Source organism: Hyla sarda, chromosome 1 (assembly GCF_029499605.1).
Source record: "Hyla sarda isolate aHylSar1 chromosome 1, aHylSar1.hap1, whole genome shotgun sequence".
NCBI lineage: Eukaryota > Metazoa > Chordata > Amphibia > Anura > Hylidae > Hyla > Hyla sarda.
In genome coordinates this window covers 242,036,770-242,180,948 of record NC_079189.1, presented here as the reverse complement: position 1 = coordinate 242,180,948, position 144,179 = coordinate 242,036,770, and the positions used below count along the sequence as shown (strand labels likewise).

Sequence of the window (144,179 nt, the reverse complement as noted above, 5' to 3'; positions counted from 1 at the left end):
TTACATGTATCTAAAATAGTGATGCTTTCTTAAAACATACTGTGCTGATAAATTCTCAAAGGAGACAAGACTCCCACCCACTGTTATTTGTGAAATATATCGAATTCTATGATTTATCCAGAAATTCACATCCAGAACAGTCATGAATTCTACCAATACCCGATTATTCCAGAGAGGAGTGACTAAAGTGCTTCCCTTACGCATCATTTCTTTCCTAAAGAATGTCCAGTCCTTTTTAACCATAGGAGAGTCCAATATCTATCAAATTTGCTTACAAACTTTCCAGCAAGGAATACGTACTATTCCCCGTTACAATAATATGGCAATTACTCTGAGATAATTGCCCATATCATCCTGAGGAGAGCACCAGGCCTCATACTTTAATCTACTTCTTTTTCTCCCCCATATAAATTTACTTAGCCATCTGTGAAAACTATCAAACCAAGCACACTTAATCCATATGGGTGAAGTATTCAAAAAGAATAGAACCTGAGGCAGGGCCATCATCTTAATCAGCAACATCCTATCTGACATCGACAGTGGAAGCCTTAACCACAAATCCATTCCCTTCCCCAACTTAGCAAACCAATGGGTCCAGGTTGACCATCTTGTACTTCCCTACCTCCGCTGTAATTTTAATTCCTAGATATTCCAAAAATTGATCTCCCCTACTATTCTTAAAGTAACGTCCCCTTCCGCCAATGATTGGGATAAGGGAAGTATGGATGACTTCTGCCAATTAATCTGAAGACCCGAAACTGCCCCAAATTCTGAAAAAACTTTTATGACTTCTGGAAGTGCCTATACCGGGTCTTGTAAAAAAAGTAATAAATCATCCGCATATAATGCCAAGCTCTCTTCCTTACCTCTAACTAAAAAATACTTTTATATTTTTCACGTTTATATTTTTCCCTAATATTGCTAACACTTCTACATATAATGCAAATAGCATGGGGGAGGTGGGTGGGTCCCACACTCTAAGGAAAATGGCCTAGAAAGGTGACCATTAATCAGCACACTGGCTGTTGGAGAGTGGAACATTAACCTAATACAGGCTATGAAGTCCTTATCCAAACCAAACACTTCCAATGTCTTCCACAAGAACCTCCACTCCACCCTATCGAAGGCCTTAGTAGCATACAACGATAGGATGGAGCGGAGATCCCCTCCCCTCTCTGTATATTTAAAAAAGTTCTTTAAATATTGGAGTACAGGGACCTGCCAGGAATAAATCCTGTCTGGTCCATATGCACCAGTTTACCTATCACCTTTGACAATCTACCAGCAAGAATTTTTGAGAAGATTTTTACATCACAGTTTAAGAGAGAGATGAAAACAGAAAAGAAGAAAGGCGCTCCCTGTGGAGTAAAGCCAGCACGAGGGCGGGGAAAAAGAAAAGGAAAAATTTCCGTGCTCACCCTGCTAAGTTGTGTAGTGGCATATACAACAATGCTGATCGCATGTGATTTTAGGATCACAATCCTGTAGTCTGCAGCCTTCCTGAGAGATGTGGAATAAATACAGGACTTCAAAAGACCAGGATTTTCGGCGCTGACAACGGAGAAATGAACAAAGCCCAGTTAAAGGAATGGAGGTTTAATAGCAACGTGTTTCACCGCATGCGCAGCTTCATCAGGTTGATGAAGCCGCGCATGCGGTGAAACACGTTGCTATTAAACCTCCATTCCTTTACCTGGGCTTTGTTCATTTCTCCGTTGTCAGCGCCGAAAATCCTGGTCTTTTGAAGTCCTGTATTTAAGAGAGAGATGGGACAATATGAATCCGCCAATTTATCACACTTCTTTAGAATCAAAATAATAAAGGCATGTAGCATAGATGGATGAAGCCTTCCAGCCCTGCAGGATTCATCAATTATTTCATACAATTAATTGATATACTCCAAACGGGATACCGTCCAGTCCGGGGGCCAAGCTTTCCAGAGCCTCTTTAATTACTGCATTAATTTCTTCCAAGGAAATGGAACATATTAATTTCTACTTCTGATAGTTTGGACAAAGAAATGTCTTAAAAAAAATTCTCCAGCACCCCTCCTTCAATCTTTACCTCTGCTGTATATAAATTTGAAAAATATGAGCAGAAAAGTTCCTTCAATCCAATCCACCCCTCAACAATCAGTTTCTTCCCTTCCTGTACTCTGATTTTTTTTGGATAGTAATTTATTGGGTTTGCCTGATTCAACAAAGAATCTACTCACAGCAAAAAAAAAAAAAAAACTTATTCTGCGCTTTCTCCTGATAGAATTTCTTCAATTTTTCCTGGGCTTGTTTCAACCTATCAAATTCACCCACTCCCGATTTCCCAAAATAAATTGTTTTTACCTTTTCTACTTCCTCATTTAGGGTGCGCTTCCTCCCCATGAACTGTCTCTTTTTCCACACAATTTCTTTGAATAAAATACCTCCCAAATATGCCTTCAATGCGTCCCAGACTATAGTTATTCCCATAGACCCTTTATTGGTGCCACAAATGTTAATATTTATTTTTGTTTACATTATTTTATTTGTAAAATGGGAAAATTAGGTGATTTCAACTTTTATTAGGGTAGGGGCTTCTTCACATTTATCACCACTTTTTATTAAAATGTTTTTTTTCAGTTTCTTTGGGACAATTACATATGCTCTTTCTATTGCATACACTGAGCAATACTGTGCCATAGCATAGCATTGATCAGTGTTATCTGTGCTCCATTACTACAGGCTGCTGAGCATATTTGCAGACTGTAAATTTAGCATTTAGCTTAAATCTGGGATTTAACAGTCACAGCCACATGCACAACTAATAATTCTCTGCTACTCAACTGTAGCAACTCACCATGAAGTTTGATCAATATCAGGCATCTTGGAATGTAAGGAATGTCTGTGTTTTCTGTATTTCCTTTGTTCAGGCTCTTTTTACAGACAGTCTATAGAGGTATTGAGAAAAAGGTGGTTGCAGGTACGGCATAAAATAATTTATGCAAGAAAGAGAACTACAGTCTAATGGTCATTTCTTGATAATGTTAAAGATTAGATACATCCTTGTTGATGGCTTAATGGAGCTGACTATACCAGACTGATCTTATTTGATACATAACATTAGTATTAATCATATCAATTATTGATACCCATCTAATTATAACTGCAATGACAATATGAATAAACTAAACCTTCAGCTCTTTATTTAGAAATAAACAGTAAGAGATTTAGTCCCTTAATACAGTAAAGGCTGTCATTAGTGTTAGACTAGGATGCCTGAGGTTCAACCTACAGTTCATCAGTTCACCATAACATTCTGGCTAGCTTTTTGTGAACTGTTATTTCCTGTTTGAGTTTTTCTTTTTTGCCTACAAATCCCATACTTCCATTCTCCTCCTTCCACATCAGCCACCCCACCCATTGAAATATAAATGAGCTGCATCCATTCAAAAGACCTGGGGTTTTCAGTCAGGGTGCCTACAGCTGTTGCATTAGTTTCAGATTGATATCTCTCCCACCAAGCGATCCCTCCACCCATTGAAGCAGACAAGCTCCCTGTCATCAGCTGACAAGTGAGTCAGGTCTCAGCCGCATTGCAACCTGGGAAAAATCTGAGACAACAGTCATTTTGTATGCTGTTAAAAATAAATATGGGGGGGAATCACAGAATTTTGAGAAAACTGTCACACACAGGTACAGACACTATATTATGAACTACACTAACTTTACAGCCCCCCAAGCTTTAGCTTGGACAAAGCCATGATTTTATGAGCCACAATTTCTATAAACAGAAAATAACATTTTCTAATGAATTATATTTGGTTAATGTTTTGCCAAGATGTTCAACATATAAAACGTTTTTGTATCTGACAGTGCCAAATTAACGTGCATTGTGGAAAATTTGTTTGAAGGACTCATAAAGGACTACATACAGGAATACATAGGGGATAATAGTATCATAAGTGTCACGATGCCGGCTGGCAGGTAGTGGACCCTCTGTGCCAGAGAGGGATTGGCGTGGACCGTGCTAGTGGACCGGTTCTAAGCCACTACTGGTTTTCACCAGAGCCCGCCGCAAAGCGGGATGGTCTTGCTGCGGCGGTAGTGACCAGGTCGTATCCACTAGCAACGGCTCACCTCTCTGGCTGCTGAAGATAGGCGCGGTACAAGGGAGTAGGCAGAAGCAAGGTCGGACGTAGCAGAAGGTCGGGGCAGGCAGCAAGGATCGTAGTCAGGGGCAACGGCAGAAGGTCTGGAAACACAGGCAAGGAACACACAAGGAACGCTTTCACTGGCACTAAGGCAACAAGATCCGGCAAGGGAGTGCAAGGGAAGTGAGGTAATATAGGGAAGTGCACAGGTGAAAACCCTAATTGGAACCACTGCGCCAATCAGCGGCGCAGTGGCCCTTTAAATCGCAGAGACCCGGCGCGCGCGCGCCCTAGGGAGCGGGGCCGCGCGCGCCGGGACAGAACAGACGGGGAGCGAGTCAGGTAGGGGAGCCGGGGTGCGCATCGCGAGCGGGCGCTACCCGCATCGCGAATCGCATCCCGGCTGGCAGCAGGATCGCAGCGCCCCGGGTCAGAGGACGTGACCGGAGCGCTGCAGCGGAGGGAGTGAAGCGAGCGCTCCGGGGAGGAGCGGGGACCCGGAGCGCTCGGCGTAACAGTACCCCCCCCCTTGGGTCTCCCCCTCTTCTTGGAGCCTGAGAACCTGAGGAGCAGACTTTTGTCAAGGATGTTGTCCTCAGGTTCCCAGGATCTCTCTTCAGGACCACAACCCTCCCAGTCTACTAAAAAAAAATTTTTCCCTCTGACCTTTTTGGCAGCCAAAATTTCCTTGACCGAGAAGACGTCCGAGGAGCCGGAAACAGGAGTGGGAGGAACAGATTTGGGAGAAAAACGGTTGAGGATGAGTGGTTTGAGAAGAGAGACGTGAAAGGCATTAGGGATACGAAGAGAAGGAGGAAGAAGAAGTTTATAAGAGACAGGATTAATTTGACACAAAATTTTGAAAGGACCAAGATAGCGTGGTCCCAACTTGTAGCTAGGGACACGGAAGCGGACATATTTAGCGGAGAGCCATACCTTGTCTCCAGGGGAAAAAACGGGGGGAGCTCTTCTTTTCTTATCCGCGAACCTCTTCATGCGTGAAGAAGCCTGTAAGAGAGAATTTTGGGTCTCTCTCCATATAATGGAAAGGTCACGAGAAATTTCATCCACAGCGGGCAGACCAGAGGGCAAGGGGGTAGGGAGGGGGGGAAGAGGGTGACGGCCGTACACCACGAAAAATGGGGATTTGGAGGAAGATTCAGAGACCCTGAAGTTATACGAAAATTCGGCCCATGGAAGGAGATCTGCCCAGTCATCCTGGCGGGAGGAAACAAAATGTCGCAAATAATCACCCAGGATCTGGTTAATTCTTTCTACTTGTCCATTGGACTGGGGATGATATGCAGAGGAAAAATTTAATTTAATCTTGAGTTGTTTACAGAGAGCCCTCCAGAATTTAGACACGAATTGGACCCCTCTATCCGAGACAATCTGCGTAGGCAACCCGTGAAGACGAAAAATGTGTACAAAAAATTGTTTAGCCAACTGAGGCGCAGAAGGAAGACCAGGAAGAGGGATGAAATGTGCCATTTTGGAGAATCGATCAACGACCACCCAAATAACGGTGTTGCCACGGGAAGGGGGTAAATCAGTAATAAAATCCATACCAATCAGAGACCAAGGCTGTTCGGGGACAGGCAGAGGATGAAGAAAACCAGCGGGCTTCTGGCGAGGAGTCTTATCCCGGGCACAGATAGTGCAGGCTCGCACAAAGTCCCCAACATCCGTCTCCAGAGTCGGCCACCAATAGAAGCGGGAGATGAGTTGCACAGATTTCTTGATGCCCGCATGACCTGCGAGATGGGAGGAGTGACCCCATTTGAGGATTCCGAGGCGTTGGCGTGGAGAAACAAAGGTCTTTCCTGGAGGAGTCTGCCTGATGGAGGCAGGAGAAGTGGAGATCAGGCAGTCAGGTGGAATGATGTGTTGCGGAGGGAGATCAACTTCTGAGGCATCCGAGGAACGAGAGAGAGCATCGGCCCTAATGTTCTTATCGGCAGGACGAAAGTGAATCTCAAAATTAAATCGGGCAAAGAACAGAGACCACCGGGCCTGGCGAGGATTCAGCCGTTGGGCCGACTGGAGGTAGGAGAGGTTCTTGTGGTCGGTGTAGATAATAACAGGAAATCTTGATCCCTCCAGCAGATGCCTCCATTCCTCAAGTGCTAATTTAATGGCTAGAAGCTCTCGATCCCCGATGGAGTAGTTCCTCTCCGCTGGAGAGAAGGTCCTAGAGAAAAAACCACAAGTGACAGCATGCCCGGAAGGATTTTTTTGTAGAAGAACAGCTCCAGCTCCTACTGAGGAGGCATCAACCTCCAATAGGAAGGGTTTGGAAGGGTCAGGTCTGGAGAGCACGGGAGCCGAAGAAAAGGCAGACTTGAGTCGTTTAAAGGAGTCTTCTGCTTGAGGAGGCCAGGACTTGGGATCAGCATTTTTCTTGGTTAAAGCCACGATAGGAGCCACAATGGTAGAAAAATGTGGAATAAATTGCCTGTAATAATTGGCGAACCCCAAAAAGCGTTGGATAGCACGGAGTCCGGAGGGGCGTGGCCAATTTAAGACGGCAGAGAGTTTGTCTGGATCCATCTGTAGTCCCTGGCCAGAGACCAAATATCCTAGAAAAGGAAGAGATTGGCATTCAAACAGACATTTCTCAATTTTGGCATAGAGTTGGTTATCACGAAGTCTCTGAAGAACCATACGGACATGCTGGCGGTGTTCTTCTAGATTGGCAGAAAAAATTAGGATATCGTCCAGATATACCACAACACAGGAGTATAACAGATCACGAAAAATTTCATTGACAAAGTCTTGGAAGACGGCAGGGGCATTGCACAGTCCAAAGGGCATGACCAGATACTCAAAGTGTCCATCTCTGGTGTTAAATGCCGTTTTCCACTCGTCCCCCTCTCTGATGCGGATGAGGTTATAGGCGCCTCTTAAGTCCAATTTAGTGAAGATGTGGGCACCTTGGAGGCGATCAAAGAGTTCAGAGATGAGGGGTAAGGGGTAGCGGTTCTTAACCGTGATTTTATTAAGACCGCGGTAGTCAATGCAAGGACGTAGGGAGCCATCTTTTTTGGACACAAAGAAAAATCCGGCTCCGGCAGGAGAGGAGGATTTACGGATAAAGCCCTTTTTTAGATTCTCCTGGACGTATTCGGACATGGCAAGAGTCTCTGGGGCAGAGAGAGGATAAATTCTGCCCCGGGGTGGAGTAGTACCCGGGAGGAGGTCGATAGGGCAATCATAAGGCCTGTGAGGAGGTAGAGTCTCAGCTTGTTTTTTGCAGAAAACATCCGCGAAGTCCATATAGGCCTTAGGGAGACCGGTTACTGGAGGAACCACAGAGTTACGGCAAGGGTTACTGGGAACCGGTTTTAGACAGTTCTTGGAACAAGAGGACCCCCAACTCTTGATCTCCCCAGTGGACCAATCCAGGGTTGGGGAATGAAGTTGAAGCCAGGGAAGTCCAAGGAGAATCTCCGAGGTGCAATTGGGGAGGACCAAAAGTTCAATCCTCTCATGATGAGATCCGATGCTCATAAGAAGGGGCTCCGTGCGGAAACGTATGGTACAGTCCAATCTTTCATTATTTACACAATTGATGTAGAGGGGTCTGGCGAGACTGGTCACTGGGATGTTGAACCTGTTGACGAGAGAGGCCAAAATAAAATTTCCTGCAGATCCAGAGTCCAAGAAGGCCACTGTAGAGAAGGAGAAGGCAGAGGCAGACATCCGCACAGGCACAGTAAGACGTGGAGAAGCAGAGTAGACATCAAGGACTGTCTCACCTTTGTGCGGAGTCAGCGTACGTCTTTCCAGGCGGGGAGGACGGATAGGACAATCCCTCAGGAAGTGTTCGGTACTAGCACAGTACAGGCAGAGGTTCTCCATACGGCGTCGTGTCCTCTCTTGAGGTGTCAGGCGAGACCGGTCGACCTGCATAGCCTCCACGGCGGGAGGCACAGGAACAGATTGCAGGGGACCAGAGGAGAGAGGAGCCGAGGAGACGAAACGCCTCGTGCGAACAGAGTCCATATCTTGGCGGAGTTCCTGACGCCTTTCAGAAAAACGCATGTCAATGCGAGTGGCTAGGTGAATAAGTTCATGTAGATTAGCAGGAATTTCTCGTGCGGCCAGAACATCTTTAATGTTGCTGGATAGGCCTTTTTTGAAGGTCGCGCAGAGGGCCTCATTATTCCAGGACAATTCTGAAGCAAGTGTACGGAATTGTACGGCATACTCGCCAACGGAAGAATTACCCTGGACCAGGTTCAACAGGGCAGTCTCAGCAGAAGAGGCTCGGGCAGGTTCCTCAAAGACACTTCGGATTTCCGAGAAGAAGGAGTGTACAGAGGCAGTGACGGGGTCATTGCGGTCCCAGAGCGGTGTGGCCCATGACAGGGCTTTTCCGGACAGAAGACTGACTACGAAAGCCACCTTAGACCTTTCAGTGGGAAACAGGTCCGACATCATCTCCAGATGCAGGGAACATTGGGAAAGAAAGCCACGGCAAAACTTAGAGTCCCCATCAAATTTATCCGGCAAGGATAAGCGTATCCCAGGAGCGGCCACTCGCTGCGGAGGAGGTGCAGGAGCTGGCGGAGGAGATGACTGCTGAAGCTGTGGTAGCAACTGTTGTAGCATAACGGTCAGTTGAGACAGCTGTTGGCCTTGTTGCGCTATCTGTTGTGACTGCTGGGCGACCACCGTGGTGAGGTCAGCGACAACTGGCAGAGGAACTTCAGCGGGATCCATGGCCGGATCTACTGTCACGATGCCGGCTGGCAGGTAGTGGACCCTCTGTGCCAGAGAGGGATTGGCGTGGACCGTGCTAGTGGACCGGTTCTAAGCCACTACTGGTTTTCACCAGAGCCCGCCGCAAAGCGGGATGGTCTTGCTGCGGCGGTAGTGACCAGGTCGTATCCACTAGCAACGGCTCACCTCTCTGGCTGCTGAAGATAGGCGCGGTACAAGGGAGTAGGCAGAAGCAAGGTCGGACGTAGCAGAAGGTCGGGGCAGGCAGCAAGGATCGTAGTCAGGGGCAACGGCAGAAGGTCTGGAAACACAGGCAAGGAACACACAAGGAACGCTTTCACTGGCACTAAGGCAACAAGATCCGGCAAGGGAGTGCAAGGGAAGTGAGGTAATATAGGGAAGTGCACAGGTGAAAACCCTAATTGGAACCACTGCGCCAATCAGCGGCGCAGTGGCCCTTTAAATCGCAGAGACCCGGCGCGCGCGCGCCCTAGGGAGCGGGGCCGCGCGCGCCGGGACAGAACAGACGGGGAGCGAGTCAGGTAGGGGAGCCGGGGTGCGCATCGCGAGCGGGCGCTACCCGCATCGCGAATCGCATCCCGGCTGGCAGCAGGATCGCAGCGCCCCGGGTCAGAGGACGTGACCGGAGCGCTGCAGCGGAGGGAGTGAAGCGAGCGCTCCGGGGAGGAGCGGGGACCCGGAGCGCTCGGCGTAACAATAAGTAATTGCGAGCATGGGTTTACTAAGCATAGAAGTTGTCAAACCAACCTAATTTGCTTTTATGAAGATGTGAGTAGAAGCCTTGACAGAGGGATGGCTGTGGATATAGTGTTTTTGGATTTTGCTTTTGATACTGTCCCTCATAGAGGTTTGATAGGTAAGTTAAAGGGGTATTCCGAGATTTTTTTTAATTTGATTATGCTACAGGGGCTGTAAAGTTAGTGTAGTTCATAATGCAGTGTCTGTACCTGTCTCTAATGGCTGGTCTCGTATTCTTATGGGATCTTTGCTCTGGATGTTCATTTTTAACAGCATACGAAATGACTCCTGTCTCGGGTATTTCCCAGGATGCAGTGCCGCCGAGACTTGACATCATTAGTCAAGTGATGACAAGGAGCCTGTTCTGCTTCTGTGGGTAGAGTGACCACAGGGAATTAGCAACAGCTGGATGCACCCTGATTAGAAAGCACTGACATTTTTCATTGAATCTAGCTTGTTTGTGGTTCAATGGCTGGGGTGGCTGATGTGTGGGAGGTAAGAAAGTGGAATTCTGGGATTTGTAGTAAAATAGAAAACTTCAACAGGAAATACTGAGGTTCACAAAAAGAAAGCCACCGCTTTATGGTAATCTAACAACACAGCCATTTAACCCAAAACAAGAGCAGATCCTTCCTAAGCATGTCCATTTCTGTCTGGCAGGTAGGTGCTAAAATCACCTTAAGGTGGATAACCCCTTTAAGGTCTTTGGGTTTAGAAGTTTTGATTTATAATTGGATTGAAAACTGGCTTAAAGACCGTACAGTGGTGGTCAATAATTTGTTCTCTGATTGGTCCGTGGTTATTAGTGGTATACCCCAAGGTTCAGTACTGGGCCTACTCTTGTTTAATTTATTTATTAATGATGATATGATATTTATTAATGATAATGATATAGCTTTGTAACACCAAGTAGCACCAAGCCTTGCAGCATGGTACAGTCTATAGAGGATGGGCATAAGTTGCAGGATGACTTGGCTAGACTAAGTGTTTGGGCATCCACTTGGCAAATAAAATTAAATGTGGATAAATGTAAAGTAATACATCTGGATACTTAAAACCTGTATGCATCGTATGTCTTTGGTGGAGATAAACTGGGAGAGTCACTGGTAGAGAAGGATCTGGGTGCAGGGGCGTACCTAGAGCATTTGGCACCCGGGGCGGAGCCTTTGTTTGCCACCCCCCCACCCCCCCTTTAATTACACCCCACCCCCCTTAATTACACCCGCTCCTCCCCCCCTTAATTACACCCCCACCCTCCCCTCCCCCCAGGGGCGGACTGACAACACTCGGGGCCCTCGGACCAAAAAAAAGCAAGGACCCTTGCTAGGCTCTGCAGCTCGTCAATCTTCTGCCACGCTCCTATTCCACCCAAATCCCACACACAATAAACTAAAATTTATATATGTAAGAAACACTTTAATGTAGGTAAATTTCCATGACCAATAATACTGGTATACAAGGAGTAAACATATACCACCACTCAATAACTGGATAATACTGCCATACTGTACTGAATAAAACCACTATATACAGACCAGTATACTATAAAGGATCTGTATAAGTGATTATATACAGGACCATATGGCGATAGATATAAGCTATACACAGGATGTGTATACCATATAAGCGATTACAGTCACATTTTGGGACTCATAAATACGTCTTTTCTGATCAGCGGCGTCCTCTTTCCTTTTCTTCTCCGTCCGGATAAGACCGCCATGTGGATCTCTTAACATCTGCAGGAAAAACATGTCAGACTCTGCATTTTTCCAGTGCTCTCCCCTCCTCTACAATCTTTCCATCTATAGACCCACAAACTGTAATAATGCCCTCCTTGGTGTCCTGCACAGTAAAAGGGCATGTAGGTAGGTAGCCAGGTAAATAGGTAACTAGGTAGGTAGATCAGGATGCCAAATATGTAGGTAGGTGACATGTTAGGTAGGTAGGGGGCTAGCTAGGTAGTTAGGCAGCCATGTATAAAGGCCAGGTATGAACATAGTTAGGTAGCTGGGTATGTAGGTAAGTAGTTAGGCATCCAGGTATAAAGTTAGGTAGCCCCCCCTTCCCTGTAGGTATAGGCAGCAGTTGACCCCTCCCCTTCCCTGTAGGTATAGGCAGCAGAGTTAACCGCCTCCCCCAAAGGTATAGGCAGCAGAGTTGGCCCCCCACCCTTCCCCATAGGTATAGTCAGCAGAGTTAAACTCCCTTCCCAATAGGTAAAGGAACAGAGTTAACCCCCCTTTCTCTTTAGGTATAGGCAGCAGAGTCCCCCCACCCCCTTTCCCCGTACGTATAGGCAAAATGACACCCCCCTCCTTCTTTCCACATAGGTATAGGCAGAGTCTCCCCCCCTCTTCCCCATTGGTATAGGCAGAGTTACCACCCCCCATCTTCCCTATTGCTATAGGCAGAGTTACCCCACCCCCTTTCCTCCCCTTTCCCCATAGGTATAGGCAGAGTTACCACCCCCTCCTCTTTCCCATAGTATAAGCAGGTACACCATCCCCTCTTTCCCATATGAATATGCAGTTTTACCCCCCTCTTTCCCATAGGTATATGTAGTCACACCCCCCCTCTTTCCCATAGGTATATGCAAATACCCCCCCTTTTTCCCATAGGTATATGCAGTTACACCCCCCCTCTTTCCCATAGGTATATGCAGTTACCCCACCCTCTTCCCCATTGGTATATGCAGTTACATCCCCCCACTTTCCTATAGGTATATGCAGAATTACACCCCCCCTCTTCCCCATAGGTATATGCAGTTACACCCCCCTCTTCTCCATAGGTATATGCAGAGTAACCCCCCTCTTTCCCATAGGTATATGTAGTCACACCCCCCTCTTTCTCATAGGTATATGCAGTTACCCCCTCTCTTTCCCATAGGTATATGCAGTTACATCCCCCCTCTTTCCCATAGGTATATGCAGAGTTACACCCCCCCTTCCCCATAGGTATATGCAGAGTTACAACCCCCCCTCTTCCCCATATGTATATCCAGAGTAACCCCCCTCTTCCCCATAGGTATATGCAGAGTAAACCCCCTCTTCCCCCCAGGTATATGCAGAGTAACCCCCCCCTCTTCCCATAGGTATATGCAGAGTATCCCCCCTCCCCCATAGGTGTATGCAGAGTAACCCCCCTCTTCCCCATAGGTATATGCAGAGTATCCCCCCCTCCCCATAGGTATATGCAGAGTTGAGAAAAAAAAAAAAGGATGCTCATCTGATATCCCACGCAGCGATCTCCTCAGCAGCAGGGGCCCGCGTCTTCTCCCCTCCAGAGTACAGGCGCCGGATGAGTGACGTCACCGGTGCCTGTACTGCATGCTGCATGGGGGCGGAGGTCACGTCTCCTCTGTGTAAGCTGCAGATGCGGCTCACCCAGAGGGGATGCCTTCTCCTGTATGTGCGTGTATCGCGCATACAGGAGAAGGCACCGCTGTCTGCTGTGGATCTGGGATGAGTGTCCCGGACCTCAGTAGCGGCGGCGGCGGGTCAGTCTGCCCCTGGCAACCCCCTTGTGAGTTGCCCCCGCCCCCCCCCCTTGTACGCTCCTGTCTGGGTGTACATCATAGATCATGTAGATCATAGACTGCAGAATAGCATGCAATGTCAGGCAGCTGCTTGTTCAGTTTTTAGGCACCAGTTTATAAAAGGGATGTTGTGGAGCTGGAAAGGTGCAGAGATGAGCAACTAAACTAATAAGGGTCATGGATCATCTTAGCTATGAAGAAAGATTAAAAGAATTACATTTGTTTAGTCTTAAGAAAAGACGTTTAAGGGGGGCTATGATCAACGTGTATAAGTATATAAATGGCTCATACAAAAAAATATGGGTAAAAACTGTTCCTGGTAAAACCCCCTCAAAGGACAAGGGGGTACTCCCTCAGTCTAAAGAAAAAAAGGTTTAGCCTCAAGGGGTGACATGCCTCCTTTACCGTAAGTACTGTGAATTTATGGAACAGTCTACCTCAGGAACTGGTCACAGCAGAAACAGTTGAAAGCTTCAAAACAGGGTTAGATACATTCCTAGAACAATATAACATTAATGCTTGGACATACTGGGAGTTGTAATCTTGCAACAGCTAGCAAGCGGGTGGTAGATGCGGGCGGGTGGCCAGAGAGCAGAGCTTTACAAAAAGTTGAATTTTTTTACACAAATGCTATCAAAAGGACATTTTGTAAGCCAAGTCTGACCTGGCTTTAACTTGCGACTTTTTGAAGGGTGTTTGCAACTTTTTTTGTCGACATTCGCACTTCATAAATTCCTGACTACTGCGAAATGAAAACTGAAAGTTGCTTAGGGGCACGTGCAACTTTTTGTGCACCCAGAGTAAGCATAAAAAAGGCACTAAACACCATGATAAATGTCCCCCAAATGTGATTTAGGACATATTGGCCCTCATTTACTATTGCAAACCAGATTCTGTCGCATTGCGGCAGAAATTCTGTCTGCGCCAGAATTGAAAAAACCTGACTAACTCTTCATTTTGGCAAGAGAACCCGGAAAAGGGGCGTGGCCGCAGGGAAAAGGGGGCGTGTGTAAAAAAAAGCAAAGTGTAGGGAAAGTGGAAAATGTAGGGAAACCTTAGTAAATACCGTGGAAAATAAATGGTATGGAATTCAAACCCACAAAGAAACCTACACTCCACTCTTAGTAAATAAGGGCCATTGTCTCTGGCTGCATAGAATTCTGGGAAAGGTCACAGACAACATGAAAACATATAGCAGACAACTGCATAGGAAGAGTTCAGAAGGAATTAAAGAGAATGTATCGCCTAGATTTTTGTTTACAGATTAGAGCCAGAAACTTAAATATGTTTTTAGTAATGTTTCTTTTTTCAGTTTTTACATTTTTTTGTATAATATTATCAGGCTGCATCTTGCCTAAGTTGTTTTTAACAGCATTTTGGGATATGCTTTACAGCAGGGGTTCTCAACCGGTGGTACGCCGATGCACTGACAAATATCGGCAATACATTGGCCAGTATTTGTCAGTGCACAGCGGAGAATGGCTACTGTACGGGAGCTGCGTGGTTGCTGGGGAGACGTGTGACCTCCCCTGACGTTGTGCGGAGGTCCGCACAGCGCAGGAGGACAACACATATCAGTGCAGCCCTGCCGAATGGGACTCTGGGACGCGCTGTATACCCGAACAGGCCGGGTAATGTAAAAAGAAAAAAGTTAAAAGTAAGTGTATGGGAGGGAGGAAGGGATGGAGGGTTTTTGCATATATATATATATATATATATATATATATATATATATATATTAGCCCAGGGGGATTGGAGGGAGGGGGGGACTAGGGGAAAGAGAGAAATAATGGCGCAAGGGCAGTAAGATGGAGGGGGGGGGGAGGGATCATGGCAAAAGGGGATTATATGGGGGGAAGGAGTAGATTATTATCCCCCCCTTTATCTTAATCCTCTTGTGCCATTATCCCTCCCCCCCCCTCTCCATCTTTATCCCATTGTTTCATTATTCTGCCCCCCTCTGATCCCCGTTTGCCATATCGGACAATAATGGCACAAGGGGATTAAGTTGGAGGGGGCAAGTAATGATTATCCTCCCCCCCCTCCATCTTAATCCCCTTTTGCCATTATTCCCCCCTCCCTCTGATCCCCTTTTTCCATATCGGATGATAATGGCACAAGGGGATTAAGATGGAGGGGGGGGGGGGAAATAATGGAAAAAGGGGAACAGAGGGAGGGAGGGAATAATGGCACAAGGGGATTAAGTATTGCATTAGTATAAAGGTAAGCACACGCCATTATGAAAGTAACCCCTCGCGCGAGGGGTACCCGCAAACATACTTTCACTCTTTGGGGGTACAGTTGCGAAAAAGGTTGAGAACCACTGCTTTACAGCAAGCCCAATGGACATAGGCAACAGTAGATACCTTGTTGAATGCATCATATGGAAGAGATTGGAATCCTGTGTCAATCTTACAAGAAAAAAGACAACTGCTATTATCATATGCAAGATGTTCTCTGCAAAGCAATGAAATGGTTACTTGGGGGTTAGAAAAAGAGGTTCAGGATTTTAAACTCATGTGCACACGGGAGATGTTAAAGTTCTACCGGGATAGAGTATCCAAACCTTTTAAACCATCCAATTTTCATTGTTTTCTCTCACAATTGCATCTAGAACCTTAAAGGGGTACTCTGGGAATTTTTTTTATTTGACTGTGCTACAGGGGCTGTAAAGTTAGTGTAGTTCATAATATAGTGTCTGTACCTATGTTCAATGGTGATCTCACAATTCAATGTCATATTTGCCCTGGATGTTCATTTTTAGAAACATACAAAATTAGTGTTGTCTCAGCTTTTCCCAGGTTGCAGTGTGGCCTTGGACATCACATCACTAGTCAGCTGTTGAATGGGAGCCTGTCTTTATTTCAATGGGTGGAGTGACTGCTGGGTGGGGGGGGGGGGATCATTCTCCACAGGGCTATAGCTGTACTGTAATGGGTGGGGTGGCAAGCAAAGGATCCTGGGACTTGTAGTTGAAGGGAGGGAACTCCAACAGGAAACAGCCATTTAACAAAAAGAAATAAGCAGCATTATGGTGGACTCGAAACTCATTTAGCACCAAGACAAGCAAGGATCCTTTATGCATTTCCATTACTATCTGGCAGATTAGTACAAATGGTGGATAACCCATTTAAGTCTAGTATCTTGATCTCTCGACAACCCTGTTTATTGTACAGACTCTCGTACAGATAGGATGAATGTTGGATTACATATGGCAGGAGAGCTCCTGACATATCTTCTCCTACTTTGCAATGTGGAGCCAGTTGCTGGGCAGCAGTGACTTTGTTTATGCCAGAATAATTGATCCATGCTTTGTTGTAGTTAAAGGGTTACTCCGTCCCTAGACATCTTATCTCCTATCCAAAGGATAGGGGATACGATGTCTGATTGCGGGAGTCCCACCACTCCTCCCCCTCTTGACATTACGCCCCACCCCTTAATGTAAGTCTATGTGAGGGGGCGTGATGGCCACCACGCCCCTCCCATAGACTTGCATTAAGGGGGCAGGGTGTGATGTCACGAGGGGACGGGGCAATGATGTCACGATCCTCCAGCCCCTGCATCGCCATTCATCAGGCATGGAGCTCGCTCGCTCTGTGCACCAGATGATAGGGGTGCTGCATGAGAAATCACAGGGGTTCCCAGCGGCGGGACCCCTCTGATCAGATATATTATCCCCATTCTTTGGATAGGGGATAAGATGTCTAGGGGCGGAGTACCCCTTTAATTTTGGCTTTGAGGTGTTGCTTCTGTTTTAAAGTTCCATTTATTTTTTTTTCAGGTGCAGTTTATAGTCTTACTGCATGTTCATGTGTTCTATGTCTGTTGGTCTCATTTTATGTCAGTTTCATGTTGTGTAGTTCAGTTTCTGGTATTGGCAGGTGATATACTTGTACATGGAAGGTTTTTCTCTTTAGACAGTGTTGTCTTGTTTGTCTTTCATCCTCAGTGTTTATTTTTAATTTGCAATCATTTTAAGCCACCCTGCAGACCGTTGCCATCAGTTCCTGTCATCTAATGGTGAGTTGCTATTTTGTATTATAGCTTCTGATATTAATAGTTGCTTGTATGATTTCCTTGGGTGAGTGCTGACTGGCCATCCTATTCTGCCTTACCACATGTCCTGGGAGCTTGTGTAACGGTGCTGGATGTGGATCCACTGACCCGTGTGGCCGATGACACGGGCCGTATCGTGGATCGCAGTCTAAGGTGCCGCTGGTCTTCATCAGAGCCCACCGCAAGGCAGGATGGGCTTGCTGCGGCAGGCGACACCCAGGTCGCTATCCCCGATACCACTCGACCACATTGGTAGCTGGTCGAGGCGAGGTAAAATAGGATGAGGCAAAGGTGTAGTCAAACTTAGCAGAAAGGTCTAGGTAGGCGGCAAAGGTGCGTAGTCAAAAAACATAGCAGAAGGGTCTAGAGCACAGGCAAGGCAAACAGACAAAAGTACACAATGGGCACTGAAGATCCGGCAGGGAAGAGGGGGAGGAACTGCCTTAAATAACATAAGGGAAGGACCAGGCACCAATCAGCGGTGTGCTGGCCCTTTAAATCTAGAGAAGACGGTGCGCACGCCCTAGGAGGCGGGGGGCGCGTGCACCGGGAACCAGAGAGCCAGGCAGAAGCAGGTAAAGAGCGGGCCGCACCTCGCATGTGGGCACGTCCCGCAATGTGAATTGCAGACCGGCTGGGGGAACGGGGCGGTGAGCACTCACGGTCGGAGCACCAGACCGGAGCGCTCGCTGTGCCACATGTAAGTAGTGGGAGCCATTGTTAGGATCCAGGAAAAGGTGAATCCTAAAGGTAAAGCCTGGTGCTGCAGTCTACTGACCTATCAGCGCTGTTACATGTTAATAAAATAAGACCAAGCTATTTCCACTGTTTACATCTTTACCTCTGTCTCTTTTTCATTAGTTGCTAAGGTGCCTTCCTAGATTAAACTTTGGACTTTGCTGATGGGATTCTAGAAATTGGCAGAGATTTCAATGTAGCATTAAATCCTTCTACTTAAATCATTCTCCCTCACATATTTACCACCTCTATCTTCTTTGTTTAAAATGCATCCTTTGTGAGCTTACAGTTGGTGTCACTTTCACCTAGACATGGATTAGTCCTTTAAAGGTTCCTATACACCTTCAATAGATGTCAGCCAAACAGTCACTTGCTACTTAAAGGGGTACTCCAGTAGATTTTTATTTTTATCAACTGGTGCCAGAAAGTTAAACAGATTTGTAAATTACTTCTATTTAAAAATCATAATCCTTCCAGTACTTATCAGCTGCTGTATGCTCACAGGATGTTCTTTTCTTTTTGGATTTCTTTTCTGTCTGACCACAGTGCTCTCTGGTAACACCTCTCTCCATGCCAGGAACTGTCCAGAGCAGGAGAGGTTTGCTATGAGGATTTGCTCCTGCTCTGGACAGTTCCTGACATGGACAGAGGTGTCAGCAGAGAGCAGTGTGGTCAGACAGAAATGACATTCCAAAAGAAAAGAACTTCCTATGGACCATACAGCAGCTGATAAATCTTGGAATGATTAAGATTTTTAAATAGAAGTTATTTAGAAATCTGTCTTTTTGGCACCAGTTGATAAAAAATAAAAATTGCCACCAGAGTACCCCTTTAAGTGTGTGCAGCAAAGAAAAAAGTATATATTTTGCCAAGAGGCTGAATTTTTTTTTTAAATAAAAAGTTAAATAATTTTACATAGTGTACAGTGAACTCTAAACATTCAAACTTTTTAAAACTTCTTTAATCCAGGGTAATAGGTGATCACAGTTAATAAGGACTCACAGACTGCTCCCTTTATCTGTGGGTTCTAGTGTAATCAGTTAACTATCTTGGGTGTGCAAAGAAAACATTCCCGTACACCATTATGCCATGTCCACCTATCTAAACTCGACAGCTCACAGAAAGGGTTCATCAATTCTTGCTGCTTGTGCCAAATTCTGACCCTCCCGTCACTATGGTACAACAGAAATGTGAATTTTATTCGACCATGCAGTGTTTTTCGACTACTCATTAGTCCCAATGTTTTCACTGATTTGCCTACTGTAGTCTTTCCCTAAGCAGCAAAGGCCTACACACAATCCTACTTGCCCCCGCTAGTGCTTGCCCTCCTGAATTCTGAGCAGGACCTGGACATGTCGCTTTAAACACATTCAGGTGCAACCTGCAATTATTGTTGAATCTCTAGTGTCTAGGGATGTAAAATGATTACTGTTAAATCGGAAAGTCAACGTCCCACCGGTAATTCAGGATTGCAAGCACTATGTGCCTCAGAGAGCGCTGTGTAAGAACAGCCTTAGCTTGGCAACGCTAATGACATTGCAAAGCCCACACAGTCAATTTAGGTTCCAATCAGCATAAATGCATAATGAAAATTCAGTTAGGCATTCTTCATAGGCAAACAATGGACTATGTTATGCTGCTTTTCTATGTAAACAAAGAACCACAGCCAAAAAATGCAATGTGTAAACAACATAAAGGGGGATTTTGCTTTTAGCTTACAGGGCTAATGTAAACAGTATTTTTTAGTAGTGTGTTGTTAGTTTATGCACCCTTGTATATGATGTTATAAGAATACTCTTTTAATTCTAAAGTAATCATAATAAGCAATCATACAATACAGCTCGAGGAGTAACTTGAAGTGCAAAATCTGTAACAAGAACGCCACCTACCACAGCAGAACCCCCCTTGTAGTTGCTTACCGATACCGCTGCCCTGTTCTGCCGTCTGCATAATGGAGTCTATGGAGGAGCATGTGACACACACGTCACTCTGCTTCCTCCGTTGCGTTACGCTTGGCGCAGGGGAGTGACGTGTGTGTCACATGCTCCTCCATAAGACTCCATTATGCGGACAGGAGAACGGGACTGCGGCATGGCAGAACGGGACTGGGGCATGGCAGAACGGGACTGGGGCATGGCAGAACGGGACAGTGGCATGGCAGAACGGGACTGCGGCATGGCAGAACGGGACTGGGGCATGGCAGAACGGGACAGCGGCATGGCAGAACGGGACAGCGGCATGGCAGAACGGGACAGCGGCATGGCAGAACGGGACAGCGGCATGGCAGAACGGGACAGCGGCATGGCAGGTAAGCTGACCTCTTCAGCAGCCTCCCCTCTGCAGCTTTCCCTGCACTTCGGCACACACACATTCGCTCCATAAGACGCACAGACATTTCCTTCCCACTTTTGGGGGAGAAAAAGTGCGTCTTATGGAGCGAAAAATACGGTATGTAGCAAAAATTCTGTTGGTAGTCATTGCTTTCTGTCATGTTTTTGACTGTGTTATTTAGCTTATCATTTAATGGGGCTTTCTGAAAGAAATATGCAGATATGTCACCTATTCCAATTTTAAAATGTGGCACCATTATAAACACTGGAACGTGCATTGCATGTGCTTTTAGTACAAGCTGTAGTGAGTAAATGCAGAAAAATGTGGCATTAACTAGCTTTATATACTGTGTCAAACAGAATATAGCATTCACATATTAGCATTATTTAAAGGGGTATTCCAGGCAAAAACTTTTTTTATATATCAACTGGCTCCGGAAAGTTAAACAGATTTGTAAATTACTTCTATTAAAAAATCTTAATCCTTCCAATAGTTATTAGCTTCTGAAGTTTTCTGTCTAACTGCTCAATGATGATGTCACGTCCCGGGAGCTGTGCATGATGGAAGAATATCCCCATAGGAGCTGGACAGCTCCCGGGACGTGAGTCATCAGAAAGCAGTTAGACAGAAAACAGCAACTCAACTTCAGAAGCTAATAACTATTGGAAGAATTAAGATTTTTTAATAGAAGTGATTTACAAATCTGTTTAACTTTCCGGAGCCAGTTGATATATATAAAAAAGTTTTTGCCTGGAATACCCCTTTAACCCCTTCCCGACCTATGACATACCTGTACGTCATGGGTGGCAAGGTGTTCCCGACCCATGACATACAGGTACGTCATGGACATTACTGCCGCTACTCGCGGCATCCCGCAGCGCCCGGAAAGATGGTGGCTATCACTGATAGCCAGCCATCTTACCGTGCGACCACGGGGGGTTTCGTCCCCCACCCCCCCCCAGCGATCGCTGCTATCAGCTGGGCAAATCTGACTAGCTGATAGCAGCGTTTCGCTATGAAAATACTTAGCAGCGCGGTGTGTGAGTCCCGATCACGGGGATCGGGACACACACCGCTCTGCTAAGTGTCCCTGACCCGTCCCCCGGCGTCACTTACCCGTCCGAGCGGTGTCCCGAGCGGTCCCGGCGTCCTCCGTGCGGTCCCGGCGTCCTCCGTGCGGTCCCGGCTGCGCTGCGTCCCGGAGGTGAGTTTCCGGCAGCAGTGCGGCATCTTCATTGGCAGCAGTGAGATCGCCGTAAAGCGATCTCACTGCTGCCTCTGAGAGTTTCAAAACTGCAACTCCCAGCATGCCCAGACAGCCTTTGGCTTTCTGGGCATGCTGGGAGTTGTAGTTTTGCAACATCTGGAGGTCCACAGTTTGGAGACCACTGTATAATGGTCTCCAATCTGTGCTCTTCCAGATGTTGCAAAACTACAAATCTCAGCATGCTCAGTCTGTCCAGGCATGCTGGGAGTTGTAGTTCTCTAACATCTGGAAGACCACAGATTGGAGACCATTATACAGTGGTCTCCAAACTGTGGACCTCCAGATGTTGCAAAACTACAACTCCCAGCATGCCCAGACTGCCCAAGCATGCTGGAAGTTGTAGTTCGGCAACATCTGATCCTTCAGATATTGCCGAACTACAACTTCCAGCATGCCTTGGCAGTCTGGGCATGCTGGGAGTTGTAGTTTTGCAACAACTGGAGGCACACTAGTTGGGAAATATTGTCCGTTTCCTACCTCAGTGCCTCCAGCTGTTGCAATTGTTGCAAAACTATAACTCCCAGCATGCACTGACAGACCATGCATGCTGGGAGTTGTAGTTTTGCAACAGCTGGAGGCACACTGGTTTGGAAACACTAAGTTTGGTTGCAAAACACTTGAAAGTTTATTACTTAACTTAGTGTTTCCAAACCAGTGTTCCTCCAGCTGTTGCAAAACTACAACTCCCAGCATGCACGGACAGCTCAAGGGCATGCTCGGAGTTTGCAACAGCTGGATGTTTGCCCCCTCCCCCCAATGTGAATGTACAGGGTACACTCACATGGGCGGAGGTTTACAGTGAGTGCTGCAAGTTTGAGATGGCGCAAATTTTGCGCTGCAGCTCAAACTTCCAGCGGCAAACTTGCTGTGAACCTCTGCCCATGCGACTGTACCCTAAAAACACTACACTACACTGACACTAACCTAAAATAAAAAGTAAAAAACACTACATATACACATTATCCCTACACAGCCCCCTCTCCCCTTCCCTCCCCCCAAAAAATGAAAAACGTCTGGTACGCTACTGTTTCCAAAATGGAGCCTCCAGCTGTTGCAAAATAATAACTCCCAGTATTGCCGGACAGCCATTGACTGTCCAGGCATGCTGGGAGTTTTGCAACAGCTGGAGGCACCCTGTTTGGGAATCACTGGCGTAGAATACCCCTATGTCCACCCCTATGCAAATCCCTAATTCAGGCCTCAAATGCGCATGGCGCTCTCTCACTTTGGAGCCCTGTCGTATTTCAGAGCAACAGTTTTGGGACACATATGGGGTATCGCCGTACTCGGGAGAAATTGCCTTACAAATTTTGGGGGGCTTTTTCTTCTTTAACCCCTTATGAAAAGGTGAAGTTGGGGTCTACACCAGCATGTTAGTGTAAAAAAATAAATTTTTTACACTGACATGCTGGTGTTGCCCTATACTTTTCATTTTCACAAGAGGTAAAAGGGAAAAAAGACCCTCTAAATTTGTAACGCAATTTCTCCTGAGTACGGAGATACCCCATATGTGGGCGCAAAGTGCTCTGGGGGCGCACAACAAGGCCCAGAAGGGAGAGTGCACCATGTACATTTGAGGCGATTTGCACAGGGGTGGCTGATTGTTACAGCAGTTCTGACAAACGCAAAACAATAAATATCCACATGTGACCCCATTTTGGAAACTACACCCCTCACGGAATGTAATAAGGGGTGCAGTGAGCATTTACACCCCACTGGTGTATGACAGATTTTTGGAACAGTGGTCTGTGAAAATGAAAAATTAAATTTTTGATTTGCACAGTCCACTGTTTCAAATATCTGTCAAACGCCAGTGGGGTGTAAATGCTCACTGCACCCCTTATTAAATTCCATGAGGGGTAAAGTTTCCAAAATGGGGTCACATGTGGGGGGGGTCCACTGTTCTGGCACCATAGGGGCTTCCTAAATGGGACATGCCCCCCAAAAACCCTTTCAGAAAAACTCACTCTCCAAAATCCCATTGTCGCTCCTTCCCTTCTGAGCCCTCTACTGCGCCCGCCGAACACTTTACATACACATATGAGGTGTTTCCTTACTCGAGAGAAATTGGGTTACAAATTTTAGGGTGATTTCTCTCCTTTTACCCCTTGTAAAAATTCAAAAATTGGGTCTACAAGAAAATGTGAGTGTAAAAAATGAAGATTTAGAATTTTCTCCTTCACTTTGCTGCTATTCCTGTGAAACCCATAAAGGGTTAAAACGCTTACTGAATGTCATTTTGAATACTTTCGGGGGTGCAGTTTTTATAATGGGGTAATTTATGGGGTATTTCTAATATGAAGACCCTTCAAATCCACTTAAAACCTGAACTGGTCCCTGAAAAAAAGCGAGTTTCAAAATTTTGTGAAAAATTGGAAAATTGCTGCGGAACTTTGAAGCCCTCTGGTGTCTTCCAAAAGTAAAAACTTGTCAATTTTTTAATGCAAACACAAAGTAGACATATTGTATATGTGAATCAATATGTAATTTATTTGGAATATCCATTTTCCTTTCAAGCAGAGAGTTTCAAAGTTAGAAAAATGCAAAATTTTCAAAATTTTCATGAAATTTTTAGATTTTTTACAGAGAAAGGATACAAATATCAGTGAAATTTTACCGATAACATAAAGTAGAACATGTCACGAAAAAACAATCTCGGAATCAGAATGATAAGTAAAAGCATCCCAGAGTTATTAATGTTTAAAGTGACAGTGGTCAGATTTTCAAAAAATGCCCAGGTCATGAAGGTGAAAATGGGCTGGGTCATGAAGGGGTTAAATGCAATATATTTTCCATCACCAAGGGTTGGAAAATCTCCAATTCACTGATTAAGAAGTGTATCCCAATACTTTATTCCATATAGTGTACAAAAAAGCAATATAGAAGTCTGTAAAGAATGGTGTGAGGGGTGACCTGCTAAAGCCACTAGATTAACCCCTTAACGACGCAGGACGTATATTTACGTCGTGCGCCGCCTCCCGCGATATGAAGCGGGATCGCACCGCGATCCCGCATCATATCGCGTCGGTCCCGGCGCTCATCAACGGCCGGGACCCACGGCTAATACCACACATCGCCGATCGCGGCGATGTGCGGTATTAACCCTTTAGAAGCGGCGGTCAAAGCTGACCGCCGCTTCTAAAGCGAAAGTGACCCGGCTGCTCAGTCGGGCTGTTCGGGACCACCGCGTGAAATCGCGGCGTCCCGAAAAGCTGACCGGACACCGGGAGGGCCCTTACCTGCCTCTTCGGTGTCCGATCGGCGAATGACTTCTCTGTGCCTGAGATCCAGGCAGGAGCAGTCAAGCGCCGATAACACTGATCACAGGCGTGTTAATACACGCCTGTGATCTGTGTAAAAGATCAGTGTGTGCAGTGTTATAGGTCCCTATGGGACCTATAACACTGCAAAAAAAATGTAAAAAAAAAGTGTTAATAAAGGTCATTTAACCCCTTCCCTAATAAAAGTTTGAATCACCCCCCTTTTCCCATAAAAAAAATAAAACGGTTGTAAAAAAAAAATAAATAAACATATGTGGTATCGCCGCGTGCGTAAATGTCCGAACTATAAAAATATATCATTAATTAAACCGCACGGTCAATGGCGTACGCGCAAAAAAATTCCAAAGTCCAAAAAAGCGTATTTTGGTCACTTTTTATACCATTAAAAAATGAATAAAAAGTGATCAAAAAGTCCGATCAAAACAAAAATCATACCGATAAAAACTTCAGATCACGGGGCAAAAAATTAGTCCTCATACCGCCCTGTACGTGGAAAAATAAAAAAGTTATAGGGGTCAGAAGATGACATTTTTAAACGTATAAATTTTCCTGCATGTAGTTATGATTTTTTCCAGAAGTGCGACAAAATCAAACCTATAGAAGTAGGGTATTATTTTAACCGTATGGACCTACAGAATAATGATAAGGCATCATTTTTACCGAAATATGCACTGCGTAGAAACGGAAGCCCCCAAAAGTTACAAAATGGCGTTTTTTCTTCGATTTTGTCGCACAATGATTTATTTTTTCCGTTTGGCAGTGCATTTTTGGGTAAAATGACTAATGTCACTGCAAAGTAGAATTGGCGACGCAAAAAATAAGCCATAATATGGAATTTTAGGTGGAAAATTGAAAGGGTTATGATTTTTAAAAGGTAAGGAGGAAAAAACGAAAGTGCAAAAACGGAAAAACCCTGAGTCCTTAAGGGGTTAAAGGGGTATTCCAGGCAAAAACTTTTTTTTATATATCAACTGGCTCAGGAAAGTTAAACAGATTTGTAAATTACTTCTATTAAAAAATCTTAATCCTTCCAATAGTTATTAGCTTCTGAAGTTGAGTTGCTGTTTTCTGTCTAACCGCTTTCTGATGACTCACGTCCCGGGAGCTGTCCAGCTCCTATGGGGATATTCTCCCGTCATGCACAGCTCCTGTGATGTGACATCATCATTGAGCAGTTAGACAGAAAACTTCAGAAGCTATTGGAAGGATTAGGATTTTTTAATAGAAGTAATTTACAAATCTGTTTAACTTTCTGGAGCCAGTTGATATATAAAAAAAAGTTTTTGCCTGGAATACCCCTTTAACTTTCTTTACTGGACTCAGCAGCAAAATAGTTAACATAGAAATACAGTGGTCCCTCAACATATGATATTAATTGGTTCCAGGAGAACCATCATATGTTGAAACCATCATATGTCGAGTACATATGTCTATGTAAAAATGGTAATTGGTTCTGGGGCCTTGGAACCATTGTATGTTGAATACATATCTCTATGGGAAACTGCTAATTGGTTCTGGGATGACCATTGTATGTGGAGTGTATGGGGAGTGTTTAACAAACCAGGGTGCCTCCAGCTGTTGCACAACTACAACTCCCAGCATGCATGTGCAGCCATTGACTGTCTGGGCATGCTGGGAGTTATAGTTTTGCAACAGCTGGAGGCACACTGATAGGGAAACATTGATGTATGGGGTGTATACTGTGTATATGTATTGTATGTGATGTGTGACATCGCATACAGTACTGTACAGTTCTTTAAATACCTTCAGGGGGACAGAATGTCCTCCATTATGATCCTGCCGACTACAGCTCTATAGGAAAGGAAGGGGAGGGCAGCCAGCAGCTCATTGGATGCCTGCAGCAAGATGGCTGCACTGTGGGGCGGGGCTTACACGGAGCTCACAGTGGAAGCCTGTATGAGTTAGCAGGACAGCATGTGAGTAACAGGAGGCAGAACGGGGCACACGGGGACATTAAACAACTATCTGTCAGTTGCTGAAGTTGTCAGCGCTGTCAGATAGCTGTTTGTACGATGGCCACGACACACAGCAGCATCATATGTCGATGCTGCCTTCAACATACGATGGGCTCTGAGAGGCCATCATATGTTGAAATGATCATATGTCGGGGCCATCATAAGTCGGGGGGTCACTGTAAAGACAAAAAACTTGAAATGCAACCAAGTGTGCTGTGTGTATAGACAGCCAATCAGGATATAGACAGGTAATATAACCAGGTGTAACGTTAGCTCCTCCTCTTTCTTTGTATCATCAGCAGGAAGAGAACAGTACATAAAATAGATCAATTAAGGTAAGTAGAGTCAAGTTATCTGGAGAATCCAACTTGAACTGGAACATAAGTGAAGACTTGGAGATGAAGCTTCATCAGTGGAAATCGAGGAAAATCAACCGGGACAAGCTCTGTAGACATATGGAAATCGGGTAGAAGAGACACACAGGATCCATCCAAAGCAGTCTAGTAGGCTATAGAAAGATACATAAATAATAATTAACGTATAGGGAGGGATGATGTTCGTCTCCTGTCTTTCAAAAAATCTATATTTTCCGTCACCAAGGGTAGGAAAAATTCCAATTTTATGTCAAGACAGGAGACTTCACATTATTGCAAGTTTAACCCCTTAACCCCTTAAGGACACAGCCCATTTTCACCTCTAGGATGCAGCCCTTTTTTGCACATCTGACCACTGTCACTTTAAACATTAATAACTCTGGAATGCTTTTACTTATCAATCTGATTCCGAGATTTTTTTTTTGTGACATATTCTACTTTAACATAGTGGTAAATTTCTGTGGTAACTTGCATCCTTTCTTGGTGAAAAATCCCAAAATTTGATGAAAAAATTGAAAATTTAGAATTTTTCTAACTTTGAAGCTCTCTGCTTGTAAGGAAAATGGATATTCCAAATATTTTTTTTTTTTGGATTCACATATACAATATGTCTACTTTATATTTTCATCATAAAATTGACAAGTGTTTACTTTTGGAAGACACCAGAGGGCTTCAAAGTTCAACAGCAATTTTACAATTTTTCACAAAATTTTCAAACTCGCTATTTTTCATGGACCAGTTCAGGTTTGAAGTGGATTTGAAGGGTCTTCATATTAGAAATACCCCATAAATGACCCCATTACAAAAACTTCACCCCCCCAAAGTATTCAAAATGACATTCAGTAAGTGTTTTAACCCTTTAGGTGTTTCACAGGAAAAGCAGCAAAGTGAAGGAGAAAATTCAAAATCTTCATTTTTTACACTTGCATGTTCTTGTAGACCCAATTTTTGAATTTTTACAAGGGGTAAAAGGATAAAATTTATACTTGAATTTGTAGCCCAATTTCTCTCGAGTAAGCACATACCTCATATGTCTATGTAAATTGTTTGGCGGGCGCAGTAGAGGGCTCAGAAGCGAAGGAGCGACAAGGGGATTTTGGAGAGTACGTTTTTCTGAAATGGTTTTTTGGGGGCATGTCACTTTTAGGAAGCCCCTAGGGTGCCAGGACAGCAAAAAAAAAACACATGGCATTATATTTTGGAAACTAGACCCCTTGGGGAACATAACAAGGGGTAAAGTGAACCTTAATACCCCACAGGGGTTTCACGACTTTTGCATATGTAAAAAAAAAATAAAGAAATGTTACCTAAAATGCTTGTTTTGGCAAAAATTTTACATTTTTACAAAAGGTTAAAGCAGAAAATACCCCCCAAAATTCGAAGCCCAATTTCTCCCGATTCAGAAAACACCCCATATGGGGGTTAAAAGTGCTCTGCTGGCGCACTACAGGTCTCAGAAAAGGAGTAGTCACATTTGGCTTTTTGGAAGCAAATTTTGCTCTGGGGGCATGCCACATTTAGGAAGCCCCTATGGTGCCAGAACAGCAAAAAAAAAAAAACACATGGCATTATATTTTGGAAACTAGACCCCTTGGGGAACGTCACAAGGGGTAAAGTGAACCTTAATACCACACAGGGATTTCACGACTTTTGCATATGTAAAAAAAATATAGATTTTTTTTCACTAAAATGTGGGTTTCCCACAAATTTAACATTTTTGCAAGGGTTAATAGTAGAAAAGAACCCCCAAAATTTGTAACCCCATCTCTTCTGAGTATGGAGGTACCCCATAAGTGGACGTCAAGTCCACTGCAGGAGCGCCACAATGCTCAGAAGAGAAGGAGTCACATTTGCAAACTTTGCTGAAATGGGGGGGACATGTCGCATTTAGGAAGCCCCTATGGTGCCAGGACAGCAAAATACCCCCCACATGTCGTACCATTTTGGAAACTAGACCCCTTGAGGAATGTAACAAGGGGCAAAGTGAGCCTTAATACTCCACAGGGGTTTCACAACTTTTGCATATGTAAAAATGTTTAAATTTTTTTTCACTAAAATGTGTTTCCCCCCAAATGTTATATTTTTACAAGGATTAATAGCAGAAAATACCCCCCAAGGGAGGGTGTGTGTGCGGGGGGGGGGGGGGGGGGCAGGGAAGTATGTACTGCGTGGTGTTTGGTGTAAAAAGTGTAGAACAGTGATAGAAAAAAAAAAAAAAGCTGCGGCCAAAAGAAAAAAAGGGGTGGCAAATGCAGCTCCCTGAGCCCCTAATAGGACCCTGGGTAAGGGACCAGACCCTAATAGGACCCTGGGGGACCTATTAGGGGGTCAGGGGGGATTTTTTTTTATTTAAAAAAATTTAAATAAAAAGTTGCGGCCCAACAAAAAAAAGGGGTGGCACACGCAGCTCCCTGAACCCCTAATAGGACCCGGGGTCAGGGATAAGACCCTAATAGGACCCTTAGGGACCTATTAGGGGGTCAGGGGGGGGGTACATTTTTTTTTCTTTTACTTTTTTTTACTTTTATTTCACTTTTTAACCATTTAAACTCCTACCTGTCCCTAAAATGATCTCACCCTATTCTAAGGCTCCTGAGGGGGCTCCGGAGCTCCGAGGGGGGATCCACGGCTTCTTCTCTCTTCTGCACCCGCTGACTGAACGAAAACAGCGGGTCCAGCAGCGGGAAGGAGCCGTTAACCCCTCCTCTGCTGCTCTGCTATTGGCTGGACGATCGCCAGCCAATAGCAGCGTTGCTGGGGCGGTGACAGTATTGTCACCGCTCCCCAGCAACGGTAGGTGATTGGCGGTGAATTGTACACCGCCGATCACCATTTATTTCCAGGTCATCGGGTCACAAGTGACCCGAATGACCCGAATCGCTGAAGATTGCTTGCGTGATTTCGCAAGCGATCTCCGGCGATCGCCGACATGCGGGGGTCCCAGGACCCCCCTCGGCATTTGCACGGCATGCCTGCTGAAAGATTTCATGCCGTTCCGATCTCTGCCCGGCACGCGGCAGAGACCGGAAATACAACAGGACGTTCACTAACATCCTTGGGCATTAAAGCCCAGGTAGCGGGGACGTTAGAGAACGTCCTATGTCCTAAAGAGGTTAAAGCTTAAACAATTGTATAATATTATCAATAAATAACAATATAATGTACAATAAAAGTTATATAAGAGACATGGAGACATGGGGTTCAGGTCTGAAATAGAAGGTTTTGAAAGTGGAAGCAGATGACCAATTAGCTGCTTTGAGGAGATCAGAGAGGGAACCTAGTAGAATGGGCACCGAAAGTGGAGATGTCTATACCAGCAAGAGACATGGATTGTCTAAGCCAACTTGCCAAAGTGGATAGAGGATACAGGAAGATGTGGTTTGTATAAGGAGATGAGAAGCTGAGGAAAGAAAGGGTGACGAAGAGATGAAGTTCTGGATTCATAAGCTTGAAGGCATTTGACAACACAGAGTTTTCCTTGAAGAGGAAAAACAGGGTAGAAGACTTGATGTATATTGGTTTTGGTGCATCTGTGTATAGAAAAAAGAACACCTTGAGGAGAATATTGTCTAGGAGAGATATCTAAGGCTCGAATGTCAGAAACTCGTTTAACCCCTACAGGACCCATGACGTACCGGTACGTCACCACACCCTGGGTCTTATGGACCCATGACGTACATGTACATCATGGGCAATTACGGCCCCCGCCGCGCGCCGGGCGGGGATCAGACCGGGATGCCTGCTGAAATCATTCAGCAGGCATCCCGTGTACATACCCAGGGGGGTCATCAAACCCCCCCATGTCGGCGATTGTGGCAAATCACACCTGCGATTTGCGCAATTCCGGGTCATTCGGGTCTATGGTGACCCGGTTACCCGGAAAATAAGGGGGATCAGGGTTGTCCAAGACACCCATGACCCCCCTGAAGGGATAGGAGTGAGGTGGCAGGGGTGCCACCCCTCCTATCCCTGCTATTGGTCGTATAGACGCGACAACCAATAGCAGATCGGGGTCTGGGGAGTTGACTTTCTGTTTCCTCGTTCTGCCCACCCACTGTAGGCGGGGGAAGAACGGGGAAACCGACAGAAGACCAGCGCCGAAGTCCACTTACCCATCCGTGGCAGCGGAGCGACAATCGGTGACGGAGATCAGCAGCAGAAGAGGACGGCGATGCAGCTCCCTGGATTCTACGGAAGCCGGTGAGTTGCCGAGCAACATCTAGAGGGCTACAGTTTGAGACCACTATACAGTGGTCTCTAAACTGTAGCCCTCCAGAGGTTGCAAAACTACAACTCCCAGCATGCCCAGACAGCTGTTTGGGCATTCTGGGATTTGTAGTTTTGCAACAGCTGGAGGGCTACAGTTTGAGCCCACGATACAGTGGTCTCTAAACTGTAGCCCTCCAGATCTTGCAAAACTACAACTCCTATCCCTCTACAAGTGCCCCATCCCAAGAGGCTTGTGTCAGATTCCAAGATGAGATCCGGTTTGGCATTGAAGATTGTTTTGCCATTCCAATCTTGAATGTGATGTAACCACCAGAGAAGTTCTTCTCTGGCTTCTGAGGATAGGTGAATTTCATCCGAATATCCTAATCCTCCTTTTAAATGATGAATTTTTAGACGTTGAAGGGCTCTGTAGTGTAGAGGTGCTGGAAATATTGCCTGTATCGAAGCCGAAAGAAGGCCCACTATCCGAGCTATGGAACTTAGGGATATGCGATCCTTGTTGAGAAGAGATCGGATTTCTTTCCGAATCGTCTTCAATTTCTTCGTAGGTAGACTCAATATGGCTGATTGAGTGTTGATGATAAATCCTAAAAATTTTATTTCTTTTGAAGGGGTCAGAATAGATTTGTCATATTTGATTTAGAACCCGAGATTGGGTAAAAGAGATAATGTCCATTCCATATGAAGATGTGCCAAAAGGATGGAATGGGCCATGATTAAGATGTCGTCTAGATATATTATTAGACGAACACAAAGAGCAGCCACTACTGGTTTTAATAGTTTGGTAAAACACCATGGGGCTGATAAAAGACCAAACGGAAGGCATGTGAATTGACATTTTTCATTGTTCCATATGAACTGTTAAGTAGGCATCTTTGAGGTCGATTGTTATCAACCAATCTCCTTGTAGAAGAAGATCTCTCAGAAGATTGATACCTTCTATTTTGAAGTTTCTGTAAAGAACATAGTTGTTCAACAATTTAAATTTATAACTGGTCGGTAACCTATGTCTTTCTTTTTTTTACAAGATAGAGATTGCTGATATAGCCCTGGGAATGAAGGGGAACTGGTAGAATAGCATTTTTTGCACATACATCTTTTATCTCTTCCTCTATTAGGAATGGATCCCCCAATGAAAATTTAATTTTAATGAGGAAGAGTGGATTGTATGGGGATGGATATAAATTCTATCAAATATCCCTGAGTGGTGTTGAGTATCCAGTGATCGGAAGAAATCATAGTCCAATAGTGGAAAAAATGTATGAGCCTTCTGCCCACAGGAAGATGGGAAAAATTCTGTAGAGATAGACTTACCTGGTGCAGGTCTGGAACGGATGGATGAAGATTGCCCACGTTGCCCTCTGGTCCTCCAGGGGCGTCCCCTATAGGGGAAGAATGGAGGAGGTTGGTATGTAGGGGCTGGGGCAGAGGGTCTATCCGGTTGGAAGGAAACCCTTTGTTGTGGTCTATAATTATAGGAACAGCTGGGGAAACGACCCCTTCTTTTTTTTAGCCCGTCCAAAAATCTTATTAGAAAATACTCGTTTAATGAGGCCTGGGCCTTGTCCAATGAAGAGAACAGCCCGACATATATGCTAATTTATTTGATAAATTGCTCACCAAAGAGCATAACCTCAGTAGTAGTGGAGGGTTCAGAATTGGCCAGATGTGTAAGTTGGGGGTTGAGTTTTAGAAGTATGGATCTGCGTCTCTCAACGCAGAGTGCTGTGTTAGCATTTCCGAAAAAGCATATGGCTCTTTGAGCCCATCCCCGGAGAACTGAAACATCTAGAGGATTACCAGATGTAATAGCTTCTTCGGTCAGGTCCATAATTTTTGTTAGGGGTCCTAATAAATCCAAAATTTGTCTTGGCACGCTTTGATGGATCTATCAATCCCTTTTTTCAGATTGGAGCCAGACTTTAACCCCTTAAGGATGCAGGACGTAAATGTACGTCCTGGTACGGTGGTACTTAACGCACCAGGACGTACATTTACGTCCTGTGCATAACCGCGGGCATCGGAGCGATGCCCGTGTCATGCGTGGCTGATCCCGGCTGCTGATCACAGCCAAGGACCCGCCGACAATGGCCGACACCCGCGATCTCGCGGGCGTCTGCCATTAACCCCTCAGGTGCCGGGATCAATACAGATCCCGGCATCTGCGGCAGTGCGCGGTTTCAATGAATGATCGGATCGCCCGCAGCGCTGCTGCGGGGATCCGATCATTCAGAACGCCGCACGGAGGTCCCCTCACCTTCCTCCTTCCGGCTCCCGGCGTCTTCTGCTCTGGTCTGAGATCGAGCAGACCAGAGCAGAAGATGACCGATAACACTGATCTGTTCTATGTCCTATACATAGAACAGATCAGTATTAGCAATCATGGTATTGCTATGAATAGTAACCTATGGGGACTATTCAAGTGTAAAACATTTTTTTTTTAAATGTAAAAGTAAAAAAAAAGTGAAAAATCCCCTCCCCCAATAAAAAGTCAAATATCCGGTTTTTCCTATTTTACCCCCAAAAAGCGTAAAAAATTAATTTAATACACATATTTGTCATCGCCGCATGTGTAAATGTCCGAACTATTAAAATAAAATGTTTATGATCCCGTACGGTGAACGGCGTGAACGTAAAAAAAAAAAAAGTCCAAAATTGCTACTTTTTTAATACATTTTATGAAAAAAAAATTATAAAAATTGTATTAAAAGTTTTTTATATGCAAATGTGGTAGGAAAAAAAAGTACAGATCATGGCGCAAAAAATGAGCCCTCATACCGCCGCTTATACGGAAAAATAAAAAAGTTAGAGGTCATCAAAATAAAGGGATTATAAACGTACAAATTTGGTTAAAAAGTTTGTGATTTTTTTTAAGCGCAACAATAATAGAAAAGTATGTAATAATGGGTATCACTGACTGGTCCACTAAATTCTGAACTTGATCTTCAGATAAATAACTGGTCTCTTTAGGTTGTTCAGAAGACATTTTGTATATATAAGCAATGTAGATAGTTATATAATATAGGTAATATAATGGTATACAGAATATAGATAATGTGTATATGATAAAATATATACACAGTGTAAATAAATAAATAAATTAATAAATAAATTATTCATAAATTAGGTAATAATAAATAGAATAAATTAATTAAAATTAGGAATAAATTGATTTGGGAAAATATATATAATAATTATGGAGAGAATAAATATTTATGAGGTAAAATATGAAGTAGTGAAAGCCAATAATGAATTAGGAACACCATGGGGCAGTATAGGCTGTAATACAATACTGTAGTAGGTTAGAGTGGAGACAGGAAAGCTGCCGATCGCGTCAGTGAGGTATGACGCGACTGACGCGAAGGGCGGGAATCACTTCAACTGAGTACCAATTGAAGTGAGATCTTGCGAGATGGAGTTGTAAAACAACTGCGTCACAGAGATGAAGGGAGAGAGCGCGCTCTGGACTGCAGGGCTCGTGCAGAAAGCGGGGCTCGTGCTGAACCGCCGTTGAATGTAAGTTGTATGTAAATATATATATATATATATATATATATATACTAGCTGAGTACCCGGCGTTGCCCGGTTTTTCCTTCCTCATCCTTGTTGGGGAGGAAAATCAACAAAAGACTTCAAATCCCATCCCCATGTATTGTTGTCATATCACAACCCCATATCCCGTCCTCATATCCTGTCCTCCTACCCCGACCTCCTATCCTGACCTCCTATTCAGTCCTCCTATCTCGACCTCCTATCTCGTCCTCCTATCTCATCCTCCTATCCCGTCCTCCTATCCCGACCTCCTATCCTGTCCTATCTCGACCCCCTATCCCGTCCTCCTATCTCCACCTCCTATCCCGACCACTATCTCAACCTCCTATCCCATCCTCCAATCTCGACCTCCTATCCCGACCTCCTATCCCGACCTCCTATCCCTTCCTCCTATCCCGTCCTCCTATCTCGACCTCCTATCCTGTCCTCCTTTCCCGACCTCCTATCCCGACCTCCTATCCCGACCTCCTATCCCATCCTCCTATCCCGTCCTCCTATCCCATCCTCCTATCTCAACCTATCCCGACCTCCTATCCCATCCTCCTATCTAGACCTCCTATCCCGACCTCCTATCTTGACCTCCTATCCCTTCCTCCTATCCCATCCTCCTATCTCGACCTCCTATCCCGTCCTCCTATGCCGTCCTCCTATCTCGACCCCCTATCTCGTCCTCCTATCTCCACCTCCTATCCCAATCTCCCATCCCGACCCCTATCTCAACCTCCTATCTCGACCGCCTATCCCGTCCTCCTATCCCTCCTCCTATCTCGACCTCCTATCCTGTCCTCCTATCTCGACCCCCTATCTCATCCTCCTATCTCCACCTCCTATCCCAATCTCCCATCCCGACCCCTATCTCAACCTCCTATCTCGACCTCCTATCCCGTCCTCCTATCCCTCCTCCTATCTCGACCTCCTATCCCGTCCTCCTATCTCGACCTCCTATCCTGTCCTCCTTTCCCGACCTCCTATCCCGGCCTCCTATCCCGACCTCCTATCCCATCCTCCTATCCCGTCCTCCTATCCCATCCTCCTATCTCAACCTATCCCGACCTCCTATCTCGACCTCCTATCCCATCCTCCTATCTAGACCTCCTATCCCGACCTCCTATCTTGACCTCCTATCCCTTCCTCCTATCCCATCCTCCTATCTCGACCTCCTATCCCGTCCTCCTATGCCGTCCTCCTATCTCGACCCCCTATCTCGTCCTCCTATCTCCACCTCCTATCCCAATCTCCCATCCCGACCCCTATCTCAACCTCCTATCTCGACCGCCTATCCCGTCCTCCTATCCCTCCTCCTATCTCGACCTCCTATCCTGTCCTCCTATCTCGACCCCCTATCTCATCCTCCTATCTCCACCTCCTATCCCAATCTCCCATCCCGACCCCTATCTCAACCTCCTATCTCGACCTCCTATCCCGTCCTCCTATCCCTCCTCCTATCTCGACCTCCTATCCCGTCCTCCTATCTCGACCTCCTATCCTGTCCTCATATCCCGACCTCCTATCCCAACCTCCTATCCCGTCTTCCTATCCCGTCCTTCTATCCCGTCCTCCTACCACCACCTCCTATATCCACCTCCTGTCCCGTCCTCATATCTCGACCTCCTGACTTGACCTCCTATCTCGATCTCCTATCCCGATCATCCCGTCCTCCTATCTTGACCTCCTATATCGACCTCCCATCCCGTCCTGATATCCCGACCTGTATTATGTGTACCAGGTATTGAAATATCTCCAGCCATACAGAAGTTATGTGAGAACATACATTTCCCATTGATTTGCATGGGACATTAAACAAAAACCCCGACCCTCACAAATGGGGGTAGTTAAGGGTTAAATTAACTATCCTATATTTTAAGTGGACATATAAGTAACATGTGACCAAGTATTATCGAAATATCTCCAGCCGTTTGGAAGTTATGCAGTAACATATATTTCCCATTGACTTGTATGGGACTTTAAACATAAACTGGCAAATAAGGGTAAGTAAGGGTTAAATCACCTATCCTATGTTTGTTGTTGACATATAAGTAACATGTGTGCCAAGTTTCATGGACGTTTGGACGTTTTTGTGGAACATACATACACACACACACATTGAGTTTTATATATATACTGTATACTAGCTGAGTACCCGGCGTTGCCTGGTTTTTCCTTCCTAATCCTTGTTGGGGGGGAAAATAAACAAAGGAGGAAGCTTTTGACTTCATATCCCGTCCTCATATATTGTTGTCATTTCCCAACCCTATATCCCGTCCTCATATCCTGACATCCTATCGCGTCATCATATCTCGACCTCATATCCCATCCTCACATCCCGTCCTCCTATCCCGACCTCGTATCTTGACCTCCTATCCCGGCCTCCTATCCCCACCTCCTATCTCGACCTCCTATCCCGTCCACCTATCCTGACCTTCTATCCTGACCTCCTGAACCTGCCAGTTTAATCCCCCCTAAGACATACTAAGCATTCATGTTCTTAGTACCCAGATGCATAACTTTACATTTATCCACATTGAACCTCATTTGCCAAGTGGATGCCCAGACACTTAGTCTATCCAAGTCATCTTGTAACTTATGCACATCCTCTATAGACTGTACCGTGCTACAAAGCTTGGTGTCATCTGCAAAGATAGAAACAGCTGTTAATACCATCCTCTATATCATTGATAAATAAATTAAACAACAGCGGTCCCAGTACAGAACCTTGGACCTCCTATCCCATCTTCCTATCTCGACCTCCTATCTTGACCTCCTATCCCGACCTCCTATCCCATTCTCCAATCTCGACCTCCTATCTTGACCTCCTATGTCGACCTCCTATCCTGTCCTCCTATCTCGACCTATCCCATCCTCCTATCCCGTCCTCCTGTCCTGTCCTCCTATCCCGTCCTCATATCCTGTCCTCCTATCTCGAGCTATCCAGTCATAACTGATCACAACCCTCTACATTGGTTGGACAGAGTGTCAGGTAACAATGGAAAATTGCTTCGCTGGAGTCTTATCCTCCAACAATATAATTTCACTGTCCAACACAGGAAAGGAAGCCTGCATCAAAATGCAGATGGATTATCGCGTCAGGGAGAAATAGATGGTTAATGGAGACAGATCTATCGGCCTGGAGAGGCAAGATCTCTCTGTCTCCATCTTAAGGGGAAGGTGTCAGGCCCAAGGCCTTATTATTAAAATCCTATATGTGTATTATAAATTATAATTGTATCTATGTCTTATCCAAGACATGGGTGAGAGGTCATTCAGACAGTGTATCCTTCTTGTGTATTGCATTTTATTGGGGGTCTGGCTGTTTGTTTACATCTCCTTTGAAGTCAGAGGCTCTTCTCAAGCAGCAGGATGTAAGGGGCACTCTGGTCCCATCATATAATCAACCAGATAAGAGGGCCAGGAACAGAGGTGCCCCCCTGGTGGGATCAGAGGGGAGGGGGGAATGGAGTCTGACTCCAAAAAGGCAGATATATAATATTTAACAATGCTAGACTCAGGGTGTTCAATGCTGTGCCACAAGCTGACAAGACCATCCTAAGAACAGCTGGAACTCACTCTCATGGACTGCTATATCATCATGCTGTAAAAACTTCATCTTTTGTTTTCTGAACTTGTCTTGCTAAACTCTTTCATATTTTTGTAACTGTATGTCATTTGTTTCTGTATTTTTATATAGTCAGCACTGTGATACCTTTTATCAGATTAAATGTTTAATTAATCAGCTCTGGTCTTTGATCTCTAAATATATGAGCTCACCTTTCTAGTGGAAACACGTTTATCTAAGGGTTAATTTGGTGACTTGCTGGGACTAGTAGTGGATACCCAGAGGTCTGGTGGCTTTAACCCTTGCACCATCACACTCTCTCTAATGTCTTGGCTGGACCGATAGGGTGTGATCGTGACAAGTAACATGTGTGCCAAGTTTCATGTTAATATCTTTAGCCGTTTGGAAGTTTTTGTGGAGCAAACATACACACACATACGTTGAGTTATATATATATATATATATATATATATATATATAGGATATAAGGGAGAAAAAACTAAGTTGGAGAGAAAAATATCGGAATATAGATATAAGTATATATGTGGAAGAAGGGGAAAATAAAGAAATATGATAATATATATACTGAGAAATATGTATCTGAAGAAGAAAGGGAAAAATATATGTAATAGTAAGAAAAGGAAATAATATTTAATAAGGAAATAAGAATATTGTATAAAAACAGTGGAGAGCTATGAGGTATACACTTATCTGAACTGCTGAGCAGCAAAGAAAGAGGAGGAGCTAATGTTAAACCTGGTTATATTACCTGTCTATATCCTGATTGGCTGTCTATATACACAGCTAACTTGGTTGCATTTCAAGTTTTTTGTCTTTATTTTTTTATTAACTATTTTGCTGATGAGTCCAGTAAAGACGGTTAAATGCAATAATGTGAAGTCTCCTGTCTTGACATAAAATTCTGATTTTTCATTCCTTCAATTGCCACAGGTGTATAAAAATCTGGCATATACTAATACAGTCTGCCTTTACCAACAACTAAAAGAATGGGTAGTTCTAATTCCACAGCAGTTTTTAAGCTAAAGCCAGGAGTGGATCCAGCAGGAAGAAGTATAAGTTATTCCTTAACCCCTTAAGGGCCAAGCCCATTTTCACCTTAAGGACCAGGCCAATTTTATTTTTGTGTTTTCGTTTTTCCTCCTTAGATATATTGTAAAACACCGTACAATTTACTGCAAAAATGACATGTGTTCTTTATTCTGTGGGTCAATACGATTAAAATGATACCCATGGCTAGATACTGTTATATTATTATACTGCTTTAAAAAAATCTAAAACTTTTTGTACAAAATCAGTAATCTAAAATCGCCCTATTTTGACCACCTATAACTTTTTCATTTTTCCCTATATAGGGCAGTATGAGGGCTAATTTTTTGCGCCATCATCTGTATTTTTTTATTGATACCACATTTGCATATATTAAACTTTTAGATCATTTTTTATAAAACTTTTTTGGAATAAAATGTGACAAAAAAAGCAGCATTATTGGATTTTTTTAAACGTTTACGCCGTTCACCGTACAGGATCATTATCATTATATTTTGATAGTTTGGACATTTACACATGCGGCGATACCAAATGTGTTTATAAAAAATTATTTTGACGCTTTTTGGGGGTAAAATGGGAAAAACTGACAATTTTAAATATTTTATTTTTCTAATTCAAGAAAAGTTTTATTAAGTAAATCAGGCTACAGAAACCAAAATGAATATGCAATAGAACAATGGCCTGGTAGGCCACAATACAGAACAAAACAAGAGATATAAAGAACAATAAGGTACATAGCAGTAATACCAGGATATTACAGTAATGATAAGTGTGAAGGGAAGGTGTAATGAGGGTACCCTTGTTGCCAGGACAAAATATGGAAATAGTGGAGGGGAGAGATCAGAGCAGATAAGGAGCAGGAGTAGTCCAGGTAAGAAGGTATACGGGAGAATGTGCTATGTAGACCCTGTATAATAGACAGAAGACAGTCTACAAGACAAGGCAAATCAAGAAAAAAGAAGTCAAGGCAAAACACCAAAGAAACACAGGGGAGACAAAACGAAGAGAAAGAAAAAAGGGGGGGGGGCGAGGGGGACACAGAAAAGAGGGACCAAACAGACAAACACATAACAAAGGGATCCAGCCAGGGCGGAAACTGTCCCAAATGCAGCCCCAGGCGGGAGTCTTGGAGAAGGCGGAGCAGAGCCCCTCCCAGAGGAATTAGCCCACTGACCGGTAGCCAGGGGAGGAACAAAAAATTGACCATGGGAGCCAAGTGGCAGCTAGTCTGGTAACATCCTCAGGGTGGACAGCCAGAAGTTCCTCCATATGTTTGATGTGTGTGACCTCAGCAAACAAGTCTTCAAGGGTGGGAGGGTCAGTGTTTTTCCAGCACCTAGTAATGACTGTCTTGGCAGCTTGGAGAAAATGTCGTGCTAGGGACTTCTTATATTTCGCTTGCGCTATTGGAAACATGTAAAGCAAGGTGGCTTCCAGACTAGAAGGGACCCGGACCCCGGTTACTTCCCAGATGACCCTGAGGATCGACCGCCAGAAAGGCAAGAATTTAGGGCAGCTCCACCAGATATGCGTCATTGTACCCTCGTCACCCCCGCAGCGCCAACAAGAGCTCGGGACAGAAGGATACCAATGGTGAAGCATCGTCGGAACCCGGTACCATCTAGACAAAATCTTATAGCTGGTCTCCTGGGCCTTTGTGGCAATGACAGCTTTGTGAGTGAGAAAGAGGCACCTGGACCATTGATAAGGAGGAAAAGTTATGCCCAACTCAGATTCCCACACACGACAAAATGCCGGAAGGGGGTCCGATCTGGGGGAAAGCAACAAGCCATAGATGGTGGAGATTGAGTGACGAGGGTACGAGGAGGCTAGGCAGAGGCGCTCGAAAAGTGTAAGGCTACAATTTAGAGTGGAGCGTCCAGGAAGGCTAGAGTAGAAATGTGGTAGCTGGAGATAGGCAAAAGGAGCTTGTTTAGATAATGGGCGATCACCCAGTTGAACCTCCAGGCTTAAACGTACCTCCAGCTACGACATAATGGAAATGGAGGGGTTGGACAAGGTGGCTTCAAAGAAGGCTCCACTGAGGGATGACCTAGGTGGGAACAGTGGGTGGTCAGTGATCGGAAGGAGAGGTCCCCCCTGCTCAATGAGGCAAGCCCCCGGCCCAGCTAGCTGTAAGGTAGCCATAGTATGAAGGACATGGGAAGCTATTGTGAGAGGCTTGGGACCAGGTCCAGGGCAAGGTGGAGAGTGCCTTGGGGCAGATGTCCTATGCCAATCAAACTCAAAGTTTAGCCATATTGTTATGGAACAGATCGAGGACACGCACGTGGGAGGAAGGCCAACCGCTCCCATCGACTTGGAATGAGTCAGAGTAAGTCTGTTAAGCCTAGTGCGAGCAGAGGCCCACACAAAGGACCCAAAGCACGATTGCAGCTGCCGCCAGTACAGAGAGGGGATGCAGATGGGGATCGTCTGCAATAGGTACAGTAGGCGAGACAGTAGGGTCATTTTGAGTATACTAACTCAGCCGAACCAGGAGAAGTCTTTGCGGTTCCAGGACTCCAATTCCGTCCAGAATCGGGCCAGAAGGGGGGAAAAGTTGTGGGAGACTAAGCGGGAGAGATCTGAAGGGATCACCGTTCCCAGGTATTTAACACCGCCACTGGGCCAGCTAAACGGGAAGGTGGATTTAAGAGAGGACACTGTACGACCAGGCAAGGAAACATTAAGAGCCTCTGACTTGGCTAAGTTGATTTTAAAGTTAGACTAAGCTCCAAATTCCGCCAGGCGGGACATCAAACATGGGAGGGACACCTGTGGTTCAGTGATATACACCAAAAGATCATCCCCAATGGTGGAGCATTTGTGCGTACAGTCCCACACCGTGGATGTCGGGGTCCGCTCTGATGCTAGCCAGAAGATGTTCCATCACCAGGACGTACAGGAGAGGGGACAGTCCTGTCTCGTACCATTGTGGATGGAAAAAGGAGAAGAAAGGGAGCTGTTTATTTTCAGGCGAGCCTGGGGGACGCTGTACAGTGCTAGAATTTTCGCCAAAAGGTTAGGACCTAAGCCTATGTGCTGTAAAGTCTGTGCCAGGGAGGACCAGGAGATCCGATCAAAGGCCTTTTCGGCATCAAGAGAAAGGATCATCATGGGCATCTGACAAGATTGCGCATAATGTATGAGATCTAGAGATTTGATTGTGTTATCCCTGGCCTCCCTCCCTGGCACAAACCCCACCTGTTCAGGATGTATAAGGATGGGAAGGATGCTATTTAACCGATTGGCCAGGAGTTTAGAATACATTTTTAGATCTACATTTAGCAAGGATATGGGCTTATAGCTACCACAGGAGCGAGGGTCTTTGCCAGGTTTCGGCAATACTACCACGTGGGCCAGCAAAGAGGCAAGTGGCAGGGGGGTGTCAGAAGAAATGGAGTTAAAGGCCCTCAAAAGGACAGAGGAGAGAGAATACAGCAGAGATTTATAAAACTTTGCGGTGAAACCATCCGGGCCAGGACTTTTCCCGCTAGGCATATTCCGAATAATTCCTCTGAGGTGAAGGGGGCATCCAACGCCTCCCTGTCATTGGTGGCAAGGTCGGGGAAGGGGGGCAGGAAGGAGGGGAGGACGGTGGCGGGAGATGGTACAGATCAGAGAAGAAAGTAGTCATATCTTCCCTGGTGTGACCCATAGCCCCAGACAGGGAACGAATGTAGGGAATGTGGATCTGCTTTGCAGAGCTCTAGCAAGCATCCGTCCGCTCTTATTGCCATATTCATAAAATTTGCTGCGCCCCATTTGGAGCCAACAGCCACAAGAGGCCTCCAGACGGGCCAATTGCAAGTCACGCAGAACAGGTTGCGAGAGCGAGCGCTTGTGTACTAGTTCAAGCGAGGAGACCTTGGACAAAGCCCGACTAAGGGTGTGGGCCTTTTCACGTTTCAGCCTAGAGCCATGCCTAATTAGGGGCCCTCGGAGGACACATTTGAGCGCCTCCCACTGGACAAAAGGAGCAGTGGGGTCCGATTCGGGATCAGACACAAAGTCAGAGACAGTTCTGGTGAGATCAGCCAGGCAAACTGAGTCCAGAAGTAAGGACTCGTTCAACCGCCACGAATATGCAGACTTAGTCATGAATGGTAGCTGGAGGGAGCAGAAGACCGGGGCATGATCCGACCAGAGAATGTTTCCTATCGCAGTGTGGGACAACCAGGAGAGGGCACTGTGTTGGACCAAAACAGTCCAGGCGAATGTAGGACTCATGCAGAGAGGGAAAAAAAACTATAGTCCCTGTCAGACGGGTGCTGGAGGCGCCAAGGGTCGCACAATTGGAGCTGAGCAAGGGAGCGTTTGACTTGTTTAATGGCCGAGTAGGATAAGCTGGAACGCCCCATAGAGTTATCCAGGGCGGAGTCCAGTGTCAAATTAAAATCTCTGCATAGTACCACAGTCCCCTGAACCATCGGGACCAATCGATCAACTAAATTAACAAGAAAGTCACACTGTCCCTGATTTGGGGCATGTGCATTAACAAGGGTGAAGGCCCTAGCACTTATTAGCAGGGAGAGGATAATGTACCTAGCCCGAGCATCAAGGGTAACTTGAGAAACCTGGTGGATGAGCGATTTATGGATGGTAATTGCAACTCCCGTGGACCTAGACTCGGGGTTGTTGGCACAAAACCAGGCAGGGTAGTACCTATTCTTAAGGGTCGGAGTATGCCCCTCCTTGAAATGGGTCTCCTGGAAACAAGCTACATGTACCTTGCGTTTTTGAAGGTGGTGAAGGATCTGCATCCGCTTCGCCGGGACGTTGAAGCCCTTCACATTGAAAGAGGCTATGGTGAGATCCGCCATGGGAAGGAGAGAAGGTGGAACGGTACACTCAGTCGGATCCGCCCCAGCTGGAACACAGAGAAACACTCAGACAAAACTGGACAAAAAGAAAGGATCCACAAACAGAAAGGGGGGGAAGGACACAACAAGAAGGAAAGAAAGAGGTACAAAGAATGTAGCATCAGAAAAGTAACTGCTGCAGCACTTACTAAGTACAGAAGCACAAGCTTAAGGAGTGCCAGAGGCCAGGGAAAACCACCGGCAGGAGCTCCAACCTAAAGGTGGAAACGGAAGCCACAAAACCAAGGGGGAGGCCAGAGCTACACCCAAGAAATGAGGAAGTGCAGGAAGACAAAGGGGACATTAGGCCTGGTTACAAAGGGACCTGAAGAAGGGGAGAAGAGTAGGGGGGGACGGAAAGGAGAAAGCGAGCAAGGCAGGATAAGGGGGGGAGGGGACAGGGGGATAGAGAGGAAAGAAGGGAGGGAATCCTAAGAAGAAATGAGGGGAAGAGAGTAGAGAGACTAGATGAGAGGAAAAAAATTTTTTGGGGGGGAATGAGGAAAGCGAAGGAAGGGGAGGAATAGGGACACAGAGCGTCGCCTCAGGAGCACAACCAGACGGCAGGGAGCAATCTTGACGGCAAACATGACCACCTGCAATGAAAAAAACAAAAAGAAAAACTCCATAAAAACATGTTAAACTGGGAACACAAGAGCGGCAAAGGACCCGTCAGGTCAGTCCCAGGAGCCAGAGGGGACGGATTCCCAGCGAATGATCAGTCGTTGTCTGCGGGGCCCCCTAGGGGGCAGAGTTGGGTGTGACTGTTTAGTGGAGGGCTGGGGGGACTGCAGAAGAGGCCTCTTGGGGGCTCTGGAAGACAATTGGGGCCAGTCCGGTAAAGGGACAGAGGGAAAGTCCAAGTCCCGCAAAAATCCAAGCAGGTCCTCTGGGGTCCGCACAGTGAAGGTCTACCCATTCCATCGAACAGAGAGGGCGAAAGGGAAGCCCCAGCGGTAGGGAAGGTCATGCTCCCATAGAATATCAAGGATGGGTTTGAGGGCAGCCAGCTGGGCTAAGGTGTGAGGGGATAAGTCCGGGAACAATTGAATATGCACATCTTTGTAAAAGATCCGCCGGTGGGCACGTGCAGAGCGGAAGATATCTTCCTTAATAGCGTAGAAGTGTACCCGGCAGATCACATCGCGGGGACGTTGATCGTCTGAGTTAACAGGCCCTGTGTGCCCTGTCCAGCTCGATGTGGGAATCCGGGGCCCGCTCCAAAAGGTTGTTGAAGATGGTCAATAAGGCCGAATACAGTTTATCTGGGCCCACCGCCTCCGGTAGGCCTCGGATACGGATGTTATTCCTTCTGTTTTGGTTCTCAACATCGTCCAGATGTTGCTGGAGAGTAAAGAGCTGGGCACTGTGTTGCTTCACTACCTCCTGGAGAGCTTGAACAGATGAGGAGGAAGAATCTTGCGCCACTTCAACTGCCGCCACCTGAGTAGATAAATCGGACACTTCTTGATGAAGTTTGACAAATTCCTCCTTGCATTCTGCCACCATTTGTTTAGCCAGAGAGGAAAGACCATCCTTAGTGGGAAGTGAGGTGACCAAGGAGCGTAAGTCCACCAGCGTGACAGAACGGTCAGCCTGTGAAGGTTGGTAGTGGTCCGGAGATAGAGGGTCATCCAGCGTGGCCCGGGTGTGGGACACAGGCGGAGGATGGAGCCCCAAAAATGGAGGGGGTACCCCGCAGGCTGGAGGGAGGGTCCAGAGATGGAGGAGGACGAGCACTCCTAGCTAAGGTGCCAGCATCAGGCGGCGCGGCCTGCAGGGGTGGCATCCACGGCAGCTGGACAGGGGGAGCAATAGTCCCAGGAGGATCCAGAGGACCAGGTTGGGGAAGCGGCAGGCCCATGGTAAGTATGCGGTAAGTAGCCTGGTACTGCATAAAAAGCCATCTCAGGAGAGCAGGGGGCCACTCTTCAGGGGCCAAATCTGATCTGAGCCCCTCTTCTGTCTGGCCAGCGCTATCCAGCCCTGCTTGGTTAGGGAGATGCAGTTTGGCAGCAGGGGAGGTAGACACCTGCACAGGGGGCATCACCAAGGCAGGATGGGCGACCATGACAGGAGGCTGGGAGTGTGAGGACAGGTCATTAGGGTCCAGCCCTGAGCCTACCTGAGTCCCGGAGCCGGTCATCAGCTGGAGTGGGGGAGGCAGAAGCAGTCCGGTCAGAGAGGCTGGGGAGGAGGCGACACCGCCATCTTACAGGGCGCCGACCTCTGGTGCGGCCACGTGACTTGGCAGCGGTGAGACCTGAGCAGGAGCCGGGAGCGGCATGGAGGCTGTGGCAGGTCCCGCGGGTGGCAAGGAGCCAGGGAGCGGTGAGCAGCAGAAGCCGGGGCCATATTGCCTGGAGGCAGAGCGGAGCACAGCGGAGCCGGTGGCCATATTGCCCGGAGGCAGAGAAGTACTCCGGCGGGGCTGGGATCTGGTAAAGTAAGTAGCGAGGTCCGGCTGAGGGGACAGGGGTCGGGAGAGGGTCCCTTTCTTGCTTTTTTTTTGGAAGATCTCCCCATGGAAGGCACTGTAGTCCCCTGTAATTACGGGTGGAGGACCGGAGTTCCAGCAGCACGCGCCCTCACTCGGTCATGGCTAGTCATGCCCCCGACAATTTTCATTTTTTATTGGGGAAGGGATTTTTCACATTTTTTTTTTTTTTTACTTTTTATTAAGGGGTTAATATTTTACATTCTTTTTAAATACACTTCTGGCTTTGGCTGAAAAGCTGTTGCAGCATTATTAAAAAAAAAATGCCAAGTGGAAACGCAGTCTAACAACTCACTTGTTAAATACCCCCCCCCCCCCCAGATCTTCAACCACTAACTGGGAGTGATATAATTGAAAAGTAAAAGCATTAAGGAACCACAGCTACTCAGCCACAAAATAGCAGACCATGTAAATTTACAGTGATGAGTCAACCTCATCTGACTCTAAAATCTTCACAAAAACTGTACATGGGCTCCATGGCATAGTCAAGCAGCTGCATGAAAGCAGTACATCCAGGGGTCAAGTCCGAGGGAAAAAGTGTGGGAACTCACCCAAGATTTCCACTCAAGGGCTGGTCCTGCTAATGCAAACAGTGTTCCTGCTGTGGAAAAAGTGCAGGAACTCAGTTCCCACATGTTCCTGCTAGACTGGAGCCCTGGGTACATAACCATGTACAATACCAAGCATCAGATAGAGTGTGGTGTAAAGCACACTGGCACTGGAGCATTGGAAACATGCTCTGTGCTCATATTACCTGCCTGACTACTGACTACATTGTGCCAACTGAAAAGTTTGGTAAAAGAGGGATAATGCAATGGGTGGTTTTTAAATGGTTAACCTAGGCCACTTATTCTAATAAAGGGACATCTTAAAGGGCTATTCTGAGAAACTCAACTTATCCCCTATCCACAGGATAGGGAAAAGTGAATGTTTGCTGGCACCCCTTGCGATCTCCTGTATGGGGCCCCACAATTTACCTGTCCTCAGAGTGCTCCAGTCCCCACATTCCAAGATGGGTAGGAGTAAAGGCCCGCTCAGCCAATCACCTCATCCTGGTGATTGACTGAGCAGGCCGTCACTCCTGCTAGTCTTTGAGGGTGTGATCCGGAGTGCTTTGATGGCAGGTGAGTTGACAGGTCCCATAGAGGAGATTGGAGGGGGTCCCAGTGGTTGGACCTCTTGCGATCAGACACTAATCCCCTATCCTGTGGATAGGGGATAAGTTGAGTTCCCCCCAAATACCCCTTTAATGCATCAGCATACCAGGACATTGTGGACAATGTGCAATGTGTGGGAACAGTTTGGGGTTGGCCCTTTTCTGCTCCAGCATGACTGTACCCAAAAGTACAAAGCCCTGTCCATAAAGGCATGGTGGGGCGGGTTTGGCAAAGAAGAACTTGACTGACCTGCACAGAGATCTGACTTTAACCCCATGGAACACCTTTGAGATTAACTAGAACAGAGACTGCAAACCAGGTCCTCTTATCCAACATCAGTGTTTGACCCCACAAATGGACATGCTTAGGAAGGATCTGCGCTTGCCTTGGGGGCTAAATGGCTATGTCATGAGATTACCATAACACTGTGGCTAGCTTTTTGTGAACTTGTATTTCCTGTTTGACTTTTCTTTTTTTGACTACAAATCCCTCAAATTCCATCTTCCTCCCTCCCACACATCAGCCACCCCACCCATTGAAACATAAATGAGCTGCATCCATTCAAATCAGTGTGGTTTTTAATCAGGGTGCCTACTGCTGTTGCAGATTGATCTCTCTCCCACCAATCGATCCCTCCACCCATTGAAGCAGACAGGCTCCCTGTTATCAGCTGATTAGTGAGTCAGGTCTCGGACGCATTTCAAGCTGGGAAAAATCTGAGACAACAGTCATTTTGTATGCTGTTAAAAATAAATATTGGAGTGAAAATCACAGAAGAATTGTGATAAAACCGTCACACACAGGTACAGACACTATATTATGAACTACTCTAACTTTACAGCCCCTGTAGCATAGTCAAATAAAAAAAAAATAATCCTGGAATACCCCTTTAAGGACACAGCCAATTTAATTTTTGCGTTTTTGTTTTTCCTCCTCACCTTCTAAAATTCATAACTCTTTATATTTCCATTCCCAGACCCATATGAGGGCTTGTTTTTTGCGTACCCAGTTGTACTTTATAACACCTCTAACTTTCAAATTTTTCCGTATTCAGGGATGTGTGAGGACTAATTTTTTGCGCCATGATCTGTAGTTTGTTTTGGTACCACGTTTGCATGTATGTGACTTTTTGATCGCTTTTTATAAAAAAGTTTTGCAGTTTGATGTGACAAAAAAGCAGAAATTTGTGACTTAAAAAACAATGTTTTACGTTTACGCTGTTCACTGTAGGGGATCATTAATATTATATTTTTATAGTTCGGACATTTACGCACGCAACAATACCAAATATGTTTATTAATTATAGCTTTTTTAATGTTTAATTTTTTGTATTAATATGGGGAAAAGGGGTGGTTAAAAACTTACAACAAAGGATTTCCTGCTGTCAGAGCTGGCTAGGTGAGTGAGTGCTAGTAAGGAGTCACAAGAACCCCCCCCCCCCCCCCCCCCCGTTGCACGCACGGAGTGCTGTCAGCACACACCACCAGCACCCCCTAACACCTGCAAACCCACCCTCCCCTTCCCAGGGATGGAGCGCTGTCAGCGCACGCCAACAGCAACCATCCACCCCCATCGAACGCATGGAGTGCTATCAGCGCATTTCCCCCCCTACCCCCGTCGCACCCATGGAACGCTGTTTGCGCATGCCACCAGCATGCCTTCAAGCAACCCCGCCCTGCGCATGGAGCGCTGTCAGAACTGAGTGAATGAGCGCTCTTGATGGGGGTGCCGCCCTGCACGCTGCAAGAAAGTTAGTGGCCAGCTAGCATTCAAAGCCCCTGTTCACCTGAAGCACCTGCCCAGTTAGCACCATCGTATCACACCAGTAGTAAGGAGATTACATAAGGAGGAGGTTTGTTACAGTGTGTCACCCCAGTAGGAAGGTGGAGTGTGTCAAAGGGCGGAACAAATAGGCGGAGTCAAGAGGGCAGTAAAATTAGCTTTCGCCTAGGGTGGCAAAAATCCTTGCACCAGCCCTGAGCATAAGGGCCATAGCCTCTTTATAACAGTGACCTATGGCAGCTGGTGCTGTAAGACCTAATGGTTCCGCCACAACCTGAGGACTGCCGCCAGCAAGCTAATGTGTTGCGACACCCAGTTTGGAAAGCAAAAAGAGAAAAGCTGGCAGCTATATAGTGATGCACTCCAAAAGCCAAAAATACATTTGAACAATCAATATTTATTAATCAATTAGCACATACAAAAACAGAGAACCAACAAACAATTTAAAATCATTTAAAACCAGTAAACCTGGCGGAGGAGTGTAGTCCTTCGACACCCATCCCGTACTGGGCAAAAATAAGACCCAACAAGAAAATGCAGGTATAACCGAACAATATGTACCATAAAGACCCCACAAATTGTACCTTATAAATCTAACCTGTGTAAACTCTGCTCTAGTCAAAATAAGAGAAAGGAAAAAATTAATTAAGTACTAGACAATAGACCTAAGAGAAATATCACAAATGTATAGTATATAGCGTGTTACACGGTCCACTAGTACTGGTCATAGGTGGATATACCAATAACACATAAAGTGCTAACAATCAAAAAGCTGTCATGAGGGTGAGTGGGTATAAAATGTCATACATAACAGGTCTGTGAAGTGCATATAGCAAGATATCACCAGTCAGAAGCTACATCTAGATAGGCGCCCGGGTTTCCTGCATCCTAGTACGGGCGGGAAAAAACGCTGACCCCACGCGTTCCGCCTCCAGCACAGAGGCTTCCTCCTTGTATATCCACCTATGACCAGTACTAGTGGACCGTGTAACACGCTATATACTATACATTTGTGTTATTTCTCTTAGGTCTAAGGTCTAGTACTTAATTTTTTCCTTTCTCTTATTTGGACTAGAGCGGAGTTTACACAGGTTAGATTTATAAGGTGCAATTTGTGGGGTCTTTATGGTATATATTGTTCTATGCCCGGTTATACCTGCATTTTCTTCTTGGGTCTTATTTTTGCCCAGTACGGGGTGGGCGTCGAAGGACCACACTCCTCCGCCAGGTTTACTGGTTTTAAATGATTTTAAATTGTTTGTTGGTGCTCTGTTTTTGTATGTGCTAATTGATTAATAAAGATTGATTGTTCAAATGTATTTTGGACTTTTGGAGTGCATCACTATATAGCTGCCAGCTTTTTGGTTTTGTGGTATATGTGGCAGCTGATTGCACCAGCATGCTATTATTATTACTAGTGGTGCCCACCGTGTCTTATTCCACCCAGTATGGAAAGCTCTCCTCCAAAAGCTGCTCATAGTAAGGTGTAGTTGTGCCAACACCTTTGTCTGTATAGTGCCTCTTGGTCACACGTTAGCCTGAGAGCTGCTATGCCAGCCATTAGCGCTAGGTGGCGTGTGATCTCCACTCCGTCTCTTGTGGGATCTTTCTCTTCCCCGTCAGTCCCCACCCTGTGATTTTAGAGGGAGGGGAGAGGAGCAGGTTAGGAGTCATCTCCTCAGAGAGGCAGCCCTGACGATATAGCTTGTGAGGCGCCTGGACCAAGGACATCACCTGATCGTCAGCCCCCGGCAGAGCAGACAATAGCCGCATCCCCTCCCCAGCACTGCATAGTGTCCTTGGAGCGGCGGGAGCCGGGCACCAGCCCCATCCCTTCTCGGCTCCTTCCTCCCATGCAGCATGTCCTGGTGGCCGGCAGCATGTAAGCGGCTGTGTGAGCGGAGGTGCCTGCTACCGGGCCCCCGTGCTGTGCCTCCTCCTCCCGCCAGTCCTGAGGCTGTCAGTATCCCGGGCAGGGTGTGTGGTGGTGAATGGTGCACCCACCATGATGCATGAGCAGCACTGACAGGCGCCCCCACCCGTCCTCACCATGATGGCAGCAGCAGTAGGACCCAAGGATGCCTGTGACCTGAAGACTGCCCGGCTATGGAGGGACGCGGCTCTGCGCTCCAGGAAGCTGCGGAGCAGTCTGCGCCAGCTGACCCTGAGCTGTGGCGAGCACAACAAGCTCATCCTCCCGGAGGACCTGGGCGACGTGGAAGTGCTGAACCTGGGCAACAACTCCCTGGAGGACGTGCCCGAGGGCCTGCGGAGCCTGTCTGCCGGCAACCTGCACGTCCTGATCCTGCGCAGGAACAAGCTGCTCAGCGTGCCCTCCGCCGTGTACGAGCTGGGCCGGCTCACCGAGCTCGACATGAGCCACAACCGGCTGAGCTGCCTGACCGAGGCGGTGGGGCTACTGAGCCAGCTGAAGAAGCTGTGCCTGAGCCACAACAAGCTGCAGACCCTGCCCCGGCAGATCGGCTCCCTGCTGCGCCTGGAGGAGCTGGACGTCAGCTTCAACCGGATCACTCAGCTACCTGACAGCATGCACGGGCTGGGCCGCCTCCGAGCCCTGGACCTGGACCACAACGAGCTGGGCAGCTTCCCTCAGCAGATCCTTCAGCTGCCTGCACTGGAGGAGCTGGACTTCTCTGGTAACAAGAGGCTCTGCAGCAGCTGCTCCCTTCCTGATGGCATACGAGCCATGACACCCCTGAAGATCCTGTGGCTGAGCAGCACTGGCCTCTGCACCCTGCCTGACCCCTTCTGTGAGCTGACCAATCTAGAGAGCCTGATGCTGGACAACAATCACCTCTCCAGCCTACCCGAGCGGTTCGGGGCACTGCAGAGGTTAAGGATGATCAACCTGTCCTCCAACTCCTTCCAGGAGTTCCCCAAGGCCCTGCTGCTGCTCCAGGACCTGGAGGAGCTCTACCTGAGCCGCAACAAGTTCACTGTGCTGCCAGAGGGCATCTCCAACTTGTTCAGGCTGGTCACCTTGTGGCTGGATAACAACAGGATAAGGTACCTGCCAGACACCATCGTGGAGCTCTGCTTGCTGGAGGAGCTGGTATTGCAAGGTAACCAAATAGCAATTCTCCCAGATCACTTTGGGAAGCTATCCAAAGTCAATATCTGGAAGATCAAAGACAACCCTTTAATTCAGCCTCCTTATGAGGTGTGCATGAAAGGGATCCCTTACATTGCTGCTTATCAAAAAGAACTTGCCCATTCACAGCCTGCAGTCAAGCCAAGGTTAAAGCTGGTTCTCACTGGCCTCAAGAATGCAGGCAAAACTGTGCTGAGACATTGCCTGACGGACAGTCAGCAACCCAGCTGTATACTGGGGAACACGGCCATAGAAGTCACCAACTGGACAGCTGATGCCGAGCGAGGACTTACTTTTATAGTGTATGACTTAGCTGGGGACCAGAGCTACGATACTATCAACCCCTTCTTCCTCTCCCCTGGTGCTTTATATGTTCTGGCAGTGAATCTAAAGACCTATGTCTCCAAGCAGTTTTATACGTCTGTAGGCTATTTTCTACATTTTATCAGTGCCAAGGTACCACATGCAGTTGTATGCATAGTAGGAACTCATGCAGATTTATGCGAGGAAAGGGACATTGAGGAGAAATGTCTTGCTATACACCACCAGATAGCTCTGCAGGAAAAAAAGGATTCAGAGACCTTACAAAATCTGGCACAGTCTGTGGATGAAGCTCTTAGCCAAGACTATGACATGCGTGCCTCAAACCCTCATGCAGCTTTTTATGGTGTCAGTGATAAGAATCTGAGACGGAAGAAAGCCCAGTTCCAATATCTCATGAATAACCGTCTTCAGATCCTCTCCCCAGTCCTCTGTGTTAGCTGCCACAATTTTTCGAACATTAGGCGCTTGAGGGAAAAGCTCCTGTCCGTGGCAGAACACAGAGAGATTTTCCCAAACTTGCATCGAGTTCTTCCCAAATCCTGGCAAATGCTGGAGGAATTGCACTTTAAACCTCAGGAGCTGTGGCTGACCTGGTGGGACTCAGCACGCCTAGGCCTACAGGCGGGCCTTACCGAGGACAGGCTGCAGAGCGCCCTGTCCTACTTACATGAGAGTGGCAAGCTGCTCTACTTTGAGGACAATGCCACTCTTAAAGAGTATGTTTTTCACAATCTGACAAAATTGATTGACATCCTGAATGTCTTTTTCCAGAGGGACGCCTCAGTCCTGCTACAGAAACTCATGAGTGACACTAATGTGGACGATCTAAAGGCTGCCCAGTTACATCACTATGTGGAAGGGTTCCTACTTCATGGACTGTTGCCCACTCATATCATTAGGTTACTCCTTAAGCCACATATCAAAACACAGCAAGACCTGCAGCTTATACTAGAACTTCTGGAGAAGATGGGGCTCTGTTACTGTATCAATAAACACAAGTCCAAACCACTGAATGGGGCCACTGCTTGGTACAAGTTCCCTTGCTATGTTAAGAATGAGGTGCCTCATGCGGAGGCTTGGATCAATGGTACAAACATATCAGGACAGTCTCTTGCGGTTGAACAGCTTCAGATAGAATACAGCTTTCCCTTCATATTTCCACCTGGCTTGTTTGCCCGTTTTAGCGTCCAAATTAATAGTCATATTGTGCACCGTTCAGATGGGAAATTTCAGATCTTTGCCTACAGGGGGAAAGTGCCAGTTGTTGTAAGCTTTCGACCGTCAAAAGGAGCCTTACAGTCAGACATTTTGTCAATTGCCAGCCATGCTTCACTGCCTAATATATGGACTGCATGGCAGGCAATAACCCCATTGGTGGAAGAACTGAATGCACTATTACAAGAATGGCCAGGCCTATACTACACAGTAAATGTCCTATGCTCCAAGTGCCTTAAGAGGGGATCGCCAAATCCGCACACCTTCCCAGGTAAGATGGTTTGTCATTTTAAAGGACCATGCTGTTTATTTCTCTAATTGTAAGAAAAATTATGTTTATATTTCTGTACCCTTTTTACTTGGATTGTATTCGATGACTATGGAGAGGAAGGATAGATAAAAATAAGAGCTTTGCTGTTAGAACTATGCGGGTGCAGTCATGAAGGAAGGCAGCAATGTAAACAATGGAGGTTTTCTTTGGTTGCCATGGTTATGATCAACACTATCTAGTGTAGACCACTTATGAGATACTTATGAGTTAACGTTTCTCTTTCCATGGATAAAACCATGGCAACCAGAATGAAAATATTCATTGTTTACGTTACTGTTTGCACCAACATGAAACCAGTTCTCAATAGAAATAAGGTTCATATCCAAAAATGATACAATTTTTTTAGGTCAGGAATAGACAGCTTAGTTTGTAAGGGATCGTAGTATAAAAGGTACACACTCTTAGGGCTGGGCGGTATGGCCAAATATGTGTATCGTGGTATTTTTGTATCTTATGGCGGTTCCACGGCATATAACGGTATTCCCCCCCCAATAAAAAATAAACGAACGCATGTTCCGACGTCGGCCTTATGCTGGGGACGTGAACGTCGGCAGCCGTCAGCCTATCACCGGCCGCTAATTCTGAGGTTGAAGACCACTGGTATAGAGTGTCAGCGCCGGCGGCCGAAACAAACAGGAGGACCAGGAGGGCAGTGCTTGCGGGTGACATGTGAGTAGTACCCCGATGGGGACAGCGCAGTGCTGGGCTAATAATTAATTGGGGGGGGGGCAGAACAGCGCACGTGGGTCACATATGATTAGTTCCCCGATGTGGGGACAGCACAGCGCTGGGCTTGACAATTCATTCATTCCCGAGGGGGAGGGGCCAAACCGGTATTGCGGTATGGGTTAAAATTCATATCGTGCAGCACACTGTATTCGGTATGAACTAGTATACCGCCCAGCCCTACACACTCTGATTATTTTATTAAAGGGAACCAATCATCAGATTTTACCCTATAAAATGCTTGGCAAAGTGTTATATAGGGTAAAATTGTTGTCCTCACCATCCCCAGGGGACGCTCCTGCCCCCAGGGATGGTGAAGATATGAAGTTATAAACTAGTCACCACCGCCGCCGTAAGTAGTCCCCTGGGCGGGGAGCTCTTCTCACCTACTCCCGTTCTTCGGCCGGCAGCGACGCCCCCTCCGCTTGATTGATGGGCCGCGTCATTGTTCCGCTGACTGAACAGACAAAGCAGAGCGATGATGTGGCCCATCAATCAAGCGGAGGGGGCGTCGCTCCCGGCCGAAGAACGGGAGTAGATGAGAAGAGCTCCCTGCCCAGGTGACTACTTACGGCGGCGGCGGTGACTAGTTTATAACTTCATATCTTCACCATCCCTGGGGGCAGGAGCATCCCACGGGAATGGTGAAAATAAAGATTTTACCCTATATAACGCTTTGCCAAGCGTTATATAGGGTAAAATCTGATGATTGGTTCCCTTTAACCTTAGCAGCTCCCTATATATACACGCAGTTTACTTTCATGCTCTGTAGCAGCGCCAAACCTTTTGTGACAGTGTTATTAAGAAGTTGGAAAGATTCCTTGATAGTTTCACACAGTGGGGTATACTGGAGATTTTAATGCATTGAGTAAACTGTTACTTTTTTCCTAATACAAGTTAATAAACTGTTGTGAAATTGTGGACCAAAGGTTATACTCGAACGCGTTTCATTGTCTACGTATTTAGCATCATTCTTGGGAACAGATGCAGCGTGTCTCATAATAATAGAACTCGGACGTTTTCTTGTTTCTCTTGAGGTCAGTGACACTGAGATGTTTTCTGACAAAATAATTTTGCTTAAAACTTTGTTACTCCAGCCTATAATGAATTACAAGATGACTATGTCCTGACGTCTTGGCTCATGTGACCTATGTGCAAGCTCTATCAGAGACTATAGAATCGCTTTATATAATAAGGGATGTAGAGCAGAAATCTAACATTAAAAAGAGACCAGCCTTTGTTTATTATTAAAGGGATTGATCAAAACCTGTCCAGAGGAAAAGTTGCAACCAATCAGATCGCTTCTTTTATTTTTGAAAAGGTCTTTGAAAAATGAAAGAAGCAATCTGATTGGTTGCTATGGGCAACTCAGCAACTTTTCTTCTGGACAGGTTTTGATCAATCATTCCCACTGTCCATAAACTTGTACTTACCTCCAGTGCTCCCATGGTACCTTCATTGTCCTGCTCCTCTTAGGGTATGTTCACACTACGGAATCCGCCAAATTCCGCGGTGTGAATTTAACAATAGTGTAAGTTGGTCTCCGCGAGACCCGTTCACACTGCGGAATTTCAGCGGCAGACAATTCTGCCGCTGAAATTGTTCAGCGCAAAGAAAGAAAATGTTCATTCTTTGCACGGAAGTCCGCGAGTACTACATAGCCGTCAATGGTGACGGCGCAGTGCCGCGCGGTCCTACCGCTGCCGTCGGCTGCCAGGCTGAATCTCCTCTCGCGGAATTCTGCGAGTGGAGAGTCCATTCACACTCTGTAGTGTGAACATACCCTAACTGTCTGAGAGGAAATATGACATTGGTCACAGCGATGTTCCACCTGGGATCACTCCAAATTTCTTTTTCCATATCCTGCTGACTAACCATCACTAGTTGCACATCGCTTTTTGTTTCATTCAAGCACAGCTGCAACTATGGCCATGTGATCACCAGTCTGGCCTACGGAAAGTTACATGGCTTAGTGTGTCAGAGGAAGTAGTCAGTTAGACTTCCTCTGAGCTACAGGATGACATCATCACCTGTTTGTTCCTACTAACTTACAGACCCCTTCCCTCCCAGCTCTGTATGATGCTGCTGTCTCTATGGGATCAGATCATATAGTAAATATTAGGGATGTCCCGATACCTTTTTTTTAAGACCGAGTACGAGTACCAATACTTTAATGCTGGTACTCGCCGATACCAAGTACGAGTACTTATATTTGAAAGGGAATCTGACAGCAGGGTGACGCGGTTTCTGTCGCTGTTTACCGTATGATATGTGGGTTCCTTGTTGGGTACAATGGAGGCAGCTGCTGTAGTATGAGACAATATTTCTCTCTTCATTGGACAGATCAGGGAATTTGCTTTGGCGGTGAGACCGATGACCACATGGTGAGCAGCGGTAGAAACCGGGTCACATGCACTATCTACCTATAAATTCAAGTAGGTAGTATCCCCTTGCAGACATTAGCAGCAGCCCCCCGGCAGTCATTAGTAGCAGCCCCCCCCTGTAGACTGCAGGCCCACCCCCTTGTAGACATAAGTAGCAGCCCCCCTGTAGACCACAGCCCCCCTTTAGACAGTGGGCCCAATTTAAACAGCAGCAGGGCCCCCGTTTAAGACAGCAGCAGGGCCCCCCCTTTAGACAGTAGCAGGCCCCCCCCCTTTAGACAGTAGCAGGGCCCCCCGTTTAGATAGCAGCAGGGCCCCCCCGTTTAGATAGCAGCAGGGCCCCCCCGGTAGACACCAGCAGTCCCCCCCCCCCCCATTAGACATTAGTAGCAGCCCCCTCCTTGCAGGCAGCTCACCTCCTCTGTCGGGTTCTGGTGCTGCCGCTCTGCTGCCCCGTCCTCTGGTCCGCATCGTGTCGTCCTATGGAGGAGCATGTGACATATACGTCACTCCGCTTCCTCCGTAGCGTTACGCAGTACGCAGGGGAGGAGGCGGAGTGACGTGTGTGTCACATGCTCCTCCATAGGACGACATGATACGGACCGGAGAACGGGGCAGCAGAGCGGCACCAGGTATCGGCATGGTATCGGGGACATTAAACGAGTCCCCGATACCATGCAAATGGCTAGTATCGGCCCCGATACCGATACCAGTATCGGTATCGGGACATCCCTAGTAAATATACACCTCTTCTTAAGGCTGTGTTCACACGGTGTGTTTCTTGCGTTTTGCATTTCTGTGTTTTTTCTGTTATTGCAGTGATTTTTTTTTCAACATCACAGCAAAAAAGTTTTATTTTAACGCAATTGTGCGAATCATGGTTAAAATGGGATTAACAGTAATTTCCGAAAATCGCTGAAGGAACAGCAAAAATGCAGTTAAAATTTAAAATGCAAACACAGTCTAAGACTTTAAATCTTTATACACCTCAATTGTGATTAGAGCTGAAATCGCTTTTACCTCTTGACATTAATTCTCTAAATAATGCACTTTGAATAAGAAAACGCATCCAAACTGCACTTAATGTCTATTTATTTAAACTCACTTATGAGTCTAATCCGTTCATCTGGGTAAACACCAGCAGCACAATTAGATGAATAGGTGCAGTGATCAAACACCACACCCAATCTCTTTGCAAAGCCAGAGGATTCATGGGAATTAAAGGGGTACAAACTGTTTTGAACGCTGGAAACGATGCTGGGAGCTTGTGACGTCATAGCCCCGCCCTCATGATGTCACGCCCCACCCCCTCAATGCAAGTCTATGGGAGGGGGCGTGGCAGCCATCACACCCCCTCCCATATACTTGCATCGAGGGGGCGGGATGTGATGTCATGAGGGGCGGTGCTATGACGTAACAAGCTCCAGTGTTCGGAACAGTTTGTTCCAAATGCTGAGCTGCGGAGTACTCCTTTAAGTAATTTCAGTGATGGATTTGCATTCCATATTGAGCCTATCCCATGCCTGCCGCATCAGCTAAAACAGGTAAGCACAAGTAACTCTACATTATTCTCTAATAATAGCCTATGCCATACTATATTGGCAAAAAAAATAATAATAATAATCCTGGAGTACTTGTTTACATTTTAAGTGCAGACAGTTTTATAGCTATATGGAAATGATCACACTGGAAACTTGCATTCACTTCTGTTCTGACATCTACCTCTCTTCTGCATCAGTAACTGGTTAAAGGAGTAGTCCAGTGGTGACCCAGTGGTGAACAACTTATCCCCTATCCTAAGGATAGGGGATAAGTTTGAGATCGCGGGGGGTCCGACTGCTGGGGCCCCCTGCGATCTCCTGTACGGAGCCCCGACAGCCCGCGGGAAGGGGCTTCGCACGAAGCGGCGGCCGACATGCCCCCTCAATACAACTCTATGGCAGAGCCGAATAGCTTCCTTCGGCAATCTCCGGCTCTGCCATAGAGATGTATTGAGGGGGCGTGTCGGCCGCCGCTTCGTGCGGAGGTCGACAACCGCTATCTGGCCGGAGAGCCTGGCCCCCGTACAGAGAGATCGCAGGGGGCCCCAGCGGTCGGACCCCCCGCGATCTCAAACTTATCCCCTATCCTTAGGATAGGGGATAAGTTGTTCACCACTGGACTACCCCTTTAAGAGAGCTGCCTGAAGTGTGTGGGGTGGGCAAGGCATGTGACCGGTAGTGATAAGTAATACCAATAGTGATCTGTATAATCACCTCTCTTGAGGAGTTGTCTGTGAGGTGAAAATACTCCAAATGACTCCCTAATTAGGGCCCATTCACACTATGGAATTTCTGAGCAGAGAAATTCCGCTTGGAAATTCCAGTGCAGTAGCCAATAATAAAAGACCTTTTGCTGTTAGAAATATATGGGCGAAGTCATGAATGAAGGCAGCAATGTAAACAATATGATGTTTACACGAATAGTTATTATTTTTATTATTATTTTTTTTTACATCCACTACTTTTTTTTTTATATCTTGCTGTTTTCACTCTCTCTAAGCCTTATAATAAGCTAGCTGACTTATTCTGTAGAGAAAACTTTGGAGCATTGTTCTCTTTATCATCACAGGCAGGATTATAGTGAAATGTGACACCTATGTATAGATAACACAGGAACACACCTATCACAATAGGTGATAGTCACAGCTCCCCTTCCCTGCACAATGACCTCTGCACATGCCCAAAGCATGCAAAACTTTCTTTAAAAGTCAGTGCGTCAACAGTGTATTATTTCTTTTGATGGTCCATGTTGCTGCTGTATAGTAGATCTATAAGGCTAGGTTTCCTCACAGGTTTTTCTGGTGTTTTTTTTTTTTTTTTTAAACTGCCACTGCAGTTTTTGAACCAAATTAAGTGTATTAAAGGGGTACTCCACCCCTAGACATCTTATCCCCTATCCAAACGATAGGGGATAAGATGTCTGATTGCGGGGGTCTGGGTCCCGACCATCGGAAGTCCGTCACTTCACACCCCGTCCCACCCCGTCCCCTCAATGCAAGTGTATGGGAGGGGGCGTGACGCCCCCTCCCATAGACTTTCATTGAGGGGACGGGGCGTGACATCACACGGGCGGAGTCCTGACGTCACAGACTTCCGTGGTCGGGACCCAGATCCTCCAGCCCTCCTTTGGATAGGGGATAAGATGTCTAGGGGTGGAGTACCCCTTTAAAAAAGGAATAGGAAATATAAAGGAAGGACTTATACTTATTCTCCTTCCTACTGGATCCACTTCTGACTTTGGCTCAGAAACTGCAGTGGCAGTTTTCCCCAAAAACGTTATAAAAAAACCTTTGTGGAAACCTAGCCTAATGCTTTTAAACTGGCCTTGTCATCATCACAAAGATATGTCGAGAGATTTGATTGGTCGGGGTATGAATATTTAGGCACCTGTCGATCTCTAGATATATCATGGTGAAGCGTGCTTCATTCCTTGGCTGCAAATGGTAACTGTCCAGTTGAAGGAGATGGCTCCATCCTCAACTGGACAGAGATGGATGAACGACAGACAAGCGGGCATGTTGCCAGACTAGCGTATAACGCTACGCTACAGATATATATAAAATTATGTTTACATCAATTTAATTAAAAAAGTCCTGGAAAAGCTCCGAAAAAAATAGAAATCTGTATGTTAAGAAAGTAGAAAGCATGTCTGCTTCATAAACATAGACTAATGTATATAAATATTTAGCACTTCTTGCTTTCACTTACATACTACTGTGGTTTATAATGACATTTTTAGCCTGTTTGAAGCTATTGTTTGTGGATTTCTCAGATATTTTTACAACTTTTGTCTGGATAGGCTGTTTTACTAAATATGTATGTTACAATTATATAACGTTATGGGCTGTAAAGTCCAACTTCACATGTTTTCGGCAAGTCTGTAACCATAGTGGGAATCATCCATCACCTTCCATCTCACTTTGTTGGCATTTCTTTGGCACTTCTCTTTGTAGCTTGGGAGAACATTTCCCGAAACTACTTCTGAGGAAACACATGGTCATTGTCAGATATATTATGAGATGGGAGAGATCAGGGATCCACGGACACGGAAGATGGATCAGTATAGCAGTATGTAGGATAAAAAAAATGTAGGGACAGAAAAGACTTGAGTAGACTAACTTGTGACAAATTTTTGCCCTAAAGGTGAGGGCACATATTTCTGTTCGTCTGCTGTATCTATACTGGGTGCAGGGGTGTGGAAATTTAATGAAAAAACTACTTGTCCACGGGACTAAAACGGAGCAAAATCTACTTGTCCCTCATGACGATCCACTTGTCCGGACCAATTTTCGTTTTTCCACTCATTTTTTCCTCCTCCCCCTATAATAGCCATAACTACCTACTATAATGAAACCTTATCATTTATAAAGAACATATTCTCCAAACGAAAAAATAAATAAAAATAAAATAAATAAATATATATATAATTGGTGAGGTGAAATTGAAATAGTAAAAGATAATTTTGCAGATTTGGTGGTTTTCTTTTCTACACCATTTACCTTGTGGTTGAGATACCATGTTTTGATACTTTAGGCCGCCTGATTACAGCAATACCAGATTTGTATAGTTTCAGTCATGATTTACTAATTTTAAAAAAATTCTGAACTTTTTCAAATGTTTTTAATTGCCATATGTTTGACCCCTGTAGTTTTTTCTTTTTGCATACCAGGCTATATGAGGGCTCTTTATTTTGCGCCATAACCTTTTTTTTTTTTATCGGTACCATTTTGGTATTGATCTGACTTTTTAATCGCTTTTTAACTTTTTTTTTTCTGGGATATTATAAAAATTGCAATTCTGTGGTTTAGTAATTTTTTTTACATTTAAGTCACTTACCGTATGGGATACATAATGTTATATTTTAAAAGTTCGTACAATTATGGACGCCGCGATACTAAATATGTTTATTTTTATTATGTTTACATGTTTTTATATAGGAAAAGGGGATGATTTGAACTTTTAACATGAAAGGGGTTAATGTGTGTCTTTTAAACTTTTATTAAAACTTTCTTTTTTTTTATACACTTTATTAAACTTTTAAGAGGAATCATTAGATTTCTCATACGGATCAATAGAGTTCAATTGAACTCCATTGATCTGTGTGCTCTGCACTCCATTGATAGTCTAGTCCAGCCAGGCTCTATCAACGACAGAGCCACGGACACCAGGGAAGCAGAGGTAATCCTTTCTTAGCTATGGCCTTTGCCCAAGTTCTGTTTTTAAAGTCTGTCCAATAAAAAACAGGGAGACTGTCCTGAAACAAGGCACTTTCTTTGTTATTCCTGTGGTGTGGACAACTCACAACCAGGATTACAATGGAAATTCCATGTATACTTATAAAAATATAATACATGCTATAAAAAAATTGCCTATTAAATTTTTTAGCATTTCTCTTAGGGGATAAGGCAAAGGGATAAAGCTTTATCACCCTCTGCTTACAGCACACTATGACTAATGCCTATTCATGCAGATTGAACAGAGATTGTGGAGAAAAGAAAAAACAAAAAGGCGCTCACTAGTTCAGTACCCTCTATTGATGTTCGGTGATAAATGGTGACGTAGAGGTTCTCACCTTTTCTGGCATGTAGAAATCATAACATGTATCCAGCTTCTGCCTTAAAGGAACGGTGAACAATGGGCTTGCTATAGGGTGCATGCTGGCGAACGCCCTATAGCAAGCCCGTTGTTTCCCCGGGGTCTGCACAGATCTGTTCCCATCTATTCATGCAGATTAACAGAGATTGATAATGGTTACTATTCCTTTCATTGTTATATGAAGATAACCCGGCCGATAGAGCTATTTCAGAATGCTTGCATGAAGTCTGGATTCGATAGCCACCACAGCTGCACTGTTAGAAGTGTCACTAAATAAAGATGCAGAGATACGTGAACAGAATTGTACTGAAGAGCTTAAAGGGGTTATCCCCCATAAGGGGATTTTAGTACGTACCTGACAGACAGTAATGGACATGTTTAGGAAGGAACTGCGCTTGTCTTGGGGCTAAATGGCTATGTCATGAGATTACCATAACACTGTGGCTAGCTTTTTGTGAACTGGTATTTCCTGTTTGACTTTTCTTTTTTCCCTACAAATCCCATAATTCCATTTTCCTCCCTCCCACACATCAGCCATCCCACCCATTTAAGCATAAATGAGCTGCATCCATTCAAAAGACCTAGGGTTTTCAATCAGGGTGCCTAAAGCTGTTGCAGATTGATCTCTCTCCCACCAAGCGATCCCTCCACCCACTGAAGCAGACAGGCTCCCTGTCATCAGCTGACTAGTGAGTCAGGTCTCGGCCGCATTGCAACCTGGGAAAAATCTGAGACAACAGTCATTTTGTATGCTGGTAAAAATAAATATTGGGGTGAAAATCACAGAAAAATTGTGAGAAAACCGTAACACACAGGTACAGACACTATTATTATTATGAACTACACTAATTTTACAGCTCCTGTAGCATAGTCAAATAAATACCCCTTTAAAGGGGTATTCCGGTGAAATTTTCTTTTTTTTTTTTTAAATCTACTGGTGCCAGAAAGTTACACATATTTGTAAATTTCTTCTATTTAAAAATCTTAATCCTTCCAGTACTTATCAGCTGCTCTATGCTCTACAGGAATTTGTATTTCTTTCTGGATTTCTTTTCTGTCTGACTAGTGTTCTCTGCTGACACCTCAGTCCATGACAGGAACTGTCCAGACAGGAGCAAATCCCCATAGCAAACCTCTCCTGCTCTGGACAGTTCCTGATACGGACAGTAGAGGTTTGTTATGGGGATTTGCTCCTACTCTGGACAGTTCCTAAAATGGATAGAGGTGTCAGCAGAGAGCACTGTGGTCAGACAGAAAAGAAATTCAAAAAGAAAAGCACTTCCTCTGTAGTATATCAGCAGTATACAGCAGCTGATAATTACTGGAAGGATTAAGATTTTTTAATAGAAGTAATTTACAAGTCTGTTTTAAATTTCTGGCACCAGGTGATAAAAAAAAAAATATATAGTTTCCCACCGGAGTACCCCTTTAAGAACCTCATACTTCCACGGATGATTTACTGCACAGCTCAAGACTAAACATTTTCTCGCTCTGGCAGTAGGCCTTAGAGATTCCTTGAATAACTTGGTGTTGGACTAAAGTCAGCTCCAGTATGCTCACCACAGCAAAGCTCACTGCGTGTCTGTCATATGCATGTGTGTATACATATATAGACAATTTGTGATCTCTATTTGTGGCCTCTCTTGCTTAGCTACATTGTAGGCCCTTCATTTGACCCATGTCAAAGTGACCTTCATTTGGTGCAGCTCAATAGATTTGTACCATAACACATGTATCTTGTTTTTAGCTTCATTCCAGTCATTCTTTTTAGTTTACTTTGATATTACTATGTACTATTCTTATTCTTGTTACTTTCACCATTATAGCTTTTGTGATAATTGGGGTGGAATATCAACCTGCATGAATATGTTGAGCTTAAAGGGGTACTCCGGTGCTTAGACATCTTATCCCCTATCCAAAGGATAGGGGATAAGATGCCTGATTGCGGGAGTCCCGCCGCTGGGGACCCCCGGGGATCTTGCACGCGGCACCCTGTTTGTAATCAGTCCCCGGAGCGTGTTCGCTCCGGGTCTGATTACCGGCAACCACACGGCCGGCGGCGTGTGACATCACGCCTCCGCCCCCGTGTGACAGCTATCATGCCCCCTCCCGTAGGCTTGCATTGAGGGGCGGAGCGTGACGTCACACGGGGGCGGAGGCGTGACATCACACGCCGCCGGCCGTGTGGTCGCCTGTAATCAGTCCCGGAGTGAACACTCTCCGGGACTGATTACAAACGGGGTGCCGCGTGCAAGATCCCGGGGGTCCCCAGCTGCGGGACTCCCGCGATCAGGCATCTTATCCCCTATCCTTTGGATAGGGGATAAGATGTGTAAGCACCGGAGAACCCCTTTAAGCCTCTTTGACTATATAAAGTGTAAGGAGGTATCCAGTTTGGCACTTGGCTTGTGACCTTGGCTAGTTTTGGCAACGAAGACTAATGCATAAAAGCTGCCGCTATGTAGGTATTTGTCATAGCTGTGACACGCAGCATTAACATTACAGAATTGTTTGTTATAGACATTGTCTTATGGCTACAGGGTACAAGTATGTATACACAGCGCTTTGTACTTCTGATGATACTGAAAGCTCTCAGCTGAATAGACTTTTTTGGCTTCACTAGTAGAGCACAAAGGAATTCCCGCTGTTTATTCTTTGGAAATGCTTTCAGGAGGAAGCTTAAAGTGAACCTGCCACTCTACATTACTACATCATTACTGATCTGTATCACACCTATCATGTAGTCGTATGCATAAGCTTTTCTGATCTACAGGGTAGCAATTAAGTGCCTGCATGACCCGTGGCCTTAGGCTAGGGCTACACATTAGATTTTCTGTAAAAAAGTTTTGTAGAAAACTTCAGTCCACAGGAGTGCATTAAAGGAGTTCTGTAGTGTAAAATAACTTATTGGATAGGAGATAAGTTATTTATCACAGCACTAATTAATCCTTTAAATTAGGGATGTCCTGATACTAGTATCGGTATCGGGGCCAATACTCTGCATTTGCATGGTATCGGGGACTCGTTTAAAGGGGTACTCCGGTAATTAGACATCTTATCCCCTGTCCAAAGGTTAGGGGATAAGATGCCTGATCACGGGGGTCCTGCCCCCTCCTATAGGCTTGCCGTGATCAACAGTAATCAGACCCGGAGCGAACACGCTCCGGGGATTGATTTTAAAAGGGGTGCAGCGTGCAAGATCACGGGGGTCCCCAGCGGCGGGACCCCCGCGATCAGGCATCTTATCCCCTATCCTTTGGACAGGGGATAAGATGTCTAAGCGCCAGAGTACCCCTTTAATGTCCCCGATACCATGTCCTATACCTGCTGATGTGCGGCCCGGCTCTGCTGTCCAGTTCTCCTGATCGCATCATGGCGTTCCATGGAGGAGCATGGGACACACACGTCACTCCACCTCCTCCCCTGCGCCCAGCGTAACACTACGGAGGAAGCAGAGTGATGTGTATGTCACATGCTCCTCCACAGGACGCCATGATGCGATTGGGAGAACGGGACAGCGGAGCGACAATACCAGAGGACAGCCACAGGTGAGCACTGTCTAAAAGAGGAGGGACTGCTGTCTTCAAGGGGGACAAGAGGAAGCACTGTCTACAAGGGGGGGGGGCTGCTATCTACAAGGGGAGGCGCTATCTACTGTTACGCCGAGCGCTCCGGGTCCCCGCTCCTCCCCGGAGCGCTCGCTACACTCTCGCTACTGCAGCGCTCCGGTCAGATCCACTGACCCGGTGCGCTGCGATACCGCCTCCAGCCGGGATGCGATTCGCGATGCGGGTGGCGCCCGCTCGCGATGCGCACCCCGGCTCCCGTACCTGACTCGCTCTCCGTCGGTCCTGTCCCGGCGCGCGCGGCCCCGCTCCCTAGGGCGCGCGTGCGCTGGGTCTCTGCGATTTAAAGGGCCACTGCGCCGCTGATTGGCGCAAGTGGTTCTAATTAGTGTGTTCACCTGTGCACTCCCTATGTATACCTCACTTCCCCTGCACTCCCTCGCCGGATCTTGTTGCCATTGTGCCAGTGAAAGCGTTTCCTTGTGTGTTCCTAGCCTGTGTTCCAGACCTCCTGCCGTTGCCCCTGACTACGATCCTTGCTGCCTGCCCCGACCTTCTGCTACGTCCGACCTTGCTTCTGTCTACTCCCTTGTACCGCGCCTATCTTCAGCAGTCAGAGAGGTTGAGCCGTTGCTAGTGGATACGACCTGGTCACTACCGCCGCAGCAAGACCATCCCGCTTTGCGGCGGGCTCTGGTGAAAACCAGTAGTGACTTAGAACCGGTCCACTAGCACGGTCCACGCCAATCCCTCTCTGGCACAGAGGATCCACCTCCTGCCAGCCGGCATCGTGACAGTAGATCCGGCCATGGATCCCGCTGAAGTCCCTCTGCCAGTTGTCGCCGACCTCACCACGGTGGTCGCCCAGCAGTCACAACAGATAGCGCAACAAGGCCACCAGCTGTCTCAACTGACCGTGATGCTACAGCAGCTACTACCACAGCTTCAGCAATCATCTCCTCCGCCAGCTCCTGCACCTCCTCCGCAGCGAGTGGCCGCTTCAGGCCTACGACTATCCTTGCCGGATAAATTTGATGGGGACTCTAAATTTTGCCGTGGCTTTCTTTCTCAATGTTCCCTGCACTTGGAGATGATGTCGGACCAGTTTCCTACTGAAAGGTCTAAGGTGGCTTTCGTAGTCAGCCTTCTGTCTGGAAAAGCTCTGTCATGGGCCACACCGCTCTGGGACCGCAATGACCCCGTCACTGCCTCTGTACACTCCTTCTCGGAAATTCGAAGTGTCTTTGAGGAACCTGCCCGAGCCTCTTCTGCTGAGACTGCCCTGTTGAACCTGGTCCAGGGTAATTCTTCCGTTGGCGAGTACGCCGTACAATTCCGTACTCTTGCTTCTGAACTATCCTGGAATAATGAGGCCCTCTGCGCGACCTTTAAAAAAGGCCTATCCAGCAACATTAAAGATGTTCTGGCCGCACGAGAAATCCCTGCTAACCTACATGAACTCATTCATCTAGCCACTCGCATTGACATGCGTTTTTCTGAAAGGCGTCAGGAGCTCCGCCAGGATATGGACTTTGTTCGCACGAGGCGTTTTTTCTCCCCGGCTCCTCTCTCCTCTGGTCCCCTGCAATCCGTTCCTGTGCCTCCCGCCGTGGAGGCTATGCAGGTCGACCGGTCTCGCCTGACACCTCAAGAGAGGACACGACGCCGCATGGAGAATCTCTGCCTGTACTGTGCCGGTACCGAACACTTCCTGAAGGATTGTCCTATCCGTCCTCCCCGCCTGGAAAGACGCACGCAGACTCCGCACAAAAGTGAGACAGTCCTTGATGTCAACTCTGCTTCTCCACGCCTTACTGTGCCTGTGCGGATATCTGCCTCTACCTTCTCCTTCTCTACTATGGCCTTCTTGGATTCCGGATCTGCAGGAAATTTTATTTTGGCCTCTCTCATCAACAGGTTCAACATCCCGGTGAACAGTCTCGCCAGACCCCTCTACATCAATTGTGTTAACAATGAAAGATTGGACTGTACCATACGTTTCCGCACGGAGCCCCTCCTAATGTGCATCGGACCTCATCACGAGAAAATTGAGTTTTTGGTCCTCCCCAATTGCACTTCCGAAATTCTCCTCGGACTACCCTGGCTTCAACACCATTCCCCAACCCTGGATTGGTCCACTGGGGAGATCAAGAGTTGGGGTTCCTCTTGTTTCAAGGACTGCCTTAAACCGGTTCCCAGTTCTCCTTGCCGTGACCCTGTGGTTCCCCCTGTAACCGGTCTCCCTAAGGCCTATATGGACTTTGCGGATGTTTTTTGCAAAAAACAAGCTGAGACTCTACCTCCTCACAGGCCTTATGACTGTCCTATTGACCTCCTCCCGGGCACTACTCCACCCCGGGGCAGAATTTATCCTCTCTCTGCCCCAGAGACTCTTGCTATGTCTGAGTACATCCAGGAAAATTTAAAAAAGGGCTTTATCCGCAAATCCTCCTCTCCTGCCGGAGCCGGATTTTTCTTTGTGTCCAAAAAAGATGGCTCCCTACGTCCTTGCATTGACTACCGCGGTCTTAATAAAATCACGGTAAAGAACCGCTACCCCCTACCTCTCATCTCTGAACTCTTTGATCGCCTCCAAGGTGCCCACATCTTTACCAAACTGGACTTAAGAGGTGCTTATAATCTCATCCGCATCAGAGAGGGGGATGAATGGAAAACGGCATTTAACACTAGAGATGGACACTTTGAGTATCTGGTCATGCCCTTTGGCCTGTGCAACGCCCCTGCCGTCTTCCAAGACTTTGTTAATGAAATTTTTCGTGATCTCTTATATTCCTGTGTTGTTGTGTATCTGGACGATATCCTGATTTTTTCTGCCAACCTAGAAGAACACCGCCAGCATGTCCGCATGGTTCTTCAGAGACTTCGTGACAATCAACTTTATGCCAAAATGGAGAAATGTCTGTTTGAATGTCAATCTCTTCCTTTCCTAGGATACTTGGTCTCTGGCCAGGGACTACAAATGGATCCAGACAAACTCTCTGCCGTCTTGGATTGGCCACGCCCCTCCGGACTCCGTGCTATCCAACGTTTTTTGGGGTTCGCCAATTATTACAGGCAATTTATTCCACATTTTTCTACCGTTGTGGCCCCTATCGTGGCTTTAACCAAAAAAAATGCCAATCCCAAGTCTTGGCCTCCTCAAGCGGAAGACGCCTTTAAACGGCTCAAGTCTGCCTTTTCTTCGGCTCCCGTGCTCTCCAGACCGGACCCATCTAAACCCTTCCTATTGGAGGTTGATGCCTCCTCAGTAGGAGCTGGAGCGGTCCTTCTACAAAAAAATTCTTCCGGGCATGCTGTTACTTGTGGTTTTTTTTCTAGGACCTTCTCTCCGGCGGAGAGGAACTACTCCATCGGGGATCGAGAGCTACTAGCCATTAAATTAGCACTTGAGGAATGGAGGCATCTGCTGGAGGGATCAAGATTTCCAGTTATTATTTACACCGATCACAAGAACCTCTCCTATCTCCAGTCTGCCCAACGGCTGAATCCTCGCCAGGCCAGGTGGTCTCTGTTCTTTGCCCGATTTTAATTTTGAAATTCACTTTCGGCCTGCCGATAAGAACATTAGGGCCGATGCTCTCTCTCGTTCCTCGGATGCCTCGGAAGTAGAGCTCTCTCCGCAACACATCATTCCTCCTGACTGCCTGATCTCCACTTCTCCAGCCTCCATCAGGCAAACTCCTCCAGGGAAGACCTTCGTCTCTCCACGCCAACGCCTCGGAATCCTCAAATTGGGTCACTCCTCCCATCTCGCAGGTCATGCGGGCATCAAGAAATCCGTGCAACTCATCTCTCGTTTCTATTGGTGGCCGACTCTGGAGACGGATGTTGTGGATTTTGTGCGAGCCTGCACTGTCTGTGCCCGGGATAAGACTCCTCGCCAGAAGCCCGCTGGTCTTCTTCATCCTCTGCCTGTCCCCGAACAGCCTTGGTCTCTGATTGGTATGGACTTTATTACAGACTTACCCCCATCCCGTGGCAACACTGTTGTTTGGGTGGTCGTTGATCGATTCTCCAAGATGGCACATTTCATCCCTCTTCCTGGTCTCCCTTCAGCGCCTCAGTTGGCAAAACAATTTTTTGTACACATTTTTCGTCTTCACGGGTTGCCCACGCAGATCGTCTCGGACAGAGGCGTCCAATTCGTGTCAAAATTCTGGAGGGCTCTCTGTAAACAACTCAAGATTAAATTAAACTTTTCTTCTGCCTATCATCCTCAATCCAATGGGCAAGTAGAAAGAATTAACCAGGTCCTGGGTGATTATTTACGGCATTTTGTTTCTACCATGGGCCGAATTCTCGTATAACTTCAGAGTCTCTGAATCTTCCTCCAAATCCCCATTTTTCGTGGTGTACGGCCGTCACCCTCTTCCCCCCCTCCCTACTCCCTTGCCCTCTGGTTTGCCCGCTGTGGATGAAATATCTCGTGATCTTTCCACCATATGGAAAGAGACCCAAAATTCTCTCTTACAGGCTTCATCACGCATGAAGAAGTTTGCTGATAAGAAAAGAAGAGCTCCCCCCATTTTTTCTCCTGGAGACAAGGTATGGCTCTCCGCTAAATATGTCCGCTTCCGTGTCCCTAGCTACAAATTGGGACCACGCTATCTTGGTCCTTTCAAAATTTTGTGCCAGATTAATCCTGTCTCTTACAAACTTCTTCTTCCTCCTTCTCTTCGTATTCCTAATGCCTTTCACGTTTCTCTTCTTAAACCACTCATCATCAACCGTTTCTCTCCCAAACTTGTTTCTCCCACTCCTGTTTCCGGCTCCTCGGACATCTTCTCCGTAAAGGAGATACTGGCCTCCAAGAAGGTCAGAGGGAAAACTTTTTTTTTGGTCGATTGGGAGGGTTGTGGTCCTGAAGAGAGATCCTGGGAACCTGAGGACAATATCCTAGACAAAAGTCTGCTCCTCAGGTTCTCATGCTCTAAGAAGAGGGGGAGACCCAAGGGGGGGGGTACTGTTACGCCGAGCGCTCCGGGTCCCCGCTCCTCCCCGGAGCGCTCGCTACACTCTCGCTACTGCAGCGCTCCGGTCAGATCCACTGACCCGGTGCGCTGCGATACCGCCTCCAGCCGGGATGCAATTCGCGATGCGGGTGGCGCCCGCTCGCGATGCGCACCCCGGCTCCCGTACCTGACTCGCTCTCCGTCGGTCCTGTCCCGGCGCGCGCGGCCCCGCTCCCTAGGGCGCGCGCGCGCCGGGTCTCTGCGATTTAAAGGGCCACTGCGCCGCTGATTGGCGCAAGTGGTTCTAATTAGTGTGTTCACCTGTGCACTCCCTATGTATACCTCACTTCCCCTGCACTCCCTCGCCGGATCTTGTTGCCATTGTGCCAGTGAAAGCGTTTCCTTGTGTGTTCCTAGCCTGTGTTCCAGACCTCCTGCCGTTGCCCCTGACTACGATCCTTGCTGCCTGCCCCGACCTTCTGCTACGTCCGACCTTGCTTCTGTCTACTCCCTTGTACCGCGCCTATCTTCAGCAGTCAGAGAGGTTGAGCCGTTGCTAGTGGATACGACCTGGTCACTACCGCCGCAGCAAGACCATCCCGCTTTGCGGCGGGCTCTGGTGAAAACCAGTAGTGACTTAGAACCGGTCCACTAGCACGGTCCACGCCAATCCCTCTCTGGCACAGAGGATCCACCTCCTGCCAGCCGGCATCGTGACATCTACAAGGGGGGCGCTATCTACAAGGGGGGGTCCCTGTCTACAATGAGGGGGCCCTCTGTCTACAAGGGGGCCTGCTGTCTGTAAGGGGGACAAGAGGGAGCACTGTCTACAAGGGGGGGCCTGTTGTCTACAGGGGGGACACAGGGGGATGCTGTCTACAAGGGGGACAAGAGGGGGAGCGCTGTCTAAATGGGGGGGGGGCTGCGGTCCACAGGGGGTGGGGCTGCGGTCTACAGGGGGGCTGCTACTAATGTCTGCAACGATCTATGCAACCTACAAGGGGAAACTTCCATTGGTCAAGTCCTGGGGAAAAAAGTGTGGGAACTCACCCATGATTTCCACTCAAGGGCTAGTCCTGCAGGACTCCTCCTAAAGGGAACTGTGTTCCTGCTCTGGAAAAAGTGCAGGAACACCGTTCCTGTGCGTTCCTGCAGGACTTTAGCCCTGGATACTTCCTACTATTAAACGCAATCTTACAGCAGAGTCACCTGCTCTAACTTGAATTTATATGTAGATAGGGCAGGTGACCCGGTTTCTACTGCTGCTCACATGTGAACGTCAGCGCAATCGCTCCGGAGACATTGGTCTCACCGCCAAAGCAAATTCGTGTTCTGTCCAATGGAGAAGAGAGAAATCTTGGCTCATACTGCAACAGCCGCCTCCATTGTACACAACAAGGAACCCACATATCAACACTGTAAGCAGCGCCAGAAACTGCGTCACCCTGGTGTCAGATTCCCTTTAAAATATAAGTACTGGTACTTGGTATCGGCGAGTACTAGAATTAAAGTATCTGTACTTGTACTCTGTCTCTAAAAAAATGAAATCGGGACATCCCTACTTTAAATAGCATTTAATACTTAATCGGTTAGATTTTTTAATAGTGACTTAAATATACACAGCTTAGAAAATAGACTAGACACTTAATATTTGTTGCAGTTGCTCATGCTGCATGTTAAAATTGTTGTATCTTTAGATACACTTTTGTCTTGCCTTATGCAACCCCTTTGTTGGCTTACTTTGTCATGCTTCTTTCCCTTTAAGCCATACCTTGACCAGTGAGGCACAATAGTGTCTTACTCATATAAAGGGGTACTCCAGTGGAATTTTTTTATTTTTTTTAAATCAACTGATGACAGAAAATTAAAAGGTTCCTCCGCTCCCCAGCATCCGGAACTCAATTTTCCGAATGCTGGGTGCGGACTTCCATGTTCACGTCTGTCGCCTCGTGACATCACACTTAGACATCTTATCCCCTATGAAAAGGATCGGGGATAAGATGCCTGATCGCGGGGGTCCCGCCGCTGGGGACCCCCGTGATCTTGCACGCCGCACCCCGATAAAATCAGTCCCCGGAGCGTGTTTGCTCCAGGTCTGATTACGGTCGATCATGGGGCTGCCCCCTCAATGCAAGCCTATGGGAGGGGGCGTTACAGCTGTAGGCTTGCATTGAGGGGGCCGAGCGTGATGTCACACGGGGGCGGAGCCGTTACGTCACAATGCTTCGGCCCCCTGATCGACAGTAATCAGACCCGGAGCGAACATGCTCCGTGGACTGATTTTAACGGGGTACGGCGTGCAAGATCACGGGGGTCCCCTTTGGATAGGGAGTAAGATGTCTAAGCGCCGGATTACCCCTTTAACATGTTTTTTCTTCAAAAGATATGTTGAACAGAAACAAAAATGCCGTGTGAACTGTGAAGGCACCCCTAGTAAATTCACCCTAGAGCCTTCAGGTACTTAGGTAGATTTCTGCAGATACATCTGCTCTGTTACTATGAACATCACTGATGCCCCATCTACACAGGGGTGCTTTTGTGTTCTGATTTAGGAATGTAGTGGAGTGACTATTTATTGCACATGTATTTTCATATTTGATGTGGGCCTGACATAGAAATAATGGCTTTTTGTGTCTAGTGGGCAGATCAGTGTGTGACACAGACATAAATTGCCATTCACTGCAACCCTTATTTTCCATGCAAAGCAGCCTAACCGTTTTTATACACCTGTTTTTATGTGCCGGTTCAAAGAGAATAGGTGTGACACAGGAGTGTGTATTATAGCTAAGTGGCAAATAGTGATAGTCAATGAAGCATTGCGTCATTCATAAAACCTGTAAGATGACTTCTCCTGCACACATTGATGTCACAGCTGCACCGTTCTGGCCTCTACTACTACTTTAATTTGCTGTACCGCACTTTTTTTGGATAAAGGGGTGGGTTCTGTGAATAACTATATTGCAATACTATTTTCTGTAGCTCCTTGAGGACCGTATAAAGCTGATTACTTTAACTTCATTTACACCAATAATCTATTCCAGCTGCCCATACATCTCTGCAGTAAAAAAGAAGCAACTATTAAGCTAGGTTTTCTACGCTGTTTTTTTTTCTGGCATTTTTTTAAATACTGACACTGCAGTTTTTGACCCAAAGTCAGAAGTGGATCCAGTAGGAAGAAGACGTAAAAGTCCTCCCTTTATGTTTCCAATTCCTTTTAAATACACTTATGGCTTTGGCTCAAAAACTGCTCCTGCCATTTACCATAAAACACCAGAAAAAAACCTGTGTGGAAAGCTGGGCTCAATGTAGATGCAGATCGTTTTCATGAAGATGGACCTTTTTAGAAATATATATATATATATATATATATATATATATATATATATATATTTGTGTGATACTGTATATTCAGAGCTGTACAAATCCTAAGATCCAGGCAGCCAATGTGCCAATGATGGATATTGCCAATGATGGAATTATTGCCGCCATATACCCTAAATTTAGTCTTTATCCAGGTACGTAATGTAGCCCTGCCATACAGTATATTCCCCAGCTTTTTAGTACCTTGACTGTACTTATATATGTCTGGCAGTTCCCATAGAGAATGAATGGAAGAACGATGGGGCATACTCATCCCGTCACTCCATTTCACCATAAAACTCTGGAGATCGTGCAGAGTCCCAGCAGTCGGATGTCTAAGCGCTCAGCTAGCTATCCCCAATATTATGTGTTGGGACAACCCTTTTTAAATGGCTAAAGTGTCAATTATCAGTTTAGACAAGAGTTGATATTGCTCATGCAGGCCCCTATGTCCTCAGGCACCGACAGCTCAATATATTGTGTAGTGGCCAAGCTGAGTGAGCTGATCATTGAGTGTCAAGTGTTGGCAATCCACCAATCTGATATTAAAGCGTACATGTCAGATCACACAACAACAAAAAAGAACTTGCTATGTTACTCAGTACCTAATCCTGACAATGTACATCTACTTTTTATGCCTTTAACACCTATATTTATTATAAAAATCAAATTTTATTTAAAAAGTAAATTTTTTTCCGTAGTACAATAATAAAGAAGCGTGTAAACATGGGTATTTTAATTGTTTTGACCCACAGAATATATAGAACATGTAATTTTTACTGTAAAGGGCACTGTGTAAAAACAAAACCCTCCAAAAGTTGCATATTTGTGTTTTTCTTTCACTTTCCCCACAAAATATTATTTGGGTTATGCTGTACACTTTATGGTAAAATAACAGGTGTTATTACAAAGTACAATTGGTCATGCAAAAAACAAGCCCTCATATGGTTCTGTGGATAGAAAAATAAAAAAGTTATGAATTTTAAAAGGCAAGGAGGAAAAAACGAAAAAATGAAACTGGCTTTGTCCTTAAAGGGGTACTCCGCCCCTAGACATCTTATTCCCTATCAAAAGGATAGGGTATAAGATGTCTGATCGCGGGGGTCCCGCTGCTGGGGACCACCGGGATCTCGGCTGCAGCACCCCGCTATCATTACTGCACAGAGCAAACTCGCTCTGTGCGTAATGATGGGCGATACAGGGGCCAGAGCATCGTGACGTTACGGCTCTGCCCCTCGTGATGTCACGGCCCGCCAAGACGCTCCAGCCCCTGTATCACCCGTCATTACGCAAAGAGCAAGTTTTCTCTGTGCAGTAATGACAGCGGCGTGCTGCAGCCGAGATCCCGGTGGTCCCCAGCAGCGGGACCCCCGCTATCAAACATCTTATCCCCTATCCTTTTGATAGGAACTAAGATGTCTAGGGGCAGAGTACCCCTTTAAGGACAAAATGGGCTGTCTTCATAAGGGGTTAAGAACCTATTCTGAGGGTAGGTCATCAATAAGCATCTCTGGTTCACCAATGGTAAAATTGAGGCCTTTAGGGCAACACAGGTCTCTTCATAAATGTGGCTTATTAGTGTAAAACAAGCTCATTTACTGCTTTTATAACCTTCTAAGGGTATATTCCAGTGTTTTCCAACCAGTGTGCTTCCAGCTATTGCAAAACTACAACTTCCAGCATGCCCGGACAGCCTTTGATTGGAGGCACACTTGTTAGGAAACACTGGTAGATTCATATGTTGCAGATGTGTGGCAGAAATTTCTGCCACTGCCCCATTCTGAATAAGACTCGCAAAGATCTATGTACTTGCTGCCGAAATAAGGAATCTCCTATCATATGATTTTCAGTAGCAGAAATGACCGCAACAAATCTGCCTTGTGTGAATCTGCCCGAAATCTCCCTAAATGTTTCCTGTAGGTAATCCGTGTAGATGTAGAATTATTACCGTCAACAGAAAGGACTCCCAAAAGTTATCCCCCTTCTATACCTGTTTCTTGGCAACCGACCAGCCCTTCATTACACAGAGTTTCCATTCCTTGCAGAAAGGGGAATTGAATCAGCTTGCCGCAGTATTAATATTATATTGTATTCTGGCATGTCCCCACCCTTTGTTCCTTCTGTAGGTGGGGATGTACTGTAAGGAGGTCTGCTCTTAACATAGATCTCAAGAAAGCGATCAATAATTGGGAAACTAGACACCACCTGAAAACCTTACTGTACAGAGGAAAATCCCACTAGAATTTGACAATTCAAATAAGGAGCTGAAAATCCAGTGCGGATGTCCGCAGTATTCTAGAATGTGTCTGGGAGAAAGCTTTCATAGCTAAAGATATGATCATTAACATACCCGTCTTTTTTCTCTCTCATTTGATGTCATGTAACATTAGACACTCCGGCTGCACTGTTTAGTTATGCATAAATTGAGCAAATGCGTTAGAAGGGTCCTTCATGTCCTCTGGGTGACCTTCGCATGGTTTCCTCAGTGGAGGTTGCTCTAATGCACAGCCTTTGGTATAACTTATTTTCCAGTACTCTCCCTAAGGCTGGGATCACACTACGTTTTCTCCCATACGGGAGCGCATACGGCAGGGGGGAGCTAAAACCTCGTGCTCCCGTATGCCTCCGTATGCGCTCTCGTATGTCATTCATTTCAATGAGCCGGCCGGAGTGAAACGTTCGGTCCGGTTGGCTCATTTTTGCGCTGTATGCGCTTTTACAACTGGTCCTAAAACCGTGGTTGACCACGGTTTTAGGTCCGGGGGAAAAGCGCATACTGCGCAAAAATGAGCCGACCGGACCGAACGTTTCACTCCGGTCGGCTCATTGAAATGAATGACATACGGGAGCGCATACGGAGGCATACAGGAGCGCGAGGTTTTTTGCTCCCCCCTGCCGTATGCGCTCCCGTATGGAAGAAAACGTGATGTGAACCCAGCCTAACCCAGTAATAGGTTCCTTTGGAGCTTCTGTAGACTGACTGAATTGCCCCAGTTTTAGCAGACTATTCATGAGTGTTTATCTTATACCTGGATGCGATGCCTCACCCCATTGCCATTCCAAAGACAATGCATCGTCTTGTTACCGTTTGCAGAAAATTCACATTGCTAAAGTGGCAATCTAGTTCTGAACGGGTAGATCTAACATAGGAATGTAAGTATAAGTAAGTCAATCTGTTGACTACAGCTTTTACGATAATTCACACAATTGTGTACTGCAGGTAGAAGCGATCTTGAAGACACGGGAAATTTATCATTGGTTTTACCCTGGTTTTGTGGTGTAAATTTGCCACACAGTCTCAGATGCTGTTTAGAGACTTTTCTTTGCAATTTTTGCTTTAGAAGGTTTTTTCAAAAAGACCATACCAAGCAGTGATTTCAGTTGATGTCATGTAATGGTCCGAAATTAATGATGTGCAACTTTTCAGTTTGTTGCAACTGCGCTCACTGAGGCGCAAATTAGGGCTGGGCGGTATACCGGTTCATACCGAATACCAAAATTTTTGTGCTGCATGATATGAATTTTAACCCATAACGCAATACCGGTTTGGCCCCTCCCCTTCGGGAATGAATGAATCAGCCCAGCGCTGCGCTGTCCCCACATCGGGGAACTAATCCTATGTGACCCGCCAGCGCTGTTCTGCGCCCCCAATTAATTATCAGCCCAGTGCTGTCCCCATCAGGGTACTACTCACATGTCACCCGCAAGCGCTGCCCTCCTCGTCCTGTTTGTTGCGGCCGCCGGCGCTGACACTCTATACCAGTGGTCTCCAACCTGCGGACCTCCAGATGTTGCAAAACTACAACTCCCAGCCAACGGCTGTCCGGGCATGCTGGGAGTTGTAGTTTTGCAACATCTGGAGGTCTGCAGGTTGGAGACCACTGCTCTTTACTGTGCGGTATCCCTATGCCCGTGCTGCAAAAAATAAACAAAATAAACTTTAACTCACCTCCCGTTGGTCCGGTACCGACCTCACTTGCTTCCTGGGGACGGGAATGTCGGAGAGCCATCAGCCTATCACCGGCCACAGCGATGTTCCGCCTCGGCCGGTGATAGGCTGAGCCCAGGGTCATGTAAGAAGCCGGCTTCTTACATGACAGTGGGCTCAGCCTATCACTGGCCAAGGCTGAACATCGCTGCGGCCGGTGATAGGCTGACGGCTCTCCAACATTCCCGTCCCCAGCGCAAGGCTGACGTCAGAACATTCGTTAAAGTTTATTTTGTTTACCTTTTGCAGCCTGGGCATAGGAATACTGCACAGTATAGAGTGTCAGCGCTGGCGGCCACAACAAACAGGACGAGGAGGGCAGCGCTTGCGGGTGACATGGGAGTATTTACCCCGATGGGGATGTGGGCTGATAATTAATATGGAAGGGGGGGAATACCGTTAGATATCGTGGAACTGCCAAAAGTTAAAAAAATACCATGATACACACATTTGGTCATACCGCCTAGCCCTAGCGCAAATCTACATCAGCCCTGACTTTGCCAGCAAAATTGACTGTAGACATAATTATAAAAATTTGCACATTTTGTTCTACGGGTTAAAAAAGTTGCTCAAATAGTTGCATACAAAGTGAAGTACTGAAGTAAGAAATGTGATCAGAACCAGATTCATCACATGCCCTGCACCATGTAAACAAATAAGTGCACATACAGTTTCCACCACACAAATTAATGGGGTAAAAAGATGTGCACTTACACCACTCTTGATGAATTCCCCGCCATACATTTTTGGGATTTCTGGTTAGAAATCCCATTGAAGATCATTGTAATCATCCTGTCAGTCTACATAGAATACATTGGGGGAAATGTATAATTGTTGGTGTAGGTCAGGGGTCTGCAACCTTTAAGACAAAAAGAGCCACTTGGACCTGTTTCCGAAGAAAGAAAAAAAAACTGGGAGCCGCAAAACCCCCCCTCCCCTCTGATGCCCTGGTTGGGATACACTGGCATACACACACAAAAGGGACTACAACTCCCAGCATGTGTTATTCAGGAGTCTTCAGTCTGTGGTATAACACCAGCATGCTCCCTCTGTAGTCTACTGGGAGTTGTAGTTCACCAACACCTCTATTGTATCTTAGTAGTCTCCTGGGAGTTGTAGTTCACCAACACCTCTATTGTATCTTAGTAGTCTCCTGGGAGTTGTAGTTCACCAACACCTCTATTGTATCTTAGTAGTCTCCTGGGAGTTGTAGTTCACAACACCTCTATTGTATCTCAGTAGTCTCCTGGGAGTTGTAGTTCACCAACACCTCTATTGTATCTCAGTAGTGTCCTGGGGGTTGTAGTTCACCAACACCTCTATTGTATCTCAGTAGTGTCCTGGGAGTTGTAGTTCACCAACACCTCTATTGTATCTCAGTAGTGTCCTGGGAGTTGTAGTTCACCAACACCTCTATTGTATCTGAGTAGCCTCCTGGGAGTTGTAGTTCACCAACACCTCTATTGTATCTGAGTAGTCTCCTGGGAGTTGTAGTTCACCAACACCTCTATTGTATCTGAGTAGTCTCCTGGGAGTTGTAGTTCACCAACACCTCTATTGTATCTGAGTAGTCTCCTGGGAGTTGTAGTTCACCAACACCTCTATTATATCAGTAATCTCCAGCATCTGTCAGCATGTGTCATTCAGCAGTCCCCGTCCCCCCATCATTCTCAGTATGATATTTATTCCCCTGCAGTCTTTACATCCCCAGCCTGTGTAATGTCTCCTCACACATAGAAATCTTCCCCAGCTCCTGCAGTGCAGTATGTCTCTTCTCCCCTCACCCACTCTGTGTTTACCCTGTGCAAACATGAAACCTCCCCGTGAAAAATGAGGTCCTGTCTGTACAGAGAAGGGGAGGGAGGAGCTGTGTCCGTCCCCACTCTCCCACTGTCTCCTTGTATTATGCAGAGCTGCGCTCTCGCGCTCTCCATCCTCCGTGAGGGGGCGTGGCTTAATTATCTGCAGACGTGCGGTGAAAAAATCAAACCCATGGCTCTGTCCTCGATCCTCCCCACTGTAGCTTCGGAAAACTTGCCCCTCCCTTATTCACCTCACACCGGAGCCGCGGCAAAGATGTAAAAGAGCCACATGCGGCTCCGGAGCCGCGGGTTGCCGACCCTGGTGTAGGTGAACCATTTTTCTACACCTTTATTTTGTGTGCTGCTAATCTGTAGGTGCACCACATTTATTAAATAGTCACAGGACAATTGATACATTTTGTGCAGGTACACACATTCCTGAAGTTTAATTGTTGCACAAAATTTGGGGACTTTTTATCCCTTTGCGTAACAATTAGCAAATTTTCTACACACAACAAAATGCTAAGCCATGACTGGGCTGGTGCATAGTTGCAACTTTTTCAAGGTGTTTGCAAAACAATTTGCGGCAATTTTTAAAAAGTCGCAGTTGATACATTTCTGACCAGTGCAAAAAAATGAACCATGTCACACTATACATTCAATTTATTTTCTTGAGAAAGAGTCTAAATGCATTGCAACTTTTAATGCGACTTTTTGACCCACTGCACAAATATTTGGCAGTTTAAAACCAATGATCCCCCCCCCCCCCCTCTGTGTCCACTTTTAATGTAACCTGATTAACCTGTTACTACTGTTGCCAATTCTTTCAGAAGCAATGATGGATTATTTTTGTATGAGATTTTCTTAGCTTTATGTTGGTGCTTTTTTTTTTATTGGTGCAACCAGATTTAGTAACCCCTTTTGTGCTTTTTCATAATCAGTTTTCATGTGAGTTGTCTACAGACATGTTCTACTTTGTACCAGGTTTTGCATATGCACATATATTAAAACTTTAATAATATTTCAAAATAAATAATCACAGACTAGTAAAGACAAAATAAGCACAGATGACTGTGAGGGAAAAGGAAAGAAGATGAAAAACTAAGCATGTAGTCCAATTCTACTAGGAGATAGTGAAGGACAGAACAGGAGAAAAAATGCAAGTGTGTCCATAGCTGTGAGGTAACATAGTAACATAGTTCATAAGGTTGAAAAAAGACCAGAGTCCATCAAGTTCAACCTATATCCCTAATGAGTCCCTACTGGGTTGAGTTGATCCAGAGGAAGGCAAAAAACCCTCATACTAGAGGTAAAAATTCCTTGCCAACTCCAAATATGGCAGTCAGAATATATCCCTGGATCAACCTTCTGTCCCTATAAATCTAGTATCCATAACCTGTAATGTTATTACTAGAGATGAGCGAACTAACAGTAAATTTGATTTGTCACGAACTTCTCGGCTCTGCAGTTGATGACTTTTCCTGCATAAATTAGTTCAGCTTTCAGGTGCTCCTGTGGGCTGGAAAAGGTGGATACAGTACTAGGAGACTCTTTCCTAGGACTTTATCCACCTTTTCCAGCCCACCGGAGCACCTGAAAGCTGAACTCATTTATGCAGGATAAGTCATCAACTGCCGAGCCGTGAAGTTCGTGACGAATCGAATTTACTGTAAGTTCGCTCATCTCTAGTTATTACTCTCCAAAAATGCATCCAGACCCCTTTTGAACTCTTTCACAGAGTTCCCCATGACCACCTCCTCAGGCAGAGAATTCCAGTCTCACTGCTCTTACAGTAAAGAACCCCCATCTGTGCTGGTGTAGCATAGATGTTGAAAATTTGGCCTTGACATGTTGATGTGTATAAGTCTCTGGTAAGCTTTTGACGGCAGAGGAGATATGCTTTTATTATTACAATTAGTTTATAAAAAATGTGTGAAAAATAACACCCGGGAATAATCCTGGATGGACTATTAAAGCTTAGTAAGCTTGTATTTTCAGCACTTGTATTTGGGAATGTAGACAGTCTTCGTGTACAGTAACCTGCTGGAAAGGGGCAATTCTGACCAATTGTAAACATTGTCAAAATTTGTATAAGAAGTTTTCTGAGATCAGGTATCCTGGTCAGCTGGGTTGAATATTTCAGTTTTTCAGATTAGTTATTGTCCTGTTGGCTGGTTCACAATGCTCACTAGTGAAAATGTACGGTACTTAACAGATGAACCTTTTGGCTTATAGCGCTTACTCATAAACCTGTTCCTCCAGGGTAAACATTGCATCTTCCTGGGGTATTGGTACTTCCTATCCCCTTGGCAGGCTATCTCTCTAGGCAGTTTTTTTTTTAACATGTTGTCACTCAGCATGAGAATGCAGACTGGCACAATGGAAGAGCCTTGGGATATCCATTAAGGAGTACAGTGTCTTTTATAGCTTGAAGGGGCTAAACCACTATTTTATGTCATTTCTTTCTTTTTTCATTACTCATAGAGGTCATTGTAAAATACAAAAGCAATATTACAGGGATAGAAGACTATTTTTTAGCCCTACAAGACAATATGTAGTATTGTATTTTATAGTTGCAGGGTGAACAGATTCCACACATGTGTAAACCCCCAATATAGAGCCATAACATATGTTCAGCTTAATGCTATATAGTTGTTCAGTGATGCCCATTTTAAAACATTACAGTGGGGATCAAAAGTTTGGCACCCCAGGTAAAAATTTGTATGAATGTGCATAAAGAAGCCAAGGAAAGATGGAAAAATCTCCAAAAGGCATCAAATTACAGATTAGACATTCTTATAATATGTCAACAAAAGTTAGATTTTATTTCCATCATTTACACTTTCAAAATAACAGAAAACAAAAAAAATGGTGTCTGCAAAAGTTTGGGCACCCTGCAGAGTTAATATCTTGTACTTCCCCCTTTGGCAAGTATCACAGCTTGTAAACGCTTTTTGTAGCCAGCCAAGAGTCTTTCAATTCTTGTTTGAGGTATCTTTGCCCATTGTTCCATACAAAAGTCTTCCAGTTCTTTGAGATTTCTGGGCTGTCTGTCATGCACTGCTCTTTTAAGGTCTATCCATAGATTTTCAATTATGTTGAGGTCAGGAGATTGGGAAGGCCATGGCAAAACCTTCAGTTTATGCCTCTTGATGTAATCCCCCGTGGATTTCAAGGTGTGTTTAGGATCAATATCCATTTGTAGAAGCCATCCTCTCTTTAACTTCAGCTTTTTCACAGATGGCATCAAGTAAGCATCCAAAATTTGCTGAAATTTTATTGAATCCATTTTTCTTTCTACTCGTGAGATGTTCCCTGTGCCACTGGCTGCAACACAACCTCAACGCATGATTGATCCACCCCCATGCTTAACAGTTGGATAGAGGTTCTTTTCATTAAATTCTGTTCCCCTTCTTTTTCAAAAGTACCATTGCTCATTCCGGCCAAAAATTTTAACCTCATCGGTCCACAGAACTTGTTTCCAAAATGCATCAGGCTTGTCTATATGTTGATTTGCAAAGTTCAAACACTGATTTTTGTGGTGAGGACGTAGAAGAGGTTTTCTTCTCATGACTCTTCCATGAAAACCATATTTGTACAAGTATCTCTTTATAGTGGAAAAGTGTACCACAACTCCAGTGTCTGCCAGATCTTTCTGGAGGGATTTTGCAGTCAAACGTGGGTTTTGAATAGTTTTTCTCACAATCCTGCGAGCTGTTCTGTCTGATATTTTTCTTGGTCTTCCAGATCTTGCTTTAACTTCCATTGTTCCTGATGACTGCCATTTCTTAATTACATTCCGAACAGAGGATATTGAAATCTGAAAACATTTTGCTATCTTCTTATAGCCTTCTCCAGCTTTGTGAGCGTCAACTATTTTCAGTTTCAGATTTCTAGACAACTGCTTAGAAGAACCCATGGCGCTGATTGTTGGGGCAAGGTCAGATGAGTCTGGGCATTTAAAACCTTTGAGATTGACATCACCTGGTCTTCCCAGATGATGATTGAGAACAATCCATGACACTGGCAGGTCTCAGCTTTGCAAAGGGGGCAGTGCATGCTATAAATTCTGCAGGGTGCCCAAACTTTTGCAGACACCATTTTTTTTCGTTTTCTGTAATTTTGAAAGTGTAAATGATGGAAATAAAATCTAACTTTTGTTGACATATTATAAGAATGTCTAATCTGTAATTTGATGCCTTTTGGAGATTTTTCCATCTTTCCTTGGCTTCTTTATGCACATTAATACAAATTTTTACCTGGGGTGCCCAAACTTTTGATCCCCACTGTATACCGTGCAGTATGCTAAAATCCTTTGTATTGAACAGTGTAGACGACCATGCTTTTCATTGCAGAAAAACAGAAATTAAACCTTATTTAGTTTTTTCCATTAGCTTGCTTTCAGCTTTTCCCTATCTTACATAATGGACTCTTAATGTAATATTTCCATTATTATGTAAGTGGTAGCTACACATTATCATTTTTTAATTCACCAAGCGTTTCTATCTTTGCCCAGTCAATAATTCCTATTCACTAAAGGCCTAACTTTTCAGTCCGGGAACATCCACAACCTAAACGATCTAAAGAAAAAAGCAGAGGTGCTCCATAGTGAAGGCAAACCAACACACAGTGTTGGGAAATAATATACACCGCTTACCCGATGTGGGTGTGTAACCACATACACAAGAATGTAATGCGTGTGTGTAGATAGGATCCTGTCCACAGCCTTTCTGTCAATAGAGATATAGCAGCAAACACACTTCAAGAAGAGCCAGGACTCAAACAACGCTGAACAGCTGTTCTTGCTCTTGAAGTGTGTTTGCTGCTGTACATCCTAAATGAAGATTTGTCATTTGGAAGAAGTAGTCTATGTACAGAGCAGTCAGCTGCTGAACTGAACAAACGGAATATTTACCAGATCACTGAACTAGATATGGCTGCAAGCTGTGAAATGCAAACTTAGTTTGCAACATTTAATACAGACGATTTGTTACGTTGTATACTCATTGCATCGACTGACAACATACAGCCAGGTAACACTACCATGGAGAAGATCATGGACCACTTTAGAAAGCAAACCTCTATGCTGGACCTCCCTAAACCTTTTAGTTCTGTGATCACCATAGAGGAGTGATCTGCTAAAGCAAGCAGATGTAGTACATGCTTAACATATACATTTTAAGTAAGTAATAGATGCAAGCAATAAGACAGGGAAGTACAAAGTTGTGCTCACAGAATATATCTTTGAAAAAAACAGTACTTATGCTTATTAGGGGTAGGTACAGAAAAGTAATGGAATATAGGGGTGGTATTGTGTTTTACATACCAGGAGTGGTATTGAGTTTACAGGCCAGAGACTAAAATTTCCTTACATTAGTATATATTCACTATTTAGTGTACAGTGAGTATATATAAAGGACACTTCCTCCATAGTAGATGACTGTTTACTTACCTTAAATGGGCACTGTCGGATCCAAAAACTTTTTATATGTTGTTAATGATAAAAATGAAAGACCTTTTGTAATATGGTTTTTTAAAATTATTTTTTATAATTAATAAAGAAAACTGCTCCTGAAAATCCCAGCACTGGGGCCATACCTATTGGGACACTAACCAGTCCTGCATCAGCATCAGGCTTGTCCATGAGTCATGGACAAGACTGCATGAACACGCCCCCTTCCCCTGAGAGGATTTCTAACACTGTGAGCTAATGAAAAGAGGTATTTTTATAATAAATCTATGTGATTGAAGCATAAAAAGCATAGATATACAATGGTCAGGATTAGGTACTGAGTAACACATTTTTTATTTGTTGTGGGATCTGACAGGTAAGCTTTAACAGGGCATCTGTTAAATAAGCAGAAGTATTTTGTATTTTATAAAAAAAAAAAATGAAAATGAACAACAAAGCAGTGTCAGGTTATGTTTGTGTAAACCTCCAAGTATGTGATCAGATATTTATCAATGTCAGGTACCTTTATTAAGGGTATCTATAAAACACAGCAAGAAGGAAAAATATCAACTAATACTGTATGCTGAATGCTATTTCATTCTACCAGAGAACATTTTATAACCTTATGGAGATGAAAATCAATGAGAAGGATTGAAACTGAGACGCTGCGATGAGTCAGTCCGGCTCTCAGTGATGTCAATCTGCCAGTAAACTGTGAACAATTACTATGATAGGAGCACAGTGTCGATCTTACCTAACAGGAAGGGCATGAGGTGGGGAGCTCCGCACTGGAAGTTGTGGCATGCTATTCCACTTTGCTATGTTGTGACTTGTCCTACGCTAGTTTAGGACTGTTTAGTTGTCTATTCTGTGAGCCATTTTTCTGTGATATTGAAAATCCATTTAGTATAAAATGTTCATGCTGGCATCAAGGCTAACCATCAAAACCAAACCCCTTTGGGCAGTTTTTATTTCCTTTACTAGGTAGACTATTAAACTATACTATTCTGCCTAAAAATGGAACATAAATCTGCTAAGCCACAAGGGAACAGATATTTATCATTAGAAGAATTCTACAAAAATAAATGGAAGTGTTTTTTTTATATAGCTAAACTCTAGTGTGCAGAAGTCTAATGCAGTGATGTGATGGACATGAATAGATAGTGTTGTAGGTTACTTACATTTAGAAGAATGCAGAATGACGCATTATTGTTCAGATATAACCGCCATGAACTATTTAATTTACTGATCATATTGCTTAAAGGGGTTATCTTTGTATAGTGTCAAAAAGTACCGGTATATCAAAGTAACTTATATTAAAGTACTATGTTATTAGCCATAGTAGGGACTCGGAGATCTCTTATCAGCTCTGCTCTCTCCCTTGTAGCTATGAAATTATATCACACTGAGCTACCCCCCCCCCCCTCCTCTTTTTTGTGTGCTATGGGGTACCAGTAATATGAAGAGGCAAACACTCATAACTGCTGATTAAATTTTAAGGCAAAAGGAAGCCTTCCTCATAGTAGTTTCAGACAGAACAGGCTCACAGACTTCTTAGCGGAGAAACTCTTCTGGCTGCCTTAAAAACTAATGCGCAGTAATATGAGCTCCCCTCTTCACATAAATGGTCTGGTCTTAAGCAAACCGGAGGGGGTGGGGGACAGACTGCTTTCAAAAAGGGTAACAAGACATCACAGTACAAGCCAGACAGCACAGCTTTATGGAGAGATCTGTACATCGCGCCACGCTTTCCGTCCGTCAGTGGCTTTGATTAAAAGCTTTTTTTGGCGTCATGAAAGCCTGCAAATATCAGGTAAAGACATTGCTATACACAACCCCTGCACACAGTACAAAGGCTGTGTGCAGGTTATTGCACCCAGATTTCATGACAGTTGCGCTTTAAATAAGATTATTGCCCCAAGATAAATTCACCTTACTTGTATAGATAACACAAATATAGTGCTATCACAAATTCTACTGGCTTCAGCATACTTTTATGTGATTTCCCCCCTGATAGGAAGTTGTGTTGGTCTTTCATTTTCAGTGTGGTATTGTCTTCAGCATCCTTACTCCCCCCTCTCTCTGCGGTCACATGAGGTGTGGCTGGATCTTGTCTTTGAACTAGCTCTGCCTTCGGAGTGATGTTACCACCTCTGACCAGCCCCTACAGCCCATATCACCACATCCATGCATCTTTATTGGAACATTTAGTGAAGAATAAGATGTGTACAGGAGGTATAGCATGCTGCCTTGTACTAAGCAATGCTGCCAACAGCTTCTGCAACCTCTTGATTGTGCGATAGTCTGCTGTAAAATGAGATGTTTTGCAACAGCTCTGGGTGGGGAACTGGCAAAATCCACATGTTTTGTTTTTTGCTACATATTAACTGTGAATTTGCAACCAGCCAGTGCTCGGTGAAGTGGAGGAGATGGCGGGGATGACCTCACTCTGTAGTTCACTTTGTTAATCATGACTGATTTTTTTCTTGCGGCATGAATAATGAATACGTCTGGAAAAGAACATCCTGCAAAATGAACTCATCTAAAAATACGAGGCTGCACTCTCCGGAAGGTTCCTCATCTTATGGCTGCTACTTCCAGAGTTTTTTAAGAGACCCCCTAGTTTGATATTTATTCATGAACATCAGAAAATATACACTGTATAGTAAATGTGTCTTGTTTGTTTATACTCTGGGTCCTTAGAATTCCTTGGTTGATAGTTTCATTCAGCTTAAAGGGGTACTCCAGTGGAAAACTTTTTTTTCTTTTTTTTTTTTTTTTCTTTCAATCAACTGGTGCCAGGAAGTTAAACAGATTTGTAAATGACTTCTATTAAAAAATCTTAATCCTTCCAGTACTTAGCTGCTGAATACTACAGAGGAAATTGTTTTCTTTTTGGAACACAGAGCTCTCTGCTGACATCACGAGCACAGTGCTCTCTGTGGACATCTCTGTCCATTTTAAGAACTGTCCAGAGTATGAGAAAATCCCCATAGCAAACATATGCTGCTCTGGACAGTTCCTAAAATGGACAGAGATGTCCACAGAGAGCACTGTGCTCGTGATGTCAGCAGAGAGCTCTGTGTTCCAAAAAGAAAAGAATTCCCTCAGTAGTATTCAGCAGCTATTATGTACTGGAAGGATTAAGATTTTTTTGTAGAAGCAATTTACGAATCTGTTCAACTTTCTGGCACCAGTTAATAAAAAAAAATAAAAAATTTCCACCGGAGTACCCCTTTAACTCCTTTACTGAACAGCCTGTTTTGACCTTAATGACAAAGGCAAATTTTCAAAATCTGACATGCGTCCACTTATTTGCTTATAACTTTGGAACTCTTTTACTTATGAAAGCGATTCTGAGATTGTTTTTTGTGACATATTGCACTTTACATTAGTGGTAAATTTTGATTGAAATATTTATTTAGCGTTTTTTGTAAAAGAAAATCCAAAATTCTGCGAAAAAAATAAAAAATTAGCTTTTTTTCTAGACTTTACATTTTCTGCTTGTACGATAAATAGTTATACCACACCAAATTAATGATTTATTCACATCTGCAATATGTCCACTTTATGTTCCCATCATTTGATAAATATTATTTTACTTTTTAGAATGTTAGAGAGTTTATAAGTTTATTAACAATTTTCCAGATTTTCAAGAAAATGTCAAAATCAGATTTTTCAGGGACCAGTTCAGTTCTGAAGTGGAATTGAGGGGCCTGTATGTTAGATACCCCGCATGAATCACTATATTTTATAAACTGCACCCCTTAAAGTAGTCAGAATGACATTAAAAAAAGTCTATTAACCCTTTAGGTGTTTCACAGAAATGATTGATTTCTGCTGATTTTTCATTTTAATCAAATTTTTTTTATTAACACAGCAGGTGTTGACAGAGAAATACAAGCCAAGATTTATTCCCTGAATTCTGACGTATTTAGAAATATCCCATATGTGGCCTTTGTGCGCTACATGTCTCTCACACAGGCCTCAGACATGAAGGTGTGCTGTGTGGATTTTGGGGAGTTCTTTTAGTTTAGAATATTTTGTCGCAGAGGCCTTGGGGTGCAAAAATATTTTTGGGAGACAAGTTGATGCTTTCATTGGTACCATTCTGGGGTACATGTGAGGTGGTATACATAAAAAAAATTTATTCTGCAGTTCTTTTTTATTTTTAAAAAAATGGGTCGTTTGTCATCCGGTATAAATTACATGTTAACTTTACTCTGCAGGTTGATACGGTTATGGCGATATCACATTTCTATACTTTTTTTCATATTTTATTTCATTTATAGCATAAAAACAATTTTTGTAAAAAAAAAATCGCGTTTATAAGTCGCCATATTCTGTGAGCCATAACTTTTTTATTTTTTCACTGACGCAATTGTGTGAGGACTCTGTCATAGACATAGGATAGATCAGTCTCTATCTTAGGTAAAGACTGATCTTTTGCCATGACGACTGAGGCCACTGCCAGTCCTCCGGTTGCCATGGCAACCATCGGCGCTCTGCTTTCACTTTGCAGAGCGCCGATCAGTGACAGAGGGGACCTCAGAGGGTTAACTCCGAGTGCAGCTCCGATCCAAAGTGCAGCGGGTGGCCTCCCCAGGCAGGGATCTTTCACCACCGATCGCTTCACTATGTGAAGCAATGGAGGAGAGTGGGAAGGAGGAGATCCCTGCTAGATCCCTGCTATTGGTCCGTCTGTACTGACAGACCAATAGGAGCAATCGCCAGCCAGGGACCACTGCGATTTGTCCCTGGCCGGCTTCAGGGAGGCCCGGCTGTACAGCACAGCCAGCCTCAATAAACTGTCACAGTTCCCGGCGGCGCTGTGACAGTGTATTTCCATCAGGTACATGTACCCGATGTTGCGGGAAGTCACCTGTAATCATCATGTACATGTACCTGATCTTGCGTAAATGGAAGATGACATCTGGAATTGTAAGAGCCATATAAATAAATTGAAAGGTCTGACAGCTATTGTTCTAAAAATGGTCATGCACATAGTAACAAGGTCTACGGTTCCTAGAGGCACATACTGTAGGCTACCTGGCTTTTTTGGTTTTCATGTAGCTTATACGAATGCTATTCTTTGTAACGTGTATCTGTTACTTGTGAATTGACATTCAGCAAACCTTTCTTTACAAGAAGTTTGGTAGTTCTTACACACTGTGTTTGTTGACTTTCTTGATGTATTATGTTTTCTTGATTTGTTTTGGAGTTGCCCAACGTGACCTATTATAACTCATCTTTCATTTTACCACAGCATTCCCCCCCCCCAAAAAATGACAACTGAGCTTTTATTATTGCTATGGAAACAGTTTTTCTTTTAGATGCTTTTGATGAATAAGGCCTAGTTGTTGTTTTTTTCTGTGTCATTTTTCCTATTACCAGTCTTGTGACTCTTTGATCATGTGATTTAGAGGGATTCTGTCAGCGCATTTATGCTGCCCTTACTGAGGGCACCATAACCTAGTGGTTCGGAATTGTAGTGTAGTTGAGAAGCATCTACATGTCAGATTACACTGGTTGAGTGCTGTCACAGATGTTCTTTAGGTGTCACTGCCCTTCCCACCTGGTAATGCTTTTCAGGTTTCTCTATATCACTGTACATTTTGTTTCTGCCTGATCTTCTGCTGCTTGCAAAGTGAGCAGTTCCAAAAGCATTATATTAGTCCAATGCTAAAGACTCAGGCCACTACTGAAGTTACATACCAGAGCATCACATTAAAGGGGTACTCTTCCCCTAGACATCTTATCCCCTATCCAAAGGATAGGGGTAAGATTTCTGATCGTGGGGGTCCCGCCGCTGGGGACCCTCGCGATCTTTGCTGCGGCACCCTGTTGTCATCACTGCACAGAGCAAACTCACTCTGTGCGTAATGACGGGCGATACAGGGGCCGGAGCATCGTGACGTTACAGCTCCGCCCCTCATGATGTCACAGCCCGCCCCTTAATGCAAGTCTAATGGGGGGGGGGGGGTGACGGCTGCCATCAGACATCTTATCCCCTATTCTCTGGATAGGGGATAAGATGTCTAGGGGCGGAGTACCCCTTTAATGATAATATGCTGGAAAGTTACATCCATTTTCAGTAAGCAGTCAGAGCTGAAAACCAATGGTCAATCTTCTCAATGAGTAAGGGAAATTTAGGGAAATCCGATTGTTCCAGTAAGGGCAGCAGTACATGAGTAATACATTAGTTATTTAACACATTCTTTTTCTTAGATATAAGTTCTTCTATTGCATAGGCTTTTATTCAGAGCCAAAATATTCCTCTTACCCTAAGTATTCTACATAGATATAAAAGATAAACTGTCTTTGTTGTTCATAACAACGAAAGACAGTCCAGCTTTTATTTCACAAAGTAATTTCAAGAATTATATCTGCGCTTGAGTAACTATGGACAACAGCACTTAAGGGGGTACTCCGGTGGAAAACTTTTTTTATTTTAAATCAACTGGTGCCAGAAAGTTAAACAGATTTGTAAATTACTTCTATTAAAAAATCTTACTCCTTCCATTACTTATTAGCTGCTGAATACTACAGAGGAAATTCTTCATCAAACCATATTTTTTAAACTAACTCAGATTATATTCCCTAACTACTCCTAACACCCCTCCTGTGTGCTTTAAAAAGCTCTGTATCATACCTTTCCCCTTGCTCACATTGTGGGCGTTCCCCAGCAGGTGTGATGCCACTGAAGCCTGCAAGAGCTGTGCCTGCCTCGCCATGCCCCGCAAGCATTTCCTGACTTGCATTGAGGGGGCGGGGCATGATGTCATGAGAGGCAGGGCCGTGAAATAACGATCCTCCAGCCCCTGCATCGCCAGTCATCAGGCACTGAGCAAAGCTCTCTTCATGTACCAGATGACAGGGGTGCTGCAAAAGAGATTGCGGGGGTTCCCCGTGATCAGACATCTTATCCCCTATCCTTTGGATCAGGGATAAGGGCAGAGTACCCCTTTAAGTCTCAAAGCCTTAACACTCTCTCTTTTTTTTTTTTTTTTGTACATAGCAGCTTTATGATATCTTGTCATGGCTGTATGTGTATACCACCTGGTTATGAAAACTATCATACAGGAGATGCTTTAGGGCAAAAAAAAACACCCCAGTAAAAGCAGTCTTGTTACCAACAATTTTAGCACATAATAATAATTACAGGGTGAGTAATACCAATAAAAACAAACATTCTTACTAATGAAACTGTGCTTTAACATGTCGTTTACTGTCTACCAGGTCATAAAGAAGTAAACAGCACCCTTTTTCTGTGATGTGGATATGTCATCCATAAGGCTGGATTCACATAGCATTATTGCTATGCATCCCAGCCATCTGTCGGGATCCTGTCAGAAGAGGAAATCTGTCTTATACTGTGTTGTATACTTTGAATGTAGTCAGCTTGTGACTAGACTTGGGCCTCTTCCTGCTGTTACAAGTTCTTTAGCAGTAGTCAATACAGGCCATATTATAGAGCCAAACTGAATAAAGCTGTCGGAGCTGGAAGTGGCACAATATTAGTCACTAGATGAATACATTAAAGCCATTGAAGTGAGTGGGTTCACTGCTGTGTGTTACAGTATACATGTACATCCCTGACAGGATGTCAACATAGAGCTGGTATATAAACGCTGTTTGTCTGTTGTAACTGACATATACTGTTGATGCCAAATGAACACTCCTTTGCTTTGTTGGGTCAATGGGGTTTATGGGAATGTTTGACTTGTGTGCCGTTCACTTTCCCAGTGCACACTAGCAAGTGTACACTGTAAATGTAGTGTGAATTATCCTACCAGTGCTGCACGTCAGTGGGTGACATTGCTGCCCTACACAGGAGCGAGGAGATTAAATGGGCATTGTCAGATATAAAAAGTTTTTATTTGTTGTACATCTTGGCAAAACAATAGTTTTTTCTAATATACTTCTTTAAATAATGTCACATTTTATTAAATAAAACTGGCTTTGAAAATCCCACCACTAGGGGTCCCCATACCTCTTGGGACACTGATGAGTCCCACAGCAGCATGAGTGTGTCCAATGGTCATGGACATGGGATGGCTGATTGACAAGGCTGTAGGAGGAACACAGCCTGCAGCAACACTGCTGTAACAGAGTTTTACCAATCATGTGCCTCCAACTGTTGCAAAACTCCAACTCCAAGTATGTCTGGACAGTCAAAGGATGTCTGGTCATGCTGGGAGTTGTAGTTTTGCAAAAGCTGTAGGTAGAGTGAGGGAGGGGGAGGAGTCATGGCAGTGCAGGCATGAGATAGACACACCACCTCCCTTTCACAAGATGGAAAATACTTTGAGCAGCTCTAATATGCTATATTTTAGTGAAATATGGGTGATAGAGACATAAAAATCAGATGTACATGATCAGGTTGAGGTACTGAGTAACATAAAGAATTTTTTTTTTTACTTTTTTTTTGTGGGATCTGACAGGTACACTTTAAAGCCTCGCTTTCATTTTAATAAATATTTCATATGTTGTCTAGTCAAAAGTTTAGATTGCATCGGGTCCCTCTCCTGATACCCGCTGCGATTGTAAGTTGAGGTCAGCTGAGTAAAGTGCCACGCTTTCACTGTATGAGTTTAGAGGCTGGCCAGGTAGCGAATAGCATCGGCATGCCCTTCAGTGTTTTAACTCATAACAACTGCAGAGAGTCTCAGAAGTGACAACATGTCTGAAGCTTATTCACATGAGCGTAATGCTTTAAGTGTTGTTACATGCTTTCTGCAGGTCACAACATATAGTAATGATAACTTGTATAGGAAATCGGTTTTCTTATTACCAGAATTTTCCTTCCTTGATATTGTCCATTTTCACAATATTTTTAGTGTCAGAAGCTTGAATGTGGAGTCATGTTCTTTGACTGTCCAATAAATGTATCTTGCAGAAATAAATTTATTTGCAATGAAAACACCATATACAATTTCTAGTACAAAATCTAGTACATGTGAGCATCCTATCTCATCCTTGTTATCAACACTGTATTCAATTCCACATATGTACAGTCATAAATAGTGTATGATCTTTGGTACTACATAGCTGAACCAAGCCTTTGTGGCAGACCTGAGTCCCCGCACGTTTTATACTTTAGTATGAACTGTGCCCTGGATGTATTCCAACAGCCAAGTCATATCAGGAAAGGCTACAGAGTACAGTTGTTGCTTGTATAGAAGTGTGTAACTTACTGTATGTTTGCTCAAGAGACTTGTAAATATGGCACTGATCTACCTAGTGATATATCATAGCGTCCAGCTGATAGAAGTTAACTATTGCCTTCCCTTGGTCTCTGTTCAACACCATACTGACTGCTGTTCTAATGTCACATATAAAGGAAGTGTCCCTGTGATTGTAAAACTATTGTAAAATTGTATAATGATAAGAAATTGCTAATGTTCAAATTGGGGAAGATTTATAAAACGTAATGCAAAATATGGGTGTGGTTGCCTATAGAAACTGCATTTTTTGATAGTCTGTATGGCACCGAAACCCTGACTTCTTGCTTTAGAAAGCTACTCTTTCTTAGTACTAGCTGTCGTAATTGTCCACTCATTCTGCACTCTTTATTTGTGGGATTATTTACAGAATTGTGAACAAATATTATTGTCCACCCCTCACATTTTTGTAAGTATTTTAGTGTATCTTTGTGACAACACTGAAGAAATTACACTCTAATGTAAAGTAGAGAGTGCACAAACTGTATTACAGTGTTTAAATGTTGTGTCCCCTCAAAATAACTCAACACACAGCAATTAAAGAGGTACTCCGCCCCTAGACATTTTATCCCCTATCCAAAGGATAGGGGATAAGATGTCAGATTGCGGGGGTCCCGCCGCTGGGACCTGTTGCGGCTTCCGGAAATGCTGGAGGCTTCGTCTCCCGACCACGGTGACGGGAGATCGTGACGTCATGACTCCGCCCTCGTGTGACGTCACGCCCCGCCCCTCAATGCAAGTCTATGGGAGGGGGCATGACAGCCGTCACGCCCCTTCCCATAGACTTGCATTGAGGGGGCGGGGTGTGACATCACATGGGGGCGGAGTAGTGATGTCACAATCTCCCGTCATCGTGGTTGTGAAGTGTTAGGATGAGAGCCTCCAGCGCTGCCGGAAGCCGTAACAGGTGGTTGCTGCAGCCGAGATCCCGGGGGTCCCCAGCAGCGGGACCCCCGCAATCTGACATCTTATCCCCTATCCTCGTGACGTCTCGCCCGCCCCCTCAACGAAAGTCTATGGGAAGGGGGCGTGACAGCGGTAGAGGGGGTAGGCGTGATGTCACGAGGGGGCGGGCGAGATGTCACGAGGGGCCGGGCGTGACGTCACGGGCCCGAACACAGCGTTCAGAGTAATGAACTTCCGGACGCTGTGAGCGGAGCTCCAAAAATTGGGGCAGCTCACAACCCCTTTAATAAACACTATTACAAGCTGAAATGTTGCACTATTTGGGAACTGAATAAACTGAATATCCAGTTTGGTGCAGTGATCCAGGACTCTTTTATACAGCCTAAGTTATAAGAAGATTTCCAAGAGCCTGAAACTGAGCTGCAACACAGTGGGCAAGATCATACAGCGGTTGCTCAGACCATATGCCGCACACTGCAGCAAATTGATCTGCGTCGTCTCAGAATAAAAAATCTTTTAAAGATGATGCGCAAAAAATCCTGCAAACAGTTTGCTGAAGACAAGCAAACTAAGGACATAGATTACTTGAACCATGTCCTGTGGTCTGATGAGACCAAGATAAACTCATTTGATTCAGATGGTGTCAAGCATGTGTGGCGACAACCAGGTGAGTAGTACAAAGACAAGTGTGTCTTGCCACAAGGAAGCATAATGGTGAAAGTGTCATGGTCTGGGCCCGCATGAGTGAGGCTGGAACTGTGGAGCTACAGTTCATTGAGGGATCCATAAATGCCAACATATACTTTTACATACTGAGGCAGAGCATGATCCCCTCCCTTCGGAGACTGGGCCTCAGGGCAGTATTCCAACATGATAATGACCCCAAACACACCTCCAAGACAACCAATGCCTTGCAAAAGAAGCCGAGGGTAAATGTGATGGACTGGCCAAGCATGTCTTCAGATGTAAATCCTATTGAGCAGCTGTGGGGCATCCTCAAACGAAAGGTGGGGGAGTGCAAGGTCTCTAACATCCACGAGCTTCGTGATGTCATCATGAAGAAGTGGAAGAGGACTCCATTGGTAACCTGTGAAGCTCTCGTGAGCTCCTTGCTCAAGATTTTTAAGGCAGTGCTGGAAAATAAAGGTGGCCACACAAAATGTTTACACCCAATATGGGCCCAATATGGACATCTGAAGCACCCCACCCCAAGAACTATAATAAATAATGACAACAAGAAATTGTGGGAAAATATGGCCAATGGCCTTTTATTAATGCAAACTGATAAATTGAAAACCATAACAAATAAATATAGTCATCAATACAGTAACATTAAGCAACTCCATGTGAGAAACGGACTGACATGTCCACCTAGTTAGGCTGGGTGACAGATCCAATAACAAAAGGCCCATGACAAGGGGGGTGGGGAGGAGACTTGCTCACGGAGGATCTGTGACAGCACCTAGAACTGCCCAACATATATACATAACACCATTCCAACCTGTAGACAGACACCAATCAAAAATCAAAACATGTCACAAAACCTGTGAATAAATTCATAAATTAACTCTTTAATGCCAAGTATAAGCATAATAAGACAATCAGTGAATATGCGGAAAATGGAGGCGCTTCCTATGTGGCTCCTCTGCTAACACTCTTGGCCCAGAATAAATCCCTGGATAAATGTTCCGTCCTTATAGATCTAGTATCCAAAACATGTAATCTTATATTTATTTCAAGAAACACATCAAGGCCCCTATGTACTTGTTTGTTTATTCAGTCATTATAACATGAGTTTCATAGTCTCATACTCTTACAGTAAAGAATCCCCGTCTGTATTTGGAAAGAGAAGACAGGATAAATCTTGCAGTTTTCATTATGATCTCTTTTCTGTTTAAACTGCTTTGTTATTCTTTGTGTTGCTAAACTAGAAGATCCATGTCTGCAATGTACAAGTGGAACTGCACTGACTCTTTTGCTAGCTGCAGTGTATGCATAACACTCCCATCTGTTCTAGATAACTATACATTTCATCCTACGTGCAACTAAGAGCTGACCTTACACATACTTAGAGGTCCAGGTTCAATCATTCTTGTTCTTCCCTGCATTACCAGCAGCAAGAAAAAACCTTAGTAAGTCTGCTAGTGACACGACTTGTGTGGTACAGTGAGCTCAGGTTCCTCTGACCTCTTGGAAGGGTCGTGTGGCCTTTAGCACTCTTGAGCTTTAATGCAGCTAATATATCTTAAGATCTCACTATGAGATATCTATCTAATATGGAATACTTATCTGCATTACTTTTTTGTTCAGGAAGTTTTTTTTATTGTTAGAAAAATTGTTAAAATTACTTATTATGTATCAAATTATTGAGGGCTAGAATTGTTTTTACAAATGATTTGTGTTATTTGTTTTACCAGCTATTCCCCCTACCCCCTTTGAGACTGTAAAATTGTTAAATCGCAGTTTCATCACAATATTGTAAATCTCTCATACCTTTAAATGGGCACTGATAGATCCCAAAACTTTTAATGTTGTTAAAGACCTTTTGTAATATAATTGTTTACATTTTGTTTTAATATTTAATAAAGAAATGGCCCCTGAAAATCCCATCACTAGGGGTCCCCATATCTACTGGGACACTAACTAGTTCTGCAGTAGCATCAGGCTTGTCTATGAGTCATGGACAAGTGATGACTCCTGGACAAGGCTGCATGATCAGACACACCTATCACCTTCCACCACCACAAGGGAGGGACACGCCCCCTTCCCCTGAGAGGATTTTTAACTCTGCGAGCTAATGAAAAGAGGGATTTTTGTAACGAATAAAGGTGATAGAGGCATAAAAAATTAGATATACATGGTCAGGATTAGGTACTCATTAACATTTATTTATTATTTTTATTTTTTTTGGATCTGACAGGTATGCTCTAAGAAACTTAAAAATAGCCCATAATGTTCAAACCATTTTGTAGAGACCATAGAGGGTTCTTGCATTGGATGGGTGTCATTCTTTGGAACACAGAGCTCTCTGCTGACATCATGACCACAGTGCTCTCTGCTGACATCTCTGTCCATTTTAAGAACTGTCCAGAGTAGAAGAAAATCCCCATAGCTGCTCTGAGCAGTTCCTAAAATGGACAGTAGAAGTAATTTATAGAAGTAGTTTACAATTTATAGAAGTAATTTACAAATAGAAGTAATTTACAAATTGCTATAACTTTAGACTTGGAGATGCTGTGCAAATTGTGATATCATTTTGACAGCTGAGTATGTAGAAACAGCTTTCAATTACCGAGTAAGACCACCTACTTGACTACTTACCCCAGAATGAGCAGAGGTTTACATAAAAAAATGACAAGTTTTCCTGGACTTTTCCCACAAAACTATATATGAATCTGCTTAGCATCTGTCCTGCTCTGTAACATGCTGCCTGCAGATTAAACTGCATATTCAACAGGACCGGTTCCATCCCCTAGAGCAGTGTTTCCCAACCCAGTCCTCAAGGCACACCAACAGTCCAGGATTTTAATTTTTCCCTGTTCTATTCCAATGGAGTAACTGAAAAAACCCGGAATGTTGGTGTGCCTTGAGGACTGGGTTGGGAAACACTGCCCTAGAGGACGCAGTGTGTAAATGTACTCCCTGGCCGCTTAGTACTTAGTACACCAGGGCATCCATTTACACCCTGCGGCTTGTACAATCTTTGAAATGAGATAATGGCAGCCAGGACCTTGGCGCTAATGGCGGACATCACCGATCCTTTAAAGCAGTTCCTGTGCTTATTGACACTCCTGGGACCATCTGCAGGGCGATTAAGTAGGTCCGATGAGTGAAAATGGCGGCCAAGGTCTCCTCACCTGTTCCATACCGCACATCCAGGATCCACATGTATAGTCTGCAGTCTGGCATGCTGTACAAGTGTATTTCCGATATTCTTGAACAGTAATAGGAATAGAAATGGGGTATTAAAAAAAATGTAATACATCTTGGTCTGGTTACCAGTTAAATGTATAGTTCAGCCTTTACCTTGTATTGTTCTTCATTATATTCCTTTGCTTGTTCTGGGTAAGGCTGGGTTCACACTACGTTTTTGCCATACTGTTTTCAATCCGTTTTTGTAAAGAAAACCGTATGGCAAAAAGACGGATGGAACAGTATGGAAAAAAGTAAACCGTATGCGTTTTTAAACAGTATACTGTTTTTAAAAGTGCATACAGTTCCGACAGTTTTTATTTAAAAAAAAAAAACAACATACGTTTTTGAAAATTTTGTCCATTTTTAATGGGAGGGGTCTTGGGTGGGGACTTTAGGATTCAAATGCGCATGTGCAAAGTAAAAACGTATACGTTTTTCCCGTATGGAACCGTATACATGTGTGTTTCCCATTGACGTCCATGTTAAAAAAAAAACGTATGCGGTTGCAGTACGGTTTTTAAACCGGAGACAAAATTGTGGTCAACCACGGTTTTGACTCCGGTTTAAAAACCATACTGCAACCGCATACGGTTTTTTTTTTAACATGGACGTCAATGGGAAACGCACATGTATACGGTTCCATACGGGAAAAGCATATACGTTTTACTTTGCACATGCGCATTTGAATCCTAAAGTCCCCACCCAAGACCCCTCCCATTAAAAATGGACAAAATTTTCAAAAACTTATGGGTTTTTTTAAATAAAAACTGACGGAACTGTATGCACTTTTAAAAACAGTATACTGTTTAAAAACGCATACGGTTTACTTTTTTCCATACTGTTCCATCCGTTTTTTTGCCATACGGTTTTCTTTAGAAAAACGGATTGAAAACAGTATGGCAAAAACGTAGTGTGAACCCAGCCTAAGGCTGGGTTCACACTACGTTTTTCAACTACGGTTCCCGCATACGTTTTCTATCAAAAACCGTATGGGAAAAAACGGATGGAAATGTATGGGAAAAAGTAAACCGTATGCGTTTTTAAACAGTATATTGTTTTTAAAAGTGCATACAGTTCCGTCAGTTTTTATAGAAAAAACCCCCATACGTTTTTGAAAATGTTGTCCATTTTTAATGGGAGGGGTCTTGGGTGGGGACTTTAGGATTCAAATGCGCATGTGCAAAGTAAAAAAGTATACGTTTTTCCCGTATGGAACCGTATACATGTGCGTTTCCTATTGACGTCCATGTTAAAAAAACGTATGCGGTTGCAGTACGGTTTTTAAACCGGAGTCAAAACCGTGGTTGACCACGATTTTGTCTCCGGTTTAAAAACCGTACTGCAACCGCATAAGTTTTTTTTTAACATGGACGTCAATGGGAAACGCACATGTATACGGTTCCATACTGGAAAAATGTATACGTTTTTACTTTGCACATGCGCATTTAAATCCTAAAGTCCCTACCCAAGACCCCTCCCATTAAAAATGGACAAAATTTTCAAAAACGTATGGGTTTTTTTTCTATAAAAACTGACGGAACTGTATGCACTTTTAAAAACAATACACTGTTTAAAAACACATACGGTTTACTTTTTCCCATACTGTTCCATCCGTTTTTTCCCCATACGGTTTTTGATAGAAAACGTATGCGGGAACCGTAGTTGAAAAACGTAGTGTGAACCCAGCCTAACTTTAGATTTGCCTGATTTTACCCTTTCGAGATTGGAATGGTTGGAAACACTCAAAAGTCTAACAGTCAAGATGCAACTTTTGCAAAACCTGGGCATGAGCACTGGTGTATTTACAACTACTATGCCAGCCTTGGCACGTAATATACTGCATGACAGATTCTCATTTTCCTAGCTGGCATATTGAAAGCACAGTGTTAGCCTTGTCTGGTAGTGTTCACTTGATGGTAAGCACTTTTTTAAACAAGGGAATCTGTCACATAAAAAATGTAGTCCAATCTGCAGTCATCATACTGTAGAGCAGGGGGAGCTGAGCAGATTAATGTATAGGTTTAAGGGATGACTACTGATTCTGGACTAAGTAGTCAAGTGGGTGGCTCTACTTAGTAATTGACAGCTCTCTATATGTACACTTTACCCAAGTAGCTGTCAACCACTGATAAGCCCCGCCCACATGACTGAGCCCAGAATGAGCAGAAATTTACATGATTAAAAGACAAGTTATACTGGAACTTTTTCCAAGAACAGAGACTTAAAGGGGTACTCCACTGCCCCAGCGTCCGGAACATTTTGTTCCGAACGCTGGGTGAATTCAGAGACGGTCGTGACGTCATGCACATGCCCCAAATGATGCCACGTCCCCTCAATGTAAGCCTATGGCAGGGGGCATGGCGGCTGCCACGCCCCCTCCGATAGACTTGCATTGAGGGGGCGTGGCGTGACGTCATTTGAGGGCGTGTGCATGACATCACGACCCCAATAGCCCGCACCCAATGTTCAGAACAAAATGTTTCGGACACTGGGGCAGTGGAGTACCCCTTTAATCTGACTTTGAGCTTGTTAGCTTATCAAAACTTCCTATAGCCTGCACTGGATTGTCTTTTCTCTGTATCTAACCATGTACTGCTTCATCACCATTCTCACCCCCCTTGTCATCCTAGTCTGTCGTCCTATAGCTGGACAATTTATAGCCCAACATAATGTTAATTCTCCACATCTGTTTGTTTAACTCCTGCATGTTTTTGAGGTATAACCTGTGTGATTTCTGCTTATGAGCCTAGAAATGCTTTTGACTCCCAAAAGCTTGTCTTTACAAAATATTGTTAGTCCAATAAAAAAGGTATTGCAAGTTTCTGCAATAATCTAGGGTTTTGCACCCACAAAACTATATATACATCAATCTGCACAGCATCTCCTGCTCTAAAACATGATGCCTGCAGATTGGAATGCATTTTTAACCCCTTAAGGACTCTTCCCATTTTGGCCTTAAGGACTCAGACAATTTAATTTTTACGTTTTAGTTTTTTCCTCCTCACCTTCTAAAAATCATAACTCTTTTATATTTTCATCGCCAGACTAGTATGAGGGATTGTTTTTTTGCATGACCAGTTGTCCTTTGTAATGACATAACTCATTATATCATAAAATGTATGGCGCAACCAAAAAACACTATTTTTGTGGGGAAATTAAAAAGTAAAATGCAATTTTGCTAATTTTGGAAGGTTTCGTTTTCACGCTGTACAATTTACAGTAAAAATGACATGTGTTCTTTATTCTGAGGGTCAATACGATTAAAATGATACCCATTATTACATACTTTTATATTATTGTTGTGCTTAAAAAAAATCACAAACTTTTTAACCAAATTAGTAAGTTTATAATCCCTTTATTTTGATGACCTCTAACTTTTTTATTTTTCCGTATAAGCGGCGGTATGAGGGCTCATTTTTTGCGCCATGATCTTTTTTTTTATGATACCACATTTGCATATAAAAAACTTTTAATACATTTTTTATAATTTTTTTTAAATAAAATGTATTTAAAAAGTAGCAATTTTGGCCTTTTTTTTTTACGTTCACGCCGTTCACCTTACGGGATCATTAACATTTTATTTTAATAGCTCAGACATTTACGCACGTGGCAATACCAAATATGTCTATTAAATTTATTTTTTACGCTTTTTGGGGGTAAAATAGGAAAAAACTGACGTTTTACTTTTTTATTGGGGGAGGGGATTTTTCACTTTTTTTTTACTATTCATAGCAATACCATGATTGCTAATACTGATCTGTTCTATGTATAGGACATAGAACAGATCAGTGTTATCGGTCATCTTCTGCTGTGGTCTGCTCGATCTCAGACCAGAGCAGAAGACGCCGGGAGCCGGACAGAGGCAAGTGAAGGGACCTCCGTGCGGCGTTCTGAATGATCGGATCCCCGCAGCAGCACTGCGGGCGATCCGATCATTCATTGAAATCGCGTACTGCTGCAGATGCCGGGATCTGTATTGATCCCGGCATCTGAGGGGTTAATGGCGGACGCCCGCGAGATCGTGGGCAACGGCCATTGCCGGCGGGTCCCTGGATGCGATCAGCAGCCGGGATCAGCCGCGCATGACACGGGCATCGCTCCGATGCCCGCGGTTATGCACAGGACGTAAATGTACGTCCTGGTGTGTTAAGTACCACCGCACCAGGACATACATTTACGTCCTGCATCCTTAAGGGGTTAACATGACCCGTTCCATTTATAATATTCATTTCCACAATCAATGGTATTTTGCATGTTTCAGTAATAGACGAAAAATGTAATAGTCTGTAGGACAGGACACAAGCCTGGGCAGATATTAAAGGGGTACTCTGGCCCTAAGGCATGTTATCCCCTATACAAAGGATAGGGGATAAGATATCTGATCGCGAGGGTCCCGCCACTGGGGACCCCTGCAATCTCTCATGCAGACACCCACTTGTGGCATGTTCACTCTGTGTCTGAAGGGGCACGACTATGAGGCCAGAGTTTCGTGATGTCATAATTCCGCCCCCTTTTGATGTCTAGAGGCATGACATCACAAAGGGGTGGAGTTGTGATGTCACAAAACTTTGGCCCCGTAGTCGTGATCCTTCAGACACGGAGCCAACATCGCTCTGTGCAGATACCACAGGTGGGTGTCTGCATGAGAGATTGCGGGGGTCCCCAGCAACGGGACCCCCGCGATCAGACATCTTATCCCCAATCCTTTGGATAGGGGATAAGATGTCTTAGGGCCGGAGTACCCCTTTAATGTTTACTGCTACTCAGTGGAACTAGAAATGCAGCAGTCAGCTTCTCTTGGAGACCAGGGGTGCCAAACGCTTATTTCACAATCCCTGTAAAAATTTTAATTTTTTCCTCCTTACCTTTAAAAAATCATAACTCTAAATTTTGCACCTAAAAATCCATATGATGGCTTATTCTTTGCGCCACCAATTCTACTTTGTAATGACTTCAGTTATTTTACCCAAAAATATACAGCGAAACGGAAAAAAATCACTGTGATACAAAATTGGGAAAAAAAACGCCATTTTGTCATTTTTGGGAGCTTCCGTTTCTACACAGTACATTTTTCGGTAAAAATGACACCTTATGTTTGTTCTGTAGGTCCATACGATTAAAATGATACCCTAATTATATAGGTTTGATTTTGTCGTACTTCAGTAAAAAATCATAACTACATGCAGAAAAATTTATACGTTTAAAATTGTCATTTTCTGACCCCTATAACTTTTTTATTTTTCCGCATATGGGGCGGTATGAGGGCTCATTTTTTGCACTGTGATCTGTAGTTTTTAGCCGTACCATTTTTGTATTGATAGGACTTATCGATCGCGTTTTATTAATTTTTTCATTAGATAAATAGTGACCAAAAGTACACTATTTTGGACTTTGGAATTTTTTTGCGCGTACGCCATTGACCGTGCAGTTTAATTGATATATTAAATGATATATTTTTATAATTCGGACATTTTCGCACGTGGCGATATCACATGTTTATTTTTATTTACATTGTTTGTTTGTTTTTAAATGGGAAAAGGGGGTTGATTCAAAGTTTTATTAGGGCAGGGGTTAAATGATCTTTATTCACTTTTTTTTTACTTTTTTTTTGCAATGCTATAGCACTCACTGATCTTTTACATTGATCAATGGTTTCTCATAGGAAACCATTGATCAATCATTCTGTCACTTGACTGCTCATGAATGGATCTCAGGCACTGAGCAGTCATTCGGAGATCGGACACCAGGAGGCAAGGTAGGGACCCTCCTGCTGTCTTACAGCTGTTCGGGATGCCGTGATTTCGCGGCAGACATCCTGAACAGCCTCCTGAGCTAACCGGCAACAATTTACTTTCACTTTAAATGCAGCGTTTAACTTTGAACGCCGCGTCTAAAGGGTTAATATCTATTAGCCACGGATCACGTCCCCAGTCCCGGAAACCCTGAGGTTTCCGAAACTGGAGACTCAGCCCCGCATAGAATGCTGGTGCTGCAGGAAGATCGCGGGGGGACCCAGCAGCGGGCCTCCCACGATCAGACATCTTATCCCCTATCCTATGGCTAGGGGATAAGATGTTTTTGCCCGGAATATCCCTTTAAGGACAACGCTGATAGCTTTCCTCCAATAGATGGTGGGGCTAAAACAATTACTACTGCTGACTGAAGGAGAGTCCACTGTTCCTGATGGGCATTTCGACTATGTTCTCCTCATATTATGCCCTCACGTCATGGTACACACTGGCAGTTTGTCAAACAAAGCTGCCCCTACAAATACCACAGAGTACACTGGTGAGGTCCATAGAGTTTAATAGACCAGCGTAGTCGACAAGACTATATTGGATCGATTTTTCTAAAATGTGTATGTTTTTTTTATGGGAGTAAACAGTGTAACAAACATTGCTTACATTTAACAATCTTTCAAGCAGTCCACTTTGACTTTTCAACATTAAAGTGGTACTCCTCCCCTAGACATCTTATCCCTTATCCAAAGGATAGGGGATAAGATGTCTGTTCGCGGGGATCCCGGTGATCTCGGGTGCGGCACCCCAGACATCTGGTGCACGGAGTGAACTTCGCTTCGTGCTGGATGACTGGCGGGGCAGAGGCTCGTGACGTCACGGTTGCCCCCGCTCATGACGTCACGGTCATGCCCCAATAATGCAAGTCTATGGAAGGGGTTTTGATGGCTGCCACGCCATATATCTGTGGCATGGCAGCATCTAAAATATGCCATTCATAGAATTGGAGATCAAATTAATTTCTTAACATGATTTCCTAATATTAGTATAATATTTGAATTAATGTGTAACTTGACATACCATGTAATTGAGTAAATGCTAACATCTTTAAGGGAGTGGATACATTGCACAACATTTTTACATCTCTGCATGTTATACTTTTATCAGAACTACCTTGCCTTCCCTGTCTAAAAGTCACAGATGTCTTGCAGTGTAAATTTTCATCCAGTGGGACTTAACGTATCACAGAGTGGAAATTAGAAACCCCTGAAATAAAAATAAACTCAGAACTGGCGACCCCCCTCAACTTCCCTTTAACCTTTCCATGTTCTAGGTCCACAAACATAGAGGTACTAAAAATGCTGATTAGGCTCCCTGAGCTAGGCAACCAGTCCTGCTGCCAATGAAATGCCATTTAAATTTGGCACATACTTGTGTCTACTGTACAAGGGAAATGTACACCTCTCATCATACGCCTTCTGACATGTTTCCAGAATGCTGATCAGTGCAACTCGCAATTTGTGCTTATTTACTTTTAAGGAGGGCAAGCTTTAATGTATATCTAAAACAATTATATAAAAAAAAAATGAACCTGCTATCATTTCTATTTTACTGTAAATGTGTGTATAAAACAGAATATTTTTCTTTTTCCCAGGAGATGTCTTTAATTTGTCTGTAATGTGTGCGTCCAGTCATTTTCTTAATCACTTTCACTTTAAATTCAGCACCAGCATAGTTTCCAAGTGCCTTTTCTCCCCGCCACTTATCATTGTGTACTAGGAGACTGTGCTTCTTGCCCCCGGCTCCATAGCACCTGTCTCCAGTGCGAGACCCAGCGTAATGTGATTCTATGACGCTGGGTCATGCACTGGAGATGGGTGCTAAAAAGATGGAACGGGAAGCTCTGTCTTATAATACAGGCGTGGAGAACGTGTGCTCTGAAAGCTATTTCAGCACCGAAGATAAAATTAAAGTGATTTTGATGCTACACTATAGTAATTTTTAAAAAAATTATAAAAGCATTGGGTACACTTTAAAACAGATTTTTTTTGCCAAATTTATTAAATTTTACAAATGGCAGGAACAATACTTGCTGGGGATTTTGAAAATCCTGTTCACATGTAGTGGAAAAAAAATCGTTGATGCAGACATTGTTTTACCCAATGCAATTCAAGCACAATCTAAATAAGGCTGGGTTAACACCACGTTTTTACTTCAAGGGTCTGCAAAAACATTTCAGCTTCAGCATAAACCTGGTGAGAGTCTAAAGGGAACCAATTAGCATATTTAGCATATATAACGCTTGGCAATGCGTTATATATGCTAAAATAATTATCCTCACCATCCCCAGGGGACATTTTTGCCCCCAGGGATGATGAAGATATTAAGTCTTAAAGTCCCCCCTGGCTGCCCCACCAGTAGTCCCTTGGGCGGGGACTTTTACTTACCAGCATCTGTTGCTCCCTATTGCTCCGGCCGTGGCCCCGCCCTGTTGGTTTGATTGACTGCTTGTGTCATCGATTTGCTCCCTAAGCAGACGGAGCAGAGCGATGACGCGAGCCGTCAATCAAGACGAGGGGATGTGACCACGGCTGAAGTGACGGGTGCTGGTAGGTAGAAGTCCCCGCCCAGGGAACTAGTTGCAGGGGCGGCAGAGGAGGACTTTATAACTTAATATCTTCACCATCCCTGGGGGCAAAAATGTCCCCTGGGGATGGAGAGGATAACGATTTTAGCATATATAACATGTTTTCAAGTGTTATATATACTAAAATCTGCAGATTGGTTCCCTTTAGAGAAGCATTCCCATTTGTATATGTATAGCATATCCACAGTAGATACTATGAATGTCCAGTATATGTGGGTTCCATCTCTGTCAAGATCTAGGAGTCCTGAGCCCTGCTTGTGGTGCTGGAGATGGTTGGGGTGGTAAATCTTTAGGCCAGTCCATGGGACATAATGTGGGGGGGAAATGTTAGCACTACAAATAATTTTAAGGCTCAATGCTGTCACCATTAAAAATGAGGACAGCCTGGCACTATTATAAAGGACGCTGCCAACCATGTTAATGCCAAGGCTCATTTTGCCGTCTCTATTAACAATATTGACACTCAGCCTACACTAATAATATTAGGGGGCATTTTCCTGGTAAATTGGCTGCTTGTTATAAAGTATTTTGGGGTTGGTGGACAGGGAGGACAGAAGGTCAGGAGGGGCTCTGTGGGACAAAAGGCAGGAGAACAGAAGGTGGCAAAGAGGGGTTGGGGGAAACAAAGTGGCAGAGGCCCTTGAAATAAAAGACGTCAAGGGCATTCTTAGGGGCACAGGAATCACAAGTTATCAGGGGTTCTGTGAGGAAATGGTGGGAGGTGGGTGGACATACAAGGTGGTGATCTCTGTATGTGTTGTGTAGACACAACCTGAAAGGGGCTCTGTGTGTGGGGGTAGAGTAGGTGGTGAACTGGAGCTCTTCATAGTACGTGTGCTGGTCACTGGTCTCTTCTGCTCTGTTCAGTAGCCCATAAACACTTTCCTTTACTACAATGGAAAGCAGGCATACAGACACAGCTTGTAGCTGTGACAGACACCTGCATTAACTATGTAGTTAGAAAAGGTGCTCCTTGGTTACCCAGAGGTGCCTGTCACACAGTTTCAGGCTGTGTATTCTGGTATTAGGAAAGAAAGTGCTCAATAAAGTACATCAGGGACTGGTCCCAGGGAATGGTAGCACAGTAGAATGTCAGTTGGGGGTTGCAATGCACTGCTGGTTGTGAGCCCATGGTTTAGACTATTTACTTAACAAGATGGTGGCACACGTAGAAAGTAAACTCTGAAAGTGTTTGCAGCACAATCTTAGAGTCACATTAGTGACTATGGACTCTATTCCCAAATAATCCACATAGGTCTTCAGTCACGTGCTGAAGAATGTAGAGCTGCAGTGTGATGACTTCTCTGCTCGAGGAAATGTTTCCAGGCAACTGCTGCTCCACAACGGATTAAACGGAACACACAACAACTCAAGCTGATGAATTCATTGTAAATGAATGTTTTCAGATACCCAGTACTAAATATAGACAGAAATATCTTCCCTTATAAAACAGTTGGTGTTCTCTGTTGTTTTAATTCCATTGTTTACATGAGCTACTACTTTTATGTATAATGGTAATCAATATAAGAGGGACCTGTTAAGAGCTTATTAACATTCATATGTGTAACTTACAATAGTGTGTCATACTATTGTTTATGGAAAGTGCTTTATAGCGACATGAAGTTCTTATTATACTAGGATAAATGCATTAACGTGTACCTGTCATCAACAAAAACTTTATATAATGTAGATAATACAATTATATGTATATTTGTAATATACATTGGTTAAAAAAATGTGTATATTTATGGGTGGAAAAAAATGCTGTCCCTGCAGTTATTGCCTGTGAGGAGTCCAAATACAGGGAGTGAGGCAGGACATGCAGGGCTCTGTGCAGGCTCCTGACTTGTCAGTCATCCTCATGTGTGAGCCCCTAGCATGTTGTAGAGCCTCACTGCACAGAGCCCTGCTTGTCCTCAGTGCACAGAGCCCTGCTTGTCCTCAGTGCACAGAGCCCTGCTTGTCCTCAGTGCACAGAGCCCTGCTTGTCCTCAGTGTACAGAGCCCTGCTTGTCCTCAGTGTACAGAGCCCTGCTTGTCCTCAGTGCACAAACCCCTGCTTGTCCTCAGTGCACAGAGCCCTGCTTGTCCTCAGTGCACAGAGCCCTGCTTGTCCTCAGTGCACAGAGCCCTGCTTGTCCTCAGTGCACAGAGCCCTGCTTGTCCTCAGTGTACAGAGCCCCGCTTGTCCTCAGTGTACAGAGCCCCGCTTGTCCTCAGTGTACAGAGCCCTGCTTGTCCTCAGTGCACAGAGCCCTGCTTGTCCTCAGTGCACAGAGCCCTGCTTGTCCTCAGTGTACAGAGCCCCGCTTGTCCTCAGTGCACAGAACCCCGCTTGTGCTCAATGTACAGAGCCCTGCTTGTCCTCAATGTACAGAGCCCTGCTTGTCCTCAGTGCACAGAGCTTGTCCTCTGTGCACAGGGCCCTGCTTGTCCTCGGTGCACAGGGCCCTGCTTGTCCTCAGTGCACAGAGCCCTGCTTGTCCTCGGTGCACAGAGCCCTGCTTGTCCTCACTACACAGCCCTGCTTGTCCTCAGTGTACAGAGCCCTTCTGGTCCTCAGTGTACAGAGTGCTGCTTGTCCTCAGTGCACAGAGCCCTGCTTGTCCTAAGTGTACAGACCCCTGCTTGTCCGCACTGTACAGAGCCCTGCTTGTCCTCAGTGTACAGAGCCCTGCTTGTCCTCAGTATACAGAGCCCTGCTTGTCCTCAGTGTACAGAGCCCTGCTTGTCCTCAGTATACAGAGCCCTGCTTGTCCTCAGTGTACAGAGCCCTGCTTGTCCTCAGTGTACAGAGCCCTGCTTGTCCTCAGTATACAGAGCCCTGCTTGTCCTCAGTGTACAGAGCTTGTCCACCCTCACTTCCTATATTTGGACTCCTCATAGAGACACACAGGTAATAGCTGCAGGGACAAAAACATAGATATTTTTAACCAATGTATATTACAAATATACATATAATGGTATTATCTATGTTATATAAAACGTTTTTGATGATAGGTACACTTTAATTAAAGCTAGTTTTATTCATGACTATGAATATAGCAAAGATATACTGTATGTTTCTAAGCAATAATTAAGCAAATAAAAAAGGATATTATGTGGAAAATGCATCAGGTGCTCCATCATACATGCTCAGAATCCTTTGACATAGTTTAGGTTATGGACTTACCTTGTTGAGTTGTGCAGATGCCAGATAATGTTGCTCAGATAGTAAAGATTGACAAATGTCCTAATATATTTTTATCTGGTGGGTTTTAAGGGCATTGCCATCACTGGTCTCTTAAGGAGGGCTTGCTGCAATAAGAATTGAAGAAATCTAAGCAAGTTTGGTCCTTTATGATTGGATTAATGTGGCAAGTTGCTATATATTTTATAGTTTACTATAGATAAAATGTACATATGGGTAGACAGTGTTGGTCATCATAACTCCCTTTCTGAGAACAGGCTTGAACAAGCAGCAGTGCTGATGTCAGCATGCAACGGAAGCTCCGCTCGCACACCAAGCCTGCCACCCGAATGAGGAGAATAACAAATGGTACCACGGATCAGGGATAGGTAAGTATCATTATCTTCACTGATGACAGATTCCCTTTAAGCTTGTAGGAACTGGAGTTGTAACATGTACTTTATACATCAGGATTATTCAGAGGGCTTCTTATTAGGCAAAACACATTCATGTAATAGACTGAGCATCAACAGTCATGGTCTGTCCACTTAGTGGAAGTACAGTATAATCCATAAAAGTTATTCTCTTGGAAAAACTTAAAACAAAAAGAATGATCCATAAAAAGAACAAAATCACAATGAAGGGAAGTTATTTATCTCCTGTCACAGGAAATAATGCATTCTGCTGGATGGAACATGACGCTTCCTGTACGGAGTCAGAATCCAGGTGGCTGTGAAATAAAAGAAATGACTGTAAATATTGCAGCCTGTTGCATGAATAGACCTGTGCATGGATAAAGGCCTCTTTGTATTCTGATAATACCCCGGAAGACAGGGCTTTTAAGAATACATGAAGTTCATAGTGTTATGGTCAGCAAAGGAAGCAAAATATTGTAAATCCTCTACATAATAAGGTATGATATGGTTTTCTATCACAACCCAAGGAAAAGTCATGGTGTTTCACACGGAAAAGCTGCCACAATTAGCATAATGCTTGTGTCTCATGTGGCTCTTAGACTTGTCCCCCTAGATGTGGCTCCTTGGCTGTTCACAACTTTTGGCATAGTTGTGGCAAAAGTATGTATAATTCTTCAGTTTTACAGTTTTGCACCCCGAGCCTTAAAGGGGTACTCCGCCTCTAGACATCTTATCCCCTATCCAAAGGATGATGTCGGATTGTGGGGGATCCACTGGGGACCCCCGCGATCACTCCTGCAGCCCCTTAGTCATTATCTGCACAGAGCAAAGCTTTGCTCCGTGGCTGATGACTCATGATACTGCGGCCAGAGTATCATGATGTCACGTCTCCGCCCCTCGTGACATCACACCCCACCCCCTCAATGTAAGTCTATGGGAGGGGGCATCTCCGACAGAGATGAATGGATGGAGCATGTTTTGATCAGCTTCCATGGTGTGTGCGACACATCATGACAGGAGCAGAGGCTGTGGATAGGGGATATACGTTTTTTTCTGCTGCATACCTCCTTTAAGCTAGGTTTCTACACAGGTATTTTTCTGGCGTATTTTGGAATACTTCCACTGCAGTTTTTGAGCCAAAGTCAGAAGTGTATTCAAAAGAAATGGGAAATATAAAGGAAGGACTTATACTTCTCCTTCCCTCTGGATCCACTTCTGACTTTGGCTCAAGAACTGCAGTGGCAGTTTTCGTAAATCTGCCAGAGAAAAACCTGTGTGGAAACCTAGCCTTAAGGTTTTTTATTCCTTACAAACATGGATTCTGTAACGGTATATGATGTTTAGTTACTTTAGAATTTCAGTCATGAGAAACTATGCTTCTTTGTTTTTTATTTATTAATTTTTTTTTTTGCTTTTTTCCGTCACTTTTTTATTTCCTGAAGTAGAAAAAGTGATGACGAATGCAAGCTCTTTTCCTGTAGATTATCATGGCTGACCTGAAGCATATTTTATAGTGTAAAAGTATAATGGTCAGCATTTTACATACCAGTGAGTCCTTTTGTGGGATTAGAACACTGATGAGAGTATTATCCTGTTTATTCCTTTTTATTTATATTGTTATGAACCTGTGTGACTGTTAACTGGAACATTCATTATATGATAAAAGCTGCGTAGCTGGTAGAACTTCAACAATACCTAAATAATATATGAAGATATTTAGTGATTTCACGTGCTGATTAGTGTGCCATAACAATGCTAGTAGTCCCCAGGAATGACCTGCTTCTCCTATGAATCACGGCTGTTAGGTATCAGGACACGAGAGATTGTGGACTACGGCTCAGTTCACTTTGTTTCTTTGGTTGCACAGCTTAATAAATAACTATAATTGGGTTGGATGTGCCTTTAGCTTACTCCCACAGTATATTTACTACAGTAAAGTTTAGAAGGTTAGTTACTGGTGTGTCTGAATAGCTACATAGGCTAGAGCTAGACAAATGCTTTTACTCAAACCCAATCCATCCTCCCCCATCTATCATGAAATTGTGTAATTTGTTAAAAATGTGAAAGAAAAATGTAATTCATTTTGTGCATTGTATTCTTAGAAATTTGTGTATTCTCAACATTAGTCTCAGAGATAAAAACTAGGTTATTAATGCTTTCCATTTCTTAGGGCATGTCTGCACTCTGCTGTTATCTGGAGTGAGATGTATGCCAGAAAGGGCTCACTTTCAACCTCAGCGACTTCAAGATTGTATAATGAATTGTTCATCGCAATAATAGGAATCCTAGCCAGAAGGATATAAAGCTGATCCGTATTACAGCACCAGTATCCATGTACTTTAAGCAGTCAGGACTTATTCTTCACTGTTTAGAAGAGCGTCAGGTGTTGTCTCCTTTGTATGGTACTTTATTGCTCTCATACAGAATCAACTTAAACGGGTGCAGAAAAGTCTTCTACTGTCTATCAAGAGATCACTTGGACAGATTCTGAGAGATCGGGACATAATTGTTTACTCACCTTTATCGTGATGAATTCTAGTAACTCTTAGACTTAATAGATGCAGGGGTGTGGAAATTTATTAAAAAACTACTTGTTCTACGGGACTAAAACGGAGCAAAATCTACTTGACGATCCACTTGTCCAGGCCAATTTTCGCTTTTACACTCTCTTGTTTTTCCTCCTCGCCGTATAATAGCCATAACTAACTACTATAATGATACCTTTTAATTATAATAAACAAAAAAAAATATATTGGTGAAGTGAAATTGAAATAGTAAAAGATAATTTTTCAAATGTATTGGTTTTCTTTTCTACGCCATTTACCTTGTGGTTGAGCTAACATGTTATTTTGATACTTTAGGCCGCCTGATTACAGATATACCAGATTTTTATAGTTTTTTTTTTTTTTTACTAATTTAAAAAAATTCTGAACTTTTTAGAATTTTTTTTAATTGCCCTTTTCTGACCCCTGTAGCTTATTTTTTTTTCCTGCATACAAGGCTGAGAGCTAATTTTTTTTGCACCATAATCTGTTTTTTGTATCGGTACCATTTTGGTATTGATCTGACTTTTTAGAGCCTATTAGCAGGTACAGTATTCTGCACAGATTTGATGCACAGGATTTTCTGCTGCAGATTTAAATGAAAACTGAATGACTTGAAATCCCGCGCATCAAATCTGCGCAGAATACTGTACGTGTGAATAGACCCTTAATCGTTTTTTTTCTGGGATATTATAAAAATTGCAATTCCATTTTTTTTAATTTTTTTTACATTCACGTTATTTACCGTACGGGACACATGTTATATTTTCATAGTTTGTACAATTACACACGCAGCAATACCAAATATTTTTATTTTTATTATGTTTACATGTTTTTATATAGTAAAAGGGGGTGATTTGAACTTTTAATATTGAAGGGGTTAAACTTTTATTAAAACATTTTTTTACACTTTATTAGTCCCTTAGGGCACTTTTAGGAGGAATCATTAGATTCCTCATGCAGATCAATAGAGTTCTATTAAACTCCATTGATCTGTGTGCTCTGCGATGAATTGATAGAGCCTAGTCCAGCCAGGCTCTATCAATGACAGAGCCACGGACACCAAGGAACAGAGGTAAGCCCTTCGGCTACCGCTATAGTGGATTGAACCCTCCCCCACCCCTCGCAATCGCGCTGCAGAGGGGGGCGATCTAGCCCACCAGGGAACATGTCCCTTTAGACGCTGTTTTCAGCTTTGACAACGGTCATCTAAAGGGTTAATCGCCAGCCGCGGCAATCGCCGCATGCTGGCTATTAGCGGCGGCCCCCAGCTACTGAAAACAACTGGGGGCTGCAGAGTATGGAGCGGGCATGAGTCCGGAGAATGCTCCATACACCACTCCTGAGCGCCGCCGTGCTTGTCGGGGGCTTTCAGGTCCTGCCCTACTTGCCCGAAGCAGGGCTAAGGGCCTGAAAAATTCACCTGCCCGGCACCCTGATCTGCATGTCCCGGGCGTCGGGCGATAGGAATTCCACATCCCTGGGATGGTGCGCTTTTCTTCATACTGCTTATAATTGCTTGATATTTGGCAAAACAGTCAACAAATATCGAAAGATTATAGAACTGTAGCCTCAGTCACATTGGTGGGGCCAAAATTGAACATAATCCTTTTTTTTATCCTTTAATTTATTATTCTTTTTTTTTACAAAGCAATAGGAACTTTAAGTTGTGGATGAAAGGGACCTGTGACCTCTCCTGACATGTTTGGTTTAGTATAGACTTGTTTTCACCTTGTAATAACAATAATAAATAACAATTATTTTCTTATAGCTGGGTTGTGCTATTCCTCTGTTATGCTAAGGCTCTTTTCAAACCACATGTATAATATGTGTATAATCAGGCTTAGAAATGGCTAAAAATAACCAAAGTACTACTCCTATGTTTCCATTAGTACTCAAATGGAGAATGGGGGTTGTAGAGGTAATGTACGATCAAAGTGCTGCTATGCCTAAATTAGAACCTAATAACTAACCTTTCATATTGTTGACACCCTACACTTATCCCGAAGATCCTTGTATCACCTATAGAGGATGGGGAGCACAGTGTTCTACAATACTGTCCTGCAAAGTATAGCTGAATTCTTTTAAAACATTGGTAATTTAAAAAGTATATAGAATAACATATATCCTAAAACACACTTACATGACCTTCTGTATGGATGATCAAGTCACACTTGCATGTGTGTTATATACAGTATATAGCCTGCAGTATCCCCATATAGATAATATACATGCAAGTGTGACTTGAGCATCTGTAAGTGTGATCTAGGATATATCTTATTCTATACAATACTGCAGGAAGTTAGTGGATTATTTTTTTTTATATATATATTTTTTAGAAGTTTAGGCATGATGCAAGCCACAGCTTGGATCATCATAGCTATATTATTTAGAATTAGAGTCAGGGAGTTCCTCGACATATACCCTCACCAGACACTACAAAAATGTGTTGTGATAAAAGCCTTATTAGAAATAATTAAATGGGCACTGTCAGATATAAAAAACTTTTTATATGTTGTACATCATGACAAAATATTTTTTCTAATATACTTCTTTAAAAATTTTTTTAGTCCCACAGCAGCATGAGGGTGTCCAGAGGTCATGGACACGAGATGGCTGATTGACAAGGCTGCAAAAGGGACACAGCTTGCAGCAACACTGAGTTTTACCAAACCTGTGCCTCCAGCTGTTGCAAAACTACAATTCCAAGCATGCCTGGACTTGTAGTTTTGCTAAAGATCTAGGCACACATCTGAAAAAAAACACTGCTGTTAAAAAGAGTTATCCAAACGCTCTACCTCCAACTATTCCAAAACTACAAGTCCCAGCATTACAGGGCTGCCTAAGGATGACACACATGAATGACATTGGAAGAAATAACACTCACCATATTCTTTGGTGGTAGAGTACAGGCAATCTCCAATAATCAGTGTGTGTGTGTACAGCATAAAACCAGAAAGGAAAGGGTTACAGAGCAGAGCTGTCAGGCTCATTCCTGAGAGCAGTGAGTCAGCAGAGTAAGGAAGAAAGCTGAGTCTGCACAGTGCAGGCAAGAGTAGGACAAGCCCCCCTTCACTAGATAGAATGAAATGGACAGTGTGCAGATTTCAAATGCTATTTTTAGTGAAATATGGGGGATAGAGACATAAAAAAGTATATGTACATGATCAGGATTAGGTACTGAGTAACATGTAACCATTTAGTTTTTTATAGTGGGATCTGACAGGTACTAACTAACCAAAGTTGTACAAGGATTTGCTAAAACAAATTGATCTTCTTCAATATAACATATATGAAAATAATTCCTTAACCCCTTAAGGACCAAGGACGTACCGGTACGTCCTTGGTCCTGCTCTCCTGATATAACGCGGGGTTACACAGTAACCCCGCGTCATATCACGGCGGGCCCGGCGTCATAGTGAAGCCGGGACGTGCCTCTAATAGCGCGCAGCACCGATCGCGGCGCCGCGCGCTATTAACCCTTTAGCCGCGCGCTCAGAGCTGAAAGTGAAAGTGAAAGTTGCCGGCTAGCTCAGTCGGGCTGTTCGGGATAGCCGCGGCTAATCGCGGCATCCCAAACAGCTGACAGGACAGCGGGAGGGCCCCTACCTGCCTCCTCGCTGTCCGATCGCCGAATGACTGCTCAGTGCCTGAGATCCAGGCCTGAGCAGTCATGCGGCAGAATCGTTGATCACTGGTTTCTTATGAGAAACCAGTGATCAATGATGAAGATCAGTGTGTGCAGTGTTATAGGTCCCTATGGGACCTATAACACTGCAAAAAAAAAGTGGAAAAAAAAAAGTGAATAAAGATCATTTAACTCCTCCCCTATTAAAAGTTTGAATCAGCCCCTTTTCCAATAAAAAAAAAACCACAGTGTAAATAAAAAATAAACATATATGGTATCGCCGCGTGCGGAAATGTCCGAATTATAAAAATATATCTTTAATTAAACAGCTCGGTCAATGGCGTGCGCGCAAAAAAATTCCAAAGTTCAAAATAGTGCATTTTTGGTCACTTTTTATATCATTTAAAAATGAATAAAAAGCGATCAATAAGTCCTATCAATGCAAATGGTACCGTTAAAAACTTCAGATCACGGCGCAAAAAATGAGCCCTCATACCGCCCCATACACGGAAAAATAAAAAAGTTATAGGGGTCAGAAGATGACAATTTTAAACGTATAAATTTTCCTGCATGTAGTTATGATTTTTTCCAGAAGTCCGACAAAATCAAACCTATATAAGTAGGGTATCATTTTAATCGTATGGACCTACAGAATAAAGATAAGGTGTCATTTTTACCGAAAAATGTACTACATAGAAACGGAAGCCCCCAAAATTTACAAAACGGCGTCTTTTTTTCAATTTTGTCGCACAATGATTTTTTTTTCCGTTTCACCGTAGATTTTTGGGCAAAATGACTGACGTCATTACAAAGTAGAATTGGTGGCACAAAAAATAAGCCCTCATATGGATTTTTAGGTGCAAAATTGAAAGAGTTACGATTTTTTTTTAAAGGCAAGGAGCAAAAAACGAAAATGGAAAAACCCCTTAAGGGGTTAAAGGGGTAGTCCAGTGGTGAAAAACTTATCCCCTGTCCTAAGGATAGGGGATAAGTTTCAGATAGCAGGGGGGTCCGACCACTGGGGCGGTCGCACCCACCGCGATCTGAAACTTATCCCCTATCCTTAGGATAGGGGATACGTTTTTCACCACTGGACTACCCCTTTAAATGGGCATTGTCACCAACTTTTTTTTTTTTGATATGTTGTAGTACTTATGTACTACAACATATCTCCAATATAGTTTAGTTTCAGGCGGGAGCGAGCGCTGAGAACAGAGGATGCGCGCATTGGCTCGCACGCCGGCTCCGCCTCCCTGCATACATGCGCCGCTGCTGACTAAGTCCTGCACTCCACTCCTGAACTCGTGGATGTCTTTTTTGGGGTGGGGGGGAGCGGGTTGCGTGGTTCGGGGGAGCGGGTTGCGCAGCCGTAACAAAGATATTGTCTTCAACACAGGGTGCCTCCAGTTGTTTCACCACTACAACTCCCAGCATGCCCTGACAGCCAATAGATGTCAGGGCAAGCTGGGAGTTGTAGTGGTGAAAGAGCTGGAGACACCCTGTATAGGTGAACTAAGGGCGGAAGTCAGCCCCCCCCCAGCAGGCATCAGTGACGTCGTGCCTGCTGGGCAAGTCTGCCTGGTAAGTGAGCACAATACCAGGCAGACAAAAAGGCATTTCTAAGATTATTAAAAAAAATTTAAGGCAGAAAAGGTGTTAGTGATAGATGGGCAATAGGCAGGGACAGAAAAAAAAAAGGATGGTGGGAGCTACTCTTTAATAATTATATACAATGTTATATAATAAGACAACATATTGAAAACCTTTGGCACATGTATTACAAGAACTGTTCAACAACAATCAAGAACAGGTGGGGAGATTTATCAAACCTTATGCAAAGAAACTGTGAAGCATGAAAACTGGAATATGATTGGTTGCTGTGGGCAACTGCTCCACATTTCCCTTGGTTTGATAAATCTCCCCCAGACTTTGTTTAGATCAATGACTGACAGAGTGTAACTTCTCCTTATTGCTGGGGCAGGGCAGGCTTCCTGGCCACCTGTCTGTTGTTAACTGGACACAGCCCAAGAATTAATTCCTGGGAAGCCAACAAAGCTCTTTTCTAGGATAATAACTTTCCTTCTGTAATGCCCTGATCCCGTATTAGAATTAGCAGCTTACAGACTGAAATGTATCCATGCCATTGAGATAATCTTGGAGTTAGGAGATTGGGAGACCGTTCTGAGTGTAGATAGACTGGGCTGAAAATGATAGAACCTCATCAATAGAAATGAGCTTTTTTTTGCCCTGCTAGTCCTTTTCTTATTAATACGATTTTTCAGAAATTCTGCTCTGGAGGAGAGACCCTTTTAATGATTGTCTATGGACTGTTAAACCCTATTTACCGGTGGAGCCCACCTCTTCACAGCCATTGTCCTGAGTTCATTCTTGAAGTGGTTATTGAGTTCATTTTTGAAGTGGTGGGTCTAGTTCTTGTCTTAACCATGTTGACTGTACACTTGTGAAACACTTGAAGTACTGAACATTCTGTTTTCTGACTATATTGTCCTTTTAATATTCTGATTTGCTCGTACTAAGTTTAGTCTTGGTTTAATATGTTCACACAGCACTGTTTGGTACAGTTTTTCATACATTTTTTAATCCAAACCACTAGTCCATTCTCAAGTTGTTCAGTATAACAACATGCTATCGCTAGCTCCAGCGGTCACATGACGTGCTTACCTTCATCACTGCTGCCATACAAACCAAGTCTGATAAGGGACTGCCAAAGCATCGGGGCTGGTGATTAGGCGGCTATAACAGAGTAAGGGTTCTAATGATTTTATTATATTTTCTGTTGCCATTCTTTTTAATTATCATTATAATTATTATTATTTATACTCTTGGACAATTTCTTTTATCTGCATGTACAAAATATAAAGCAAATTTAATGTAAAAAAAACTCTTTTATGTAAAAGAACAAAGACCTGTACTGGTTGTTACGCCGAGCGCTCCGGATCCCTGCTCCTCCCCGGAGCGCTCGCGGCGTTCTCCTCTCTGCAGCGCCCCGGTCAGACCCGCTGACCGGGAGCGCTGCACTGACATTCGCGATGGGGATGCGATTCTCTCTAAGATTTAAAGGGCCAGTGCACCAGTGATTGGTGCCTCGCCCAATCAGTCTAAATTAGCTTCCACCTGCTCCCTGTCCATATAACCTCACTTTCCCTTCCCTTCCTTGCCGAATCTTGTTGCCTTGTGCCAGAGAAAGCGTTTAGTGTTGTCCAAAGCCTGTGTTCCAGATCTCCTGCTATCGTCATTGACTACGAACCTTGCCGCCTGCCCCGACCTTCTGCTACGTCTGACCTTGCCTCTGTCTAGTCCTTCTGTCCCACGCCTTCTCAGCAGTCAGCGAGGTTGAGCCGTTGCCGGTGGATACGACCTGGTTGCTACCGCCGCAGCAAGACCATCCCGCTTTGCGGCGGGCTCTGGTGAAAACCAGTAGCAACTCTAGAACCGGTCCACCGGCACTGTCCACGCCAATCCCTCGCTGACACAGAGGATCCACATCCAGCTAGCCGAATCATAACACTGGTCCTAAATTGAAGCTGTGCTATGTATCTATTAAATTAGGGAATTGCCTTGTCAGCGAAATTGCTTCTTGTATGACTGTGAATGATTTAGTAATATAATAAAGCGCAACAGCAGTGGGAAGCTCATATTCCCGGAAGGCTCAGTCACACACACATTGCTTATTGGCACTTTATAAAAGAGAATACAGTTTAGGCCTTATGCACACAGCCATGATCGAGGTTAGGATCTATAGAAATTGGTCCATATTGTACTGCTGTGTGCCCAATTTCATTGACACTACAGTATTCTCTCTTACAAGCATTGCTTTTAGATAAATAAGGTTTCTTGTAGATAAACAAGATAGCGGGAAGATTTAACAAAACCTTTGCAGAGAAAAGTTGCCCATAGCAACCAATCAGATCGCTTCTTTCATTTTTAAAGAGACCTCTGAAATATGAAAGAGGCGATCCAATTGGTTGCTACGGGAAAGTGGGCAATTTTTCCTCTGCACCGTTTTTGATAAATCTCCCCCTAAGTGGTTGTGGATGCTACATTGATGTGTGTAGGAGCCCTTACAGAGTTCAGACCCTCATATATGGCCTATTCTGCTGATGGCATATGCAAGAGATACCTTGCCTTGCTGTATTGTCTAAAAAACTTCAGCTTGATCATTATCCCAGTAGTAACATATTAGGGGATTGCTCTTGTGTATAGGTTAATAGGGCTACAATTAAGAAGATCACTTTAGTGGCTTGGTTGGAGTGGTTTATTGTTACATAACCTATGGCTGCCCATATGAGGCTCTGCACCCAGGAACAGCTAGATTGGAGCAGGCATCAGGCAGACTACTTGGTTTAGTTGGCAGAAGAACACAGCTTGTACACATTTCTTAGGAGTTTAAGGTCTGTTCAGTATTAGTTATGTTTTCTATTCTTGTATTTGCAGAAACAATTGGCTTCTTTGATGATACATGTACTGATCTAATCGGTGTATTATGCTTTTGCAGTAAATATCATGTGGCTTTTGGAGATCAGCCCTGTTTTGCTATCTTGTTTAAAGAGGTCAGTCTTCATTACTAAGGACATAAAGTATAGAAAAGAGGAATGTCACATGTTTGTAAACTATGCAAGGCATGTTGGACTAAAAGCATAGAGAAATACTTTATTGTCCACATTTTTAATGGCATGTGTGCTTAGTGATAAAGGGGTACTCAGATGCCAAGGAAAAATATGCTGCAGAATCATATAGCATTGCTTACTTGTCTGCTCCAGTTCTAAAACCACACAAAATTGCATTGTGGGTATGTAATCCTCTTCCATACCATGTCACTACTTCCTGGTTGAGCAGTTGATCAGTACTACAATTCCCAGAATGCATTTCTTTCCCTTAGCCCTTATCACAGCCTTCTCGATTTCCCCCACACAGCAATCCTGGCAATTCCTTGCCCAGAGCTGCTGCAGAACACTTCCGCTGTCTGCTCCTGTAAACACACCTCATTCTTCCCTAAATGTCCTAACAAAGATTTAAGTGTATATGACAGGGAGATGTGACATAAATTGTAGGGGGTGGTCAGAGGTGATGACATCACACAAGTGGAGGAGCTTGACCTCAGAGAGAGAAGCCAAATCTGACACAGCAGAAGAAGACTTGTTGTAGGATATAAGTCATACCAGAGATCAGGATGTCATACCAGGATGATAATATTGTAAGGGTTCACTATAAAGGATGCTGATGTATACTGTGGCGGACAGCAGTGGTTACCATTTATTTCAGTGGCTCAAACTGAGCCACCTTGTGAGATCATTCAGGCTGCTTTGCACTGGTGTACGCTATTTGAATGGGACTCAACAGCGTTGTCTGCTGCGATTTTGAGACCCATTAAAATAGCAGTGGAAAGCAGCCTGATGGCTCAGTTTGGGCCACTGAAATAAACGGTAACCGCTGCTGTCCGCCACAGTATACATCAGCATCCTTTGCTTGTCAGGAGGCCAATGGATACCTTTGACTGACAAAATAAACGTGGTGTGAACCTAGCCTAACTGCATTACATTGCTTTGTCTTAAGGGTCTTGCAAGGCAGCTCATACCTGACTTGTAAGCAATGTGTCAACAGTGATTTGCAAGTAACTAGCTGCCATGTTGGCATATTGGTTCATTTCCCATAACAGGTTTTCACCCACGTCTAGCGTACTATGTTCAGTTGCTAAAGCTGAAATTGTGATGTAAATAAGCGTTGCCAGAAGTACAACAGTTATCTCCTATTTCAGTTTGGCGGCCCTGTAAACATCCATCTAAAACTATCCTAACATGGTGTTGGTTACAATCTTGGATTAAATCTGTGGAGGGAATTATTTAATTCTCTAACACAAGACAAATGTGAAGTGAAAAATCTCAGCATTTTTCTTATGGCAGCTTTTTAGTGCAAAATAGTCGTAATTGAAAACTTGTGGTATAGATTCTTGTTAAAGGGGTACTCTTTTTTTATCTCTCCATTCTGCCTGGGCTTCAAAAACTTACCTTCGCCCGCTCCTCTGGGGCACCATTATCGCTCTCCCGTCTTCTGCATTCTGAGGCCCAACATGTCAGACTATACTGAGCTTATCACCAATCGCAGCAATGTTTCGGGCACCAGGAAGAAAGCTGAGCCTGGGCCTGTTACATGACACTCATGAGAGTATCACAGGCCGAGGTGCAACATCGCTGCCACTGGTGATAAACTCAACACAGTCTGACATGTAGGGACCCATGAATGCGGAAGAATACCAAGGCCAAAGGACGGGAGACCCATATCAGCACACCTTAGGGGCTGCGGAAGGTAAGTTAAAGTTTTAGTTTTTTTTCATTTTGCAGTCCGGGCAGAATGGAGAGATTCTGGCATATCACCAAGAGAAAAATGTTGTTGCTGCTAGTGATGCCTATGGCTGCAGATTGCTTTGGTCAGTCAACCATTCTGTGTGAAATCTGTGGGCAGCTCGATTTAGTCTTTAAAGCACCTACAGATCAAAAATGAATTATTCTCATTTCAGGAAATCCAAATAGTAAGTATGTAAATTATTCTGTATGTAAATTTAGAGTTAATCTTTCCACTTTTCAATGTTGAGTCATTAAACAACTAAAAACAGCTGATAAGTCTGCAAATGACTACCCAAGAACATTCCTAAATGTTCTTGCAAAAAGTCAGAGACTGTTTAGTACCATCCCTGTCTTCCCAATAGCTGTATTCACAATTATAAGGGCAGCTATAAGGCTGTGAACAGATACAACATTGGCATTTTTTTGGGTCTCAGAAAAAACACCAAATAAACTGCCCCATTTTTCTACTCGATAATGCAGTTGTTGTGGCTTTTTTCTTCTTCTTCAAAACATGTGTGTAGGCTTTTTTATTTTGCATTTTAACCCTTGTATTTTTCTCATTACAAGACATGATTTTTTTTCATCATGGATTTATAGTTTTCGGAAGAGACACCAACATACACTGCTCAAGAAAATAAAGGGAACCCTAAGATAACACATCCTAGATCTGAATGAATGAACTAATCATATGAACTACTTTAGTCTTTACATAGTTGAATGTGCTGACCACAAAATCACATAAAAATTATCAATGGAAATCAAATTTATCAACCCATGGAGGTCTAGATATTGAGTCACACTCAAAATCAAAGTGGAAAACCACACTACAGGCTGATCCAACTTTGATGTAATGTACTTAAAACAAGTCAAAATGAGGCTCAGTAGTGTGTGTGGCCTCCACGTGCCTGTATGACCTCCCTACAACGCCTGGGCATGCTCCTGATGAGGTGGCGTCTGGACAGTCTGTGGTGCAATGGGGCATTGGTGGATGGAGCGAGACATCATGTCCCAGATGTGCTCAATCATATTCAGGTCTAGGGAACGGGTGGGCCAGTCCATAGCATCAATGCCTTCCTCTTGCAGGAACTGTTGAAACACTCCAGCCACATGAGGGGTCTAGCATTGTTTTGCATTAGGAGGAACCCAGGGCCAACCGCACCAGCATATGGTCTCACAAGGGGTCTGAAGATCTCATCTCAGTACCTAATGGCAGCCAGATGGCTACTGGCAAGCACATGGAGGGCTGTGAGGCCCTCCAAAGAAATGCCACCCCACACCATTACTGACCCATCGCCAAACCATGCTGGAGGATGTTGCAGACAGCAGAACGTTCTCCACGGCATCTCGAGACTCTTTCACGTCTGTCACGTGCTCAGTGTGAAGCTGCTTTCATCTGTGAAGAGAACAGGGCGGCAGTGGCGAATTTGCCAATTTTGGTGTTCTCTGGCAAATGCCAAACGTCATACACAGTGTTAGGCTGTAAGCACAACCCCAACTTGTGGATGTCGGGCCCTCATACCAGCCTCATGGAGTCTGTTTCCGACCACTTGAGAGGACACATGCACATTTGTGGCCTGCTAAAGGTCATTTTGCAGGGCTCTGGCAGTGCTCCTCCTTGCACAGAGGCGGAGATAGCGGTCCTGTTGCTGGGTTGTTGCCCTCCTACGGCCTCCCCCACGTCTCCTGATGTACTGGCCTGTCTCCTGGTAGTCCCTCCATGCTCTGGACACTATGCTGAGAGACACAGAAAACCTTCTTGCCACAGCTCGCATTGATCTGCCATCCTGGATGAGCTGCACTACCTGAGCCACTTGTGTGGGTTGTAGACTCTGTCTCATGCTACCACTAGAGTGAAAGCACCGCCAGCATTCAAAAGTGACCAAAACATCAGCCAGGAAGCATAGGATCTGAGAAGTGGTCTGTGGTCACCACCTGCAGAACCACTCCTTTATTGGGGGTGTCTTGCTAATTGCCTATAATTTCCACATGTTGTCTGTTCCATTTATACAACAGCATGTGAAATTGATTGTCAATCAGTGTTGCTTCCTGAGTGGACAGTGTGATTTTGTTGTGTTGTTTAACCCCTTAATGACCACAAGTGTATATTTACGCTCGTGGCTGGCTCCCGTTATGTGAAGCGCACTCAGGAGCTGAGTGCGCTACATACCAGGCAGGTCCCAGTTGCTATCAGCAGCCAGGACCCGCGGCTAATACCGGACATCGTCGGTCGGGCTTATGTCCGGTATTAACCATTTAGACGCCGCTATCAAAGTTGACCGGGGCATCCTAACATCTCGCTGCAAAAATATAGTATAGACAAGCATACAGGCAAGCATAAAAAATCTCCAGAATTACTACTCATTTGTGGTATGTTTAAGATCTGCCCCCTTTAAAGGGGTACACCGTTGCTCAGTGTTTGGAACAAACTGTTCCGAACGCTGGAGCTGATGCCGGGAGCTCGTGATGTCCCCCCCCCCCCCCCCCGCCCCCTCAATGCAAGTCTATGGGAGGGGGCGTGGCGGCTGTCACGTCCCCTCCCATAGACTTGCATTAAGGGGGTGGGGCATGACGTCATGAGGGGGCAGGGCTATGACATCACGAGCTCCCCACTCCAGCGTTTGGATCAGTTTGTTACCCTTTTAAGGGCATCGATTTCTGCAAGTACCATTTGAATGAATCAGAGTCAATTCTGAAAAAAATTAGCTGTGTGTGAATATGCCATAAAACTCCTTTTGTAAGACATTTGCCAAAAAGAGATGGTTGGTAGGCATGCTTTTATTATGTGTAACCTGTAACACTTTGTTTGTAATGACCGTGTATTGTGGGTCTTAGAGTTAAGTTCAAAGAAGTCCAATGATCCGGAGCCACCTTGGATGGGAATGCCAAATTCAACAACCTTGATCTGTTGCATCTGGTGTCCTGTTGGCTGGTGCATTTGGATAATTTGGCAGAGTCCCTCTGCTGAGGTTTTGTTGGATCATAGGACATATGTGACCTTTACTTATGTTTTTTAACCTTAGTAATGTGTCATCAACTTTCTGCTTATATTAGCAGACTTATTGTCATGTGATTCATCTGTTTATTAAGAACTTGGTGGCCTACAAATATAACATTAAGCCTTTGTAAAACACCTAAATGCAATCAACTTTCTTTCATAAAAACATCCTAAATACACAGGTTAATAGTGTGGGTGGACTGGATTACAATGAGGTATATGTTCCCAGATCCGCTCTCTGGTACAAGAGATACCTGTTGTATTAGCCTCCACTGCTAATAGCCGGCTATAAGCAAGTGGCTAATACATCAAGTATTGGGTTTAGTGAGGGTGAACCGATTGTCAGTTTCCCTACTAGTTGGCAGCTTCCAGTATGTTGTAACTCCATCACTTAGCTGGTTGTCTTGTTGCTTGTGTCGTAGATTTAACAGCACACTGCTTTTGACTGTGTCGGCTATCTTTGCTCTCCCTGCTCTCATTGATAGAGATAGCAGCAGGAGGAAAAGAGGACGTACACAGCAGATCAGAGTGTAGAGATTTTGGGAAACATCCAAGTTTTCAGGGAGGACACATCACACAAGCTGTAGCTAGGAAGTAAAGCATACACAAGGAAGTCTGCAGGGGAAGGAGTGTGGAGAGAAGGGACAGTATCCATGGCTGTATCTGCAGTAAATCCAAACACACCACAGTATCAGGGACAGGTGATCCTGCATGGGTACTGGAAGGGGAAATTAGTATAGAAAAGAAGCTGTGCAAGTACATGATGGTGATGAGAACAGCATGCTTGAAACAGATTCAAATACGGCATGCGTTACAGGGAGGGACATACCTACATGAGTCTAAAACAAGAAGCAGGTTTAAAACTGAATATGAGGGTGACTAAAAGGTAACCACTAACATGCAGAATTCACTTTTATCTATGTTAAAGGGAAGCAAGCATTAGATTGTAGTTGGCGTTATATGTGGGAAAACCTTTATCCTCACCACCCTTGGGGGACGTTTTTGTTCCCAGAGATGGTAAGTGTATGAAGTTTGTAAGTTACCCCCCTCCGCCCCGTAAGTAGTCCCTGGAGTGGGTAGATATACTTACCTAGTCTGGTTTCTCCGTCCATAGTGATGCCACCACGGCATGATTGACAGCTCGCATCATCGCTTTTCTCGGTCTGCTTAGGGAGCAGAGCGATGACGCTGGCTGTCAATCAGGCCGAGTGGGCGTCACTAAGGCTGGAGCGACGGGACTAGGTATATATAGCTCCCCACCTAGGGAACTACATACGGGTTAGCGGGGGTAACTTACAAACTTACCATCCCTGAGGGCAAAAACTTCCCCTGGGGGTGGTGAGAATAAAGATTTTACCATATGTAATGTGTTCCCAAGCTTTATATATGGTAAAATCTAATGCTTGGTTCCCTTTAAAGATGTCCATAGTCTATAAAGGGGTTGTGCGCTGCCCTGCAGTTCGGAGCTCCGCTCACAGCGTCAGGAAGTCCATTACTCCGAACGCTGTGTGCGGGCTTCCGTGTTCGCAGCCGCCGGGTGTGACGTCACGCTCGGCCCCTTCGTGACGTCTCGCCCGCCCCCTCATGACGTCATGCCCGCCCCCTCTACCAAAGTCTATGGGAAGGGGGCATGACAGCGGTCGCGCCCCCTTCCCATAGACTTTCGTTGAGGGGGGCGGGCGAGACGTCACGAAGGGGCTGGGCGTGATGTCACGCCCGGCGGCTGCGAACACGAAAGCCCGCACACAGCGTTCGGAGTAATGAACTTCCGGACGCTGTGAGCGGAACTCCGAACTGCAGGGCAGCTCACAACCCCTTTAAGTCCTTTGATTTAAAACTTTCCAACAACTGCTTTGCAAGCTGCTTTTTATCTTTATAATATCTTAATTAAAATAGAAAGTCTGATTAATATGATAGGAAAGAAGCATATCTGCTAATATCATTTTTCTGTTTCTTTTGTAGGAGAGTTGCTGACTCAGCCGAGACCAGAAGGGATAAAGGAAATAATCTGTCCTAAAAATGGCAGTGAGCGAGTGAACGTCGCCCTGGTTTATCCCCCTACACCCACAGTGATCAGCCCCTGCTCCAAGTGACTTCCCAATACCCTGCTTCTTTGCTGCAGTATTTGTGAGCTATGAAAGCAAAGATTTAAAGGAAGAAAAAGACAATCAAAGCACCCAAAGTATATATCAAAACTGGGATATTGCAACGTTTTGGAATGCAGCAAAGGCACACCTCTTATTAACTGACATTAACAGACCTGTTTCACTTCAAAGCTTTAAAGTAAGTGGATACTCTGAAAGTCATGCCTTAAAGTGTCACTGTGACTTTAAATAACTTTTGACAAATAAATAGTTTTGATAGGTCAGAGTCTGGGTGTTCAGCATTATATATGGTAAAATCTTCTTCCGCACCATTCCTGGAAGACAGAGGTGGCAGAGATGGTGAGGATATATCTGAAAATGTCCCCCGCTGGCCCCCTAAGTAGTCCCCTGGGCGGGGGAGCTATTTTCACTTAATTACGTTTTCTCCAGCTGGAATCGCGCCCCATCAGGGCAATTGACAGCCCACATCACCATTCTGCTTCGTAAGCAGTCAGAGCAAAGTAATGATGCAGGACTTGCCTAGGCTGTCAGTCACGATGAGGGGGTGTGATTTCAGTCAGAGCAGAGGGACTAGGTCAGTATATCTCCCCACCCAGAGGACTAATTACAGGGCCTATGGAGGAGACTTCATATCTAACTTCATATCCTCACCATTCCTGCAGGAAGAAACATCCCCCAAGTATGGCGAGATGTACGGTGTCCATTTTAGAACATTGTCAGTCGTCAGCTGTATCTCCATCAGTTGTCAGTAAAAACAGTGTCCCGCCTCCTCCCTCAGACAAATCGCCGTCAGTTTTCAGCCCGTACTTCCCTCATCCTTCAGCAAAAACAGCGTCCCGCTTCATCCCTCGGACCAATCTCCGTCAGGCGTCAGCCAAAACCTATGTCATCCTAAACTCTGTCATGCCTCAGACGAAAATGCAAGTGCTGAGTCAGCAGAGCTGCTAACACAGACACTGTGTGATTGGCTTCCAGCACAGACACTGTGATTGGTTGATGGGAGGGTGTGTGCAGTCCCGCTCCACTGTTTCGACACACTTCTTTACAAACCTTAATCTCTCATGTACCCAGCTTTTCTCGATTCCTGCAAAACAAACCTACGCTCTCATGTACCCGATTCCTGCAAAACCTAGTTATGTACTCAGCTTTTCCCGATTCCTGCGAAACCTACAGTTATGTACTCAGCTTTTCCCGATTCCTGAAAAACCTAAAGTTATGTACTCCGCTTTTCCAGATTCCTGCAAATCTTACACTCATGTACCCAGCTTTTCCAGATTCCTGCAAATCTTACTCATGTACCCAGCTTTTCCAGATTCCTGCAAATCTTACACTCATGTACCCAGCTTTTCCAGATTCCTGCAAATCTTACACTCATGTACCCAGCTTTTCCAGATTCCTGCAAATCAGGAAAAGCTGAGTACATGAGAGTGTAGGATTTGCAGGAATCTGGAAAAGCTGGGTAAATGAGTGTAAGATTTGCAGGAATCTGGAAAAGCTGAGTACATAAGTGTAGGTTTTGCATGAATCGGGAAAAGCTGATTACATGAGAGCGTAGGTTTGTTTTGCAGGAATCTGGAAAAGCTGGGTACATGAGAGCTTAGGCTTTGTGAAGAAGTGTGTCCAGGCCGTCCGGGGATTACCCTCCCATCAACTAATCACAATGTCTGTGCTAGCAGCTCTGCCGAAGCTCTGCTGTCTCAGCACTTTCTTTTTTGTCTGTGGCATGACAGAGTTTAGGATGACAAAGGTATTGGCTGATGCCTGATGGAGGAGGGATGAGGCGGGACGACGTTTTGGCTGAAGGAGGAGGGAGGTACAGATGACGACTGACGATGTCCTAAAATGGACACCGTAGAGGTGGAAGATTTTACCACATATAACGCATTACTACATGTTAGATATGGAAAAATCTAATGACAGTTTGACTTTAAAAAAAAGTTTGACTTTAAAAAAAAAATAATAAAAGCAATAAATGGTGGCCTTTATTTTGCTCAAGGCTTCTGCAGGTCAAAAACAAAGAATTCATCATAGCCCTGGTGAATGAGCGATTAAAAAAACGCTTTTGGGTAACCTCCATTAGTGTTTGCACATAGGAGACTTGTTGGTGTGTTAAAGCAGGATAGATGCAGTAGCCTGATCATGTTTAAATGGGTATTCCAGCTTTAGACATCTTATCCCCCATCCAAAGGATCAGATGTCTGATCGCGGGGGTCTCAGAAGCAGTGCCCGGCACAAAATGCTGCACGGAGATGGTGGGGGGTCCTAGCAGCGGGACCCCCACAATCAGACATCTTATCCCCTATCCTTTGGATGGGGGATAAGATGTCTAAGGCCGGAGTACCCATTTAAAGGGTAATAGTAGATTAAAGCAAGGAGAAAACTGTATTTAAAATAAACACCCAGACACCTCACTGTAAAAACCACATGAAATAGTATATGTGTTGATTATTCATACATCCTGGTAATATGATTCCTTGGAAAAGTACAGAACAAGTTTAGTTCTCAATGTGACAAAAAGGGTTTGTTTTAAATGTAAGGGGCATCTTTTAGCTCTGTACCAGGTAGAGAACTGCAGACAGTGGCAGATAGGTCACATGGAGATTAAACAAATACTACCTTTAGTCTGATGGATACCCATTTGCACACTTAGAAAATTGAATTGGGTGTTTATTTTGTTTATTAAAAACAATGGGGTGCGCATTAAATGCGTTTTTCAATGCGCTCCGAAAAATTGGTTGAACTTGGCTTTACTGATATTACTATTCGAAAAGTAGCCCAAAAATTTGTGTTGTAGTTTTATCTTCTTTCCTAATAGCAAATTTTTTTTTATTACAGGAAATATGAAGAACTTCTTAATTTATTGCAGCATATGGTTTATGGGCAGAAATGGATGCACTGCATCCATGGACACGACGTGAACTTTATTTTTCTTACTGAGGTTTTTTTTTATTTATATTTAAGAACGGACTTTTGTGGACAATACAGATTGTTGTTGGTATTGGGTAATGTTCTTACTCCACTGTATAGATATTTCATCTGTTATATATCACAGGAGAGAGTTGTGAGAAATAAATGATTATGTTAATGGCGTCTCAGGGATCTGCTTGCCAGGCACTTATAAGCCATAACATGTAACATTGTATTATTGTGATGGTTTGCTCTTTAAAGGGGTATTCCAGTAAAAAAAACACAAATTTTTTTCATATCATCTGGCTCCAGAAAGTTTAACAGATTTGCAAATTACTTCTTTAAAAAAAGTCTTAATCCTTCCAGTACTTATCAGCTGCTGAAGTTGAGTTGTTCTTTTCTGTCTGACCACAGTGCTGGCTGCTGACACCTCTGTCTGTCTCATTAACTGTCCAAAGTAGGAGCAAATCCCCATAGAAAACCTCTCCTTCTCTGGACAGTTCTTGAAACAGACAGAGGTGTCGGAAGAGAGCACTTTTGTGAGACAGAAAAGAACAACTCAGCAGCTGATAAGTTCTGGAAGGATTAAGACTTTTTTTTTTTAAAGAAATAATTTGCAAATCTGTTAAACTTTCTGGAATTGGAAGGATAAAGATGTTTTTAATAGAAGTAATTTGCATATCTCTTTAACTTTCTGGAGCCAGTTGAATACCCCTTTAAATGTAAAACATAATCCACTGAAGTTCACTGGTATTTGACTTTTTTGTTTTTGACAAAATATCATCGTTTTGTTTTTAAATATACAGAACAAAAAGCACATTAAATTTTATACATCTCACAATTCTGTTTTGGTGTGGTAATACTATGCAATTGTTGTGTCCTAATGAATTGTTTATAGGAACCCAGAGAATAATGACAGGTGAGGCAATTCTAGTATAAGAAAAAAACTACAGTGAAATCTCCCTTAGCGGACACCACCCAATAGGGGACACCTCCCAATAGGGGACACCTCCCAATAGGGGACACCTCCCAATAGGGGACACCTCCCAATAGGGGACACCTCCCAATAGGGGACACCTCCCAATAGGGGACACCTCCCAATAGCGGACAGTTTTTAATTTCCCGGCAAAGTTCCATAAGACTTAATGTATTTGCGCCCTCCGAATAGGGGACACTCCCAATAGCGAAGGCGGACACACCCGAAAGGGGACAATAGGGGACAAAAATCTCCTGTTAGGGGACAAAACACTCCCAGTAAGGGACAATAGGGAACAAAACACTTCCATTAGGGGACAAAACAATCCCAATAGGGGACAATCAGGCTCATGTGACGGCCCTACTTTGCACACAGGGACGCCATCAGGGGGTACAGCGAATACCCCAGTAAGGGGCCCAGGTCCCTGCTGTACCCCCCTGCAGAAGCCCCAGCACAGAAGCTGGAGACCAATGTTTAAACAGTAGTCTCCTGCTTCTGTATGTCCCCCCGACTACATCTTTCACCCCTGCCTTCCCTTATCCCCCCCCCCGTGCCACTTTATTCCCCTGTGCCAAACCATCCCTCCCCTTTATTATTATCCCCTGTGCCACATCATTTCCTCTTGATCCCAGCCCCCCCCCCCCCCCCCGTGCTATTTAATTCCCTCTTGATTGCCCTCTGTGCAGATTCATCACCCCCTTTTTACCACCCCCTGTGCCATTTTATTCCCCCTTTATCCCCCTGTGCCATTTCATAGAGAGGGGGGGGGGATTCATTTACACAGGGGAATGAAGGGGGAATGAAATGACACAGGGGGATCAAGGGGAAATTATGTGGCACAGGGGTAAGGGGGGCGGGATATTTTGGCACAATGCATGGGGGAAGAAGGTGGCACAGGGTATAAAGGGAGGATGAAATGATATGGGGGGGAGAGGGATAAGGGTAGATTAAACAGCACTGGGAGATTCTGCTGTAATATTGCTTTTTATTGTGTTTTATAGGTGATTACACTCTGGAGTGAGTACATTACAGTATTCCGTCATTTAGGAAGATTTTTGAGCCTTTTCTCAATAGTGGACACTTTTTTTTTTTCCTCATGAGTGTCCACTATTGGGAGATTTTACTGTACATTGAGAGCTGCCAATACATTTGATATAGATCTATAATGACCCCCTGGAAGAGAGATCAGACATGCTGAATATTGAATTTCTGATCATTTCTTTCCTCAGGAGAAAAGCCAGACCCCTCCTCTTCCTATTGAAATAAATGCAAAGGGTTACCTAAATTGTATGATCAGCTTAAAAGGGTTATCCAGGATTAGAAAAAAGTGTCATTTTTTACTCACCATAAATTTTCTTTTCTGCTGCTTTGGACCAGCACGAAAGAGAATTTACAGTAAGTAAAAAATGACACTTTCCTTTCTGTCCAAAAGCAGCAGCACCAATGGGGATTTAGCAAATACCGTATTTTTCGCCGTATAAGACGCACTTTTTCTTCCCCAAAACTGGGGGGAAAAAGTCGGTATGTCTTATACGGCGAATACACCCCTATCACGGCGGTCCCTGCGGCCATCAACAGCCGGGACCTGCGGCTAATGCAGGACATCACAGATCGCGGTGATGCCCTGTATCAACCCTTCAGACGCAGCGATCAAAGCTGACCGCCGCGTCTGAAGGAAAAGTGACACTAACCCGGCTGTTCAGTCGGGCTGTTCGGGACCGCCGCGATTTCACCGCGGCGGTCCCGAACAGCCCGACTGAATAGCCGGGTTAGTGCTTACAGGACACCGGGGGGGACCTTACCTGCCTCCTCGGTGTCTTCTCCGTTCAGGGATCCCCTGTATGGCCGGTGCTCTCCTTCCTCGTCATCACGTCGTCGCATACGTGCGTCGGCGTGCGTAACGACGTGATGGCGACGACAGAGAGCGAGGATACCCGGCCGGCAGCAGAGACGTTCCGGAGCGACGGGGACACGGCGACAGCGATGGAGCAACATCCAGGGCAGCGGTGACGGGTCCGGAGCGATGGGGACACGTGAGTATTACCTCCTATGCAGTGGTCTTCAGTCTGCGGACCTCCAGATGTTGCAAAACTACAACTCCCAGCATGCCCGGACAGCCAACGGCTGTCCGGGCAAGCTGGGAGTTGTAGTTTTGCAACATCTGGAGGTCCGCAGGTTGAAGACCACTATTTGGTTCAAAATCTTTAATTTTTTAGATTTTGCACCTAAAAATAGGGTGCGTCTTATACGCCGGTGCGTCCTATAGGACGAAAAGGCATTTTTTTGCACCGCAGACTGCAATACCATTCTACTGAAGGCTGGTTTTGGGATTTTCCAATATCCAGCGTGTAGTACTTGATAAAACTTGTAAGACAGAGACCGATGGGTGGTTCTACAAGTCTGGTCAGTAGGGATACAGTTCTTTCCCGCCCATGAGGTAGACATTTCGGTGGATGAGCTAGCCCTTATCAGTTGCAGGGCTTGTGTACAGCAAATGGAAATGTTCTCCCTTATCAATCTGAATAAGCAGCTTAGATACTTTAAGACTCTTGTTTATCCCACAGAATAAAAGTAAGGACATCTCTTTTATCTCTCTTCTGTGAACTCTGCACTTGTATTTATATAGCCCTTATCTCCCAGTAAGACTAAAAGTGGTTTTTTTTAGAGCAAACTGTCAGAATGAACTGAATCGGCTGCTGAATAATAAATCACCAAATTTAATGGTACCCATTTATTGACCTTGGAAGGATGAAGGGCTCAGTTGGCTCAGTTGTGACTCTGGGGGTTGTACCACTGACATCTGGACATCTCTAGTGGAAAGAGGTTATACCATAATGTATAAAGCTTTCATCCATAGCAGGGCAGTACGGTATCACAGAATCTGCATGGAATGCGTCTTTTCGCTCTATCCCCAGAGCCTTCAGATATCTGCAGATAGATATTCAGCAATTTATAATATAGCACACTCATCAAATATACACACACTTTTTTTTTGTTTGTTTTTTAATTATATGGCCTGTATACAAAGAAGTCTCCCATTTAGGGGCTAACTAGGCTTACAACTGCATAGCATTTAAAGGGGTACTCCACTAGAAAACATTACTTATCAGCTGCTGTATACTACAGAGGAAGTTCTTTTCCGTTTGAATTTCCTTTCTGTCTGACGACAGTGCTCTCTGCTGACACCTCTGTCCATGTCAGGAACTGTTCAGAGCAGGATAGGTTTGCTATGGGAATTTGCTCCTATTCTGGACAGTTCCTAAAATGGGCAGACCTGTCAGCTTCCTGTGGAGCATACAGAAGCTGATAAGTACTGGAAGGATTGAGATTTTTTTTATTTTATAGAAGTAATTTACAAATCAGTTTAACTTTCTGGCGCCATTTAATATTAAAAAAAAAAAATGTTTTCCAAGTGAGTACCCCTTTAAGTCTAACAGCAGACACAACAGAAGAAAAACAGTGAGGCTGTGAGTAGGAGGTGTTATATAGGCTCTGCACTTAAATTTATTATATTAGGACATAAAGGAAATAATTGCTTTCTTCCAAAACAGTACTACACCTGTCCTCAGGTTTTGTGTGGTATTACAACCATAGAAAAGTACAACTATTAAACTGAGCAGCAATTCCACACAAAACTGAGGATAAGAATGGCGCTGTTTCTTGAAGAACACAGCTATGATTTTCTCATTCTGGATAAGCACTTTAATTTTTACGCAATAGAATGTATTTTGTATACACACTCGTGTAGCATTAAACATGTACGGGTATATGTATATACCCATGCATCTTACCATAAAAAGTGCCTTATACTTAACCTTATTTTATAAGAATTGATTTTAGACAGCATTGCAGTAGGGGTCAGAGCTCAGGTTCCTTGCTACATAGTTCCAATTCCATAGCTCCCCTCCCTGCTCCTTTGCCTGTGGCATTGTTAAAGGGGTACTCCGCCCCTAGACATCGTATCCCCTATCCAAAGGATAGGGGACTAGATGTCTGATGGCAGGGGTTTGTGATGTCACACCACACCCTCTCCAATTATGTCTATAGACGTGAATGGAGAAGGCGTGGTGTGACGGCTTTCATGCCTCCCCCCCCATAGACATAAATGGAGGGGGCGTGATGTAACGTCACAACCACAGCCGTACGAACCCAGATCTGAACATAATGTTCAGAATGCCAGGTGTGTGCACGGTGATCGCAGGGGGTTCAAGTGGCCAGACCCCCACGATCAGACATCTTATCCCCTAACAGGCCGTTAGTGTACTTGATGATCATGAAGTGCAAGCCCGCTATCCAAGTCACGGTAAGTAGTGGGTCCCTAACATCCCTAGCATAAAATGGCGCTTCCCTGAGCGGCGACCACCACCCCCGCAACACCAGTCCACTCAGGGTGAACAACCCACTGACAGAAGAGCCTCATTGCCACCTGGCCAGACACTGGGCCGCACCTCCCCACAGACACAGTGCCGCGGCAGCAATGGCCACAGCACAGCACCAGTGTGAATTGGTGACAAAACACACTTACCATGTGCTCCCTGTCTACGACTAGTAGATTGTCAGAAAAAACTGCATCTTATGCAGTTTCCTGCCAATATAAATAGGCCTGGGCTGAGGGGGAGGGGCAGAGTGCTAACCAAGTAAAAACACAAAAAGAGGGGATAGAAATCACAATGTGAATTCAATGCAGAAAAAAACAGACATGGTCACACATTTACAACATGCACCTTGATCTAAGTCTTCTCAGCAAAATGTATTAAACTAACAGGTCATTAGTGTACTTGATCATGAAGTGAAAGCCCACTAGCCACGTCACGGCCACCTGTATGTAGTAGGTCCCTAACATCCCTAGCATAAAATGGCCCTGCACTCAGCAGCGACCACCACTGCCGCAACACTAGTGCCCACAGGGGGGGACGAACCACTGGCAGAGCAGCCCCAATACTGCCCAACCAGTCCCTGCGCCGCACGACCCCACTTAAAGTGTAGTAGTGCATTGTATTATATGAGTGTTCATGTGATTGCATGTCAAAGTTCCCTTATGAGGCTTTTAAAAAGTAAAGTTTTACTAAATAGTTTATTTTCATAAAAATGTTGTCACCTCACACAAAAAATAAAAAGACATAATTTAAATTAAAATATAATACAGTGGTCCCTCAAGTTACAATATTAATTGGTTCTGGGACGACCATTGTATGTTGAAACCATTGTATGTTGAGACCATAACTCTATGGAAACCTGGTAATTGGTTCTGAAGCCACCAAAATGTCATCCAAAAAATAGGAAAAAGTCAGGATTAAACAAAAATAAGTAGATAACTAATATAGATAAAGCAAATCCTTACATATAAAAGTAAGAAAGAGCTGCTGGGAGCTGTAAATCACTGTCTATGTCAGTGTTTCCCAACTAGAGTGCCTCCAGCTGTTGCAAAACTACAACTCCCAGCATGCCCGGACAGCCTTTGGCTGTCCGGGCATGCTGGGAGTTGTAGTTTTGCAACAGCTGGAGGCACCCTGGTTGGGAAACACTGGTCTATGTAGAGGACAGGAGCTTCTTCAGGGTCCTGTGCAGTACATGCAATGTCCTAAAAATGCCCTCACCTGGTGTCCAAAGGAGCAGCTAACCCTGGTACAGGTAAAGAGTACAGAACATATAATACCTCCCTGTACTGTAGAGGGCGCTACCAGACGCCAGTCAGTGCATGCACTTCAGTAGTACAGGGGTTTTGCCAGTGAATGTCTATTCTAATTGGTCGGTTCTTCCGGCCATTGACACGTTTCACAGATCTGGACTGTCCGTAGCATTGTATGTTGAGTCTGGTTTCAAGTTACAATGGTCCAGAAAAGACCATTGTATGTTGAAACTATTGCATGTTGAGGCCATTGTAAGTTGAGGGATCACTGTATATTAAGATAAATATTTGGCATTACCACACCTGTAGCGACCTGAACTATAAAATAATCTCAACTTTTATTCCACCTGATGAATGGTGTAAAAAAAATGATTCCAGAATTGCTGTATTTTGTGAATCTGCCACAAAAAGTCCACTAAAAGGCCACCATTAAAAAAGTCCAGCTTGTCCTGCTATGAACAAGCCCTCATATACATCAGATAAAAGGTTGGTTTCTCCAACTTTGCCATCAACATAAGGCTGTGTTTCTACTTTTTTTTTACGATGCTGCCTTTGCATTTTTGTGAGACAAAGCCAGAAGTGTATTTAAAAGGAAAAGGAATTATAAAGGGGAAATACTTCCCCTTCCTGCTGGATGCACTTCTGACTTTGGCTCAAAAACTGCAGTGGTAGTTTAAAAAAATAAAATAAAAAAACCTGCCAAGTGGGAACGCAGCCTAAGGCTGCAACAGATTAGTTTTTCTAGGAAGCTACAGCTTCTATGCGAACTATTTATGTTTGAAAGGCCTGGACTTGCCAATGGGTCCACCAGTTCAAGTGGCAGAAACTAGTGAAGATTGCTTGTTAGATAGTATTACCATGGCTGCACAAGTGAGTCAGGTAAATGGGATGGGGGTACAATTATTGCAACCCTTCAACTCTTAAAAAAAAGCTTCTTAAAATACTTATATGAATGTGAATACTGTACAGATCAGCTCTATTCCCATTGGCCAAGTAAATAATAATAAGCATGCACTTTGGTATGGTTAAAATGATGAAAAACCAACCTTGTATAAATATTATCAATTCTTATTGGATGGAAAAGAGAAGGTTGGTATTTTCACGAAGACAGACAGACACATCAGCATGCCCATACTAAACAAACATGTACTAGCCAGTCTGTTGGAATTTCTATAGTACAAAGGCAAAATTAAGTGTGGAATACAAATGCTACCCATGTGTACATGTTATTAAGAATTAATTTGTTTCAAAGGAAATATCAACCTTGAAGTGATGTTATTAAAGTACATACAGATTGAAAGAGAGTGCAACATTACTGTTTTTCATTGAAACATAATGATGGCAGTCTGGGTGACCACCAGGAGCAAAAGGTGACAGACTGTCCCTAAAACATGCTTAAAGAGTACCTATCATGATTTTATAATCCTCCCAGTTCACTTCCCCCATCATGATAAACCGCCCCCTGCCTTTATTTTTTATTATTTTTTGTGTTCTACCTTAATGTTACTCTGTATATTCTGCTCAGTCTCAGTCAGATTCACAGACTGGGAAGGGGCGTTCCCCAGCAGGTGTGACATCACCTGAATCCATACAGGGGAGAACTTCCTCCCTCACTCTGCTACACACAGCCCAGAGCAGTTCAGTGTGTGAGATGAGCTATGATTTGATAAGGCTGCACACACCCTCCTTCAGCACTCCAGACGGCATTACCTGACAAGTTGGGAGACACCTATTCGCAGCTTTTTTAAACACAAATAAAACATAGAAAACGAAAAAATTTGTTTTAATGAGAGTGCCCATTAAACCTCTTGGGGACGCAGGGTGTATGCATCCGCCCTGCATCCCCGATCCTTAAGGATCCTTAAAGGGGTAGTCCAGTGGTGAAAAACTTATCCCCTATCCTAAGGATAGGGGATAAGTTTGAGATCGCGGGGGGTCCGACCGCTGGGGCCCCCTGCGATCTCTCTGTACGGGGCCCCGACTCTCCGCCGAGATAGCGGGTGTCGACCCCCGCACGAGGCGGCGGCCGACACGCCCCCTCAATACATCTCTATGGCAGAGCCGGAGATTGCCGAAGGCAGCGCTTCGGCTCTGCCATAGAGTTGTATTGAGGGGGCGTGTCGGCCGCCGCCTCGTGCGGAGGTCGACACGCCCCCTTCCAGCGGGCTGTCGGGGCTCCGTACAGGAGATCGCGGGGGGCCCCAGGGGTCGGACCCCCCGCGATCTGCAACTTATCCCCTATCCTTAGGATAGGGGATAAGTTGCTCACCACTGAATCACCACTGGACTACTCCTTTAAGGTATCCTTAAAGCGTATCTATACGCCCTGGTCCAGTATAACGGGTTTAAACTGTTCTCACCGGCGAAGAACGGGTTAAACCCCTTGGGTCCCAGTTGCTACGGGCAGCCAGGACCCACAGATAATGCCATTAACCCTTTAGACACCGCTATCAAAGTTGATTGCGGCATCTAAAACGAAAGTAAAAGAATCCCAGCAGCTCAGCGGTGATGTCCCGATCAGCTTACCGGACTACGGGAGGGTCCTCACCTGCCTCTCCGTTGTCCGCTCGGCGATCTACTGCTCCATGCCTGCACAGTAGGCTAGAGCAGCAGATCGCTGGTTACACTGATCAGTGCTTTGCAAAGGCATAGCACTGATCAGTGTATGCAATTAGAAGATTGCATGTTTTAGCCCCCTATGGGAGCAAAAAAAAAAAGTGTAACTTTTTTTAAAATAAAAGTTCATTAACCTCTTCCCTATTAAAAGTTTAAATCACCCCCTTTTCCCATTTTTAAATAAAATAATGTAATAAAGAATAAAATAATCATATGTAACTATTAAAATATAAGGTTAGCTAAACCGCATGGTCGATGGCGTACACATTAAAAAATACCAAAGTCCAAAATTGTGCATTTTTGGTCATTTCATATACCAGAAAAATATCAACTAAAAAGTGATCAAATAGTCCCATCAAAACAAAAATGGTACCCATAAGAACTACAGATAACGGCGCAAAAAATTTGCCCTCATACTGCCCCATACACAGAAAAATAAAAAAGTTATAAGGGTAAAAAAATGCCAATTTTAAACTAACAAATTTTGGTGCATGTAGTTTATAATTTTTGTAAGTATTAAAATAAGAACTACATAAATTGGGTATCCTTGTAATCGTATGGACCTACAGAATTAAGGTAAGGTGTCATTTTTACCAAATATTGCACTGCGTAGAAATGGGAGCCCCCAAATTTACAAAATTATTATTTTTTTTTTTTATTTCATCCCACAAATAATCTTTTTTGGTTTCGCCGCAGGTTATATTATAAAATAAGTGATGTAATTGCAAAGTACAATTGGTGTCACAAAAAATAAGCCCTTATATGGGTCTGTAGGTGCAAAATTTAAAGCGTTATGATTTTTAGAAGGGAAGGAGGAAAAAGCAAAATTGCAAAAATAGGTGAAAATAGGGGTTAATCCTCCTTCCCCCACTCAAAACTTCTGCATCCTCAATGTTGTGCTGATGGGGTGGGAGACTAACGCTATCAGAGCATGTTCTGTGTAGTACTCAGAATGTTGGTGATGGAGCAGTATGAGACATCACCAGCATAGCTGCTCATTTATTGGCTGACTATGCTGGTAGTGGCTGCAGCTTCTCCAAACTTGTGGCTCTGTGTGCTAAAATTATACAGGACAACAAAAAACACAGGGGCACGACAGGCTCAAATAAGGCCGCTGCATTAGGAGAACGCCTGCTCCCTGACTATGGCAGGCAAGTTTCAGGTTACATTCTGTATTGATAATTGTTTGTGGTTTTGTAGTGTTGTGTGGTTTTAATGTACAGAAATCACAAAAAAAATCAAAGAAACAGCAAAACCACAAAAAGCCTCTGATTACATGTGGCTGTAAACATTTAGTTAAAAGAGGACTTTTAAAGGGTACTCTTACGAAAAAGTAAAAATATTCCAGAAGCATTGCTTTCCTGTCTGCCCAGCTACTGAAACTACCAAAAGCCATTTTTTTTGTTGTTGTTTTGTATTTTCTTTTCTTCACAGATAATCGCTGTACTTCTTGATTGAGCAGTTGCTCAGCACTACAATTCCCAGAATGCAATGGTTTCTCTCAGCTCTTCATCACAGCCCTCCCACCCTGCTCACTCCCCTCCAACAGCACTTCTGTCATTTCCCCGCTCAGATCTGCTGCAGAACATTGCTCTTCACAGCAGGCTCTCTCTCCAAACAGCAAGTCCACAAAAGCTGGTACATTCATTTCCTGTCTACTCA

The 144,179-nt window shown here is 44.4% G+C and overlaps 1 protein-coding gene across 1 annotated transcript; it reads left to right on the top strand.

Annotated features, from left to right (window-relative positions):
• The first annotated feature begins 51,403 nt into the window (after positions 1-51,403).
• MFHAS1 (multifunctional ROCO family signaling regulator 1) lies at positions 51,404-134,156 on the top strand. Its single transcript, XM_056569569.1, has 3 exons — positions 51,404-54,794; positions 130,247-130,567; positions 133,225-134,156. Exons 1-2 carry the CDS (start codon positions 51,923-51,925, stop codon positions 130,375-130,377), a joined length of 3,003 nt encoding a protein of 1,000 aa, XP_056425544.1. The 5' UTR covers positions 51,404-51,922; the 3' UTR covers positions 130,378-130,567; positions 133,225-134,156.
• Positions 134,157-144,179: the final 10,023 nt, after the last annotated feature.

What these genes read in the sequence shown, in the direction of transcription:
- MFHAS1 (XM_056569569.1), top strand. Translation starts at nt 51,923, where the DNA reads ATGATGGCAGCAGCAGTAGGACCCAAGGATGCCTGTGACCTGAAGACT. An exon ending in AAATCCGCACACCTTCCCAG is followed by an intron (nt 54,795 to 130,246) that starts GTAAGATGGTTT and finishes TTTCTTTTGTAG; the next exon opens with GAGAGTTGCTGACTCAGCCG.